The sequence below is a fragment of the Thermobia domestica genome, chromosome 12 (genome assembly GCF_964235325.1).
Source record: "Thermobia domestica chromosome 12, izTheDome1.hap1.1, whole genome shotgun sequence".
NCBI lineage: Eukaryota > Metazoa > Arthropoda > Insecta > Zygentoma > Lepismatidae > Thermobia > Thermobia domestica.
Genome location: NC_137465.1, coordinates 171,748,760 through 171,859,777, shown reverse-complemented (window position 1 = coordinate 171,859,777; position 111,018 = coordinate 171,748,760). Strand labels below are relative to the sequence as shown.

At 35.7% G+C, this 111,018-nt stretch overlaps 3 protein-coding genes and 1 long non-coding RNA gene across 5 annotated transcripts; 3 read left to right on the top strand and 1 right to left on the bottom strand.

Annotated features, from left to right (window-relative positions):
- Nucleotides 1-202: 202 nt before the first annotated feature.
- Nucleotides 203-90,796, top strand: LOC145666835 (uncharacterized). 2 transcript variants are annotated; one of them, XM_081734411.1, is made up of 5 exons: nucleotides 203-336; nucleotides 53,540-53,669; nucleotides 60,110-60,327; nucleotides 66,375-66,571; nucleotides 83,499-90,796. In XM_081734411.1, exons 2-5 carry the CDS (start codon nucleotides 53,552-53,554, stop codon nucleotides 84,577-84,579), a joined length of 1,614 nt encoding a protein of 537 aa, XP_081590537.1. In that variant the 5' UTR covers nucleotides 203-336; nucleotides 53,540-53,551; the 3' UTR covers nucleotides 84,580-90,796. The 2 variants fall into 2 exon arrangements, with proteins under 2 accessions (XP_081590537.1, XP_081590536.1); XM_081734410.1 differs by lacking the exon at nucleotides 203-336 and adding an exon at nucleotides 375-413.
- On the top strand, nucleotides 13,298-17,908 carry LOC145666834 (uncharacterized). Its single transcript, XM_081734409.1, has 2 exons — nucleotides 13,298-13,730; nucleotides 15,411-17,908. The coding sequence occupies exon 2, from the start codon at nucleotides 15,426-15,428 to the stop codon at nucleotides 17,691-17,693; it is 2,268 nt and encodes a 755-aa protein (XP_081590535.1). The 5' UTR covers nucleotides 13,298-13,730; nucleotides 15,411-15,425; the 3' UTR covers nucleotides 17,694-17,908.
- Nucleotides 25,620-28,342, top strand: LOC145666833 (uncharacterized). Its single transcript, XR_014127826.1, has 2 exons — nucleotides 25,620-26,212; nucleotides 26,257-28,342. It is a non-coding gene; the product is annotated as an uncharacterized LOC145666833 (long non-coding RNA).
- Nucleotides 33,064-40,645, bottom strand: LOC145666832 (uncharacterized). The gene is made up of 4 exons (XM_081734408.1): nucleotides 40,311-40,645; nucleotides 36,836-37,494; nucleotides 35,288-35,525; nucleotides 33,064-33,338 (listed from the first exon to the last, which is right to left on the bottom strand). Exons 1-4 carry the CDS (start codon nucleotides 40,474-40,476, stop codon nucleotides 33,211-33,213), a joined length of 1,191 nt encoding a protein of 396 aa, XP_081590534.1. The 5' UTR covers nucleotides 40,477-40,645; the 3' UTR covers nucleotides 33,064-33,210.
- Nucleotides 90,797-111,018: the final 20,222 nt, after the last annotated feature.

The following is a 111,018-nucleotide window of genomic DNA, read 5'->3' as shown; positions in this document are numbered from 1 at the left end:
AACTTTTTTTCGCCCTCTTTCCCTGTCTGAACTTCTTTCCCGATTTTGACCTTTCCCTGACTTTGACTATTTTCCTGACTTGTGTCATTTCTTCCCGATTGTGTCCTGTATTTTATTCTATTTTGTTTTTGCATCATAAATCCTCTGTTTGGGGTACACATTTGACCATTTAGCATTTGTAGCACACATGAATAGAGAGCTGGTGCACCTACCTATTTGACTGATAATAGTCATAAGACAAGACAACTTCTGCGCACACGCCTTTCTTGCACTGCTCAACGGTGAGAAGCACACCAACCTGAAGTGTCAAAAATTGAGAGAAGTTGCAAATAAAAGGTAAACAAATAAGTATTTAGATTCATAAGTTATGTAAGCGACAACAGTAAATAATGATTAACAAGAAAAAAATTAAGGTAATAGTATACATGAGAACCCCCTGTCTTCCGTGCGCGAATTTTATAGTTACATATCTCACGTAATAATAGACAGCACCTATTTTCTTTTTCCTAAGGAATATTGTAGCTACAGATTAAGAATGTGGCGACCACATGAAAACAGAGATATGTCATGATTGTGCAGCATGTGCTGTATGTAAAATGTTAAGTGAGGAAATAATGCGTGAAATTTGTTTCTTACGGTCGATTTGCGTTATTTATACCATGCAGGTTTACTTTTAGTACACAACTCGAAATAATGGGTTTAGAGTTGCTCCTCCGTTTTTTTTTTTTTTTTAAATAAAAATTAGGTAAATTTACAGGAGAAATGGGGTAAGGAATGATTTGGAGTTCTTATGTGATATTAGGTGTGAAAGTTTAGCAGTAAAGTTACGTTTAGTGATGGACAATTTGGTTCCTTTCCCGGAATCAATTCCTTTGAATCCGTTCCGTAGAAGGATTCGTTCCTCCAGACCGAATCGTTTGGTTCCGCAAAGTTAAATGATTCCGTGGTTTTTCGATTTGAAGGATTCATCCTTTCTAGATCGATTCCTTTGGTTCCGATGAGTCGGAATAATTCTGAGTTTTCAAATGGCTCTCCAATTCGATTCCTCCTTTCACCCAATTTTGTCAAACCACTCTTACCGCCTGAGAAGTTGCTGCAGTGTGGTGGTGTGACGAATTGGAATGAATAGAAGCAAAAGGAGGGGTTACGGTGTTTTGAAACACTTTAACAAAGTTCTATTTTTTTCTGATAAGACAGAGATAATATTGCAAGGACAAGAGCAGATACAGATATTGTTTGTTTCTTTGAAGTTTTCAGTTTTATTAAAGCGTGTTACTGAGAGTGCACGTTGAAACTGTTAAAGAGTAACATGTGTTTTTTTTTTTTTTTTTTTTTTTTTACATGACTATTAAACGCAAAAAAGTAAATGTTCTGTAATTTTCGTTCTTACTATTTATTGAAATACGTAATACCAGCAACAACAAACGAAGTCTCGGGCTTCATTGTGTAGGAGTGTCATTTGGAAAGGGCAGGGGCAATTGTCTATCCTGATTTTGAGAATTATATATTTTTAATAAATTGTATAATAATAATAATAATAAACATTACGCAAAATTTTGGTTCTCCTCGCGGGAGACTCGAGTTGCGTTTCCAGTGCCAACTCGTGTAGTTCGGGGTAGTGCGGTGGCTCAGTGGTAGAATGTTCACCTTCGGTGCTTGGGGTCCCTGGTTCGATCCCAGCTCGCGCCGTGTGAACTTTGTGGTGGACAAACATCGTGCTCGTGGGTTTTCTCGGGGTTCTCCCGTTTCCTCCCACTTTCTTCAATCTACCATTTCACTCATCTCTCAATCACCGCCTTCTTTAGCCTAACCGACATAAACGTGGGACGAAAAACTTAAAGATTTCATTTCATTTCAAAATTCATTGTATCAAATTTCGACTTGCTTGTACATTTCCTCTTCGTGGTCGAGAGTTGGTAATGCACCTACTCTTTGTGTAAGTGGTCCCGGGTTTGATCCCGGTGAGGATATTTGCCTTGGATAGAAGTTATGGGTTTTTTTGTTTGTTTGTTTGTTTGTTTGTTTTTCAAGTCCAGAGGCATTGTAGAAGACATTACGTATGGTTTCAGACCGTCCTGCGTCCAGATATAGGAAGTGATGACGTCATAATTTTGAAATATATATTTTCCCTTATGAAGCCTATGTTCATTATTTTTTGGCGGGCTTATTTTTTCACGTAGAAGATTGAAATTTTGCACAAACAGGGTGGTCACTCACCTGGAAAACCGGGAAAAGTCAGGGAAATTTTTAATTCTGGAAAAGTCAGGGAATTTTGATGAAAAACCGGAAATTTTTACTCGGGGGAAAATTTACGTTCTACTGTATTCCTAGCCATTTAGGCGGTTTATTTATATACAAAATAGCTGTGGTCGCTGGGGGCTTCGCCCCCAGATCTCTCATTCGTTCCAGGTTTCGTTTATCTAGCTCTGCTGGTTTGGGCTGTGCATACTTTCTTCATGTTCTTTTGTCATTTAGTGCTGCCCATGAATTGAGCTGGAGCGAAATCGGGATCATTTTGTAATTAACACACTTGTTTTGTTCGATGGCTGCTCGATTTTCAGAATTCGCTCGGGGCTGCGCCCCTGCATCCCGTTTTGGTAGTCACGTGATTAATATAAAGGCTGAACGGTAGTTGAGTTCTGCCGGAAGAGTTCCGAATTTGTTTCGGATTTCACAAAATGTGTGGAATTTTGGTTAATGCGTGTATTTTTATGTGGAATCAAAAACCGTGTGGATTCCACATGCATTTGTACTCAGTGGCGGCAGTACTTTCTGCGACACACGATTAATTGGCTATGCTTTTTACAGATATTTGACCTTTTGACCACCAATTTGAGGTAATGACATTCCCCTCCCCCTAGGTTTTACACCCGATTCCGCTACTGCATGTACTACTGTTCTAAAAAAAAAAAAAAAAAAAAAATCAGCTACAAACAAAATTTTCTGATTTCTTAAAAGCACATTTTATTAGAGCTCATTTACTTCAGTTCCGTTGTTTTGTTACACAATATTTCCTATCTATGTCGACCTGTTCCCCGGTTGCATAACCACCGCACGCCATTGCTGGCACGACAAAACCTTTGGGACCCGGGCCTACTTAAAGTTGTTAATGCCGGCTTTCTAGACCGAAGTCCGCTACTTCTTAATGCAGGTAGCTCCATAATTCTCCTCTCCATACTCTCTGGGGAAACGGGCTATTATTAGCCACATGGAAGGCAAAAAACACACTGCAGCTGTGAAGAACTCTCTAGTAACTCGGCCGATAACAACTTTTTGTCAGCAAAAGAATGCAGTGGAATGTAGTGGTCAGTCCAGGTCCTTCTTGTCCCGCTGAAGAACTGGTTGTAAGTAAAGAGATGCTGGTGGCTTCCGAAGAATCTATTAAAAATAAACATGCTAATGTTATGGAGTCGTTTCTAGTGTCTGAGTCAGTAACTAAAGCTGAAGTTCTGTGGTGTTTGCAGGCAGTAATGGAACACTTGTCATTCCGATCTGCTTTCCGACTGGCAACAAATTTCAAGCTCATGTTCCCTGATAGCGAAATTTGTAGTAAGATGCAATTACAACGTACCAGATTAGCTTATACTATCGTTCATGGTCTTGGACGACTTTTTAAAGGTGATCTTCTCAAAGAAATAGAAGCTTGGAAGCATTATGTTATTGGGTTTGATGAAAGCCTTAACAAAGTCTCGCAAAAGCAGCAAATAGACCTTACGATTCGGTTTTGGGACAATGAAAGAAACCAAGTGTCAGCAAGATATTTAAATTCAGTGTTCCTCGGACATTCAACGTCAGCAGACATTCAAGTTAGTTTCAAGAATGGTATCTTAGTTTTGGACCTCAAGAAAATTGTTCAAGTTTCGATAGATGGCCCACATGTTAACTTCAAATTTTTAAGTGACCTGCAGAAAGATCTTGCAAGTTCACCTTCAGATCCAATTCTTCTTGATATTGAAAGTAGTTGTCTGCATACTATGAATTGTGCTTTTAAAGCTGCAATGCAAGCAACAGGTTGGAAATTAGAAGAATTCCTAAGGGCGTCTTATAATTTATTCAAAGACGTTCCAGCTCGTCGTGCATAATACATAAGATGCACAGGGTCTTCTGTGTTTCCGAAAAAAATTTGCAGCACTAGATGGACAGAAAATTCAGACGTTGCTTCCCGACCGAACGTAAAGAAATACGTACAGTGGGCTGTTGATAAGAAGAAAGTACCACAGTGCAAAAACTTTGATATTGTAAGACATTTCACAAATGATAACCTGCTTGGTGCAAAACTTGGCTTTTTCACAACATTAGCAAAAACTGTTGAACCTTTCCTGCGTGAATTTCAGGGAGAAGCTCCATTAGCTCCTTTCCTTTACAACTCGCTCCAGGCCAAAGTATTGTCTGTTGCAGGTCGTTTTCTGAAAGATAGTGTTTTGGAAGGCAGGCCATTGGTTAAGATTGATTTCAATAATACCGAAAACTCAAAGCCAGCCAAGTTTGTAAACATTGGGTACACATCAAAGGATGCTATACGAAAAGCCAGTACCGTATCGGATAGACAGATTCTTGAATTTCGACAAAACTATCGCGCATGATGTCAGAAATTCATACTGAAAATAATGGACAGGTCACCTCTAAAATTCAACCTGACAAGAGCAATTTCTTTCCTGGATCCAAGTGTGTTTGTTATGGATGACACTGTAGCTGCAAAAGGATTGTCCAATTGCCTAAAAATTGTAGTATCCAAGAATTGGATTTCAGGAACATTAGCTGATGAAATCCAAGGTGACTTCAAAGTTTTTGCTAAAAATCCTCTTGTATTGGAAGCAATGAGGACTTATGACAGGAAAAGTAAGAGATTAGATGACCATTGGATGGAGATGCTGCATTTCAGGTGCATGCTCAATACATATGACTGATTTTGTGAAATTTCTCCTCATTTTATCTCATGGAAATGCTAGTGTGGAGAGGGGATTTTCAATCAACAAAGAATGTTTAATTGAAAATCAAAGCGAGTTTCAATAATTTCAGCTGTGGGTGGTATTGATAAGTTTCCAATTACAAAGAGGGTTGTCCATGCTGCCCGCAATGCTCATGGAGTATATGTTGAGTCTCTGAGGAATCAAGAAGAGGAAGAGAAGAAACAGAAGAGAAATGCCATTAAGGATAAAGTTATTGAACTCGAGGCGAAGAAAATGAAGTTGTTGAATGATGTCAAGGAGAAACTGTCTGCAATTGATGAGATTATTGGTTTGAGGTGTTAAAACATTTAAGTGGATGTGGTCTTAACTTCAGTTTGATTTTAGTGAACTGCAAGTTTGTGATTTGAGGTTTTAAAACATTTCAGTAAAGTAGTGTTCGTTCCAGTAATTTGTAGGTGTGTGTACTTTTGTGACTAGTATTAAGCTTAAGGTTGGAAAGCGATAAGGATAGACATTCCTCTTCTCGTTTTGTGCAGCAGTTGGTTACAGTGGAGTGGAAACACACAAGAGCATTGAAAATTAGGCATGTAAGTGATTAAAATTAGACTATTTATCTTCGCTAGCGGTTTTTGTGATTCTTTTTTAAATAATGATCCTCTAGTCCACATTGCATTTCACTTGTAGCTTCCGTTTAAGCTTTGAAAAACAATGATATACCAATTTTAGATATCTCTAGAAATTTTCTGGAAAACCGGGAAAATTTCTGGAAAAGTCAGGGAATTTTGAAGTTCCAAATGAGTGGCCACCCTGACAAACATTCAGTCCACCGAGTAGTATTTACCAGATTTTTCTTTCCGATTTCTGTGTTAAATCAGGGGGAGAACCAGAGGGGCAAAGGGTTGAAAAAAAGGGATATTTTTACCCAAAAATCCCGTTTTTCAGGATTTTCCCGCCTCACACACATGATGCGGACACGTGAGTCATACCATCTGAAAGGCAGTTCCATTCGGAAGGGAATGACGGTCGAATTATTATGCTAGGGTAATTAGGGATGTCTCAGGTAATTTTTAAAAAATATACTTCTATATAGGGAAAAATGGGACATGGTTGCTATATTCTTTTTTTTTTTTTTTTTTTTGGCGGGCTTACTTTTGCACCTAGAAGATTGAAATTGTGCATAAACCCCACCTAGTAGTATTTATCAGATTTTTTTCAGATCTCTGCATTAAAACAGGGGGGTCCAGAGGGGAAAAAAGTTGAAAAAAGGGATTTTTAGGCCAAATAATCCCGTTTTTCAGGATTTTCCCGCCTCACATACATGATGGAGACACGTGAGTCATACCGTCTGAAAGGCAGTTCTATTCTGAAGAGAATGATGGGCGAAACATGACCCTAGGGTAATTAGGGATGTCTCAGGAAATTTTTTCCCTGAGGTCATGGTGTTTTGCGGTAATTTGGGGCATTGTGGGGATTCTTCATAAAATTTCTCCCGCCCTTACTATTCAAAATAGAAACTTGAAATTTGGTACACACATTTAGTTTACCAAGTACTGTTTATCAGATTTTTTTGAGGTCTCTACCTTCACACAGGGGGGTGGGGGGTGGAAGAGGGGCCCAAAATTTGACAAAAAAAAAATCCCTTTGACATCAATTTTCCCTCTCCTGGTATATGGTATGGGCATGCAAGTGATACCATTTGAAAGCCAGCTCTATTCTGAAGAGAATGAGATATGAACCATGATCCTGGGATAAATAGTGACGATGCAGTAGCTGTTTGACTGAAAGTCTAAAAAATAGCCCAAAATGCCGGAATCCGGAAAGGGTTATTTTCCATTTCATATTATCTTGGTGTTGAAATAAGTATTAACACCTAATCAAACAACCAATTACGAATTTTATATTAGTATAGGGTTATATTGGCATTACATCAGAATATATTGAATAAGAGCTTGTGTGTTACAGCATATAGTTTTATTATCGTCTTGCAACAAAAATCTATAGATTTGGTAACGCTGAACACCTATGAAAAAGTAAAAACAGAAAGAAAAAATTGTGACAAGAATAGCTGCCGATCTCCCCCTCTCCTCCGGTTGGGAGAGCAGTTGTGGTGGTCAGAATATTGCGGAAAAGTGGCACGAGAGCGCGTAAGAAAAATTGCTTGTTTCCACACATGCGCAGTACGTTCATTATTTCTTCTCTGTTGTGCAGTGTCGGTCTATTCTTTACTACTGGTTTTGTCCCATCCATATCAATGCACTCGTCTTTTGCTTGGTTCCACCAACCGAATCCACTGATTCAATACGTAAACTTCCTGAGTGAATCCGCCGAAATTAATCCGATTCCTTTCAGAGATTCGTTCCTTTCATTCCTCTGAAGGATTCGTTCTTTCGGAACGAATCATTCCGGAACTACCTATCACTAGTTACGTTTAATACGAGAAAAGATATGTAGAAGTGGGTACTATTTACAAGACGCGGAAGCTTTCGATGACTGAACAGCGTGGTAATCGTATAGGGTGGGGAATCGGTGCGTTGAATATGATATTTCCGCATTGAGTTTTACAATATTATATAAGAATAATGAAGAAAATCTATTAAATTTTCATGAGAACCATGGGTTATTGAATTTAAGTGATAATTAGAACTTTTATGAGAATCTGTTCCAGTCACTGTCCTAGTCTAACTAGTTTTACCTGGTAACCTAACCGAAACTAAACTAACCAAACCTAACTTATCATAGCCTAACCTAACAATTTTTAATGTTTTAACTGCATTTTGTAGGTTGGAAACTGGAGGGGAACTCTATACTTAAACCTAAATAATTGTTGAAAAATTATAATGCTTCAGTAATTTCCGTCTTATTGCCCCTAAAGTGTTTACTCTGGGCGACATGAAAATATTTCACTTGGCATAGGTAAAATCAAGGGGAACACCAAAGTAATTGTTGAAAAAGGGTTAAGTGCTGTATCGCCGGACCAATTTTAGGAAATTTATCGGGGTCAATTGCAGAATTCATTTAAGTTTGTGAGGAAGAATGAGTGAGAGTCACGTAAGGGGAATAGTAAAAGTTAAGAAAGTGGTTGTTTTTGATGTTGTAAGCTGCACCGTATGTGAAAGCGGATGAACTATTTCGCGGAGAGATACACTTGTTTTACTATATGGATCCATAGATTGTAAAATGTACAGAAAAAATTGGGCAAGTCTTTAATTTGCCCATTTCTTGTCAAGAACAGAACCCAATCAACCCCTGCGGGGTTTCTAACCTGTTCCTACTACTACTATTACTCATACTATGGATCCGTATAGTAATACTGAACGCCTAATGTAACGTAATCTAATGTACATAACTTAATGTAATCCAACCAAATATGACCGAATGCAGTGAATTTTCGTACTTGTTTTTCGATTTTCAAATTGGTCCGTCGGTACAACACTAATGTCCTGAAAAATTAGTCAAGTCTTTACTTTCGCCATTTTATTCTTTTTCGATTCTTTGATTCAGTGATTTGTTCTTTCGTTTCCGCACAATTTTATGAAGATGGGTCGAAGCTTCCCTAACTTTAGGCTAACCCATTACTACCCCTACCCTACTTATCCCTATCTTGCTCTACTCTACTATACTACACCATTTCAAAACGGTCCTACTTATCAATGCGCAGCTGGAACGTCGGAACCGAAAGAACAAATCACTGAATCGAAGAATCGATAAAATGAATGAAATTTATTTATTTATTAAACAAATTACAAGATACAGCATAATTGTGCTATTTTACACAAGAAAATGTTAACAAGCAGGAAGAAAGAAAAAAGACAGGATAGAAACAATAAAAAATAAAGAACAACAGCAACATCATAAATATCAACAAAGAGTGCACAAGTAATATTATTTGGCCAGCGTGCGCTTTATTGCTTTTTCAAACACCGGGTAGCTCGAAAAAATGTCCACCTCACTAGTTAGATTATTATAATAGTTCGGTACTCGGTGTAAAAGAGACCTCTGTATAATTGTCAACCTAGGAGAGTGTTCTTGTGCGGTCTATAGAAGCTCCAGATAAACACAGATCTACACTTTGGAGTAAAAACTTCCACCCAAATAAGTTCATAATTTCGTTCAAGATCCAATCGTCTCTTGCTCTTCCACTTATTATTTATACAAATCATCACTCCGCCTCCACGAGTTATGCGACCTTTACGAAAGATGGAGAAATTATTTGAGAAATTAAGTTTACTGTCATTCACTGATTCATTGAGCCACGATTCAGTCACTGCAAGGCAATCCAGTTCCATTATGTAGCCTAGATTGAGTGAGCATTCCAGTAATACTACGAACATTTGTTTTTGGTAATACTACGAACATTCTGGTAATAAATATTAAAAGCACTGGTGGAGTCTTGATCAGGTGGACCAGGGCTTATGTAAATATCATCACAAAGCAAGAGAAGACAAAAGAGAATGAGGCTTTTTTTTTTCAATCATACCTTGACACAGTCACTATCTCTGTCACTATTAGCAGAAGCTAAGAAAGCACATGGTGGTCTTCTTGATATGCAAGCAGCAGCAATGTAATGGAAAGATCTTTCACTACACTTCAGTCCATGTTTCATTGGCAACACTTCACTTGGAAAAGTCACAGCACCGAAGAAACATGACAACACCAGAGCACGCACACAAACACCACACACAACCACCAAAAAAAAGGTAAAAAACAAGAGCACCACTTGGCATCGACCTGGAGCCTGCCATAATGTTATATCGCACGCCCAAAAATGGGCAAAGTAAAGACTTTCTGAAGAGTACAATTCTTTTACGATTTTGGTATAAATACAGCTTTCGGATGTGTAGCAGAAAACGTACAGTGTAGAAACAAACCAACGTGTAGGTGGCCACTAAAAAGCACGGTTAACCCAAAAGCAAGAATGCCATTTACCCCAGCCAGAGCAGGGCGAAGCTGGTGGGCCGGCCCGGTAGTATTAGCGAGGGTGGGTAAGCGCGCAAACGAGCTTAGTATAAAGAAGTGGGTTTGGCAATGAATCTAGTTTGAAAATCACTTGTCATGATTTCATACTAGTAACGCAGCACTTGTAAATATAAAATACAGATTCTATACTTGTGCAGAAATATGCCGCAGATAGAAAATAGCATCTAATACAGTTATCTTCCATATGCACACACTTATTTCATCCGTTGTAAAGGATTTGTAATGATTTTACACTAGTAACCCTATACTTGTAAACCTAAAATACAGCTGTATTACTTTGTATTTAATTTTGCCGTCTGCAGAAATCTGTTGCTTATTACATCTTTACTCTAAATCTTCCAATATGGTGCGCCAAAACTACAACTGCACCTTATTGTCTCCTAAATAATTTGCACCGGGCGGCATGAAAATATCTCACTTGGCGTAAATAAAATATAAGCAATTTTTGAAATTAGAAGCAATTGTTGAAAAGTTACAACTCTATTACGGTTTGCGAATAAATATGGCGTCCGGAAGTATAGCATAATAAATACAGTGCAAAGACCACAAACCAACCTGTGCTAGATAGCCACTAAAAATCAGGAATGCTGTCTAACCGAATCAGGACCGAACGAAGCTGGGGAGCCCGGACGGTAGCAAGGAATTGCGTCCGAAGCGAGCAGGCTCGCCAGCCAGCGACGATGAATATAATTGTAAGTGAGGGTAGTGAAAACAAGTGGGTATTGGCAATGATACGGATTTCAATAGCATTTGCCATGGTTTCATACTAATAGCGCTCCCCCTGTAAACATGAAATACAACTTCTGTGCACTGTAGAAATACATCGCTGGTGGAAAGTGGTATCTAATACAGTCATCATTCATATGCACTCACTGATTTTATCCGTCGTAAAGCACTTGTAATTATTTTACACTAGAAACCCTACACTTGTAAACCTAAAATAAACCAAGATATGTTACTTTGTATTTAATTCTGTCGCTTGCAGAAGTTTGTTCTTTATGAATATGTCTTTTCATGCAAAGTGTTGAATTTTACCTGTAAATCTTCCAAAGTGTGGTGTGCCAAAAGTAAGCCAGAACCATTTATACCTTATTTACTTCACCATGAGGAGTTGGGCTTGTACAGTCCGCAGCAAAAAACCTGGAACATGAGCATGTAAGTTTATTGTGAGATTACACCTAACAGCGCAGAGAATCAATATAACGTCTAAATGCACGAATCACTCCAGGAGATACCTCTGCGTCCTCCCCTGCACATTTATATTGGAGCAAAAGGTTTCGTCGTTTCACAATAAACTTACATGCTCATGTTGCAGGTTTTTTGCTGCGGACTGTACAGTCAACGACAATAGTTCTTTCCGTTTGATGAAGTTAGTTTCGTAAATAACTTCAGAATGGAAGTATCATTTGAGTACAGTTTTCAGTAAATTAAAAGGAATGTAATTTCATGTACGTTTCAGCCATACCACCGTTATTACCAAAATAAATTGTACCAAACGGAAAGAACTTTCGTCCTTGACTGTACAAATAACTTTCTTCTTTAAGATATAAATGTGATTTGTCAAATTTTTTAGTGTTGATCCTATATCCATTACATTTACTGAAACTTGAACTGACTATGTATTAGGCATTCTCCCAAAGGTGACCTACCGCCCATGAACTAAACATCCTAAGCTAAAAACTACTAACAGTACTGAACTAATAAGAGAAAATGCGTTATATAAATAAATACACTAGATCTATATTTCATGTTGTTTAGAGTAGGTTGTCAAATTATATATTAACTTTTTCAGCTCTAAATTATTTTGCAACGTTATTTGTTTGGCACTTGCCCAAATAATTGCGTACGGATTGATAATACGCATGCCAACTATTGTGATCCCTTACAAGTATAATTACGCATTCGGGTGAATGCCATAACTACTATTGTGCAGAAAACGCTAAGCAACCTGTGCCAGATAGCCACTGAAAAGGATGAATGCTATGTAACCGAGAGAGGGCAGGAATGGGAATACCTGAAACACTACACGCCTGAAACAAAGTGGGTATCCATAGAGTGCGAACACCAGTTCTTCACCAAAGAAGAAGTTAAGGTGACTCAATCTAAAAAATAAATAAATAATAATAATAAAAAAGATAAAATAGAATAAATGCTTGTAACTATCTGGGATATATATATGGGCTCTACTAGGGATTTCTTAATTATAGGTTCCACTGTAAATGCTGCTTCGTATAAAACAATATTGACAGAGATGTGTTGTAGTTTCGTAATAAACGACCTACATTAATTCTAAAAAGGGTCAAACTCCTTTATGAACATTGCACGCCCCAATGTTACTGCTTCTATTTGTGAGAAACTCGAGAAGTTTGGGTGTGAAGTGGTTGAGTGCGCACTGTACAGTTCTGATATGCCACTTTCAGGCTATAATCTTTTTAGCCCAATAAAGCAATCTTGTCCAGCCAATGCTTCAGTTTCAATGACAAAGTCTAGTCGATTTTGCAGAAATGGCTACACTCCCAAAAGACTGACTTCTATAAACAGAACAGATAGTTTGAAACTTGTTTTACATTGGGAGAAATGTGTTCATAGACTTGGTGGCTATGTTGAAAACTAACTTTAATATAATCCAGGGTGTCTAGCAGTCGGGAAAATCGGGAAAGTCGGGAATTTGTCTTAAATTAAAAAAATGGTCGGGAATTCGGGGATTTGTCTGGAATTTGCGAAAAAAGTCGGGAAAAATGGAATTAAATTCCACATGTTGGAAATGATGCTGACGCTTGTCGGAGCAACTCCGATAAACCTCGCGTTCCTAAATGCATCGCGATGTAATACTTTTACATTTTATTTTTTTTTAATGTGTTCCTAAATACACCGCGATCCATCTCAACCGTTTTTCTATTTTCTACGTAGAAGCGGTCATGTGGTACGCGTTGCATCTCGTACACCGTGAATTTTCTGCGATTTATGTGAGGCGCGCGGTTTGTCTCCTGCTGTGGTGCTGGGGGAAGAAGAGTGGTGAGTGAGTGGTTGACAACAGTGTTTGCTGACAGCAGAAAGGTTTTTGCACAGACAAAGGATATACAGACCGCAAACTTCCAATATGTGCAATGGAAATCAGTTTTTATCGTCTGCACAGCGAAAGAGCCAATCAGCGCTCGGGTGGGTGGAACGATGTGTCGTCCCGGGTGAGATGGCGCTGCCATCGGTCTGTGAACGTGACGTCATGGGTTGTCATAGTAACCAGGGGACTGTTTTCGTCTGCTTTGAATCACAAGTGTTAGACGCAGTGCAGAATGATTAGCTAGCTTGTGTTCAGCTTTTCTTGTACTGCCTCTGGATTTGACATTCCTTTCCAGCTTTATATATATATATATATATATATATATATATATGTGTGTGTGTGTGTGTGTATATATAAATCAGATTTTTCTTTCTTCCCTTTTTTTCGAGTTCACTGAAAATGCCCAAGTTCTGCAAAATACGTCAACATAAAAAGCTGTTCCCCAAATGCAAGTAAAGGAGCCAAAGAGTAATAGTTTTAAATAAAAATATAGAAATTCCTCCTGTGGCTGCGAGTGTGTGCACAGACAAAGGATATCCTTTGTCTGTGCTCGCAGCCACTCTTCCACCACGTGCTAGTATCCTAACCCGCGCCCAGTGAGACAAAGCCTCGAAGGTGGCGTGAGATCGACTGATTAGTTCCGTCGTCGTTGGTGCAGCGGCGCTACTGTTCCCGAAATTTCCAGTTTGCCGCGGAGTTTGCGGTCTGTATATCCTTTGTCTGTGGGTTTTTGCGTTTCAAGAGTAAAGGTTTTTGCGTGTTGGATTGTTTTTCACGTATAGGTAAGTTTACCTGGGCAATGATTTTGTAAATAATTCAACACTTTAAAGGCTAGTTGTTTTAATGTCACGGCAAACCACTTGCCATTTCTTTCTTTGCCATGAATTACAGGCATGTCAATTTTGAGTATTCAACATTCCTGCCGTCATAAATAAGTTTATTTTACCAACTATTACAATAACAACAACAACAAAAGACCTAAGCAAAGTTTTACCTAAAGACAGTAATATGTTTGAAATATTCTGCTCAAAATAAATCATTGGTTATAGTATACGACAGTGCCTCATCATTTAGCGAGGACTCACGAAGTGCAGTCTTTTAAGGATTATTCATTGAGGATATAGGAACTTGAAAATGAGGTAACAAGGCGACTTCCATTTAATTACTGAGTAATATAAAATAAAATGTACGTCGGTTTGCGTTGCGTTTCGTTGTGTTTTATGGTATGCGAAGAATAATAATGTGCCCTTGTACGTAGTGTATGAGTATATGTGGGGGATTTGAAACATATATCGCATGTCACGTGCACGTGGATGCTTCTTACTACTTCTAAATGTAATAAAATCATTTTTATACGTAGTGCAACAGTAGGAAGTATCCACGCGCACAGATCATGAGGTACTGTTGTATACTATTACCAATCATTTTTTAAAATTTAAAAACAAGTTATTAGAATGTAGTAACTTGAACTAATACACAAGGTGGGCAAGATTTTACTTTGTGCAGAACAGTAAGTGTAACGTTAAGAATTCTAGTATATTTTAAACCTGACTTAATTAACGTTAACCCTGGAATACACAGGGGAGCACCCCAGACGTTATACTCATCGCCATTGTGGCTTTGTTCTCAGGCACATTGGTTGGTGCTTCCGTGTATTCTCATTTTGAAGCATGACATTCACGGTGGTGGGTCTGAAGCAAATTGTCTCGTTTCAGAAGAGAATATATTCAAGAGGTGGGGTTCTCCAGCACCCCACCTGTGTATTTACGTATGTGAAATTCAAATTTTGACGAAATTTGTTTCAGATACTTTGCGTGCATATTTGTTTAATTGCATGATGTCGAAAGTGTGTGCAGGTTCAAGCAAGTTTATAGACTTTGTACTCAACACATTAGAAGAAGATTATGATTCTGTAGGTAATTTCAGAGAGTCCGATGACAATATTGAAGTGTAATCGGAAGTCGATGATGAAATTAGTGGAAGTGACGCGAGTGACACTAAGGGTAACATCGAAAATGATCCAGCTATAAGGGGAGCCTCTATATTAGTAAGAACCGGTCATATTTCTAAGCCCTGAACCAAGCACAATTCTGTGCCCGTAATATCTCAAAAATATTATAATTCTTGTTAGGTACTTTATTTAATGTCTGTCTGAAGAAAAAGTCACTCATCTTTCCTGTGCTTGTACATGTAGAAACACTCAAAGCCATCTTACCTTTTTTCTTTTTTTTATGTTGGAGAGTGTAGGCCAACCACGTGGAAATTTGGACAAAAAAAAAAAAAAAAAAAAAAACTAGCAAGATTTGGTTGAAACGTTTGGTAAACAGTTTGAAGTAAGTTTAATTTACGTTACGTTAGGTTAGGTTAGCATTTATTTACGTAATCGTCAATTAGGCCACGAACTAGCTCAGCACCGAACATACTCGTGTAGTTTTGCCATGATTTATTTTTTGTGTTTTCAGAGTCTGACGCACATCATGCCGTCAACGAATTTTCAAGAAAGGTGGAAATATGAATTTCCCTGGGTAAAAGAAGGGAAGACGAAGTTAACTGCAGAATGTGTGTGGTGTCATACCACATTTTCGTTTGGCACCATGGGACGTACAGCTCTTACCAGTCATTCAAAGAGCAAGAAGCATCAAAACCTTGCAGCGACTCGACAGAAGACTTACGCAATGACATATCATTTCCCAACAAAACCTAAAGAAATTTCAGATGTTCCTGCGTCTTCATTAAATGTAGATCAACCTGGCACCAGCACTGGTCCTGTTCCATGCTCATCCAGCGAAACATGCTCTCCCACTCGTAGGTCTACTTCGACCCTGGACAAATATAAACTAAAAGATAGAGTCACACAGGCGGAGATTTTGTGGTGTATAAACGAGGTGTTGAATCACAACTCTTTACGCAGTGCTGAAAGTAGTGTTCTTCTTTTCACTAGGATGTTTCCAGACAGTGCAATTGCTAGCGAGATGAAATTGCACAAGGATAAAGTGTCATATAGCATCGTGTACGGATTGTGTCCATACTTTCAACGTGAACTTAAATCCATATTACAAGAGTGCGAACATTATGTCATTGGATTTGATGAAAGTTTAAATAGTGTTGCGCAAAGAACCCAAATGGATGTAAGTGTACGCTTCTGGGACGATAACACGAACAGAGTCAGAACACGGTATTTGAATTCTGTGTTTATGGATCATAGTACAGCTACAGACCTACTACAAGGTTTGCAGAATGTATTGCAATCGCTTGATCCATTTAAGCTTTTGCAAGTTTCAATGGATGGGCCAAATGTAAATTGGGCGCTTTTACGACTAATGAAAGAGGAACGTTGTGCCTCCCTTGGTACAGACGCTCCACAGCTCCTTGAACTTGGCTCGTGTGGTCTTCACGTTGTTCACGGTGGTTTTAAGACTGGTATACAAAAAACTGGATGGGATTTGATTTCTTTTCTTAGAGCCTTGTATAACTTGTACGAAATGGTACCAGCAAGGCGTGCCCAGCATTCTGAAATAACAGGTTCGTCATTGTTTCCACTTCCATTTTGCCATATTCGTTGGGTAGAAAATGCGAAGGTAGCCAAGCGAAGCCAAGAAATATTACCGCATGTGAGAAAGTATGTTGAAACGGTTAAGGGAACAGACAAAGAACCCAACTGTAACAGTTTCAGAATAGTAGCTAGAAATTTGAACGGCAAGTTGCTCTATGCAAAATTAGCGTTTTTTCAATCTCTTGCTGAGGACTGTGAGCCTTTCCTGACTGAATATCAGTCAGACACTCCTATGACTCCATTTTTACATGGTAGCCTTACTCAGTTATTGAAAGTATTGATGTCTCGCTTCGTTAAAAAAGAAATAATGGACAAGAAGAGTATCAATGCTATTGATGTTATGGAGAAAAGTGAAAACTTATATATTAATTTAATTCGTATCAAAGAAATTGACCTTGGGTATGCAACTAGGTCAGCACTGAGGAGATGTACAGAAGTTAGTGAAAAGGAAATGTTGAGTTTCCGAAAGCAAGTACGTGAATGTTATCAACATTTAGTGTCCAAGCTGCAGGAGAGGTCCCCGCTAAAATATTCCCTTACAAAAGCGCTGACGTTTCTTAATCCCTTAACCGTTGGTCATTCACAGGAAGAAGCTGTTAAACAAATGAGAGCAACGTTCGAAATTTTAGTGCAGAGTAATATTGTCTCAGCATCTGATGCAGAAAAGGCAGACAGAGAATACAATGCTCTAGTAGATCAGACACATGTGCGGAAGAAAATGGAGTCGTACAAAAGAAATGAACACAGACTTGATGACTTCTGGGTGAGTGTGTTACCACCAAATGATGTATATCTGTGCAAAATAGTAAAGATATGCCTAATTCTTTCCCACGGTAATGCAGCATTAGAAAGGGGTTTTTCGGTAAACAGGGAAATATTAGTTGAAAATTTGTCAGAGGATTCTTTAGTGGCGCAGCGTGTAGTGTATGATGCTGTCAATGAGGCTGGTGGCATACAAGCCCTTCCTATCCCAAAGCAGATGATTCTATCAATGAGAAACGCATACGCGAGATTCAAGGAAGCCGAAGAACACCGCAGAAAAGTGATGTCGGAAAAAGATCGCAGGGCCGCTGAAAAAAGAAGAACAGAACAGAGACGAAAGGAACTTGAAGCAAAGAAACAGAAAATCGTAAATCAGTTGTCGGAACAGGTTGCTACCATAGAGGAGGAGATCAAAAAATTGCATGATTAGATTGTTTCATTGTATATATGAAGAAGGAGACATTCTATGATCAGGTAAGAACTTGTACACTTTTTCATTACATTCAACCTTTCCTAATTTTACGAAAACATTTTTTTTTTTTTTTTTTTTTTTTAGAATGAGTCGGGAAAAATTTGGAAATGGTCGGGAAAAGTCTGGAAAAAGTCGGGAAATTGCTCAGAGAAATTTGCTAGACACCATGATAATCTTTCATTATATATGTATATTCAGGATGGGTTATCTATTACAATTTCTAACTAACTGTATGGCCTTCGGAACCCGAAGGTTCAATGGCGCGTTCACAAAAACTCTCCACTGACAGTAGTAGAAAAATGATCGATCTGGGCCAACATAGAACATAAGAGAACAACTCACAAGCCCCTGGGAAAATGACCACCGTACACCGTGAGCCCACGGTCTTTTACGACCTCCATTTTAGGGGTGAATTTATTCCCTTTTATGACCATTTTTTAGGGGGTGTATTCGTTCTCTTTTACGACCTCCATTTTAGGGGTGAACTCGTTCCCTTTTATGAGCATATTTTCCAACCCCTATTCGAACATAGTAGAATATGAACATACAATAGAACAGATTCGTTTTCAGGGGTGAACTCGTTCTCTTTTACGACCTCCATTTTAAGGGGTAAACTCGTTCCCTTTTTCAACCCCTATTTTAACATAGCAGATAGCACAGCTAATAAAAGAACATGGTTTATTTCCCAACATAGCAGAGACTACGTAACACACAACATCCTCCATTTTAGGGGTGTATTCGTTTTCCAACCCCTATTTGAACATAGCGTATCAGACAGAGTCAGGGGTGAACTCGTTCTCTTTTATGAATACATTTTTTCAACCCCTTAGCATCAGACTACATAGCACATCAGACAGAGACTACGAAACATAGCAGGGGTGAACATAACGAACATAGCAGAGAATAGGGGTGGACTCGATTACGAACACACAGCAGTTGAACATAGCACAGCTAATAAAAGAGCATGGCTTATTTTCCAACCCCTATTTTAACATAGCAGAAATTACACTGAGACTATGAACACACAGCATTTTAGGGTGGACTCGTTTTCCAACCCCTACGAACACATAGCAGAGGTGTATTCGTTTTCAATCCCTTAGCATAAGAGTATGTAACATAGCAGTTACGAACACACAGCAGAGCAGATAATAAACACAACCACCTCCATTTTAGGGGGTGTATTCATTCCCTTTTATGAGCATATTTTCCAACCCTTATTTTACCATAACAGAGACTACGAAACATAGCACAGGGGGTGTATTCATTTTCTCCACTCTAATTAAACATAGCAGGAATTACACTGAGACTACGAACACACAGCAGACCAGAGAATACATAAAATTCATTCCCTTTTATGAGTACATTTTAAGGGGTGTACTCGTTCTCTTTTATAATTACTTTTGCGACCCCTATTTTACCATAGCAGAAATTACATAAGATCGGATAATGACCATCGAGGTCAAAGTACTTAAAACCCAATAACTCGAAAACGGAGACACATATTGAGATAGAGTTTCCAAATCTAGTAATTGGTCATCAGATACTACAAGTTTCAAAATAGTGGCCATCGAGATCAAAGATCAAAATACTTAAAACCTAATAACTCGAAAACGGAGCCAAATATCGAAGTGGTGTTTCCACATTTAGCAAGAGGTCATCAACTAGTACAAGTTCCAAAATAATGACCATCGAGGTCAAAGGTCAACATACTTAAAACCTAATAACTCGAAAACGGAGACACATATTGAGATAGAGTTTCCAAATCTAGTAATTGGTCATCAGGTACTACAAGTTCCAAAATAGTGGCCATCGAGGTCAAAATACTTAAAACCTAATAACTCGAAAACGGAGCCAAATATCGAAGTGGTGTTTCCACATTTAGCAAGAGGTCATCAACTAGTACAAGTTCCAAAATAATGACCATCGAAGTCAAAGGTCAAAATAATTAAAACCTAATAACTCGAAAACGGAGCCAAGTATTGAGGTGCTGTTTCCAAATCTAGTAATTGGTCATCAACTACTACAAGTTTCAAAAATAATGGTCATCGAGGTCAAAGGTCAAATATTTAAACGCAAATAACCCTTAAACAGAGCAACGTATTGAGGTGCTGTTTCCAAATCTAGTAATACGTCATCAACTATTACATGTTCCAAAAGTACTGACTATCGAGGTCGATGGTCAAATATTTTAAGCCTTAATTTCTTTAAACAAAGCCTGTGTGATCTATTCAATTTTGTACAAAGCAGAAAAAAAAGTGAAGAAGGAATAAATTTGAGTGGCTTATTTACTTTTGTATTAATGAGAAAGAAATCCAATTTTAACTAGCGCAGAATTTCTGTATCTTTTTAGGCTATTCAAATGGATTAACAAGAAAGCAAGCAAAGATATGCCATATTAACTAGCTGAGAATTATATGTCATGTATTATTTAAGCAAAACGAAGGGCTAAATTTGAGAAAGCGAACATGGACCATTTTACTCAAATTTGGATGGAGTATTCATCTTTGTATGAACCAGAAAAAAAAAAAAATGAAGAAGGTCCAATATTTCTGTACAATTTTGTACTACTCAAATAAACGAAATTTTATTTTTCTGGTAATTCTCAGCTAGTTAATATGGCATATCTTTGCTTGCTTTCTTGTTAATCCATTTGAATAGCCTAAAAAGGTACAGAAATTCTGCGCTAGTTAAAATTGGATTTCTTTCTCATTAATACAAAAGTAAATAAGCCACTCAAATTTATTCCTTCTTCACTTTTTTTTTCTGCTTTGTACAAAATTGAATAGATCACACAGGCTTTGTTTAAAGAAATTAAGGCTTAAAATATTTGACCATCGACCTCGATAGTCAGTACTTTTGGAACATGTAATAGTTGATGACGTATTACTAGATTTGGAAACAGCACCTCAATACGTTGTTCTGTTTAAGGGTTATTTGCGTTTAAATATTTGACCTTTGACCTCGATGACCATTATTTTTGAAACTTGTAGTAGTTGATGACCAATTACTAGATTTGGAAACAGCACCTCAATACTTGGCTCCGTTTTCGAGTTATTAGGTTTTAATTATTTTGACCTTTGACTTCGATGGTCATTATTTTGGAACTTGTACTAGTTGATGACCTCTTGCTAAATGTGGAAACACCACTTCGATATTTGGCTCCGTTTTCGAGTTATTAGGTTTTAAGTATTTTGACCTCGATGGCCACTATTTTGGAACTTGTAGTACCTGATGACCAATTACTAGATTTGGAAACTCTATCTCAATATGTGTCTCCGTTTTCGAGTTATTGGGTTTTAAGTACTTTGACCTTTGACCTCGATGGTCATTATCCGATCTTATGTAATTTCTGCTATGGTAAAATAGGGGTTGCAAAAGTAATTATAAAAGAGAACGAGTACACCCCTTAAAATGTACTCATAAAAGGGAATGAATTTTATGTATTCTCTGGTCTGCTGTGTGTTCGTAGTCTCAGTGTAATTTCTGCTATGTTTAATTAGAGTGGAGAAAATGAATACACCCCCTGTGCTATGTTTCGTAGTCTCTGTTATGGTAAAATAAGGGTTGGAAAATATGCTCATAAAAGGGAATGAATACACCCCCTAAAATGGAGGTGGTTGTGTTTATTATCTGCTCTGCTGTGTGTTCGTAACTGCTATGTTACATACTCTTATGCTAAGGGATTGAAAACGAATACACCTCTGCTATGTGTTCGTAGGGGTTGGAAAACGAGTCCACCCTAAAATGCTGTGTGTTCATAGTCTCAGTGTAATTTCTGCTATGTTAAAATAGGGGTTGGAAAATAAGCCATGCTCTTTTATTAGCTGTGCTATGTTCAACTGCTGTGTGTTCGTAATCGAGTCCACCCCTATTCTCTGCTATGTTCGTTATGTTCACCCCTGCTATGTTTCGTAGTCTCTGTCTGATGTGCTATGTAGTCTGATGCTAAGGGGTTGAAAAAATCTATATATATAAAAGAGAACGCACAAAATCCTTTGTCCGCTCATCACGCTAATACGGCTGAACCGATTTCTTTCATTTTTGGGGGGTTGTTAGGATTTGGACCCTAGATGGTTTTTATCATATCACTTTAATTTTCAATTACCAGTGTCTTGAGATAATTGACCAATCAGGTGTCAATACGTACGAAAAATCCTTTGTTCGCTCATCACGCTAATACGGCTGAACCGATTTCTTTCATTTTTGGGGGGTTGTTAGGATGTGGACCCTAGATGGTTTTTATCATATCACTTTAATTTTCAATTACCAGTGTCTTGAGATAATTGACCATTCAGGTGTCCATACGTACAAATCCTTTGTTATTAGTTCATCATAGGTATAAAAATAAACGTATTTATATGCAACCCGCATGACCCTGTGACTCGGCGGGTTAACATAACTGACAGGCGCTATAAATCACTTGAAAGCGAAAAAGTAAAAATTATCTAAGTAACAAAGTTTATTGCGTTCCGGGATGACCGCAGCGAAGCGGGGCGGGTTGGGGTGACCGCAGCGAAGCGGGGCGGGTTAACATAAATGACAGGCGATATAATGTTAACATTTACTGCAATCTACTATGGTTTTTATCATATCACTTGAAAGCGAAAAAGTAAAAATTATCTAATTAACAAGGTTTATTGCGTTCCGGGGTGACCCCAGCGAAGCGGGGTGAACGCTGCTAGTGTATTCATAAAAGAGAACGAGTTCACCCCTGACTCTGTCTGATACGCTATGTTCAAATAGGGGTTGGAAAACGAATACACCCCTAAAATGGAGGATGTTGTGTGTTACGTAGTCTCTGCTATGTTGGGAAATAAACCATGTTCTTTTATTAGCTGTGCTATCTGCTATGTTAAAATAGGGGTTGAAAAAGGGAACGAGTTTACCCCTTAAAATGGAGGTCGTAAAAGAGAACGAGTTCACCCCTGAAAACGAATCTGTTCTATTGTATGTTCATATTCTACTATGTTCGAATAGGGGTTGGAAAATATGCTCATAAAAGGGAACGAGTTCACCCCTAAAATGGAGGTCGTAAAAGAGAACGAATACACCCCCTAAAAAGTGGTCATAAAAGGGAATAAATTCACCCCTAAAATGGAGGTCGTAAAAGACCGTGGGCTCACGGTGTACGGTGGTCATTTTCCCAGGGGCTTGTGAGTTGTTCTCTTATGTTCTATGTTGGCCCAGATCGATCATTTTTCTACTACTACTGACTTCTTTTCTTAGCCAACTGGATCCATTTTCTGCTTTGTATTCCTATTTCTGCGAGATTCATCTTAATATTGTCTTCCCACCTGCGCCTAGGTCTTCCTAATGGTCGTTTTCTGATTGGATCTCCAGTTAAGACTTTGAAAGCGTGCTTTCTTTCTTCCATCCTGGCTACATGACCTGCCCATCTGAGCCTCCTAGATTTGATAACCCTAACAATGATGGCTAAATTATGTAGTTCCTCGCCATTCCCGTTCCTCTTGGGTCCGAATGTTCGTCTCAGGATCTTGTTCTCAAATACTTTCAGTTTACGTTCTTCCCTCAGAGTAAGCGACCGTGTTTCGCAACCACACAGAACAACAGGTATGATTGTAGTTTTATATATTTTAAGCTTCAAATTCCTCAACAGAATTCGCGACGACAAGAGATTTTGAACTGAATAATAACGAATTTCCTGCTTTCAGTCAACATTTAATTTCTTCGTGAATACTCGTATGGTTTTTGTCTGTAAATATTGATCCTAGATATTTAAAAAGATCTACTTTATCAAAAGTATTGGTGGATATTTTAACACATCCATAATTTGCAGTATTACGATCCCGCCGAACTTCCATGTATTTAGTTCAGGGGCGTCATTTAGGGAGGGCAGGATTGGGCATTTGCCCCCTCTCCGAAGAGTTTGAGGAATACATATACTTTAGTCGATTGTAATACTAATATACTAGTACAAAACGTGAAACTTTTCCGTCGGTGGTGCTCTTGCCCCTCCTTCCCCCAAAGCAAAGTCTGAAATGATGCCCCTGATTTAGTTTTCTCTGCATTTACTTCTAAACCCATGTCCCTGCAAGCGTTTAATAAAACCTCTGTATTTCTTTCTATTGTTCTCATCATCCCCTATTAAATTTACATCATCAGCATACGCCATAACCTGGTGAACACCATTCAACTCTAGGCCCTGCTTGCTATCTTTGATTTTCCTTATAGCGTATTCCAGGACAGAGTTCAATAATAATGGCGACAACGCATCTCCTTATTTCAGGCTATTCTCTACGTGTAAGTTCGTGGACAAAAATTTTCTTACCCGAACTTTTCTTTGAGATTCATTTAAACATGTCTTAATTAATCTAATTAACTTTTTCGGTTTTCAAATTCTCTAAGAATGTTGTACAATGTTCGAAGGAGCTTCTCACTAAACGACAGTTTGTCATTTGAAAGCTTTATTTTAAATATAAGAAAAAATATATAACTAAAGAAGAATACAAGTTTAATATGTAAAACGATACGCTCTATTGTCTGAAATTCTCAGTTTTGAACTGTTCGAAATGTTCTTAATGTTTGTAAATAGATAATTTTTACTCACAAAATGAAAGAAACACTCACACACAAAAACACTTCGTCGCGTCTGTCTTTCAGTATGGCTGGAGGACGCTAAAAACAACCCCCAAGCAAGAAAGCGGGCGAGCAGTAGACATAGGCCATCTCTTGCCAGAAAGTTAAACTTTCTCATACGACACAAAATCAAAAAGAAAGAAAATGAACAGATTACCCATGCACTGGTTTGAACAATGTTTCTCTCCTAACCGAGTCATAAGCCCTTCTAAAATCATTAAATAGTTGATGTACCGGCATATTGTATTCCCACTTCTTTTCCAGTATTTGTCGAATGGTAAATATCTGGTTGATAGTTGATCGATTTCGTCTAAATTCGCAGTGATAATCTCTAATAATTTCATCTGTGTATGGGGTCAATCTTGCTAATAGAATATTTGAAAGGATTTTAGAGGATGTTGACAGAAGATAGATGCCTCGATAATTATGACAGTTAGTTTTGTCGCCTTTCTTCTGAATTGGAACAATGATTGATTCTTTCCATTCTTGTGGGTATTCTTCCTTGTTCCAGATAAGGAGAATGAGTTTGTGTATCTTGTTCCACAATTTTTCGCCTCCAGCTAAAATTAACTCAGCCGGAATTTCGTCTACACCCAGAGATTTGTGTTTCTTTAATTTCTTTATAGCGATTTCTACTTCTATCCTGTTAGGTTCTGGAATATACGGTTCTGCGGTGTGTATTTCTCTTTCTCCACGCACATTAGTTTTGGCTGCGTGTTAAGCAAATCGTCAAAGAAATCTTTCCATCTATTTAAGATGCTATCTGTATCAGTGAAAATTGTTCCGTCAGCTTTCTTTAATGTATAAGTACGAGGTTGGTAGCCTTTCTTAAATTCGTTGATCCCCTTATACATTCGTTGATGGTTTTTTTTTTTTTTTTTTTTTTTTTTTACTATTATCTTCAAGTTCCTCAATTTTCGCTTTCAAAAAATCGCGTTTCTTTTTTTCTAAAAGGTTTGGAAGCCTCTCGCCTGATGTCTACGAAATTTTGTGTAGTTATTTCATTCGGATTTTATAGCCAACGTAATTTTGCCTGTTCTTCTCTGCTGATTTAATGCATTCGAACCATGGTTTGTTCCTACGTTTTTTGCATGTCTCAATTTTTCTTTTTCTGAAATTTCAATGCTATTTTTAATTTTAATCCAAGTATCCTCAACACGAGTGCACTCCGAATCTTCTAAAACCGAGAATCTATTCGAAACTTCAGTCTGGTATTCCTCTCTTACCTGGCTCTCTTCTAATTTCTTTAAATCTCTCCATTTTCAGACATTGAACATTTCCTTCATTCCCCATATGAAAAAAACAGGCACATGTACAGGCGCATGTAACACAGGCCCTTTATCCACCTGTGGGACAGGCACATGTGCAGGTGCCTGAAAATGACCCCAGTTTGAACGCCCTACACATGCATGTTGAGCAAACATGTACAGGGCATGAACAGGTATTACTGCACAGGTGTTTGTATGGTAGATACCCTAGTAGATCTACCATAAAAACGTATGTAAAGTGCCTGTCAGCGAAGAAGACGTGCAAGTACAGCCGCTGTACCAGTATAGAACATGTGATGTACATGTCATGTATAATGTCTGTAACATGCATGCTGAACACAAGTTATACGCGTGTATGATAAATAGCTTTTGCCTGGTACATGTGAAAAGTACTTACGAAACATGCATGTAATGTATGTATACATGTAAAAACCATACATGTGACATGCATGTTGCGGGTATGGAAAACATCTGCTGCTTGCATGTAACAGGTGGAGAACATGGAAAAACCATACATGTGAAATGCATGTTGCGGGTATGGAAAACATCTGCTGCTTGCATGTAACAGGTGGAGAACATGGAAAAATCATACATGTGAAATGCATGTTACAGGTGGAGAACATGGAAAAATCATACATGTGAAATGCATGTTACAGGTGGAGAATTTATAAAAATTGTACATGTGACAGGTACATGCCACATACATGTTACAGGTTTGGAAAGCCTCTGCTGCTTGCATGTAGCAGATGTAAAACATGTAAGAAACATGTGCTGTACATGTATTATACATGCGCGAAACAGGCCTGTTGCTTAGATGCTTCATTGCATGGAAATAGAATGTTAAGGTATGTAACATACATGTTACAGGTGCATGCCCCATGTATTGTACAAGTATATAAAACCTGTTGCCAGCAAGGAAACAGGTGAAGTACATGCGTTGTTACATGTACGAAACATGTTATGTACATGCATTGTCTCGGCATTATACAGGCATGCTATCAACACATGCACCGGAAGTGCACTTAACAAGCATTGTGTATATAGATTACATGCACGTTGTGTTAACTAAAGCAGATAAAATGATAGCCATGCATGTAAAAGTAGAAAAATAGATTTCTGAGAATTAATTTGCACAAGTACTGCATGTGATGTACACCCATGTCCAAAATTATTGTCGCATGTCTATAAATATGTTTTTGTAGAAATATAATTTTATAACGAATTCGCGCGGTATTTCTTATAATGTTAGTATGTGTATAATCAGCAGAGACACGTATGTGGCAAATTTAATGTCAAAAGAGCAGTAAATAAGAACAATAAAACGAAAATGAAACTTCTTTGTCCATTTAGCAATATTTTGTTTTACTCATTCTAATTTTCGTATGTATAATTCTTTTCCCATGTAATTTACCACAAATATACATTTCCCGATTATACACATAGTATCAGTATTAAAAGTACCCTGCAAAATCATTATCAAATTATATTCTTCCAAGAAGACAGTTATAGATATGCGACAATCATTTTGGACATGTGTACATGCAGGGTAACATATAATACTGAATAAGGAATAATTATGCAACAAATGACATTACGAAGAGTAATGGAACTAGCTTTTGAGGTCGAAACCTAGTTTACAAGTGTGCAAGGAGAAAAGAAAATATATACAAAGTTTTGGAACACGCATGTAAATTAGTTCTTACTTGTACTTCATGTACTTGCTAGTCTGTAATGTACAAAATCTGTTGAACATTTTCCTTTCCTCCTTGCACGCCTATAAATGAGTGAAAGTCAGTATTGTTACTTTTCGTAAGGTCATTTCTTAAATACTTATTCTTCGTCTATTATTTTTCTTCAAGTATATGTTACCCAGGATGTACATCCTATGCAACAGTGCTAATTAATTCTGATTTTTTCTACTTTTATATGCTTGAATACAGTTATTTTATCTACTTTAGTTATATGCCATGTGCATATAATCTATATACACAATGCTTGTTACGTGCACTTACAGCGTATATGTTGCTTACGACATGCCTGAATGGTACTAGGACAATGCATATACATCGCATGTTTCGCACATAAAACAATGCATGTTTTTCACCTGTTTCCTTGCTGGCAAGAGATTTTACATACCTGTACAGCATTTGACATGGGCCGGTAACATTTGTGTCACCTACATGAACATTTAGGCTAGCACTTACAACACTTTCGTTGCTTACAAGGAATATTTAGGTTTCCTGAGAGCGCAATACATTTACAAAACATTTTTCGTACATGCTACTATGCTATACGAAACAACGATGGAAGAACTGAGTAACGCGAATTTTCGACTAAAATGCCATTTCCAAGAAGCAAGTTTAACAGGAAATGCCAGAAAAACTATGATTAACGAAAGATATTTAGACGCAATCCTGTTGCCTTTCATAGTTGTTTCATATAAGTACGGTTGTTCCCCTTTATTTTTGCTTATACTTTATTATCTTTTCCTGTTTGGAAGCAAGGTTTGTGTAAATCAGTCACCACGTTTGGACCCGAAAAGAGACCTGGATAAATTTTATTTCATGTCTTACTGTCTGAATGGTAGTTTTATATTTTGAGTAACAAAGCAATTTACGATATACTCATTTTTCTTCCAAACAGGTTTGCTGTGTATCGCCAGCGAATTTTTTGCAACAAAGAAACAAATATGTTTAAGATTCGTTTTGTTCATTAAAGAAATAATAATCATGTTGCCTTTCATAGTTGTTTCATTGAAGTACGGTTGTTCCCCTTTATTTTTACTTATACTTTATTACCTTTTCCTGTTTGGAAACAATGTTTATGCCAATCAGTCACCACGTTTTGACCCGAAAAGAGACCTGGATAAATTTTATTTCATGTCTTACTGTCTGAATGGTAGTTTTATATTTTGAGTAACAAAGCAATTTACGATATACTGATGTACACAATTTATCGTTTTTCTTCCAAATAGGTTTGCTGTATGTCGCCAGCGTGAAATTCAAATGTATTTACAACAAAGAAACACACACGTTTAAGATTCGTTTTGTTTATTAAAGAAATAATGAAATGCTTTCATACAAATGTATATTATATAAAGACTGAAAATACATTTTTTTAAATTCTTGCAAAGAAAACACAATATTTTCTTTGTTCCATCGTTTTATATAAATTATGAAAATCTTAGCAGTGAATATTAAACCAAAAGCAAGTTTACAATGTTAACCGTGCGTCTAAACAAGGGAAGTATCAATGAGCTCATATTGAAACCTACCGTAAAATTTCACTGAGGAAGGAAGTCCCACAGAAAAAACACACAATAAAACAACTGCGTTTTTGAAGTGGAGTTAACCTAAATGGCAGATTGAAATGTCGCGTATCCATGTCGACAATAGCACAATACGTTCAGTACCACCCCTTGTAAACTGCCTGTTAATAATAAAAAATCAATAACAACAATGTGGGTACATACTATACCTAAGGGGAAGTCGTACGGTAAGGTGAACCTTGACAGCAGCCATCTTGAATTTAGGTCAAGTTTTGTAAATAGGAATAGAGCCAAATGATACATGATTTTGGGTAAGAATTTAAGCAGAAAAACAATGGTAGCAATAGTTTTAAGATACATGCATTTGGTAAAAAGTTACAGTCATATTTATTGTGTATGTTTCCATGTACACAACTCCCGAATGAAGCAGCTGTCCAACAATTTGTAAAATACAAAAATATAGGAAACACCCTTTATATTTTCCCAATTTGTCCCAAATGTTGTTAAGCAAAGGTACACACTTGTAGGAGATTAGTCGGCAAATTTGGTCCAAATTGGTTGAATAGGGGTGGAGATACAAGCCGGAAAAACGAAAATTCCATTGGAAAAATACAAAATAGTTTAAACACCATGTAATTCTGATGATTTGTTTGAAATTACGGTGGTCACAACTCAATACTTTCGAAAGCGTACTCTGAAAATATGGTTCAAATCTGTTGAATAGGAGCGGAGATAGACTAGATAATACGAAAATTTAGCCAAAATCGTTGATAACAAAATTCTTATATTAAATGCTGTATGTGCAATTTTCCTCTGATCTGTCTCAAATTTTAGTAACATTTAGTTACAAATTTTAGTTATATTTCAATAGCGACAACTTACTTTTGGGCAGCTGCTTCATTCGGGAGTTGTGTGCATGGAAATATACACAACAAATATGCCTGTAACTTTTTACCAAATGTACGTATCTTAAAACTATTGCTACCATTGTTTTACTACTTAAATTCTTGCCCAAAATCATGTATCATTTTGCCCTATTCCCATTTACAAAACTTGACCTGAATTCAAGATGGCTGCTGTCAAGGTTCACCTTACCGTACGACTTCCCCTTAAGTATAGTATGTACCCACATTGTTGTTATTGACTTTTTATTATTAACAGGCAGTTTACAAGATGTGGTACTGAACGATTGTGCAATTGTCGACATGGATACGCGACATTTCAATCTGCCATTTCGGTTAATTCCACTTCAAAAACGCAGTTGCTTTTTTGTGTGTGGTCTTTCTGTGGGACTTCCTTTCTCTGAGTGAAATTTTACGGTAGGTTTCTATATGAGCTCATTGATACTTCCCTTGCAAGACAAAAGATACAAGTTTTGTTCTATTAACTTAATAAACTCTACATTCCATAATAATTGCAAAGTACCTTACTGCTATTCTTAAATTCTTCATCTGCAGATGACTCAGGTGTAGTGTTCAATTGTATATCATCCAATTCAAGAAGGTTGAAAAGTACCTATCCTGTCCAACTTTTATGCATATGACTTTTGTATATAATAATTCCTTCGTAAGGATGACATAATCATGAGTAACAGACGAATCATTATTACAGTGAAAAACGTGTGTTATGGGCAGATTGTACCACTTTTCTGTGAAAGCAGTTTCAGCTTCCATCTTTTCAACATAAAAATATATATGTTCTTTGCAACAAGATTCGCATTCAATAACATATATTTCTATGATCCTACAAACATGTGCTGTGCTACAGTCATCAAGCAAAAAGTAACTGTCATCGTGCTTCCTGTTAGTGCAGTGTTTAGAAGTGCAGAAAAGCATTTTTCCTGTGTGTATATCACCTATTCGAGAACATTTATATATTTTTGCGCTTTCTTTACCAGAAAAACACGTTGCTGTAATAGGAATACCGGACACTTGTGTTAAAATATACTGTGTAGAGCAATCAGTTTTTGTGGTATTGGCAAACGAGACTGATTTTGAACTTAAAAGGAATTCTGTAATCTTAACTGTTGCAGATGTTCCGCTACACGCATTTTCTCGTGCAAAGCCATTAACAATCTGTGAACCTATCTCTTGTGTTCCATGCATGTAGTGTTTTAAATTTCCATTTAGTGACTCAAACGGGAAACATGAGAAAGAATACAAAGGTCCTGCATTTTTGACACAATCAGTGAGGTGCAATAAATCATGTACGTTAGAACTCATATGCTTCCTACCATATAAATGTTCAGTTTGGAAAACAAATGCATGCAAACATTTTTCCATTGCATCCAAATGTTGCACGGAAATTGTACTTGATAAGAAACACGCCACTGGTTTGATGATTTGCAAAGTGTGATTGAAATAATCAGTATTATTGAAAATATCAGAAAATATAGGAAAGTACAGTAAGAAAAGATTCTCAAACTCGATAGCTTTCCAATTTCGACGTTCTTTGATCGATCGTGGAGAACGGGTTAAACATGATGGCGTTTTTATTTCTGCCAAACGCTTGTTGAGTACATTAATCTTGCGGCCTAAGTACCACACTTCATCCTTGTTTTTGGAATCCAGCCAATTCATGACTAAAGAACGAAATATACCCAGACATATACAATGCATGTAATCTATCATTGTACTCTCAATAATCTGATAATTATTAAGGAATGCAAATACACTTATCCCCTTAGCACCAAACTCTTTATTCTCACTATGTCGAGAGTGGTCTGCGTCATTTCGCAGCGGACCTTTAGGATGTGCCACATTGTACGGATAAATACGTAGTCCATGTTGTAAGTACTGTCCTGGTTGAAGACATTTACTGCATCCAAACTTGCCGTTGAATTGTACTAGCTGCTGTACAGCACACTTTGCAGGTTTATCAAACGTGCCAAGAATGGCATGCAAGCGTACCTGAGTGATAACATTATTTTTCAAAGTATATTGTCCTTGTAGAAGAACACCACATTCAAACTTCTTCAATTGTGCAGCTACACATGAATAAAATACAGAATGCAATAAATCGTTCTTTTTAACGTGCAACTCTGGAAGTCCGATGAAAGTGAACAATCCAACTAGAAGAATGTTTTCTGGTTTCCATCGCATCGGTTCATCTATTTCTAATATGGAAATGTAGAATGGCCAGAAAGTGATATGAGAACTGTTAAAACAGGTAACGCCATCAACATTTATGATCCCTGTCAAAGATAAAATTCCATCTTCATCCACTAATAATGGGTGTTCTTCCCTGAATTTCCTATAAATTTTACCATCTCTAACACTACTCAAGTTACCCTGACGTGATTGCGATATTGACAGATTTGCCAGAAAATGTGGTCGGGAAAACATGTTCTCCAGTTGTTTACCAATATCTACAGTAAAAAAAGAGTGAGCTTTTTTGCACACGTGTTTAGTACAGTTATTGCATGAAAGGGAAGCACAGGCTGAATCGTGAATATATGCACACTGACAACAGAAGAAATGCCGCTGGACTTCTATGTTACGTAAAGCCATGAATTCTTGCAATAATAAATATTTCGTGCGTGGTACTTCTTTAATATTTACAGAATGCATTAACCTAAGAAGATCTGATGTTGCAGTTTTCGTGAGCTTGTGCTTATGAACAAACTGCATTATTTTTATAACAGATTTACTTTCAACGTTCTCCTGCAATGTAGAACTGTTTGGTCCCGAAACGTTATGAACTACATTTAATTGCAATTCAGGAACAGAAATATCTTTTAACTCAGAATTGCACTCTGAACTATCAGGCGAAAAGTCGAACGTTGATTTAAAAGGATGCTGTGAATATGTGCCGTGAAGTATTTCGTTTTGTTCCTCAAGAGGAAACGCCGGAAACGAACATTGTTCATCGATACAGCCCGATGAACCAACGCTTACACTGCCTGTCAACTTATTTTCCCCGATTTTTAAGCCCGCGTAATTGGGAAAAGGGTCAATTTGTGGTTTATCGGATTGTATCGAAGAATAATGGTTGTTTTCGTCCTTTTCTCGTGAAGAACAAGACGATGTACTAAGGCTATTACATAATGTACCTTCTCGTTGAGTGCCAGGAATTTCAGTGTTTACTCTCTTAACATGTAAACGCTTATTCCACCTATATCGTGTTTTTCTTGGTACCTGAAGCACCGAGGGAGTGGGACTGTTGCATGCAACATATTGTTTGTAGTTTCGTTTCATTGTAGTTTATAAGTTAACGTAACTATATTTTAAACACGTATAATGAACATACAAAAAGTAACTACAAATAACTCAAAAGAATATATATACACTGTATCTACAAATTACTATTATACTGTTGGTATGAAGCAAAATTAACACAAACTCTACTGATCATCTTGATCCTTCTGCTTGTCTCCGTGCCTATTCTTCCGAGCCGCCTGTACACATTTGTCCGTCATAGCTGCGTGAACTGCAGACGTCTTGGTATTAGGAAATTTGAGGAGAACATAATCTGTGATCAAAGAAAGGTCTTATCAACAAGGATCTTTTACACATATACTAAGCTGAAAATATAACGAAAGAAACAAACTCCAAGTTAAAAAAAAGTCATATATTGAACAATGAACACTGATTGTAGGAGGTGACTGGGTGGACAGTAGAGAAACTAACAACTACAGATATAGTTATTGTTAAGAAAGAAATAGTTACATTCTGTTTAAAGAGTATTTTAGAAGTGTATTTATAGTTTTTACGGCTATAAGATTGGTTTGACTTAGTTTAACGTCCCACGGTTATGTCTGCTAGACTAAAGGAGAATGACCTGCTGATTATAGTGGAATCGAAACTACTTCGATCGTTCAACTGTACTTCCACCGGGAATCGAACCCGGGACCACGCGAACAGAAGTCAAGCGTGCTAGCCACTAGACCAAGCGAGGGTTCTTTACAGCTATGAGTCAAGTAGCGATAGGATTGGGTAAAGAAGTGGCAAATTAATTGGCCATAACGTACCATTCAATCCTGGACTGATTTCTTCTCATTTCAGGTCATGTCGGTGACCAAGAGAAGGGTTCAGGTGGATCAGTCGGAATCATGCTAAGTGTAAAAGTTAAACAAGTACAAAACTTGGAAAATTCGCCACAGAAACTTACAATTTGTTCACATACGTTAATGGAGATCAGTATCTATCTATCACGCGTATTCGAGTGGTTCAAGAATGTTAAAGGAAGGAGGGACAATCCAAAAACCCACTGTGACAGAGAATGTGTGTAGAAAATCGGTACAATTGTTCGAAACCGCTACATGAAAATTCGAGCAATTACTAACACCAATAAAGAAACAGTAAATAGAGTTTTACACGTGAAAAAGAAGTGTCATAAATCCTCTCGCACCAACACAGATTGAATTGCAGTACTGACATTGTTCAAAACAAAAAAAAATTATATTCGAGGTCAAATTAGAGGGAATTCGGGTATTGGCGAACCCGTCATCTAAAGCAGACCCTCCTTTTTTTATTTTGTCGATTTTCTTGAAGTGAGTTGGCAACATTATCAGAGAACGCAAATTGCTTACTCTTATGTCAAAGCTTTCACTGAAGATGTCATTGAATGCAAAGAATAATACGCAAATTTATGTCTGTAGCAGACTTCAAAACTTTCGAACGGTTAAAAAGTCTTTCCTTATGTATTTAGTTTCATTTAGATTCATGTTATATTAAGAACAAATAGGTGACATTGTCTTGACTAGACCTTACAAGAACATCAAAACCATCATGTAAAAATATTTAATTACTGGTGGCGGATAAAGTGGACCCCGGCATGGTAGCTAAAGTGAAGCAGAGTCCAATTTGCTCAACCTTTCCAGCAGTGCTCCTTTAAAGGTTCTTTTACTGAATTAATGACTGGCATAACTTAAAATGTGTAAACTTAATGCAGATATAACTGTTGGATACACAAATGCACACATGTACGAGTTTCTCAAGTCATTGCAGTATTGTTATAGCCATTGGACAAGTCGGTCATTGGAGTTCTGAAACGTTTCTACAATGGAGAAATCATAATGTACCTCAGACCTACAGGTCATCCTATCACTCACTGTAATTTGACAAAACTTTGATAGGACAATTAAGGTTACAGACCGGCGTCTTTAATTTCTCGTTCAGCACCTTTTGTGCTACAGGATTCTAGCCCATTAACAGAAGACCCCAGGGATCCACTTTATCGGAGCAGTTTCAAAATCAGCAAATTTTCACACTTCCAGTAAGGAAGAATTAAAAAATGAATACAGCATAAGCTAAATTATTGTGCTTAAACATGATACAAATAAATAAAGAATTGTTTTGTTATTGATTTATAGAAGTATCAATTTGTATTTAAAAATATAGCCCACTTCCTCCATGATGTACTATGCAAGAAATGCGAAACAAAAATTATAAGTAAAAGGCATATGAAACCTAACATACCTTTGATAGCACTAATAATATCTGGAGACAGTGTTTTCTTTATTTTGCCACGACCAGTTATTGAACTTGTACTAAGCTCATCATCATCAAAAAAGCACGACATAAGATTTCTCGTGAGCTTTGTAGCAGAATGGCCTGCACTGGCTACGCAGCGAATTAATCGGGAATGCTTTATTGTAATGTCAGGGTAATCAGGACTGAGAACCACATCATCTCCATGTACGGATCTCGAGTATTCCTGTAAGTAAAAGTTTAACACAATAATTAATCTTAACACATTCTACCATTTACTTTTACATATATGATGTACAGTAGAAATAAAATTACCCGAATTGCTTTGGAAACAAACGATCTTACCACGAACAATCTTTTGCGCTTGATTTTGGTTCTTGAACCCCCCCAACACAAAACAAGGGTAGAGATAACGAAAGCCGAAACGATGCGAGACTTAGCTGGATCGAAACTAGTAGTGTGAGCTGATTGACTGATTTTAACACACTGTACATGCAAAATTTAAACTACTTTGTTTTTATAAGTCTTTAATTTGTCATTTAAGCAAATTTAGATTTTTGTATAAAAATACTATTTTCGTAAGTTATCAGGATCGAGTGTAGTCCAATTAATCCGGATAATTGTAACTCTACCGTATATAAGCACAATAACTGCCCAACATATGAACAGTATGTATCAAACACTACTACAACAGCGAAATTGAGCGTGTTTTTAAAATTGCATTGTCTAGGGAATACATATAATTTTATACGCCTCCAGCTAGCAAAAAGGAAACAAAAAGAAACATATGTAAGAACAGTGCCGTCAAATCTAATTAAAACAAGCAAACCGCAAATGATGGCTTTCCGAAAATAGTGACCCAATCACATTTGAAAGGGACGAGAATGGATACATTATACGCAAGAATTTTCGAGGTGCAATCTTCCTATAAGCACAGATGAAATGCAAATATATACACACAAAGAAAGAGAAAATGAAATGACTTTCGAGTCTTCCGTTCTGCGGTTATGTGGAGTAAGCTAAAGGAGACAGTGATGATGAGAACCAATGAAATGATGGAATGAACAGAGGTGAACGCTGTAACCCTCTCCACTGGTCTAGTGGCTAGAATGCGCGCCTTTGGCGTAAAAGATCCCGGTTCGATTCCCGGTGGTAGAGCATTGAAAGAGAGGTTCGGATTCCACTTTAAACTATATGTCCACGTCTCATATAGCCTCCCTCCTGAAAAAAAAGACGTAAGCGATAATCAAATCAAATAATCAAAAGTAAACGCTCTACCATTGAGCCACTGCGACCCCACACAAAGAAAAGAGACAAAATACTTAATGCAGACTTTGTCTGTCTTATAGAGACTATGCCGTTACCTTAAATTACTCATAGTTTGAAATAAGCAAGCAGAAAGAGAAATTTGGACCGCCACTTACATATTTGTATGACCCTAAGAATTTGAACAATTGTACGCCCGCACCCCTTCCCTACAAAACGGCGATAAATTGATCTAAAACCTTAGTCTTAAAATCTAGAAAAGAAACTTACGTTACTACTTTGACTGGATGGTGACACCTCATGGTTGGATTCTTCAAGATCTTCGGCATCTAGCAATGTGAACAAGAATGTCTTGACACTTCTCGGTACTTTGAGCTTCCGCTGTTTATCTCTGGAAGCGCATTCCTTCTTTAGAGCATCTACTAAGCATTTTTCTTCGTCTAATTTGGTGCGCAAATCATTAACTTCTTCTTTCAGTACGCTGCAGTTTTGACATTTGTCGATCTTTCGTACTTTTGGTTTCGAGCCTGATGGACTGTTCTGAGCTGATAAGTATGCGTTGCTTGGATGCTTGTCTATCTGTTCTTGACAAACGTTACTGGCGGATGCTGACTGTAAACTTCCGTTGCAAGAAGTTCTGTTTATTTGCTCTTGCCAGACGTTACTGCCGGGTGTAGTTTCTGTAGCCGACTCAGATGGAAAATTATCCGTACATAGTGTGGGGTCCTTCACAATAGTTTCAAAGTTCCTTTCAAATATTTCTTTCAAACTGCCTGGATTTCTACGATTTTCATCCTCTTCATCTGTTGGAATCGGATCTGTTGAACTTAGGTCATCAGAATTATTACTGCTGCCAGAATCATATCTTATTACCCGTTCCGTCTTCCCGACAAACTTCCTTTGTTCCACCTCACATTCGGTTTTAGTACCTGAAAAAAAAATCCATCATGATGTCATCTGCATCTGAAGTTTTCGGTGGTACATCATAATCACTTCATAAAATATAAGCAATACAAGAAAAGGGCCACCCGTTAAAGGGATCTACTACAGATTACATGCACCAGCTTCCAAGGAAAAGTAGTAGGTTCAGTAGTTAAATAATCGTGGCAGATACTGACCGATTGAAAGTAGTGCCATTGCGGGAGATGTGAGAAGGCTATCTAATTGACCCGGGTGGTAAAGTTTGAGATAAAGTGTCCCTTATACAGCTAGCAAACTACAGAAACTGCATACCTCAATCTAGCCGATGCTTCTAAATCACTCGTTCGCAGTAGGAGTACAAATATATAATAAATAATTTCGTAGAGAACAGTGTATACTGATAGTTAATATATAGGGGCGCAGATTTTTTAAAAATATGTGGACATAAAAATGATAACTTTGCGGTTAAACGAGTGACTGCATATGAAAGAGGACTGTGTTCGATATTAATTCCGACTATCGGAGTGCCCTGCATTCTCCATGCCTCCTGCAGGACAAACACCAGTTCTCGCATTAGTTAGTCCATTTGCGATGTCGCTGTCGCAAGACTATTAGAATAGATCGTGGCTAAGCTGTTAGCGCACGCGCCTTTGACGTGAGAAACTTGGGTTTGATTCCCAGTGGAAGCTCATGTGGTTCGGATTTCCTGTTAATCAGTATGTCTACGTTTCATATGGCCTCGTTGCTGAAAGGGACGTTGAACTCAAAATCAACTCAACTATTAGAACGGGAAACTCCAAAACTTAAAGTCAGTGGGTGCGCTTTTAGAATAAGCATAAACCTCGTTTATTCCCCAGTAGTGCAATTCCTAAAGTTTACTGATGAAAGAAGTAAATGTTTTATGAATGTCTGTAAACCGAAGACAAAACTTTTATAAATTGGTTTACACACACACACATTATTACTCGGTAGTAGTACATTGTTACTTGGGCCTGTACAGTAAGAGTTTAAGAATGCCTTATGGAATCATTTGAAGCAAGAAAAGTTAAGACAAATGATTTTTATTTTGCCGACGTATGTAAATATTCACGAATCTAGGCACAGTAGTAATGTTTGCATGGTGTAGCTATTCTTCATAATCTCATTCGAGACTTACAAAACCTACACGCAAACTACAACGTATGATGTTGCAGTTCATTTCCTACATCCCAAGAAATGGCATTTGTGCTGGCTGTATCGCCAGACCACATGAAAATCGAAAAAGAAGTACCAACATGAACTACATTTGGTTAGAGTACATTACTTTACGTTAGGTTATGTTACATTAGGCAGGTTAGGTTCAGTTACAAGTCAATTACCTTCAAAACAAAGGCATGTAAATTTTTACAATTTGCAATAGAACATTACTATTTGCGTATAAATAAGACGTCCGAATGTATATGATATGAAAACTACAGTACAAGACATTAACCAACCTGTGCTAGGTGCTCACTAAAAGCAGAGCGCGTTAGTTAGGGCGGGTAAAGGAACAGGCGCATGAGCGAGGGTAGTGAAAACAGGTGGGTGTTGGCAATGATAAGAGTTTGAATAGCACTTGTCGTTGTTTCATACTAGTAACACTCCACTTGTAAATAGTACACCGTGTCTTTCACACAATTTCAACAGCTGACGTTCGTTATTTTCGTGTACGTAATTCTATAAAACTCACACGATATGTCATAATATTGATATATATGCGCCATTTCCACACTTCATTTCTCGCCACTAAATCATAACAAGTGTACCTCTATGTGAAATAGTCTCTTCCGCCTCCACATACAATGACGCTTAGAACACCAAAACCAGCCTACCAAACCCCTTTCTTAACTTCAGCTATTCCCCTAATCTGCTTTTCATTCAAGCTCCTTCACAAACCAAAATAGGAGTATGTTTAGTACAAGAGGTCCAAAAGCACGTAAAAAACAGAAAATTTACAGAAGAAACGAATGATGCAAGTACTTAGACGTAACAGAACGTAACCAAATCTAACCTAACCTAAACCAACCTACTATTAGTAGAAATAAGCGAAATTCTATCATTCTTTGGAAAAGTATGCTGGACCCATACACTAATATAACATAAACTAACCTAAGCTTACCTAAATTAACATAACCTACCCTAAACTAGCCTAATGTGAACAGAAATTACCAAAATTGTAACATTTTTTAGAGAAAAGTGCTGGACCCCTTCTGCTAAACATAGGCCCCAAAATAAATTATCCAATTCACCCAGTAGATTTCCAAAATATTGGAGGCGGTACAGCACTTAAACCCCAAGAACCAACATGGTTCACACTGTTTTACGTTAATCACTAAAAATCTACTATTCTACTCTGATACCTACAAAAGTGTTATTTAAACTCAGATATCTAGATTCAGGTCGACTGCCAACAGTTAAAGTGTACTAAATAGTTTATTTTGGCGCCAACTGTTGTTGATCTAGCCACACAATAAATAAATTAAAAAAAAAAAAACTTAGGATTATAAATAGTAAATACTTCTAAAATATAACAGAGTGACAGTGAATTAAAAGTGAGCACAATACTCTGTTACTTAGCCAGAAGACATTTTCTCCAATGTACTTCGCTGAGTCATTAACATCCGTAGATTCATGCGATTTGTATTTCCATCGTTCGGTAGTTACTACAAATTCGCGGTAATTTTCTGTTTCGACAGTTCACTGCAAAACACACGGTAATGAATCACACATTAAATATATGTCATTATCTTAAATTAATTACATCTATAGCTGTTAAAGTATTGTTAGAGCCAAATACATTACTCACCTACATAAAGAATTCTACCATCGTAGCACGTGCTTCCTTTCCATTGTACAGGGTACACTTTTCCAAGTGTAAGTTTACCTGTACATTTACATTTCTTGCGGTGTAGAATGGAATAAGTATTATTATCCCATTCAACTACAACATACGCATTATTTGCCGTTGACATCTTGAAAGCCACTGTAATCTTGTGGAAACTTACAATTCATCCGCTACCATCGAGCACACAACCATAGAAAAACCACTGATCACAAACCCTAACGTCAACAACCAGCAGACGATTGACAACGAACAAACGAACGCTGTGGCGCCAAGCGTCTTTCCTGTGCGTAAACATATAGGTTCTGATCACGTTATAATTATGTTGTTTTCGATATTGTCTCCCAACTTTACAATATACATATAAGAATAACTTATATGTGTATGACGATAATTGTGTATTGTTCACATATCGCAATTCTTAAGGAAAGGAAACTTATTATTCAGACTCAGGGGTGTCATTTGAGAAAGTCAAGGGGGCAATCGCCCCATGAGTTTCAGAATCTCTTAATTAATTGTGCAGTAATATAATATAAATAAAATGTTAGTGTGTTTGTGCGTATGCTTCTTTGGGTGCCAGACGAATGGACCGAGAGTTATCAAATTTTGGTCACGGGTATGCTGGTCCACGGCCAAGACCAAGACGAAGCATTTTTTCCAAACTTCGAACTAGGGGTCGCAAGGGAGGATTTACTACGACATGAAAATATAGTCGAAAATGACTTATATTAATGTTAACTTCATAGTTTTCGGAATCGCTGAGATCATAGTGAAACTCCCGATTGCGTTCACTTGCCCACCCCCCTTGGGGGCCAAGAGTCAACAGCAGGTCACCGAGACATGTACAAATAATCGAAAATAACCAATATTAGTGTCAAGTCTATAATTTACAGGCTCGCTGAGATTAACGCTGAAGCTATGGATCCCGTATATAATTCCAAATACAGCCCCATCGCCTAGGGGCCGAGTCAGGGACATACGCAGGGGGTGGTCCTGGGGGTCCGGACCCTCCCCGAAATTTCGACTTTTATGTAAATTTAGCCTAATTTTAGGGGCAACTTTAGAAATTTTAATATAAAATACTCTCATATTGAGTTTGGACTCCTCCCGAAATAAATTCCTGCGTACGCTACTGCCGAGTCACCAAGCGGGTCACCGAGACACGTAGAAATAAGCGAAAATTACCGATGTTAGTGTCAAATACTTAGTTTTCGAGATCGCTGAGATCAATGGTGAAACTCCTGATCGCGCTTACTTCCAAATTCAGCCACGTCGGCTGGACGCCGAATCACCAGGGGGGTCACCGACACATGTGGATGTAACCCACAGTGATCGATATTAGTGTCAAATCCATGGTTTTCTGGGCCACTGAGATCAATGGTGAAGCTCCTGATCCCTTTTACTTCCAAATTCAATCTCATCGGCTGGCACCGAGAGTCAAAAAAGGTGGGGGTCTCCGACACATATAGAAATAATCGAAAATTAACAATATTAATGTCAAATACAAAGTTTCCGGAGACACTGAGATTAATGATGAAACTCCCGATCGCGTATAATTCCAAAAATTCAGCTCCATCGACTAGGGGCCGAGAACCACCAGGCGGGTCACCGAGACATGTAGGAATAAGCTAAAATAACCGGTATTAGTATCAAATACATAGTTTTCGGGGTCGCTGAGATCAATGGTGAATCTCCTGATCGCTTTTACTTACAAATTCAACTTCATCGGCTGGGCACCGAGTCACCAGAGGGTCACCGACACATGTAGAAATAATCGAAAATTAACAATATTAGTGTCAAATCTATAGTTACGGAGTCGCTGAGATCAATGCTGAAGCTTTCGATCGCGTATAATTCCAAATTAAGCCACATCGACTGGGGGCCGAGTCATCAGGCGGATCACCGAGACATATAAAATAAGCGAAAATTACCGATATTAGTGTCAAATACATAGTTTTCGAGATCGCTGAGGTCAGTGGTGAAACTCCTGATCGCGTTTACTTCCACATTCATCCCCGTCGGCTGGAGGACTGAAAGGCACAAAGAGAGGGTTTTTTTACCGAGACATGTAAAAATAATCGAAAATTATCGATATTAGCGTCAAATACATCGTTTTCGGGGTTGCTGAGATCAATGGTGAAATTCCCAATCGCGTATAATTCCAAATTCAGCCCCATCGACAAGGGGCCGAGAACCACCAGGCGGGTCACCGAGACATGTAGAAATAAGCACACCAAGACATAAATATAAATCTCTATAGAGCAAAAATGGTAACAGATAGCTGGACATGACCTTTGTCTCATCTCTGTCCTTATCCATCTATTGAAATCAAAAAGCGTATGTCTACGATTTCCGATGTGAATATTGAATTTTCATATTTTGGAAGTCTACATGAGTTTCACACTTGGAAACGAAACTCATTTGTTACTATCATAAATCTTAAACCTGCATGTATGTAACTAAAGAGGTATTTCTCATTGGTAGAATGTTAGCATTCAGAAGGTTCTAGTATCGATTCTATAGAGTGCGGCCACCCTGGCTGCATTTCCCCAGTTACACCAGGTGAATACAGGAATGGTAGGCTACTTTACAACACAGGGCCTGACCACTGCCCTCCCCTATCCGGATCTGTAACTTGGGTGTCGAAGATCACAAAATAATTTATGTCAAGTGCATGCTTCTTACATGTTTACGTTTATTTGTAGGGCCTACAGGTGCTGTATATTGCATGTTTTTTAATTTCTGACTTTTGCATGTTAGTGTACACATTATCGTATCCTTTTATCCATCTGCATGTACTTTCCAGGTGTTTTACATGTACATGGTAAGTACCTGGGCATACTGGGGAAATAATGCATTTCCCATGCATGTGGCATGTAGTTTCCGATACATAGTGATTTACCTGTCTTATATTCCCTGTACATGTACGCTTTATCTACGTCTGCCAGGTACAATACATGCACCTGTGACATTCATTTTCCGTGGATGCATGTTCCTTACCTGTTTTCATTTATATGTACAGGAATTGTACATTCCATGTTTTTCACTCCTAACTTACGCATGTAAACATGTAATTTACATTGCATTTTTTCTATCGTTCTGCAGGTACTTTGCATGTGTTTTACATGTACATGGTAAGTACCTGGGCATACTGGTGAAATAATGCATTTCCCATGCATGTGGCATGTAGTTTCCGATACATAGTGATTTACCTGTCTTATATTCCCTGTACATGTACGCTTTATCTACGTCTGCCAGGTACAATACATGCACCTGTGACATTCATTTTCCGTGGATGCATGTTCCTTACCTGTTTTCATTTATATGTACAGGAATTGTACATTCCATGTTTTTCACTCCTAACTTACGCATGTAAACATGTAATTTACATTGCATTTTTTCTATCGTTCTGCAGGTATTTTGCATGTGTTTTACATGTACATGGTAAGTACCTGGGCATACTGGTGAAATAATGCATTTCCCATGCATGTGGCATGTAGTTTCCGATACATAGTGATTTACCTGTCTTATATTCCCTGTACATGTACGCTTTATCTACGTCTGCCAGGTACAATACATGCACCTGTGACATTCATTTTCCGTGGATGCATGTCCCTTACCTGTTTTCATTTATATGTACACGTATTGTACATTCCATGTTTTTCACTCCTAACTTACGCATGTAAACATGTAATTTACATTGCATTTTTTCTATCGTTCTGCAGGTACTTTGCATGTGTTTTACATGTACATGTTAAGTACATGGGCTTAAGAGGAAAAACTAGCATTTCCCATGCATGTGACTGATAGATTACAGGCACATGCCATCAATTTGAATCATGTTTTTTGAACATACCTATTGCTCTTGTATGTCCCAGGTATATTACATGGACCTGTACTATGCATGTACCTTGGTGTATGTACATTACATGTCTCCTTTATATGTACAGATACTTTTCATTGCATGTTTGAGAACTTCTAACATTGAACACCATCTACACATGTATCACATGTTTATAGCCACAGGTAGATTCACCTGTCAGTGGGAAACTAACATGCTTTTTACAGCTACAGGCGCCTGTATAGTACCTGTTAAAGTCACATGTACCTGTACATGCACAGAACATTGCCTGGAATTTGTCACATTTTCATATGGGTCAACAATAATTTCTCTCTTATTATCGCTGCTACCTGGTAGTGATAATCGTCTTCTGTCTACTAAAACGTGATCAATTTGGTTCCGTCTGGTGAGATCAAAGTGTATTTATGGACGTCACGATGTGGGAATTTTCACACTCTTCACGATAAGGTTTTTGGATGTTGCAAAGCTCACGATTCTAACACCGTTGTCTGCTTTCCTTATGCAGACTTTAGTTCCCTATAATCGGTTTGAAAATATCCTCCCGTCCTACCTTCGCATTGAAATCCCCTAATAGAATTTTCATATGGTATCGCGGGAATTGGACAAATATCCGTTCCACTTCTACGTGAAAACTGTCTTTTATATCGTCATCCAATCTTTTGTTGGGACATGTACATTTAAAACAATAATATTACACCATCGACCCTTAAGAGTAATAAAAGAAAGTCTATCAGTAACAAATTTAACCCGCTAAATTGCTGATATTATTCGTTTGTGAACGAAAAACCCTGTTCCTAATTGGTGATTTTTATTTCCTTCCCCATACGAGAACGTAAAATTTCCGGAATTCACAGTTCCATTTCCTTCCCATCTAACTTCTTGAACTCCTACTAGGTTCTTCCTGTATTTCTGTAACTCACTCGTTACGGATTTTAACGCGCCTACCCTATAAAGACTTCTAATATTCCATATTCCAAATCTCATGTCCATTTTCTTTTCCTGAGGTTGTGCCAAGTTATCAGTCCTGGTCCGAGGCTTCTGTGAATGTTGCTGAACAAGCCCTTTTTTTATTATTACTTTTTATTTTATTTTATTTTTATTTATTTATTTATTTATTTATTTATTTATTTATTTTTTATTTAAGGATTAGGTTGTTAGCCTCACCCAAATCCCCAAGCTGGAGGATCACTCCTTGTGGTCTGTCCGCGACTGCTTATTCAGTATATTCGCAGCTAACCTCTATATCTAGAGGCCTTCTCCTCGATCCGCAACCTAAGAACACTTGAACATAAATTGTTGTGCGTTACTTATTGATCCTTTATGTTATATATCTTTCTACGTTGATACAAATTTATGTACCCTTAAAAAGAAATTCAAATACAGACAGACTTAATCTTGTAAGAGTGAGCAGGTCGTTGTGTATGTAAAGAATCAAACAAGCAGTTACTTTCCTATACATTTTAGCAATATATTTCCTATTGAATTTGCTGAACGTTGAATGAAACAAAAGCCTGTAAAACGCACAAAAAGGATTTAGCAGCGTCTTTAATTTTTTTTTTTTTTCCAGTTGGGACTTGTGGTCTAAAACGTAGTTAAATATATTAAAATATTGTAGAAAAATAAAAGAATTAACAGTACATTTGGGTAAAACTGATAGCAGGTTCATTCGAGCGCCAATATGGATGAATTAAAATGCTCTACATTTCAAGCTATTAAAGATACTGCCCAAGACCCTATTGATATGATACATCTGAACTCAAAATTTCAAATGAGAACACTACGTGAGTAATACTAATAATAATATAATAAAACGTGCCTTTGTACCTTTCTATTCAATAATTTCAGTCCTCGCGGATGTTACGGACACTATTTACTGTGTTACTGGAAAACAATTTGTTTAGATCTAATTTCCTATATAATACAAGAATAGACCGGAGTTATCTGCAAAACGTTCGATTTTCTTACTGTCACTAGATTTTTAATATTAGTCCACTAGCTAGTTTGAAAGAAAGTGTTGGTCCCAATTAACGGTTGTTATGTAGAAGTTCACAAGACTATTTTCAAAATAATTAGTTTAATTCTTACTATTGAAATTATTTTTTCATTATAAATTCCTTTCTCTTGTAATGGGTGAAACTACTGCGATTCACAAAACAATTGCTTGTGTGTTGGATATATATACAAGTTATAATTTCTTCTCTTTTGTATCTTGTTTCAGGTATTAAGTTACGAGGTCAAACAATTGACTGTCTCCGTGCAAAGACACTAGAATCAGGCACAAACTGTAATAATTTTGAGCAATGTATGTCGAAACATACGTTAGTAATAAACCCGTGGAAAATAAAATAAAATGAATTTTTTATATTTTCTTTTTATTGGTGATTGTGTTGTCTCATCTATGATCTAGGTTCCCCTTTGTCTAAATTGAGTTTCGGGTCGTTACACGTAATGAAGAACGATTAAAAAACCTTCCCCTCGATATAGTTGGAACAATGATATAGAACACTTATTCTTTCTGTGAGAGGGTTCTTTACTTTTACCTTCTCTATCTGTCCTTTGACTCTGGTGAAACATTTCTCTTGTCATTCCTTTATAGGATTCAATATACTTACAAGAGATAAATGTAGATTTTTGTCTAGCCAAGTCTTCCCTGAAATAATTTTTGAATATTGTCAAAGAACTTTCAAAACTCGTGCTTAATTTTACTGTAAAATTGATTCTGAACTCGGGTATTTTTCTTTATCCATTTTGAAATCCTAGCCATAGGGGTAAGGAAATCGATTTTCTGCTTTCCTGTTAATAACAGATGTCTTTTAATATTCGTATATTGATCTTTTTCATTTTTCCAATTTGTGTAGATCAGTTTTTTTTTTTTTTAAATTAATTAAACAGCATTTTAAGGTTTTGTTGGAGATGGTCTCTTCTATAGAATATCGGTAAGCTCTTAGAAATATATATATATGTATATTCAAATGTTTGCCTTTATGAGATGAAAGAACGGGTGTTATGTATCCTTGTTCCAGGAAAACCGAAAGAAATATTTTTGAATGATTTTTCATTGAGACTCAAGACCTCAGACTCAATTTAGACTGAGACAACATAATCCAAAAAAAAAAAAAAAAAAAAAAAAAAAACACGTAGAACTTCATTTTATTATATTTTTCACGAGTTTGTTACTATTTTGGATACACACACAGCTTAAAATTATTGCAGCTTGTATCTACTCACAATGTCTTCGCACAATCTAGTAACTTAACATCCGGAACAAAATAGGAAAGGGAAGGAATTACAGTATAACATGTGTATATCCAACATTAAACAATTGTTTTGTAAATCAGTGTTTTCTCCTATTATAAGGAAAAATGATTTTGATAGATAGAATTAAATTAATTATTTTGAAGATGCTCTTGTGAGTTTCTATGTATAACTGTTAAGCAGCACCAAGACGTTTATTCAAACTAGCTAATGGACTAATATTAAAAAAGTCCAGTGTCAGTTAAAAAGTGACAATAAGTGAAAGAAATCAAGTGTTTTGCAGAATACTTTGGTATATTCTTGTATTTTAGGAAATTACACCTTAACAGATGTGAAACAAGTAATTTTTTAGTAACGGAATAGAAACTATCACAGTATTGCGAGCGGTGATGATATTTAATGAGAAAAGCAAAAAGGCTAATACTCACCGCAAAAGATACATGGTAGAGTTTTCTTTTACATGTAAGAAGTAGGCTTTTGGAAGTAATCTCTTTCTTCTTCGGCTTGTTTAAAATTCGAAAAGGATTTAAAACATGAAGGAGAATTTGAAGGGGAAAAAAGTTAATAAATGTAAAAACAATCTTCTGTCAAAAAATTAAGCACATGGAATGATACTCAGTGTGCAATGACAGTAAGTGTCATTCCCATGTATTACATGTGGAAGAAAAGTCTACTATATATCTTCTACGGTGAGTATTAGCCTTTTTGCATTTCTCATGGAATAAAAACTATTGGTCAATATCTGTGCGAGGATTGAAATTGAAATTATTCAATTAAAACTGGTTAAGTCCTGCGATATAAAGGTATCGTACTCTATAACTTCAATAGGTAAATAGCTCAAACAAAAGTGTGTAATACACATGGTCAGAATTTAGTAGTGTTAATAATTGGTTTGCTCATAATTGGGACTGGCGAAAAAAAAAAAAAAAAAAAAAAAAAAACTGTAAACAATGTTTATCGTAGGGTGCTTGAAATCGAGTGGTGCAAAAGATATTGAGAGGTACAAACAACAACAAAAATGAATTCGGGCATTGTTTAACTCAAACGCTCTACTTTTCGGTCCATAACAAGAACAGCCCAGGGCCTTGATGGCATGAACTTTAACATTTTAACTGAGAATGTTAGTTACTCAGTTAAACGCCTCCAGAAAAGTTTTACACATAAAGAGAAGGGGTTTAACAGTAGGATATCATTTCTTGTTTTCTTTCCAATTGAGAATGTTGCCCTAAATTTATCTGTTGTAGGGAAATGCACAAAAACATTTGTTTGGGGAACTATCATATGTATATTAACCTTAAATACAGTGTATTTAAATTCTCACAAAATATATTGTAAAATTCTCTTAGTTCATGTAAGGTAGAGCAATTATCGTACTCGGGAGATTGGACTTTCCCGATTGGAGGGGAAATATTCTGCAATGGAGGTGCAGAAGATAACGATTGCGAATAACAAGGAACAGGTTGGGTGTGTTGTATAGTAAAAGTTGGCTGTTGTGCATAGGTTGGCATTAACGAACTATGATTCGTTTGGTTATGAAAGTCATTTGAAGGAAATGTTGATGGGTGGTTAGGTTGGCCGATTAAAGAATGAATTGCCTGTGACAATTCCACATAGTTCCTCTTCTGCATGAGGTCCTGAGCCTTTTCTAATTTATGAAGTCGATCCTGCAACTGCTGTACTGTTTGGAATGATTCCAAGGCTATCTTCTGTAAAAGATTTCTTTGTAATCCCAATGAAAGAAAATGAATCTTCTGTTCCTCCGAAGCCGCTGGCATTAGCTGTGTAATGGCCCTTAGTTTCCTTAAGAAATATGAGTCGACCGACTCATTTTCGTTCTGCTGTATTTGAAAAATTTCTAATTCTGCCTTATATGCTGGTAAATTTGGACGAGACAATGAAATTAATTTAGTTTTGAGAGAGCTACATCCTGTAAATACATTGGTAGAATTTATTTCTTCTTTTCGGGGCCCCATGCCTGGAGTAAAGCCAAATAACCAAATAACATAAAAATAGATCCGGGTCGTCTGTACTGTGACCTGAGTATCTAGTTAGATGGGGAATATTCACAGGTATTCGGGAGCCTGATTCTGCCATATTGCTATCGTTCTCTCTATACGTGTTTTTCCCAGTTCTAGTTGTCGGCACAAATACCTGCCAGCCTAAAACGAATCAATTTACCGCTAAGAGTAATAGGAGTGCTATGACAACACAGATATTATCTTTATATAATCCTGTCTTATTATCACCTACACTAATACACTACACTTTAAAAAGTTTTTAAGTCCGTTTGCGTTAATAAAAATAGCGTCCCGTAGGAAAGTCCTTAAGAAATGTCTGAAAAATAGACGCCGGCGCCTGCACCATGTAAAATTCTCTTAGTTCATGTAAGGTGGAGCAATGATCATACTCGGGAGATTGGACTTTCCCATCACCTTTTATTATAAAAGATCCTCTTGAATACAGAAATATATTACAATAAGTAGTTTCCTCTAATATATTATGTAAGAAAGTTGAAGGAACCCAATGACCAAGCGTCGTAGGGCTTTTAGGAAGGGTATCTCTCAATTGACCAAGCGTCGTGAGAGGGTAAGGTGTTCCCAATGGCCAGGCGCCTAAGGGCGTTTGGTGGTTTGATCAACCTGTGGAGATTGATGCTTCTTGAGGCGTGCTGGTGACTTTTATTCTAAAATGTCGGCTACCTTCGGTGATCTCCGTCTTGCCGACTACTGGCGATTGTGGGCGACTCCACTTCGATACTGTCGTCTGCGTTGTATTTGTTTACTGCCAACACGTATAGTACACAGATGGTTACAGCATGAGGTGAAGACATGCGGAACTTACAATATTGAAAATGTCTTCCAGCCACTTCTATACATTTCTGTATACGGCAATGTAGAGATTCGTGCGCGTGTAAGTGTGTGGCAACCACGTCGAATATACTTGCCATATCAGGAAGTGTCGTTGGCATTGTGATCATGACCTTGTCGTTAAAAAAAAAAGTCCTGTGGTCGAGGATTGCAACAATTTTGATCTCCATTTTCAGTTCATTTATTAGCCACACTTAGCTAATAGCTCTCTCACTGGACGAGTATACTGTGGAGGAGCACTACTATATTGAAACCACATATTTGTACAAGTAATGAATGCAATGTTCTCAACAGTTTTGATTGTTCAACATTAATAAATACAGCATATATTTCCAATGAGGGAACCTCCAAGAAATGCAGACCGATGATGTGATCGCTAATAACTTTGCCAATACATAACGTCCATCGTGATATGCCTATTTAGTAAACAATACTGCGCCGGTTATAGTATAGTTAAGAGGTTTTGTCTCTGAACCTGATCTTGAACCCACGAACAGAACCTCATTGTCATTCGGAAATCCATGACAATATAATGCTCTTGCTGTAGTAAATTACGATAAGGATAAAACTTGTTCTGTGGGACAAATTGCATAAGAATCCAAGTCTTTATTTTTACTAGAGAACTAAAAAGTAGGTCTATGATATTTAGGTTCAGAGTTGCAGCATCAATGCAATATCGTCGAAGAGATTCGGGTTCCCAGTTTCTCGATTTGTTTGGTACATTAAGCACCATCATATGTATTAAAAACAGTGTAAATCGTCTTATTCTTGAAAATCGCCGATCGAAAATGATCGTTTTGTGATTGGTCTTCCAGTCAAGACTTTGAAAACGTTTCTATTTTTTTCCATTCTAGCTACATGACCCGCCCACCTAAGCCTCCTAGACTTGACGACCCTAACAATGTTGGGTAAACCGTATAAATTATGTAGTTCCTCGTTATGAAGTTTCCGCCATTCCCCATTCCCGTTACTCTTGGGTCCGAATATTCGTCTCAGGATCTTGTTCTCAAATACTTTCAGTCTGTTTTCTTCCCTCAGACTAAGCGACCATGTTTCGCACCATACAGAACAACAGGCATGATTAACGTTTTGTATATTTTAAGCTTCAGATTCCTCGACAGAATTCGCGACGATAAGAGATTTTGAACCGAATAGTAACATGAATTCCCTGCTTTTAGTCGACATTTAATTTCTTCGTGAATATGGTTTTCCTCTATAATTATTTGGTCTAGGAATTAATTCGTGCGGGTGGACAAGAGATGGCGCAACGAACGGAGCGTCCCACAGTTCCGTGTATCCACACATGTGTTGCAAACCCCTGTCATCGCGTATCGTTCGTAGTATAGGGCAGTGGATTAAAGCGTCAACAACACCAGTTTGTAGTTAAGTGAACATGGCGCAATTTGTGCCTGATAAAGTGTTTTTGCGGGGTGTCCTGCTGCATTACTTTAACATGCAGAAAAGTGCGACTGAAAGTCATCGTATTTTGGTGGAAGTGTATGGTGACCATGCTCTAGCTGAGCGAACGTGTCAGAAGTGGTTTGCACGGTTTAGAAGTGGTGATTACGGCTTGGCAGACCAAGAGCGAGCTGGACAGCCAAAAAAAATTCAAGACGAAGAATTGACAGCATTGCTCGAGCAGGATTCGTGTCAAACGCAGGAACAACTTGCAGCAGTATTAGGCGTTAATCAAACAACAGTCTCCAAACGCTTGAAAGCCATGGGAATGATTCAAAAGATGTCACATTGGGTTCCACATGAATTGAAAGACAGAGACGTTGAAAGACGAAAAACCATTTGCGAATTGCTGCTTCAACGACAGAGCAGAAAGGGGTTTCTGCATCGAATTATTACGGGTGATGAGAAGTGGATCCATTACGAGAACCCTAAACGAAAAAAGGCCTGGGTGAAACCAGGTGAACCAGGTCCATCACAACCAAAACGAGATATTCACTGTGCAAAGGTTATGCTGTGCATATGGTGGGATATGAAAGGTGTGGTGTACTATGAGCTGCTGCAACCGGGTGAAACTATGAATGGAGAACGTTATCGACGACAATTAATGCGTTTGAAGCAAGCTCTGGCCAGAACACGACCAGAATGGGAGAACAGACATGATAAACTTATTGTTCAACATGATAACGCTCGCCCACATGTCGCAAAACCGGTCAAAACCTATTTAGAAAATGTCGGATGGGAAGTTTTACCCCACCCGCCGTATTCACCAGACGTTGCTCCTTCGGACTACTACTTGTTCGATTGCATGAACAACGATTTGATTGGACAGCGGTTTACTTCTTCAGAAGATATCGAACATGGGTCTCTGACTGGATCGCTTCCAAGGATGAGGACTTCTTTCGCCACGGAATCCGTACATTGCCTGACAGATGGGCGAAAGTGGTGGCTAGCGATGGACAATATTTTTCTTAAGGTATTTATGTATTTTGTGTTTGTACTACAGCTTCAATGTGTGCGTACCAACCGCACGAATTAATTCCTAGACCAAATACATGGGCTCATGAAGGGATATTCAAAATTAACAAAAAATTGCCTATGGTAAGCAGCCATTTTTTTTTTTTTGTTACTGGTTTTCTTCTTTTAATTATTGATCCTAGATATTTGAAACTATTCATTTTATCAAAAGTATTATTTAATATTTTAACACATCCATAATTTGCTGTATTACGGTCCCGACGCACTTCCATGTATTTAGTTTTCCCTGCATTTACTTCTAAACCCATGTCACTACAAGCGTTTAATAAGATCTATGCATTTCTTTCTATTGTTCTCCTATCATCCCCTATTAAATTTAAATCATCAGCATATGTCATAACCTGGTGAATACCGTTCAACTCTAGGCCCTGGTTGCTATCGCGGATTTTTCTTATAGCGTATTCCAGAACAAAGTTAAATAATAATGTTACTGGAGCATCCTAATCTCTTTGTTGCAGGATTCGAGATAAAGGTTAACCTTTCCGTATGCGACCCCTAAGAGGAGAAACAAAGGAGATTGTGTACCTCCAGTGAAACCGATGAACTTTCATCAACAAGTATTTTGAAACAGAAAAAGATATTAAAAAAATATATATATATATTCTTCCCGTGCGATGAACGAATGTTGCTAACTATTAAACATGTGAAGACTTCGTTTTCACTCATTCTTTTTTTCTTTTTCATATGATATTTCTTTTGTAATTCTTTCTTTCCAGGCACAGGTCAAAATGCCGCCTCGTAAAGAACCTCAGTCGTTACGAACTTCAGCAAGACGTGTATTTATTCGTGCTGTTTTGAACAGAGAAATTAAAAGGAGTGAAGACAGTGGACCTCTTGATGAATTACGTAAGCAATTATAGTTACACTCGTAAAAATAATGAATAGCTATTTTTCTTGCTTCAGTGTAAAAATACTAGTGTTTTAATTCTAGATAATACAGTCTTGTATACATTGAATAGGCCATCTCTGTAATGCGAACATTTGTTTAATTCGATGTTCTTGTCAGTGGCGGCTAATGATAGTGTTGCAGCGTTGCGCAACAACCAAAGTATTTCAAGAAAAAAATATTATTATCGATAGTAGTAAAGAACAGAAAAATACTTTTTAATACTTGCATATATACACTTTAAATAACATATTTTTTACTTCTGTAACTGTCCGTTCCGTTAATCCGTTTTAAAAAGCGAAAAATAATCCGTCACAGAGTCTCTAATTTATATTGTGTTGCAGCGAGCATACAACGACCAGATTCCTTCAGCGCGGCAATTGGAACAAATGTTAAGTCTCCTTTCCCCTATCTCAAAAGTTAAAGGGACTGGTCGTTGTAGTGCTTCTGTAACACAGCACGGTTTCCAGTGAACGAGAAGGTTTTTCACGCAAAATAAGATTTCTGAATTTTCTTTCACTAACAATTAACAAATGGAATTTGTTTTTATGCATTCATATTTTTAAATTACGGGACCATACTGAAGCAAATCAATATAATAATAATTTTAAAAAGTGATTGAAGAATTACAAAATGAGAAAGAAAATATCTAGTAGAGGAGAAAACAAATGAAAGTAGACCCGCATTTACAAGTTAATTCTTAGCTTATATTGATAATGAAGGCTTCTTCTACAGTAATTTGTGAATCAAATATTAATAAGTCAGTATGTAGAATCGCTCCCCCCTACTGTGGATAGTATTTTAGTATAAACATATAAACATATTTCTTTTATAAAATAAGTATATTTTATACTCTTGATAATTTCAACATAAAACTGTATGATGGGGAACGCCACATTGAATTTGGGACTAGTTAGCAATGCTCAGGTGCGTAGCCATGAAGGGGGTCCACCGGGGCCGGATCTCCCAAAAATTTCGAAACTTGACTAACATTTGTAGACTTTCTTTACGAAGTATACTTGTTTAACAGAGAAACGATTGATATAGGCTAAATATTTTATTTTACGCCTCATCATGTACTCTTCTTTTCTTATAAAAATAATCGTTCTATCATTTTTTTCTAAAAATATAAATGACAGTAAATAAAAATTACTTATCGTCTTTTCGGGTGCAGTATAAGACAGGTTCCATATTATGTAGACGTATTGGACCTCCCTCAAATACTTTGGACCCCTCCCAGTTAACATTTCTGGGTGTAGAACTGGCAGTGCTATTTGTTTTGATGTTCTTTGATTTTTTGGCTTCTGTTACATGCTGATCCTTCATCTGGCGGGTTTCGAGGTTTCCTTTTCAGAACATATCACACTGCTAAGCATTGTTTGCCTTGTGTGGAGGTATATTGTGTTCATCGTGCATTGCGTAACAAGCAAGACGGATGATTTGGAATGCAGTTTTTTTCTTTTACGCACATGTGTGTGTGTTGATGTATGAATATGTGACATTCGCAATTCATATACCAGTACCTATTTTGTATCAGCTGCTTTGGTTTTTAATTATTAGGTTTAATTTTATTGTGTGCTTTAATTCTGTAAATAACCTACAAATTCTGAATGAATTGTATACCATGACTTCTGTAAATAATTTACAAAAAACATTGACAAGCTTTCAACTGAGGAAAAATTTGCAATTAAGGCTTAGACAAAACAAGCAATGGGCAATTCAGAAGAGTGTTCGAAAAAAAAAATACAGTTTAAATTTACAGGATATCTTATGGCAGTAGTGTTGTTTGCACCAGATACATTTTCTCAATTTATTTTAAATTTTCCTGGATAAACTGTGAATAAAGTGTTCAATGTACATTTTTTTATAACACTAATCTCTGCTACGAACTCTCTTCAGTCGACGCTGAAGAGGAATTCGGATCACTGTCAGGGACTGAGTTTACTAGAATGAATCGTTCGCAATAATCTACAAAAAATATTTAGTGAATCTACGAAGCTTCTGAAATTAATATTAACTGTACCCATGGCTTCAGAAAAAGTTTCCTTCTGCGGTGTTTCGACATGAGAAAAAATTGACACTTTCAAGGAATTGAACATCCCAAGAAAGGTTATCACTATTGGTTATGCTTTCCATATACCAGAGTTCAACCAGCATGTATTAGACAGATTTGCTCCAATCAAAGAGAGAAGAATGAACTTACTAATTAATTAAGGTGATTAATCGGATAAAATGGTCTGTATTTTTTATTTTTTAAAAACAGAATTTTATTTAATTTAACATGTCACATAGCATTTGCATCTAAAGTTATGTTTATTAGTCAATGAGTCAACTTTATATCTTCTGTCTCTTATCGTTCGTACTGCAACACCCGAAACCACAATCCACCGGCCGCCACTGGTTTTTGTGTGTCTCAGGTGTTAAATCATAAAAGAGTATCAAAATGCAGCATTTTTCTATTAATGTCACTCAGTACACCGATGCACTGAATCAGTACCTCGTTATCCTCTGAATTATTCCGGGGTGGCCACGCGTCGGGAATTTCGGGAAAAGCGGGAATTTTTAAGGCCTTAAAAAAAGCCTGAAAAAGTACGCGAATTTATCTATAGATCCTTGAATTTTTAAAGAATAAACTAAGTTATAAATTTGAGGCTTTATTAACATTTATTAAGGTACAAGGGCAAATATTTAGAATCGTCTCCTATTTTCGACCCCTCAAAAAAAGTCTTTATTGGTCTGTAGTATCTATAACAAGAACCTATTATTGAACTCTTTCCAGGTTCAAATTCATAATATCAGGAAGAACATCAAAGGGTTCCCAGTGCCATGGTAAGACTTTTCAAGAAGGTTGACTCCAGAACCCACTCCTCCGGGATTGGCTAGTTAGTCACACGTGAAAGAGATGTTTATAGTGCAGGTTGCCGATGTTGCCCTCAGGTTATTATTTCTGTTGTCAGTATGGGACGCCAAGCATTAATGAACCATATGCAGGGGAAGAAACACACACAAAAGAAGAAACCCTGTGATTTGTCCAACGTTCACACATTTATAAGAAGACTACAAACAACAAGTTCAGCTTCTTCATCAGGATGAAAAGCCAAGAAACTAACACTTTCGTGTTCAGCTTCCTCGTTAGGTGTGAAAAGTCCAGGAACTAACACTGCTTCATGTTCAGCTTCCTCGTCGAGCATAGAAAGCCCAGAAACTAGCATTGTTTCGTGTTCAACTTCCTCGTCAGGCTTTGTCTGTGATAAATCTAACGGCAATAATAATAATATTGAATCTTCTATCTTCACTCAAGAGCTTCAAGTACCTTCTTCGCGTTAGGTGTTTACAAGTAATTAACACACATAAATCCTTCCTTCCTGCGGAGAAAGATGTACAGTTATTTTCCTACTTATTCCCAGACAGTAAAATAGCAGCAAAAATGCAACTGAGCCGTACTAAGATAGGTTACATTGTTTGGACTAGCACCACATTTTAAAAGGGAACTTCTTAACACAATACACATAATGTGCGGTAACAGTCCATTTGGTATTAGGTTCGATGAGTCATTTAACAAAGTATCTCAGAAAAATCAAATGGATATCAATGTCAGATTTTGGGACACTTCTAAGGGAAAGGTTTGTACTCATTACCTGACTTCTGCTTTCCTTGGACGAAGTAGAGCCTCAGATCTTGTAGAAGCATTCGTGGACTCTGTGAAACCCCTTGATGTAGAAAATATCATACTGGTTCCTATGGATGGATCCACGATGAATTTAAAGTTCCTTCAGGAGTTTAAAACATTTCTGAAATCAGAAGAATGTGACTCTTGTCCTTTAAACTTAGACAGTTGTAGCTTGCATACATTAAATCATGCTTTTAAAGTTCTATGCTCGTAGTAGATTGGGATATTACAAAGTTTTCGCGTTCTTTGTACAATTTATTGAAGCGTGTTCCTGCAAGGAGAGCTCTATATATACTGAATTAACAAGTTCGGATATTTCTCATACAAAAATTGGCCTGTCCGTTGGTTATTAAATGGAAAAGTAGCACAGCGAGCTCATGATATGCTTCCCTGCCTCAGAGAATTTGTAAAACAGGTATCATCTTTGAAAGATGATAGCAAACCGTCTTGTAGCAGTTATGAAGTACTGTCTTGAAAACCCAATGTTAGGCCCCAAACTAGCTTTCTTTAAAACCATAGCTAGTAATATTGAACAATTACTCACAGATTTTCAGAGTGGCATACCGTTAGCTTCCTTCCTATACTCAGAGTTGCATAAGAGTGAGTGTGTGTGTGTGTGTGTGTGTGCAGTTATGCAAAGATTTGTGAAACTAGAACACGTTGAAAATTTTAAAATTGATGTACAGAAAGAAAACAACTTGTTGAATTCAGAAAATGTTGATGCAGGATTTACCACAAAAAGGAAATAAAGAGATGTCGGAAAAATGTTAAGGATATAGAACTAATCAGGTTCTACAGGGATTGTCAAAGAATATTGCAAAAAATGGTCATAAAAATGGAGGAACGATTACCACTGAAATTTAAGTTGACAAAAGCCATAACTTGCTGGAATCCAGAGGTTGCTGATGTGGTAAAGGGATGGTCCGCTTCAAGAAACTTTTAACCATATTGGTTGAGAGCAATTGGCTTGACGGCTACACAGCTGATGTCGCTTCTCGGCAGTATTGTCCTGTAATCAGTGATCCAAATACCAGAACGCGTCTTGAATCTTTTGATAAAAAGTGTCACAGACTTGACAGATTGTGATCTAATGTCATTTCTGCCAACAAAGGTGAGACAGATACCTTGATGAAGGTTCTGTATTCTACACTAATACTCTCTCACGGAAATGCAAATGTGGAAAGACACTTTTCCGTAAATAAGGAGTGAATTGTTGAGAACATAACAGAAGAGACTGGTTGCACAGAGAACTATGTATAGCAGTGTCAGATATAATGAGGAAGTCAGCAACGTAAAAATCACAAAATCTCTTCTGAATGCTATCCGTTCTGGTAGACAAAATTATAAAGCTGCTTTGGATTAGAAAAGGAAGAAGAAAGAATGTGAAGATGAAAGAGACATGAACAGGAAAAGAACGAAGTTGTTAATCAAAGAGTTAGAAAGTAAAAGGTTAAGATAGAAGAAGATGCAAGGGAAGCTGAAAGTAATATTGACCGTGAACTTGAAAAAGCCTGTTCAAAACTCTCATAACATGAGTTTTTGGTGTATAGATGAGTCAAAGAAGCTTCAATGACATTTATAATTTTTCACAGTTCTTCCTTTTATTACAAGAATAGATATTTTTTTGAGTGTGTGTGTGAACAGAAAATTCTAGTAGTTGTTTGATTTGTTGAATTTGTGCATATTCATTGGATAATAAATTTAGGTGTACATGGAACACTCAAAGCAGTCCATTCAGTATGTGTTTGTTTCGTTTTGTTTAAATTGTGGAAAATGAAACATTAATTTTTTTGGTGTAACTATGAGCATATCATCAGTGTGTGAATGGACATGATATATCGGGGGACAAACTTCGGGAGGTAAATCCCATGAAAAAAAGTAGAAAAATCTTCGTAAGTACTGCCCTCAAGGTATATAGATTTTTTTTTTAACCTGTTCAGACTTAGAGTAATCTGGAATTTATGATATAACTTCCATACAAAAGTCCTTGAAAAATGTTATTATGAGCTGGAAAACCTGAAAATATGCGTGAATTTTATCTCGCCGTTTGAGTGGCCACCCTGTATTCACTTTCACATTTTGTACTATATATCAACCACCATTGTGTATGTTGTCTTTATTAATCCGTAGTTGAGGTTCAATTAGGAAACTGGAACTATCCATGGTTTCCGCAATATAACTTACAGTGGTTGAAATACAAGTAGGAGATGTATGAGAGCCCGGAGATTGATTGAGTTTAAACGTTGGTCTTCAAAAATATCAAATTCTATCCAGTAGACGAAGATGAATGGCGAGCCTTCTCGTTTTCCTGTTTGAAATTCCTGGATTTTAATCCCTTACTGATATTCGCCCTGCTGACAGATTTTCTCTCAGTACCATCAAGCAAATGCTGAATTGGTACACTCTTTGTCAAACAAACAAACAAAAAAAAAAAAAAAAAATCTTCCAGTGTTGAAGTCCACAGTAATCTTCCAGTTTAACGTTCCGTTATTATGCTCGTTAGAATTAGGAAGACGGATGATTAAGGCAAGTGGATGATAGTGGAATGAAATTGTGGGAGGAAACGAAAGTACCTCGAGAAAACCCACGGACACGATGTTGTCCACCACAAACTTACTTAGCCGGGATCAAACCAGTATCCCACGCACCAGAGGTTATATATAATAAAATAAAATAACATTTGATAATGTAGAAATGACTAAGTGACAATTTATATGTTTGTCCTTTTAGCTTACTACATTGTGGAAGAACTGTTCCTGGATGCGCTGTGCATGTGTATACGACGGAAAGAGCGTAGGCAGATGATGCCTTTTGGACGGGAGCTTACATTTTTTGATCCGGTTCTTGAGTGGAGAGATGAATTTAAGATATTTTTAACACCAACCATAAGGTGGGCGTTCCTAAAATGGGACGAAGAGCTTTTCGAGTTTGTTCAAGCGCATTGTAAAGTAAGTATAATTTTAATTACTATGATTTTTATGTTTTATTTCTCAATCATATTAGTAATTATAAAGAAATAAGCAACTCTAACTTCGTCATTATTGCAAAACGTGATTGTGGTAGATTTTTTTTTTTTTTAAATAAAGAACTAAGTCGCTGGAGAAGCAGCATTTGTTGTAATTGGAGGAGTTCATAGCCAGTTAAGTAGTTTTAAATATCACTCAGACATGTAATTTTTGATTTCTTCAGATATAATTCAGATTTAAATAGATGTTATGCTATAAAGATCTAACGTTACATCACGGCTGAATTAGGACGCTATAAAGATCTAAGGTTACATCACGACCGAATTAGGACGCTATAAAGATCTAACGTTACATCACGGCCAAATTAGGACCCTTAGAGGCCCCTAAGCACTAACAAGATTTTGGTGCCCCTATATATATGTAATTCAAAATATAGTCAATAAAATACTATAAAAATAAAATTTTATTTATGAAATTTAAATAAAACTTACAATAAGATAGAAAATAATAATTATTTTTGTATACTTTCATTTTATTTTTATTTGAAAACCTTTTTTTTCTCTCTCTCTCATTTTTTTTTAAATTGCAGTCTTTGATAAGATCCTCAATCATTACTATTATCAACTGTTACCACTATCATTACTATACTAGGATTGAGGAACACGTGATCAAGACATGTTCCGTCGGTTGAGATAAGAATGCATTTTCAAGTCCTTGCTAGTATTTGGTCTAGGAATTAATTCGTGCGGGTGGACAAGAGATGGCGCAACGAACGGAGCGTCCCACAGTTCCGTGTATCCACACATGTGTTGCAAACCCCTGTCATCGCGTATCGTTCGTAGTATAGGGCAGTGGATTAAAGCGTCAACAACACCAGTTTGTAGTTAAGTGAACATGGCGCAATTTGTGCCTGATAAAGTGTTTTTGCGGGGTGTCCTGCTGCATTACTTTAACATGCAGAAAAGTGCGACTGAAAGTCATCGTATTTTGGTGGAAGTGTATGGTGACCATGCTCTAGCTGAGCGAACGTGTCAGAAGTGGTTTGCACGGTTTAGAAGTGGTGATTTCGACTTGGCAGACCAAGAGCGAGCTGGACAGCCAAAAAAATTTCAAGACGAAGAATTGACAGCATTGCTCGCGCAGGATTCGTGTCAAACGCAGGAACAACTTGCAGCAGCATTAGGCGTTAATCAAACAACAGTCTCCAAACGCTTGAAAGCCATGGGAATGATTCAAAAGATGTCACATTGGGTTCCACATGAATTGAAAGACAGAGACGTTGAAAGACGAAAAACCATTTGCGAATTGCTGCTTCAACGACAGAGCAGAAAGAGGTTTCTGCATCGAATTATTACGGGTGATGAGAAGTGGATCCATTACGAGAACCCTAAACGAAAAAAGGCCTGGGTGAAACCAGGTGAACCAGGTCCATCACAACCAAAACGAGATATTCACTGTGCAAAGGTTATGCTGTGCATATGGTGGGATATGAAAGGTGTGGTGTACTATGAGCAGGGTTGGCTGGTTTAAACCAAGGTGGTTTAAACCATGGTTTAAACCAAGGTTTAAACCAGCTGGTTTTTTCAAAAAAACCAACTGGTTTAAACCAAAAAACGAAAAATGTTCGTAAAAGTGTAAATGTTTGTAAAATCTTGATGAACACACATTTGTGGGTTATCACGTTTCACTCCCGTATATTATTCGTATTATATTCAGACCTTAGTTCCCCATTCATTACTCAAAAAGATTATACTACGAAAGCAACTTTTTTTAATATATAAGTTTATAAATGTTTGTTTTGTGATTTTTTTGTAGTTATTATTGTTGTATAATTGCAATCAAAGAAAAATTCTAAAAATTGTTTCGTTTCAATGTTTACTATTGATAAAATACATCGAAATGCCGTACTTGTGTGTGTGTGTGGGGGGGGGGACTCATACAGACCCCACGAGAGGCATTTAGTGAAATGAGAAGTATCTTTGGTATATATTTATGTATAAATGAGTCTGAGCCAAAGTGGACTCAAATAATTCGTATATTTATACACTTTTCTTACTGATATGCAAATTAAGTCCTTGTATTTCTTTAATTTGGACTGATAAAAGTCGTTGTTAACTAACTTGAACTAAATTAGTTCTTCTGTACTCCGTAGTACTTTGAAATTGTCCATATGTAATTCTGTATAATGGTTTCACTTGTGCAACTGTTTATCTTATTGTCCTTGTGAAATGACTCTTGACAGTTACATTAAGAAACATGTAAAGATCAGTACAACATATTTTTATCAGGATTCCTTCGTGAGTGAGTCGGCAGACGTATCGCATTTGTGGCCAATTAGTTCTGGTTCCGAGTTCTAATGGAGTACAATTTCTCTCGGATGTAACTCGAGAAGCAGTTTTTATTCCGCTTTAAGCTTATGTGACCCCTTCCAGCATAACCCGGCTGTTGCATAATAACATCAAGGCGAAACAAACTTATTTCTGTCCATATATGATATGAATATATAGAGCAAATTATTGAAACCAAATAAACCTGGTTTAAACCAAAAAAACCGGTTTATTTGGTTTTTTTAATAAAAACCATGGTTTTTGCCAACCCTGACTATGAGCTGCTGCAACCGGGTGAAACTATGAATGGAGAACGTTATCGACGACAATTAATGCGTTTGAAGCAAGCTCTGGCCAGAACACGACCAGAATGGGAGAACAGACATGATAAACTTATTGTTCAACATGATAACGCTCGCCCACATGTCGCAAAACCGGTCAAAACCTATTTAGAAAATGTCGGATGGGAAGTTTTACCCCACCCGCCGTATTCACCAGACGTTGCTCCTTCGGACTACTACTTGTTCGATTGCATGAACAACGATTTGATTGGACAGCGGTTTACTTCTTCAGAAGATATCGAAACATGGGTCTCTGACTGGATCGCTTCCAAGGATGAGGACTTCTTTCGCCACGGAATCCGTACATTGCCTGACAGATGGGCGAAAGTGGTGGCTAGCGATGGACAATATTTTTCTTAAGGTATTTATGTATTTTGTGTTTGTACTACAGCTTCAATGTGTGCGTACCAACCGCACGAATTAATTCCTAGACCAAATATGTTTATAACGTATTCATTTAATTACACAGTTCGTAAGCATAATGAAAGGGATGCACTTGAGAAAAACAGAAAAATACTTGGTAACAATTAGGTAACAAAATCGAAGTTGTTTATGCGTATTATAAATTTCCAAAGAGCTATATGAAAAGTTACTTTTCAGTGGAAAACATACGCGCAATAAAAAGAAAGTTACCAATCCTGAAAGGTAAGAAATTTTGAAATTATTTGCAGATATTATTTCGTATGCTAACAGAGCACTAAGTTGAGGGATGTAACTATGACAGCATTTTTGTAAACAGGCAGCTTCTTAAATATTACTTTACAGAACGACATGAGAAAAACGCCAAATTTAGGGAGGAGTCTTGCTTCACTTTATTGACAAATTCAAATGCTATCCGTAGAGCAGCTTCGCTAAAGAAGATAGAGATAATGTCTACAGATGAGGAAATCACACAACTCCATACTCAGTTGAAAAACTTGTAATATAATTCCTTTTTACCCTAATTATATCTGTCACACTGTCACGCAATGAAGATGCCATGTACGAAAAATAGATTTTTGTTGTTTGTAAATTTGTTCGGTGCACAATTAAAATGTCATGTAGAAAAATGAAAATGTGCTGGATGTGTGTGAATCGGGTGGCTATAAGAGGAGCTGGGAGGCGACGCAAAATAAAATAAAATAAAATAAAAATAAATAAATAAAATAATAAAAAAGAAGAAAAAAGAAAGAAAAGAAAAGCAGCACATTACGCTCCGCTGTGTGTATTTAATTTTGTGTATTAATACTGTACTTGCATTAATATTCACTGCATAAGCTACTATACTTTTTATTTCACTGTTGTGAATCCTGTTATACTTTCTTGTGTCGAAGTCCTGGAAGATTGGTCACTTGTCCTGGAAACACCCTGGAAATGTCCTCGATTTTTGTTTGTTTGTTTGTTTGTTTGTTGGAAAGCGAGGGGGAACCCTGTGTTTTATGTGTGACCACGGTGATGTTCTGGACATGCGAACTTGTAGTGTGTTCACGATGAATGTGTAGGACTGACTGCAGAAGACAAAGATATTTTCATTTGTCCCACGTGTTCCATGTAATATTGGTATAGTTTTATTAAGTCACAATGCAGTGCCACTGTTAGCTTTTCTTCTTATGGACTAAAACTTTTCAGTTTGGAATTTCATTTCAATTTTGGAGATTTACATTTCATCTATCTATCTTCATCTTGCACTTTGGTTAATCTATTATTTTTTGCTTCAGCCATATTGTGTAGTAATATTTCAGTTCGTATAATACACACGATGTAAGCAGTTCCAATATTTATTACAAGTTTCTAGTAGTATCCTAGACTTGGCGTAATTGCCTGCACATGTTGGTAAATACGCCACTTGGAAACACTTTGGGTAAGAAATAGAAGTGAGTGGCGTCATTGCCACCGCGATCCTATTCAGTCAGTTTTTTAAAACTCACATTTTTGGATTTACACTTGCATTCCCAGTTCCGCTGCATGAAATAGCAACGGCTTACGAGTGTTTAGGTTTAAGGTAACATCTGCATCATCAGTTGGTTTTGTTCCACTTCAGAAAGTAATAATGGTGTACGTAACTATGGCCTTTGCAATTAAATAAACAAAGTTTATTTTAATAATTTACTGTCAGGTTTGCATAATATTATCCACTGCCACTGCTAATGTAAATTTGACCACATTTTTTTTTTTTTAATAACTGTATACATCAGGTAGTTACATGTGATGGTAAAAAAGAGCTACTGCTTGACTGATTATTCAAAGCATGATGGCATTCAGTTTCTGTTTTTGACTAATAGTGCGCCAGCAAGCAATAGTTTTTATTGTAGAATGTGAGTAAAATTTGCAGACGTGCCAGCAAATTTAGTGCAAAGATGGGAGCAATTCTAGTTTGTGATGTACACAGTTAATAGTTCCGATTTACTGCTCCGTTTTTTTTCTTATTTATTTCTTTTTGTGTTTATATATGTTTGTAACTGCAGTATTTAATATGCAACCCATATTCAACGCCAATAAAGCAAAATTATAAAGATCCAAAATGTCAACAGGTCTGTTAAATTAACGAATGGAGCCGTGTATGCCATAAAATATAATGAAGCCCAAGAAAAGGGTATGCAGTAGGGTAGACCTCATGAAGATAATCACCGTAAATGTGATATAAATTTAACCTACTATGTCAACCTGTGCTAGGTGGCCAATAAAAACAAAATACCTTCAATTCACAAACTGTAATAAATAAATTAAATAATTAATAATATAATAAAGTAGTGCAAATTTGATATTTTTAATCATCTTATTGTAATATTTACAGATTATTAGTACAAATATCATTCTTTCTTGCTTTAGGGACGATTGAAATAACCACAGTAACATAGTTTATATCTACATAACCACATAAAGATAAAAATTATTGATATCATCTGCTGCAAGCAACCGTATACAAAAGTTGATCAAGGTTTAATGATGATTTATCTTAATCCAATGATTTGTCGAAATAATATTCAGATCAGTGTTGGCGCAACACATTATCTTCATTTCAATCATTCACTTTAGTTTTATTCCTATCCACAGATTAATCCTCGGTTTGTGCAACTGAGCATCTGTATTGTTTATGTACGTTAATGTTTTATTATGCCAACTGCAAAATGATAAAGTAGCTTCTGATATTACTTTAATGATTTTATGTGTGTCAATGACTTATTTAAAAGATTTTAGGCATATTCTCGTACAATAGCTTTTAGGCGGAGACAGTGATTTTCTTATAGCTGCTACTTGTAAGATTATGTATCCTTGAACATAATCCACCTTTACACTGGCCGACTATTGAGTTTTATCATAATGTGCGTGAATTGTAATCAAGAATATACGTGATAACTTATTTTTTTGTGTTATTTTCCAGAAGCTGCGTTGTATTTCTTTAGAACTTACGCAAGACAAAGAAGTAACTGTAGAAAGATTGATAGAGTTGAAAAATATGTATGATGTCGTGGATTGTGGTGATGAGTTTCTAGTACAAGAAGACAAATACAGAGAAGAAAAAATGTTTTCCATGTTGAAGTGCTATGGCAACTGGTGTAGTGGAGTAAAGGTTAAAAGGTATGTAAATCAGAAATTTGATTCTGATAGTAATTGAGTATATACGAGAACACATACTAGCACAGAAGCAACTGAGCCACATAAAACGTACAGGATTTACTAATTCTTTTCTGTATAATGACCTCTCAGAGTGATCAAGTGATGATGAATGGTGATACTGCCGATTCCAGGAGAGGGTAATATCTAAGAATACCTTCGCTTGCAAAGGTATTCTACGGTTGAAATCATTTCACGATTCGAAAATTATTATTATTTTTAATTTGCGTTGTAGAAATTTCTTATCCAAATTTTCAACCAATGTCTTTCCTGTGACCTTCGTCAGGGAGATAACTTCCATTCCAGGAGAATGCTGTCCCTGGTAGATCTCGATATTTACTTCTTCTTTTCTTAAACTAGTTAATATTTCAGTTTATGTGAAAACGACTAAAATAAAATTATAATTACAATTTTGAGCTTGCTGTGCTCTTTGTTTATTAATGTTACTAGACGCATCTTTGGCGCAGATTTACAAACAGGTTACCAAGTAAGGATACTATATAAGGAAGATAGTAATCTTAAAATTTTCGTTCAAGAAACTTCAAAGAGAGGTTTGTTAAAGGCACAGGTATAGATATATTAAATACAAATAATAGGATGAAGGATTCAGCACCTGCTAAATTATATTATAATTTAAATAACCTTCAAATTCTAATTAAATTCAACAGATTATTTGAAACAGGATTTAAATTTACCATATACAAAACGGCATCTTCAGTTGCAAATTTTATTGCCTAGATAGATTTTTTTATATTACAGGATTGTAAAACAAAAATCGAAGGATAGTTGTACAAGAAATTAGATATACTTTAGGAAACTTCATTTCAAATAGAAAAAATGAAAAATTCTAGTCAAAAACTGAAAAATTAATAACAGTTTTTAATAAATGGTTTAAGCTAATGAATGTCGGTGCTTAAATGCGGATAAATGCAATGTCTCGACTGTAATAAAACAGGCTCACTCACTATAATAAAAACTGTAATAAAAACAGTTTGAATTACACAAATTTAACTCGTGTCAGCTACCAGGTCATACAAAGTAAACAGTTATACAATCTTTTATAAAAGTCTTGGTTCATAGATGAAACGACCGGAGAAAACTTACATATTGACGCTCCTAGTTTGACAATCATTTACTGTTTACATAAGAGTCAGGAATATTCAGAATTATAATTTCAGGAAAGAAATGTTCCGCTTACAGAAAAGCTAACTGGTTAGCACGCTATGTATCAAATAATACCGAAAAGTGTAAATATATCATTAACAATAGTTTTGAACTAAAATTCAACATCAGTTCTCTGGAAAATGCCGTTAAGTTAGAGCTAGCATCCATAAATGAAGTTCATCTGTTCGAATCAGTACCTTTAAATTTGGCCATTTAATGTACACAGCATTGGCTTCAGAAAATAAATTTAATAATAATAATAAAGAATTTTATTGTCGTTAAGCTATACATAGCAATAGACAACGTCAAAATGTGGTACAATATTGATACGTAAGTATAAATAAGTAATGATCTTTAACTAAATTAATGATGAAATGACATTACAAAATAAATTACAATAAATATACATTTTAAATACAAGCTCAACACGAGATTACAAAATACGTTACACTTCTATTGAACAATTAAAATACTCCTGTAAAGAATAAAAGGGCGTTGCAACTAACCAATTGTATAACTTACTTTTAAATCTATCTATATGTTCATCTTTTAGTGATGCAGGCAACTTGTTATACAGTTTTATTCCAATTGTCTCATAACTATTTAATGATTTAGACAGTCGTTGATATGGGACATTTATGAATTTAGTGCTTCTAGTATTATACGAGTGGATGTCTTGCCTGAGTTGTAAATTTTGGTGATTACTTTTTATATAGAGGAGTACTGTGTAAATGTATAGATTGATTATTGTCATAATTTTAAGTTTGATAAACACAGGTCTGCAATGAACTAATTTGTCTACGTTTGAAATAATTCTGATGGCCTTTTTCTGTATTAAAAGAATGCTATTTACATGATAATTGTTACCCCAAAATAATATACCATACAAAATTATACTCTGAAAAAAAGCAAAGTAAGCCGATCTGATATAGTTATCAGGAACATGATTTTTTAGTTGTTTTAGCAGATATATTACTCTTGAGAGTCTTCCTCAAATATAATTAATATGCTGTTCCCACGATAACTTGTTGTCAATATATATACCTAAGAACTTCACACATGTTGAGTTATTCTCAGCAGGCACTTCTTGTAGATTAAAAGTCATATGTTGAGTTTTATTCTCGTTAAGTAAAAAACCATTAGCCTTAAACCAAATCACAACCTGATCCCATGTATTTTCAGCTATAGAATTAAGTCTACTAAAATCAGGACTAGTATTTAGGAAGGTCGTATCGTCAGCATATAGTATAGAGTAAGCAGATAAAAAGTAAGGTAGATCATTCATCATTAGTAAAAATAGAAGTGGCCCAAGTACTGAACCTTGGGGTACTCCGTATTTAACTGATGCAATACCAGATTTATTGTTGTTTACAAAAACAATTTGTTTACGGTTTTCTAAGTAAGACTTGAATAATCTAAAACTTAAACCCTTGATACCGTAGTACTCTAATTTTTTAAGGAAAATTGTGTATTCAACACAATCAAAGACTTTGGTTAAATCACAAAATGTTGCCTGAACAAAATCTTTGTTTTCAAAGCCTCTAATAACCTTCTTTACCAACGAATCAATCGCTCCAACAGTAGATCTACTCTTTACAAAACCAAACTGTGAATCACTAATTACGTTATACTTATCAAGATAATCACATAACTGCATATGTGTCACAGTTTCAAGAATTTTTGAGAAGACTGGTACCAGAGAAATTAGTCGATAACTAGATGGACAATTCTCGGGTCCCTTTTTATATACAGGCACAACTCGTGATAATTTTAAAACTTCGGGGAAGATTCCCTGTGTTAGACACTGGTTAATGCAATGGGTAAGCGGCAGAACAATACAATCAATAACTTTTTTAATTAGATTACTCGACAATCCATAAACATCAACACTGTTTGAACACTTAAAGTTATTTACAATGTTGAGAACTACTTGGGGAGATATATTTCTAAATACAAAACTATCGTGTATAGGATTTACAGATTGTTCCATTAGATTGACTGCTGTTACATCAGGTTTGTCAATATTATTGTGTACTTCATCTACAGAGTTCACGAAATAATTACTAAAATCTTCTGGATTGGGGTAAAGACAGTCCCGATTACTCTTAACTATAGAATTAATTACATTCCAAGCTTGCTTACACTTATTAACAGACGATTCGATTTTTGCCGAAGTATACTGCTTTCTCGCTTCATTAACAGCATGCTTATATGTATTCCTAGCTTTCAGATAGACTGACCTAATTACATCATTTTTCTCTCTCTCATATTTGTTTAAATGTAACATCACCTCACACTTCATTGAGTAAAGTTGAGGGGTATACCACGTGGAATTATTTTCTTTATGTGGCTTTTTAAGAGGCTCCGATTAACTTTACAAATTCTTTGTGGGATGAATATGTCAAAGTTATAGAGAAACAAATTCAAGAAGCGTTCAAACAGTGCATTAGAGTCATTGTAATTCGACAGCAATTGAAACCAGTTCATGTTGCAGAGTGAACTCTTAAACTCAGATATTTTACCCTCAGTGATTGGCCTAGAGACAACTATTTTACATTCTGTGGACAAAATATCAACCTCCTTACTTAATAGTGCGTTATCCAATTTTATCCATACACAATCATGACCAGAAAAAGGAAATATTGATACATCACAATGAATTTGACATAAATTGAAATTTATAAATATGTTATCAAGGCAAGCTAGACCTCTTGTTGGCTTCATATTTGTAATACTATAATTAAATTGCCTTAACAATTTTTTTTAATTCATCTACACTGTTCTTTGTTGTTATTACGTCAAAATCAGAGTTTAGATCACCACCTATGACTATCTTAAAATTTCTAAAACTAGGCCTACTCAATAGGTTTAGCAGTTCCTCGAGCCTATCTAGAAAGACTATTGAAATACCGTTTGGGGATCTGTATAGTGATACGAAAACCAACTTAAGACAATTAATAACGATACCTGTGACTTCGAAATCGATTTCAGTACATAGAAAGTCAAGGTCTAATTTCTTACACTTAAGTGAGAGCTTGTCTCTTACAAAAGTAGCTACCCCACCGTGAGCACGGTGATTCCTACAGAAACTATTAATAAGTACATAGTCATCTAATTTATTAAATACAATTTCATCCTCTTTGCACCAATGTTCACTTAAACCTACGACATCTAAATTATCCCCATTCCCAAAGTCATTTAAAACTACATGTTTATTATTGATCCCTTGAACATTTAAGTACCCCACTTTAAAATCAATAGCGTGGCTATGTTTTACATTATCGTGTTGTGCTATAACCGCTTGTAGATTTTTGGCTAAGTCTACATTAAACTCTTTTGATCTAAAAAATTAGCATGAGCTAGAGGTATTGCATCACCTGAGATAGTAGACTGTGAGATTATGAGCTGAACAAATTTATTACACAGAAGGTGCCTCCCATTGTTGTTTAAATGTAGCCTATGTCTTGTGAAATGTGACCTATCTAGCAACTGCAAATTGACGTACTTTACACTTGGGAAAAACTTACATACCTTTGCTATTTTACAATTGGCACAATTCAGTAGTATATTTACACATGAACTCTCTGCCAGATCATGTCTGTATGGAATTCCCACTACAAACACATTTGTTAATGTACACATTAGTCTTTGTTAATGTACACAGCACCTTGTACAAGTTTTGCACTGCCTCCTGACCCTCATTCCTTGCCACATCATTTCCTTCCGCAATCACAATTAATGTGTCTTTCATGGTCATGTTTTTTGATACCAATACACAATCTTTCAACACTTCGCTGGTTCCGGCCCCAGGCTTCGTAATGCAGCTCACATCATAACTTCACTGTAGTTTTTCTTGTAGTAGGTTAGCTATATTTCTAGCATGACCATCTCCAAGAATCAAAACGCGTCGTTTGTTACTTAATTGCAATTTACTCGGAGTTACTTCTTTTTTTTACCTCGGAATTTTGTTTCACTTCTTGGGCGACGTTCTTTTGTTTCTTTTCACTTTTCTTCCCTATGTGCAAACGATGATGCTTTTGAGATGAAAATTTCCCTTGCACATTGACCGTTGTTTTTCTTGAGTGTGCAAGGGCACAGTTCTTCCTTGCACTTGAATTTTCTACTACTTCACTATATAGAACATCAAACTTATTGATTACTGGCACAGAATATAACGTTGTAGATAAATCTCCTTCATTCAGCGTATTACCTTTTTCAAATACCATGTTTTCTGCTCCCCTTTTGTTATGTCGTACCTGTGTCTTATCGTGTCCAGCAGTATCCTGTACTACAGAGTCAATTTGTATACTTACTTCGTTAACTTTCTTTTTTAACTCCGTGTTTTCAACTTCCACATCACACTTTAAAGCACATAGTTCTTCATATAATACACTTAGTATTTCAGGTGTGTTACATTTGCATAAAAAAATATACAACACAAAATTTGTTCGAACATTTTGTTAAAATTACAAAATACAACATTCACTAAATATTAACCTTTTCCTATAATGCATATACAAATATATATTTTAAGAGTTCTGGGTGGATAATACTTTTTAGAAAACCGAACGTGGCGTTTTATATGCACATTTGGCTTTTCAATGTTCTTAAGCCAAATCGTATTTGGTGTAGATTTGGAAGTAATGCGGTACGATCCTTCCCACTGAGGGTCGATCTTTGCATTGAAATGCTTTTCAGCTGTAATTTTGATAAACCTTTTAACCAAAACCAAATCACCTACATTTAAACTTACAGGAATATGTTTTTGTGAGTACACTTTAGCACTATGCTTCCAAGCACGTTCTATATTATTATTAATGTTAATCAATTTTTGCTCTTTATCCTGGTCATCTTTCAAAAGATCTAAATCCATCAGTCATTTTACATCCAACGGATGGTAAAACTTCCATCCCACATACAGTTTTCCCTGCAGTTTTATTAATACTTATGTTAATAGTAAAAGCTATTTTAGATGTAAATGGGTCCAGTTTTTTTGAGACTTATTAACATAGATGCGAATTAAATTTTTAACAGATTGGAGATTATAAGGGGAGAATTTTACACCTTGTATACCATAGCTGTACAGAAATTTCATAAAATAATCACAAAATATGAAGAGCCATCGTGGAGAACTTTCCCAGGAAATCCATTTCAAAGAAACAATTCGTGTAACTTATTACAAATTATTTTGGAGATTAGACGTCTTAAAGGTTCTAGGAAAACAAAACGACTATAGGCATCTGTAATAATTGAAATATATTCAAATCCAGAGCTACTAGGTAATCTCTCCGCAATATCTACAAACCAAGTATAATTCGGATCCAGTAATTTCTTCGTGAAATAATTTCCCATAGATTTTAGGTTTGAAACTTTACTGGTTTGGCACAAATGACATGATCGTATAAATTACATACATACTAATTGTTTGCTGAGAAAAACCAAGTTTTTTCATTAAAAATTAAATATGTGTTACAGTTTCACCAACTAACTCTGGCTTCATCAGACACTATGTGATATGTACAATTTTATATATATACACAACAACTGAAACATCTTTCTTCTGATTGGCTCCTGGCAGCAGCAAATCCCCTTCAGGTATACTTTTAAGTTTATTGTACAGTTATCCTGTATCACATAGTGTCTGATGAAGCCAGAGTTGGTGAAGCTGTAACACATTTAATTTTTAATGAAAATATATGGTTTTTCTCAGCAAACAATTAGTGTGTTTGTAATTATATTCAAAGCAAAGCTTCTACTTATGGATAGTATTACAGATCGTATAAAGTCTAATATCGGAGAACAGAGTCGGCCACGTGTATTTCTCAGAAATTTTGGCGATAATCTTCCGATATCCCATATGCCCGCCATTTATTAAAGGACAATGTGAGTATTCAATGATTGATTATACAAGATGTAACGTGTAGACGAAACATATATAACCTTTAAAGTGCACCCACTATCCACAGCCCTGTGGGAACGGACCTCATCCACCTCCCCCTTTAGAATAGGAAATTATAAAAGGAGAGGTAAGGAAAATTCCACTCCCCCGCGACTGAGAATAATAACGACCGAAGTGTGTGGTTCAATACTGGGAAAGGCTTCTTATACTTACATTCAAAAAGAGAAATTATTTTTACCTCTAGTAATACTACTAGGAAAACTACGATTACTTGTGAAGTCAAAAGAATTTCTAGAACTAGAGAAACATTTTATTGTAACAAATCTAAATTTAATGTATAGAACATAGATAACCATTTTAGCAATTAACAAGTATGAGTAAATAGAAAATTTCGGTTAGCAATTATTTTTTTTAAAAAGTTTAAAAGTCTTCAACAAAATAACTCATTTCTTTAAGAAAAACGTTTTTCTATAATATAGAATATCTGAATTTAGTAATTAATCCAATAATAATTCAATATAGAAAAATAGTAAGCCTTTACAGTAATTTCTCAAATGTGTGAAACTCTAATTTACTGCTTAGCGGCTTCCCATAGCGTAGGAAAATGGGAGGAAAGAAATTGAACTCAAATGGATCAAAATGCATGAATTGCTAACGAAACAATACTGCAATTCTTTCATTTTTTTAAAACTGAAAATTCTACCAAAATTATCATTCATTTTGAAGTCTTCACTGCCTGAAAATTTTCCGTAACAGCAGTATTAAATAATACAAATCTTGACTACGTAATTTGGTAGATATCTTTGCAAGAAAACAGGAATCAACATGTTCTTCTAAGCCACGAAAGCATACCTGCATAAATCATTCAAACTATGGTAAGTTAACATAACATTACCTTTTCACCTTTTTTTCTTTCTTTTTTAGAAAAATATACTTCTATTAATCACAAGTAAATTTATCAAAGCCTGACTAATCTTAATAGTCAGGGTCTGTTATTATATTCAAAGAATCGAATAAAGAATGTTATCAAGAACTTTAAGGAAATGTTATCAAGACCCATTCTTTCCTTCTTATTATTCTAAATCAACCATCCTGGTTCGTTCCAGCTCGCGCCGTGTGGACTTTGTGGTGGACAAACACCGTGCTTGTGGGTTTTCTCGGGGTTCTCCCGTTTCCTCCCACTTTCTTCATTCCACCATTTCACTCATCTCTCATCATCATCGTCTCCTTTAGCCTAACCGGCATAACCGTGGGAAGTAAAACTTAAAAATTTCATTTCATTTCATTCTAAATCAACCATTCCCACTCACCTCCAAAGTAGCACTGCGCCCAGCTCATGGCTTAGAGCAGACAAGTAGCCGTTCACGTGACGTCATCTCGAACGACAAGTAGCTTGCACCTTGAACCACTCCTCAAGGTTACTTGTGCACAGAACTTCCAACTCTTCCAAACCAGCTTTGCTGTAAGCCGCAGTTCCATATCATAATTTTCATTTACAATAAAGTATTTTTATCATGAAATTTGAGTGGGTTACAAAGAGAAGGAGGGATTACTATTCTAAATCCATTATTACCCTTTCCTTTAATTTGTTTTAACAAGATCTTATTTCTTAATACATATTGAGGAATTGCTTCCTTTTTCTCTAACTTAGATATAATCTCTCATAACTTAGGATCCTTCCTTTGATGATCTACAAGGGGCACATTAAAAATAGGATTTTGCCAAAAATTAATAAATGACAAATTTATTGATTGTCCATTATCTTATACAACTTCTACAGTGCTATCATCCTTTGTATAAAATTCTAAGTGGTTACCAACCTTCGAAAGAAAATCGGCAATACAATTTACCGTAGTCCTTGTATGGACTATTCGAAAATTGACAAGAGATAAAGAAAGAGCCCTTAGTTCGAGTTCATATATATATTTGGTCCAATCAGATTGCTATTACTGAATTGCTATTACAGAACATATTATGAAAGGGAGGGATATGATTTCCTCCCTTTCACAATATTTGCATCAAATGTGTTATGATATGAAATACAGTGACACTGCTCACAATCACTTCACACACTTTCAGTTTATTCTTTTTCCTATTTCAATTATCCACTTCCACATATCTGTGACAGCAACCCTGAAACAAAGGAATGAAAATAACATGCTATCAAAAGTGTAAGAAATATAGTGTAAGAACTTTCAAAGTTACAAGGGTATTCAGTAATCAAAATATCAATTATTTCAATTATTTACTTAGTCACGAAACATGGGAAGGTGTACTTTCATTAAACAACGCAAATGATATATATAATGAATTCATAAAAATTTTTGCTTACTATTTTGATATAGCTTTTCCTAAAATGAAACTCATGTTAAAATCCCAGAAGGGACAATGGGTTACTCCTGAAGTACTAAAAGCAAGTGCTACAAACATAAATTTACATAAACTTAGTAAGGTTTTTAAAACAGGTTGTGCAAAGTCCTACTATAAACAATATAAAAAAAGGTACAAGGAACTAATTAGAACGACTAAAAGGAATTACTACCAACTTAAACTTGCTTATGCATCGAATAAAACTAAAACCATGTGGAACATTATAAATAAAGAACTAAATGGTGGCAAAGAGACACCATATGTGGATACAATAATACATGAAGGGAACAGTGTATCAGACCCAAGGGAAAAAGCAGAAATATTTAATAATTTTTTTATAAATGTTGTCGCAAAAATTATGGATGATGATAAAGTAAATAAATGTAAACAGAATGGCCACAAAGTAGTTACTGTAAATAATTTTAAACAAAGTTCAAATAAATGTGAAAAAACAATCTTTCTACAGCCAGTATCAGAAGATGAAATAGCAAATATAATAAAATCTCTCAAAAACAAAAATACAGCTGGAATTGATGAAATCTCAGATAATTTATTGAAAAGATGTTTCAATCAGGTGACAAAGCCACTTTGTCATTTAGCAAATATATCACTTACAAATGGCGAGTATCCAGAAAAGTTAAAAATTGCGAAAGTTAAGCCCTTGTTTAAAAAAGGTGAAAAGCAAAACATAAATAACTACAGACCAATATCTCTCTTACCTGTCGTTGGAAAAGTTTTGGAAAAAATTATGTATAACAGGGTAATTAATTTTTTATTGAAAGAAAATGTTATTTCAACAAAACAACATGGCTTCCTTAAAGGTCGATCTGCAAATACGGCAATATTTAATTTCATTGAGAAAGTAAGAAATATTGTAGATAAGAAAGAAAACTGTATAGGAATCTTTCTTGATTTGTCTAAAGCTTTCGATACAGTACAACACAGTTTACTTTTGAACAAACTGGAGAACTGTGGAATACGTGGTAAAGCAAGGGACTGGTTTGGTTCGTACTTAAAAAATCGTAGGCAGATCGTAGAAATAACGCATAAGAATAATAACATTGTAGAAAGCTATTTATCAGATGAATTATATATAAAACACGGAATTCCACAAGGATCTATTCTAGGGCCATTGCTCTTCCTTTTATATATTAATGATTTTGAGAAAAGCATATCTTCGGCAGATGTTACCCTTTTCGCTGACGATACCACTCTGCTAGTGAGTGGAAAAAATGAAAAATTATTGGAACAGAATGCTAGGCAAACATTAAATGAAGTATCTCTTTGGATGAAGAACAATAATCTTTTTGGTAATGTTGAAAAATCCATTGCTATAAATTTTCATAACAAGTGCAGTAAACCAATATACCCTAACCTATATCTGAACCAAAATAAAATTAACTATACAACACACTGTTCGTTTTTAGGTCTTACTATAGATCATAACCTGACATGGGAATTTCATATAGAGTCAGTTATTAATAAATTAAATAGAATATGTTATGCACTAAGGATTATTAGAAAGAAGGTAAATTTAAAATTAGCTAAAACCTTGTACCATTCGTGTTTTAACTCTATCTTGCAATATGGTATCATGTTCTGGGGAAATTCAAGTCAGAGATTTAATGTTTTCAAAATTCAGAAGAAAGCCATAAGAATACTTTGTGATAAGAAGCCGAATTTTTCTTGTAGACATTTGTTTAAGGAGATCAATATACTACCTCTGGATAGTTTATATTTGTATCGTCTCTTTTTGTATTTGAAAGAACACTCATCGGCATTCGTAACAAATAAGGATGTACATAATCATAATACGCGAAATAAGAATGATTTTCATTTGTGTAATCACCGGTCAGCAATGTATCAAAAAAGTGTAAGTTATGGTGGTGTTAAGTTGTACAACATGTTGCCTATTGATATAAAGTATGAAGCAAATATGAAAAGGTTCAGACAAAAGTTAAAATTATTTCTATTAGAAAATTCTTGTTATACGATTGAGGAGTACGTAAATATCATGACAAGGTAATATTACTTTATTTTACTCATGTAAATTTTTTGTACATATGACGCATGTTACACTTACTTGAGGACATTCCTCGTACTTGTAAGTTCATACAAAAGAAATAAATACAATACAATACATGTATCAATGTAGCCAATATAAATTTAGAAACATCCATACTGACTAACAAGAATAATGACTTGTATTAAGTACTGTTCGGAAACGTAATACCTCTCTAAATAACTCAAAAGGTGGATAATTGTGTAAGTTCAGATGAATACATCAAGAAACAAATAAACTTGAATATAAATTCCTTTGATGCTGCAGGTAAATAGCTCCAGACAAATGGTTATCGATCTGAACCCATATATTCACATGGCCAATATCGTGCAATGCTTGGTTATGTTGAATTTTGAATCGGATCTCATTGAGTGCTCAAAATGCAACTTTATGGTGTTTTAGTATACATATGAGACTACAATCTGGACAACTTTGAACAAATTCAGGGGAACATTACTATACGAGATTCAAAATTCAAATCTCAATTTGAATTTTTGAAGTGTTATTTTTTATTTTACAGGTTTTTTTCAATATAGTACAACTTGTAGAGCAATCTTTAAGCTTTCCAATGGTGTTTGTCTCACGTCTCTAATGCACATATTTACCATTTTATGGCAATTTTTAATAATCACTGTAACTGAAAAAATGCCGGTTTTTTTTTTTTTTTTTTTTTACATTTTTGAACACCCTGTATGGAGACACTTTCAGGGGGGAGAAATAATATTTGGTATTTTTTCATCTCTCACTGTAATAAAGGTGTACACCAATTTTTACAAAAATCAAAAATCTAAGATGGTCAAGTCTGATGACTTGTTGATTTGACATGGAATATCCCCGTTCCTTTTTTTTTTCCTGTATTAAATATTTTGTCTTCTAGCCAAGAAAATATTCAACTTACGTTAAACTCCCAGAATCTCATATAACCCAAAGTAGTAATAACAGTACCACAAATTTTTAGGCATTGAAAAACCAAACTAAGATTCAAGTAACTTTAACAAAACGTATTTTCGACCCACTGTTTTCTACTACATTCTTAATTCCATCATGTTCACTCACCTATCACGTTAGCACTGTCAAGAGCTCCCAGCTTGGAGCAAGCAGGTGGTCAACTGCGTTACGGCATTCTGAACGTCATGAAGGACTGCGCCAAACCCAGTACTTCAATGTTACCTGCTGCAGTTCTGCCAACTCTATAACATTCTGACTAGCTTCACGGTGAGCTGAAGTTTCATATCACATGTTTCATTTTGACAATTATTATTTTTATTATGAAACTTGGGTGGGTTACAAATTGTAATTATATTTTGATGATTATTTCCAAGAGTCTTTCGATAAATATGTTATCAGATTTTTTTATATAGTTGAATTTCATTTAAATGTAGAAAATTCTATATTTGATTGAATAATATCCCTGGTATTTATAACCAGTAAACTTTTGATTGAGTACGGTCCATATCCCAATTGTTTATAAATTTTATCTAAAATATATTTTCTTCCTTTTTCAGTTTTCTCATTGGCAAACATTCACAAAATCATTAATAACTGACCAATTCTCGTTGCCATGGTAACTATAGAAACAATGCATTCAATGTCCACAAGAAAGTCAAAGGTATCAACAATGGAAATTTTCAGAAATTCCTATATCTACCATAGGTTGCCAACTCTGGAAAATATAAAAACCGGCACATCTTCAAAATTCCCTTTGGTATAGGTCTAAGTGTGAAGTATTTCTGTTCGGACCCATCCATGAGAAGGAAATATACTATCATGAAGAAAAGTGCATTAGCACCTGTATTTTGCATATCCTTAGTACATTCACTAATAAGCTTTATAGATACACTGTGCTATAAATGAGAAACTGAAATCGGCATTGATCATTTTATTGTATTTACCAATAACTGCCACTTCTTTAAAATCATCGAAAGAGATGAGATTAAAAGTTATTAATCTTTACGTGACAATTGTGGATTAAGAAAATGAAAATTTATTCTTTAAACTTATACTTCAACTACAGGAAATTGCTTTAAGAAGTCCTTTTTCACTCTCAAAATTTATAAAATTCCTTACAAGTAAGTTTCATATTTTCCCTGATACAGTCCCTGTCATCTCTTTAAAATTATCCAAATAGATGAACAAAATATATTAATCGTTGATAGATTGTGAAAGATGACCGATTTGGATTTACAAAATGATATACTTTTTAAATCTATACTTCGAACTAGATGAAATTGGTTCGAACTAGATACAAATTTGAAAAAAACTGGTCATAAAGGGGCTGGCAAGAAGTTTGTACGGTCACCGGCTTTAATCAAAATAACAGCAATATATCTGGCCAGGCTGGTGAAAAACCGGCCAGTTGGCAACACTAGTCTACCAATGCAAGTAATAATAGGATATCATGCACATTATAATACGATTCTCAGCTGTGAACCTATATTATTTCGAACACAGAACTTGGTATCATAGAGAGAAATGAACGACGTGCACTACTGTGTAATTCACTTAAAATAATAATAATAATAATAATAATAATAATAATAATAATAATAATAATAATAATAATAATAATAATAATAATAAATGAAACTTTTGTCGCCATCGTAAACGTGTCAAACGTTTAGCGAAATTTTAAAAAGGAGAAGGAATTTTATGTTCTATTATTATGTATAAGGAATTTGTTATTGTACACGTAATCAAAGGGTTGAGTTGATTGTGAGTTTAACGTCCCGTTCAGCAGCGAGACTATGTGAGACGTGGACCTACTGATTAACGTGGAATCCGAACCACATAAGCTCCCGCCGGGAATCGAACCCGGGTACGTAATCAAAGGATTAAATAGAAATAGGCCATAAAATATGAGAAGCGATCAGGCACTTTCTGTTAATGATTTCCCTACATGGATTTACCAAACAGCAAAACTCCATGCAACCTATTTTCGTAGAGTAGTTGTCAGTGTGTAACTTCTAGTTGCTTCAGGTTTTCGATGATCCATCGCCAGTTTAAGTCCCATACCAGGCTGTCTACTGATACTGGAAATTACTGGAATTTTGATCCATATACTGGAAAATCATGAAACTGGTAATTTGTCGAAGCCTCTTTTTTTTTTTTTTTTTTTTCAATTGTTTTAATAGTATTAGAAACAGTTTTGTATCCATTGAGATTATAAATTTTTGCAAAGCAAGAGTTGTATGCATTTTGTAATTAGACATTTAAAGCAATGGGTAGTGGAGGGTGTAAGGGGAGATGGGAGGCCCTTTAAAATACGTTTAAAAAATCATTGTATTTCAAGAAATCAAGGCCAACTAAATTTATTAAAAGTAAAATATTCTTTTGATGGTAAAACAATTACAAACCTGAAATCATCAAGAGCGTGATTGTTCCTAAAGAACTTTAAAAAAAATCATTATATTACGTATTGGAATTTTACTGATAATTGTACTGAATATACTGGAATTTTGAAAATGAAACTTAATAGCTACCCTGCATACTCATCAGTGCTTTTATTTATTTATTTATTTATTTTTTAACTTGTGTCTGCCATTTCGTTAAACAATCTGTTGTTCCGAAAATGTTTCTTACTTTTCGCTTCATTCTAGTTTCTTCTAATACTTCCAAATAATTCAAAAGAAAGTCTTTTAAAATGTTTAAATTATCAAGAATTTTGTAAGAAGAGGAAACTTCATTCCTAACCATTATCAAAATTTGAGAAAGAAACTTTTAAATATTTTAAATCTTAATTAACATGTTACCAAACTTGAAGAAAAATTACTAAAACAAAACATAATAAAACATTTATTCTAAATAATCTTTGCAGGTTATTTGTAGAAAGTGGGCATTCTACATATAACTATTCGTTGACAAGTAAAAGTGTAGTAGATATAATCCCTAACTCTAGTATAAAGTACACCCTTTGGTTTATAAAAATAATAAACATTTTACAAAAATAATTCGAACACATTTACCGAGCAATCGTAGGTTAGTGGTTAGTGTTGGTGCTTCGTAATCGGGAGTCCCCAGTTTTAATTTTAATAATGATAATCCTGACTGGTGATTTTTTAGTTCCACCAGGCGAATGCCGGGATACGTTTAATACATAACCCCTGACACACTTCCTTTAAAATTCGGTAAGCATATTCCCAATTTAAAATAAGTAGACACGTGTTCTAGCGTTTTCAAAAATTCTGCTCGTAAGGAAGGGAAGGGACAATTTCTGGAATGATTTTCTTCACATCTGAATCAAATATTGTCTGAACATTATGTAAAACTTTTAAACAGTTTGAAATGAAGTTTTGAACATTAGGATTTACTCGAACCGCCCTTTTATTATGTTAGTTTTATTAAAATATATATTTTCAGAAAGGGATAGTGGGTTAAAAATGTATGCCAAATATAGTGCGTGTTACGAGCTTCACGAGCCTTTAACGTTAGAAAGATTAAATGTGGTTTGTGAACTCCTTATTAAAATAAGTGGACTCATGCCCCGATATTTTTGAAGAGAGGGGGAGGGACTTTTTTTTTTTAAATTTTTGAACATAACACTGGAGTCGAGCATTGTTTTCGTCAGTTCACTTTGATTCAAGTACGCAACGTAAGGGAAGGAAGAAATTTCAAATAAACCTTCCGTAAACCTACTCTTCCCTTATGAAGAACGGACATTTCTGCTACTAAATAAATAAATGTTGAAACTTTCCGCACTTCTCTCAAACAGTTAGACAGTAGGCCACAATACAAACATGAAATGAGTTCTTGATATGTAGACTATACCATTTCCTCTTTCATCGTAACTGTATTTGCCTTACTGGTTTTAAATGAAACTTGTATATTGAATCCAGCGTTATTATTACTAAGTAAATTCAAGAACGGTTCAGGTGTGTATGTTTTAAAATGTTGGTTGAAGTATGCTGCGCTCCCTTGTGGTTAAGTGCACTTCCCTCACTTCAGCTCCCCTCTGCACTTCAGCTTTAATACCGAGAGAACGAAAACAAATCCACATTCAAAATGACACCTTTGCTACGCACAGCGCACGCCTTTCATTTAGGTTCGAAACTTTGTATTTAAAAATGGATTTGATATATCCATACCCATATATCCATAAGTCATACATGACTGAGAGCTTTTGATGTTAGCACCTTCGCTCCTGGGTTTATATAGTAATTTCCACCTTCCTGTTAATCAAGTGCAGAAGCTCGGCTTGGCAAATAGATCTTTTAGCATTCTATTTTATTTGAATACAACATTTATTGTTAAAGTTTGGTAGTACCCGAGCAAGACTCGGGCAACATCCATTTGCATCAATAAGTTACCCCTAGTCCTACCTTGGCTTAGCATCCAAAATATTAATTTGAGTGTCACCAATGCGCATAAACTATATTTCTGATAAGTTCTTGTTTTTCCAGGTTCTTAGCATCAAGGTGCAACACAGCAGTAGTTAGAAGCTGTGTCTCAGATTGTAAGGATTGGGTGCATACATTGAATATTTACGATCTTAAGTTGAAGAAAAGTGATATTTGTACTATTTTGATGGAGCTTTCTCATCTACAGTTGTTGTATCATCCCGAAGTTGCTGAAGCCTTACACGAAATATTTATTAGTCGTGTAAACGGCAGTACTTCAGATAATGCAAACAATCAGCAAAGACTTCCAGAATTCAGACTATTAAATATCGATATTATCGAATTATATCGATATTTGGAAGAAACACGAATAACTCCTGATACTTTGCTAAAGGAAGTTGTGAGTATATGTCCTCGACTGAGAATTGTTAAGTTAGTGATCGACTGCGCATTACCTTCTAAGAATTTTTCACCTTTGTTGGAACTAAAGGAACTTCAGAGTTTGTTTCTGGCGCGTAGAAGGACGAGAAGTGATGAAGACTACAACACTTTAATTCCATTTTGCATTTGCAAGGATATTATTATACCTATTCTGAAACAGATTGGTCCACAAATGAGACGCCTTCATTTAGATGGTATTTCAGATGTTGATCTCAACGTGATTGCTCCTTTGTGTCCCAATCTCGAGTGGTTCGGATTGGAAAGATGCAATGTAGAAATTGTCAAAAGTGATCTGCCTGTGATGCCTCGCTTAAAATACTTATTTCTTTCAGAAAAACTTGAAGTTAAGTATCCTGCTGAGATATACAAGTATCTAATATCAAGCCCAGTGCTCCAAGAGATGTCCTTTATAATTTGTGATATGCCAAGTAACGCATTATTGTCAATGTGGTCAGATGATTCTGCCTTAGAGCATTTGCGACTTCTGTATTTCCGAAACTGTGGTGAGGTGAGGGATGAACTTCTTAAACTGGTGTTATTAAAAAACAATGGTTTGAATATGGTTTTTGTTGGTTGGAACAGTTCTTCTTCTAGCAAATATGCTAAGAATATAATTGAGTTTGCTAAAAAGGAAAACCTAGATGTACGTATTATAACGGATGTAATTGGGTCACACTCGTGTTACCCATATGTGGAAAGCTAATATCTTAAAACATGTTGTAATGGAAACACATCCTCGTTACAAACATTTTAATAACAGAAATTGTAACTTGATATACTTTAGGTTGAAATCAAGTGAAATAAGGTTCCTATTCTAATTACGTCTAAGTTTCTTGTAAAGATAAAAGATTCTAAATGTAGAAATACATATATTTTAATAAGATTTATGCCTGTATTTTTGTATTCAATGTAATTGTATGTTTACTATTGTGATAGTGTAGGTAGAAAATGTTATTAAATCGAACACATGCAGATTCTTGCAGGTTACCAGGGCAGAGTGTGTGATATCAAGAGTATAAACAAGATAGAACATCACGATTCATTTAAGATGTTGTCATGAATTAGTTATTGAGTTGATATATGAAGATAGTTTGATCTATGTACAAAAGGAAAGTTGATGTAATATCGAAAATCACTGAATGTAAACAAAATCGAGATAAGATTGAAAATGTGAAAGTGTTCTAAGTGTGTGATTCGCTTTAAGAATATCTGTTCATACCTTCATAGTCACTTCCACTCTTGATTTGTATAAGATAGAATACTAAGATATAATACGACTGCATTTACTACTCAGATAATTTAAAAATAAATAAGAAAACAATATTCAATGCGAACATTTCAAATGAATAAACATTTAGTATGTGATAAGAAACGTGCCAATGTATAGCAATGTAAAAGAAACAAATACATACTGTAACTAATATTTTGTCGAAAATGCTTCAGCTTCCTTTATATTCAAAATCTTTGGAGAGGTTTTAACAAGAGGAAATGTTATTCATAAACATACTTTCAATCTTTTTGTTCAATATTATCATAAATAATATAATTATAGCTGAAAGATTCATGCTCTGCTAGCAGTGTGAAAGGGAATTTCGTATTAGAGCTACAGCGAATTTTGATACTCAATGCTGAGCGTTGAGACTTCATGCCAGAGAACAAGGCTGTCTGGCGACAATGGAGTTATTACCTTCGTCCTAATTTTAGATATACACATTTTAATCAACAGTCTAGTAATATACTGATAAAAAAAAAAAAAAAAATCTACATACATCGTTGAAGAGCTTTGCTACCCTCCTCCTCTTCCTCCTCTCCCTGCACGAACAAGATTTGAGATGACGCTACTACCTCGTTAGTACATCCTTCACGTAACAAGTTGAATTGGAAGGGTTTATGTAGTGCCATGTGCGAAAAAATATTAAGTAAAAAAAAAAAAAAAAAAATATGGATTCAAATCAACATATGAAGTATTTCATCAAGTCATTTTTTTGTCCTGAAATAATTGTAGATATCCCAACATTAATACATTGATTAACATATATGAAATAAGCAATGAAAATTATTTGTCGAAATATGCAAGTTGCAAACTTGATTCATTGTTTGTGTATATATTTGGTCTAGGAATTAATTCGTGCGGTTGGTACGCACACATTGAAGCTGTAGTACAAACACAAAATACATAAATACCTTAAGAAAAATATTGTCCATCGCTAGCCACCACTTTCGCTCATCTGTCAGGCAATGTACGGATTCCGTGGCGAAAGAAGTCATCATCCTTGGAAGCGATCCAGTCAGAGACCCATGTTTCGATATCTTCTGAAGAAGTAAACCGCTGTCCAATCAAATCGTTGTTCATGCAATCGAACAAGTAGTAGTCCGAAGGAGCAACGTCTGGTGAATACGGCGGGTGGGGTAAAACTTCCCATCCGACATTTTCTAAATAGGTTTTGACCGGTTTTGCGACATGTGGGCGAGCGTTATCATGTTGAACAATAAGTTTATCATGTCTGTTCTCCCATTCTGGTCGTGTTCTGGCCAGAGCTTGCTTCAAACGCATTAATTGTCGTCGATAACGTTCTCCATTCATAGTTTCACCCGGTTGCAGCAGCTCATAGTACACCACACCTTTCATATCCCACCATATGCACAGCATAACCTTTGCACAGTGAATATCTCGTTTTGGTTGTGATGGACCTGGTTCACCTGGTTTCACCCAGGCCTTTTTTCGTTTAGGGTTCTCGTAATGGATCCACTTCTCATCACCCGTAATAATTCGATGCAGAAACCCCTTTCTGCTCTGTCGTTGAAGCAGCAATTCGCAAATGGTTTTTCGTCTTTCAACGTCTCTGTCTTTCAATTCATGTGGAACCCAATGTGACATCTTTTGAATCATTCCCATGGCTTTCAAGCGTTTGGAGACTGTTGTTTGATCAACGCCTAATGCTGCTGCAAGTTGTTCCTGCGTTTGACACGAATCCTGCTCGAGCAATGCTGTCAATTCTTCGTCTTGAAATTTTTTTGGCTGTCCAGCTCGCTCTTGGTCTGCCAAGCCGAAATCACCACTTCTAAACCGTGCAAACCACTTCTGACACGTTCGCTCAGCTAGAGCATGGTCACCATACACTTCCACCAAAATACGATGACTTTCAGTCGCACTTTTCTGCATGTTAAAGTAATGCAGCAGGACACCCCGCAAAAAACACTTTATCAGGCACAAATTGCGCCATGTTCACGTAACTACAAACTGGTTGACGCTTTAATCCACTGCCCTATACTACGAACGATACGCGATGACAGGGGTTTGCAACACATGTGTGGATACACGGAACTGTGGGACGCTCCGTTCGTTGCGCCATCTCTTGTCCACCCGCATGAATTAATTCCTAGACCAAAAAAATATATATAATCAACAATTGAAAATAATCAATCGTTGAAGTGTTGGTTGAGGGCGTCAAACGTTAAAACTAAAGATACGCGGTTCCAAAACAGCCCTATGAACTTTTTTTTGTTTGTTTGTTTCTTTTTTAAAGGAAATTATTCAATAAGGAAAAAATCATTAAGTTCTCTTCCAGATTCTTCATTAAAAAAAAAAAAAAGTTTGCATTCCTCTCGTGTCATTTATTTGCTTATAATTCCTTATGTTTCACTCACTTGCTTCTGTGAGCATCGTCAGAGGAAGTAGCCTTTCTGAAAATTAAATCGAATACGTATTTACGTTTCGGTTTTTTCTTCATTTCCTCATATATATTTCTGTGCATATGATTCGTCTGCAAATTCTTAAACACTTCAGCGAAAATATCTTATCTACAAAATTCTTAAATCACACACAATTTGAAATTTACCAGAATGTACGGGAATCTTGTAGATACGAAATTGTGGAAAAACTCTTGGTTTTCCATGCTTTAAAAAATTGAATGTCCAAAAACACCAATCAATTTTTCTTCTTAGGTTTTCAAGTTTAATTAAGGTTGAGTGGTTTAATTAAGGTTGAGTTTTGTTTCTGACCAATTTTCATAATACAGTAAGGTTTTCAAGCTGTTTACACAAATTATCATAAAGAAAGGTAATGTTCTACGCACCTATTGTGTCTTTCATTTGTTTATAATTTCTTATATTTCATTCACTTGATTCTGTGAATATCATCGGAGGAAATAATCTTTTTGAACATGTATTTACATATATAAACAAATAGAACACGTAAAACGTACATTTATTTTCTGTATGAGACATAATTCGCGCAAACAACATGAAAATACATACGTTTCCGATTAAAATCTCAGATAAACTTTTTTCTTGTATTGAGAATGTACACGTATGTGAAGTTATCGGTTTATTTCCCAGAACATCCTGAATATACTCTAATACTAGGGACTCCTTTGTGATGCGGAAAATTCTGGGTACGAGCTCATGTGATCCGGATCCCATTTTAAGCAGTAGGTCCAAGTTGTATATAGCTTTCGTGCTAAAATGGATGCTAAACTCACATTGAATCAACCAGTCAATCAAATATATGGATACTGCAGTTAATACCTCTATTAATTTCATTACTACTACTTTTACACTTTTCAACCGAGTGTTCCCGCCTGGGAATAGAACCTGGAACCGATGTCCCAGAAAGAGAATTTTTGGTTTTGTTAAACCTAAAGCATGGGAAGAGCATGCAACGAAGTAACGTTGAAATAGCAGCATAATTAATTACTGTGAGATAAATTTTAACTGTTGTAACATTTGTAAAAAGAAAATTTTTTTATGTGTATACAAAAAGAAAATTAATTCGAAAATTTTATTTTGTTTTTAGAGTTAATCAAAGTAGTACATTGAATATGAAAGTATGGATGCATCGTAATTACTGGCAAAAGGTCAGTGCAGTCGAAAACTCGCAAGTGTAAAAAATTCGGCTATGGAGTATTACAATCAATAATAATAATAATAATAATAATAATAATAATAATAATAATAATAATAATAATAATAATAATAATAATAATAATCAGTATGAGCATCTGTATACAGTAAATCTTCAGAATTATATTTCCCATTTGATTCGAAGTGTAAATATTTATTGTTTCGTGTTTCTTTGGTCCCAATTTTGAGAGCAGTCAATTATTGAGAAAAGTATCTAATCACTTTTGTCCATAAAATTGTTCGTGTCTGGGAATTAAGACAAATTTTTCTTTGTTTCTCAACTCGAATTTTTTCTTAGCGAATAGGTTATTCTTCACTTTTTTTTTAAGAGCTTCTTCGTGGCTAAGCGGTTAGCGTACGCTTTTTTGGCGCAAGAGACTCAGGTTAGATTCCTGGCGGGAGCTCATGTGGTTCGGATTCCACGTTAATCAGTAGGTCTACGTCTAAAACTTGATCAATCGATTATTCTTTATTCTAGTCCTATCATAAATTACACTCCACTTTAGAGAACTATCTCGACATAAATCTTCGTTATTGTACCCACATAAATCACCAAAATGTACTTTCTTATTTAGAAAACAACTTACTCTCGAATAATCTGTTGGATCATTTTAAATTTCTCTATGATCAGTTATTTAGCACTTCTGGCTCGTGCCCTAATCACTATCAATTTTTGCAGAGGCCCAACTGATGTAAATTTTTAGATATGTTCTTAGTTAATTTATCTTAATCACTGAGTAGATTTTCTGTATCGCAACATGGCTTTGTAGATCCCTGAGTTTCAGGATGGACTTGAGCAGCACACTTGCAAAGTTCTTGCAAGCTGTAAATCGAATCAAAACCTGTACAAACTGAAAAAGGCAACAGTGATCCATTATAAAATACGAATTTTCTTTTTTCTGAAAATGAAAGTTATTCAATGCCTACTCTTTGTGCACATTTATCATACATCTAAACGAGTAATTCCTAATCAAATTGGTGCTATAGAAAAGCGTTTAGAAAGTTCATGGTTCGATGTGTGATACAACATCTAACTAAAGTATATGTATCCAGAGATGCAGAGCATTAATGTGACGAAACTAGTAGATCTTATTTGTAAGCAATGTTTGCATTATATTTGCTGCTAAACGTTGTTTGGGAGGGACAGGAATATCAGACAAGAAACAACAGAAATAACAATTTTTAAGTAACAGTCACTACATACTAACTTGTATAATTTGAAATCTTCAATAATAATAATAATAATAATAAATCAAATGTAAAAACAATAGCGTTCACTCTATGTAATACAGAAATGTATTCTCTTTGTATATTTTTAAAACTTTTAACTATGTTTTTATATTATTTCGAAAGAATTGTAACATAAAAGCATTACTAAAATACTCTGTGAAAGAACTCTACTGCTTTGCATTTGTAGATAGAAATCTTTGTTGGTTTTGCATTTAGTAAAGATTTATAGAATATTTTATGCCATATATTTTTCTAAGTTAAGTGCTTGTAGAAACACATATATAGAAATGTTCTTTTACCTACTTTACTAAAAATAACACTGTTATTGCACAGCTCTATGTAAAAATGTGTATAAAATAACAACGAAGTACATAAAAAATCCAGCCAAAAATCAGGAAATTGGTAACGTAAGGTCATAAAGAGGAGGAAAACGATTTCATGGAATTATTTTGGAAGGTCAGAAATTAAAGAAATGAAAGAAAACTGTAAAAAGTAGTTTACTGTACGAATACTACAATTACCTAAGCAAAATTCGTATTTCATTTTTCTGTTTTTACTTCTTCTACATTTATGACAATGAAGTATCACTGCTGTAACAATAATATTAATAATAACCTCTTGTTAAATTATGCCAATACACACATGGTTACTTGTTGATTTATTCCAATTATAACATTTTGTGGATTTTTATATATGCAAACTAATCGCATTATTATAATAAATGATAATAGAATTGTATATAGTGTTACAATAATTATTACCTAATAAAGTTTTAATTTTTGTAAGAATTGAGAAATGTTTTACTTGTTGATTAATTAGCTGATCAAGTCTCCATTTGGCTTCATTTTAGCAGGAAATTATGTAACTATTTTGTGAGGCAGAGGATTGGGTTTTTTTAAGTGCCATTAATAGCACGAATACACCACGTGAAGGAGTTTGGTTTGTATGGCGTGATATTTTCTCAAATCGGAAGTGGTACTTGATTTATACTACTTTCGGTTTTAATAGAGATTAGGGTGGAGATGGAATATATTTTTGGGACGCCTAATTAATTGCACGAAACAACTTTCGCTATTTATTATCGTTTTAACTATGTAGCGATCAACGTCAAATTCGGAAGTGATTGATTTCTGCCGCTTCCTTTCAATAGAGGGGTAAGAGAGAAAATGATACCTATTCTTACAAGGGAAGTATCAATGAGATCATATCGAAACCTACCGTAAAATTTCACTCAGAGGAGGGAGGTCCCACAGAAAGACCACACACAAAAAAGCAGCTGCGTTTTTGAATTGGAATTAACCAAAATGACAGATTGAAATGTTGCTTATCCATGTCGACAATTGCACAATACGTTCAGTACCATTCCTTGTAAACTGCCTGTTAATAATAAAAAGTCAATAAGAACAATGCGGGTACATACTACACCTAAGGAGAAGTCGTACGGTAAGGTGAACCTTGATGGCAACCATCTTGAATGCAGATCAAGTTTTGTAAATAGGAATAAGGCAATATGATACATGATTTTGGGCTAGAATTTAAGCAGAAAAACAATGGTAGCAATAGTTTTAAGATACGTGCATTGGTAAATCGTTACAGGCATATTTATTGTGTATGTTTCCAGAAGGTATGTGTACACAACTCCCGAATAAAGCAGCTGTCCAACAATTTATGAAATACAAACATATAGGAAACACCTTCTATATTTTCCCAATTTGTCCCAAATGTTGTTGAGCAAAGCTACACACTTGTAGAAGATTAGTCGGCAAATTTGGTTCAAATTGGTTGAATAGGAGCGGAGATACAAACCGGACAAAACGAAAATTCCATTGGAAAAGTACAAAATAGTTTAAACACCATGCAGATGTTTTCTGATGATATGTTTGAATTTATAGTGGTCACAACTAAATACTTTTGAAAGACTACTCTAAAAATTTGGTTCTAATCGGTTGAATAGGAGCGAAGATAGACCAGATAATACGAAAATTATCGAGTACGAGTTACATTTTAATAGCACAACTTATTTTTGGACAGCTGCTTCATTCGGGAGTTGTGCACATGGAAACATACACAATAAATATGCCTGTAACGATTTACCAAATGCACGTATCTTAAAACTATTGCTACCATTGTTTTTCTGCTTAAATTCTAGCCCAAAATCATGTATCATATTGCCCTATTCCTATTTACAAAACTTGACCTGCATTCAATATAGTGGATTTCTAGATGGCTGCCGTCAAAGTTCACCTTGCCGTACGACTTCCCCTTAGGTATAGTATGTACCTACATTGTTGTTATTGACTTTTCCTTATTAACAGGCAGTTTACAAGGGTAGTACTGAACGTATTGTGCAATTGTCGACATGGATACGCAACATTTCAATCTGCCATTTTGGTTAATTCCACTTCAAAAACGCAGCTGCTTTTTTGTGTGTGGTCTTTCTGTGGGACTTTCTGCCCCTGAGTGAAATTTTACGGTAGGTTTTGATAGGAGTTCATTGATACTTTCCTTGTTAGAACGCATTTTTAAAAATCACTCTCTCTTCGCTTTTTCTCTATGTAGGTCATTATTAAAAACGGAAGTTCTGTCGCTTGCGGTTTTAGTACAGAGATAAAGATAGAGCTGTTCAATATTTCGAGTAACTCACGAGCCTCTCGGCTCGGAATTTAGGTGTATAAACTCCTTATTAGAAATAAGCAGCCACATGTCCCATTTTTGAAATTCCGTATTTAAGGGGGGAGGGGGGAGGTGGCGGCATTTTCTATATTTCTTTCGCTATTTTGAAAACAACGTTGTCTGTTCTCTTGTGATCACATCACGGGGAAAAGGTTTATTAGTTGAACTAAGCATAGTAGGCCTACCTTTCTCATGCTAGGTTTTTATCCTGTCACTTTGATTAAAGAAGGAGGGATAGGGTTCAAAGTTTGTACAGTCCGCAGCAAAAAAATCTGCAACCTGAGAATATAAGTGTATTGTGAAACTACGCCTAACAACGCAGGGAATCAACATAACGCTAAGTGCCACGAATCACGCCGAGGGAAACCTCGGCGTCTTCAACTGCACACTTATTTTAGAGCAAAAGACTTCGTCGTTTCACAATCAACTTACATGCTCATGTTGCAGGTTTTTTGCTGCGGACTGTACCAGAAGAACATTTTATTGACGTGAGTACTCTAAGGGAAAGAAAGGGAATTCAAATATTTTCTAGAAACCTATTCTCTGTGTGTGAAGAAGAGTAATTTCGTCTAGTTTTCTCATAAAGCTTATAGTTGTTAGGTATTTCCGTACATAACATCGAATAGTTCAATTTCTCAATGATGCTATAATTTAACAGGACATTTGCTAGGTGCCTAGATACTTTTTACTTTCGAGCAATGATAAAAGAAAACTTGGTGGTTGGGAAAAGAATCCAATTGGAGATTTCAACGTATTTACAACTTTTATGACCTCTACCGAGCAGGAAAGTGATTCTTCAATGTCTGTTCCTCCGTCCATTCATCAGTTCGGTCATTCTTCCCGATAAGTTGGATTTGCCTGGAGACAATGCCATTCAATTCTAGTAGAACTATTTTGTATATTTCTTGGTTGGTTAACCGACATTAACAATAAATCCCATATAGTCTGTGTTCTTATAGATGGCATTGTATTTATATTTTTTTAAACTTCCAAACTGGTTCTGATTTCTTATTCCCTCGTTCGGCAGGAGTTCATGTGGTTCGGATCCCACGTCCCATATAGCCTCGCTGGTAAAAGGGACTCCAAATCAACTCAAACTTATTTCCTCGTAACTCAAGAAATATATAACAACTTGAATAGTGGCCTAATTGCTGCCTTAAAACAGTGGCTCAAATTATCCAATTACCCAGTTAAATATTCGATCATTAAGATAGAGATGGCGCCAGAGATTTTCAAAGAAATGGCGCAAAAACTCCATATTTTTTTAACTTTGATACTCGAACTTTTGTTGGATGAGACAAAGAACAAGAAAACTAACTGTTTAGCTATCTATAACGGCACAAATACCGTCACCATCTTGGTGCGCAAGTCCATTGATTTTTATGAAAAACTTCTATTTTCTTTAAAACGAACAGGATTTCCAATGATTTGAATTTGCGGATTTCTTCAAATCTATCTATTCAAAATTTAACCATTGTAATGTATAATTTTAATATTTATAAATTAAATTTAATTAGAAAAATCTTTAAAATTATACAGCATAAAAATTAATTTTCAAAAGGATAAGTACATTTCAATAGATTTGAACAAGAAAATATCAAAATCAAATAATTAAAAAGTCCCGTTAATTTCACGAGAAAAATACAAATAAAGAAATCTGTATGTATCTAATGATACATCTCTTGTTCTTGCACTTGTTACACTTAAAAAAGCAAAAAAAAAAAAAAAAAAAAAAAGTGCCATTCTCTCGTTGAATTAATAGCTTTATAATAGGGTTAGTTGACCGGAAAATGTTATAATGTAAATGCAGCAAATCAAATGAAAACAAATAAGAATAAAAGAGGAACTTTGCATGAAAAATAAAGATGTCATGAACAGACTAATCAAGTTAGTGAAATTTCTAGGTCCTTTTTGTGATCACGTTAAAACTTCCACTTCCAGCTACAAAGGTTTTTGTGTAACGAGTTTTATGAACTGCTGATTGAGTTTGACCCCGTTGTAGCAGAACACAAGATAGATGAGGAAGAATTATATTCTCGTGATTTCTCAGCACTGGTGTCTCTATTGGTGAGGCAGATTGGACAATGCCCCACCTGTTAGTACAAAAGAGTGTCGGCGAGGCGATCGCGGGAAGTGAAGAAACATTTAGAAATTTTATCATGCACGCCCCATTTTCACTGAAGTCCTTTTCCGAGACCAGTGATCTTTTTCAAGATAAGTATTACAAAAACTGTGAGTGATTGGAATACAGTTGGTCCAAAGATGGCATTTGTTTTGTTAGCAAAGTATTTGGAACAAATATTCCATTTTGCAGAAGAAAAATTGCATGAAATGTTCACGCAAAATTGGATGGTTGTAGAAGATGGAAAAATATTGATGACAATTTGCTTTGACATGCCTCCTCCAAGGTTAAAAAAATACGGCATAGGAACATTTTGTGGATTCGCCTCGTGCGGATGTTCTGCTATCTGCAAAAAATGAGGTGAAATACGAATGAAAGAGAAACTTCGCATGAAATTAGAAATGTCATGAGCAGCCTTATGGAGTTATAAAAATTCTAAGTTACAGCCTTTTCGTGGTCACGATAAAACTTACAGCTACAAAGGTTTGTATAAAGAGTTGTATGAACTGCTGACTGAGTTTGACTCTTCTAGTAGAGCGCAAAGAAAAAGTAATCTCATAACCAAAAATATGCATCTATCACCATTCAGAATGAGATTTTCTTTGCTATTCACCATGTCATGTTGAAAGGTGTTCAGAACGATCTTATGTCTGCTGAAGAGATTTCGGCAATGATGAACGATATGCAAAAAACCAGTAGGCAGCAATGATTATTAATTAGTGGTGTGGCAATGATTTGAAAACACATTAAACTCTGTAATCAGTTCCTAAAGAGCTGTGTTAATCAAAGCTGAATGTCTATCTGAAAATTTTAAAACATCTTGAAAATGAGAAACTCTACAAGTTTCAGAACCATAGCTCAGTGTTATCATAGTGACGCAAATATGCAAGATATTGTAAATGGAATAGATCAAAGTAAGCAAACTATGCAGTTGTACTGCCATTAGTGTTCATTTTATGCATATTGTTTAAATACTGTGCTCGTTAATAGTATGAAGAGTGTTCGGAATACATTTACTTTCTTTGGAACAGTGGAAGCTTTATACTGCTTATGGAGGATAGTGTTAGTAGACATGATGTACTACAGCACACAGCCAAGGCTGCGGAAGCAAAATTACAGACTGTAAAAAGGTTGAATACGAAGTGCTCTGCCACGGCTGAGGCTGTAAAAGCTGTTTTTTGAAAATCTGTTCCTAACATAGAAGGTATTTGCAGCAGTGGAAGGCTTGAGGCAGTCTTCAGTGGACTGAAATATAGTATTTCATGCTAATAGATTCGTGAAAGTTTTAAAATAATTCTTTTTTCTGCTTTGGTTGTACTTCTTCCATCCCTATTGAATGCAATTAATCAAGAACTTGCTCCTTCAACAAAGTCATTGAACCAATCAACATAACCGGAAACCTTCGATCTCCAGATTATTACAACATGAATTTCGAGGATATGGTGAATACTTGCAAAGCACGAAGCATCGCTTTGCCATAGAAGACGAAGAAACTGGTTTCTGTTAGAATTTCTTGACGCTTACTCTTCTGATACTTAACATGTGCATAGATCCACGAAAGCTGAAAAAAGAAAAGTATGGTTTGGATTTTGGATGCTGTTTCCAAAGGATTCTCGAGTCATTTTAACCAGAAAGACAAAGACTTAATTATACTTTTCAAGAAATTTTACTTCTCTGAAATGTGAAGAAAAACGGATAAATTAGTCGACATGTGCAAACTTTCCGAAGGTGACTTCCCTGGTGTATTAGTTGCTGCCGCTCAGATTATTTCAATGTTTGTTGAATTATTTCGTGAATCAAGTCATCCACAGATCACGTATCCTAATCTGAATAAAGTGCTAATGACATGTTTAACCATTCCGATAAATACTGATGTTTGTGAAGGTGAAAACCAAAATTGATCTACGATACTGCAAGTGCAACGATTTGGAGACACTGCTACTGATGACAGTGGAAAGATGATGTCGAAACGCACAGATAAAAATAATTATCAACAAATTTCGATTCAAAAAATGTTCCGGTAGAGATTTCCATGCATGTATTTTGTGTGTATTACGTGGAAAAGCAAAATCAAGGTATTTGACTGAAAATCAATGGATTACTCCTCCTGGGGAAACCACTTTAAAATTAAATGCGCCTCGAATTCTTCCAAGTGGTGTGGAAATGGATGACTGAATTCTGTTTTTTGATTGAAACATTTCACCAGGCTACTTGTGATAAATGCCGAACTATGTATAAGGTTGTAGTATGAAATAAACGTTGGACAGTGAGGCAATGTAAAGAACAACAGGATGTACAAACACTTCCTTCACACATATTATCTTGGAAGGTAGGACACTTGAGAGAAAGTTTTTAAAAGTTAGGAAGCAGTAGATTTATGGTAAGAGGAGGGCGAAAACTGAGGCTCTGATGCACCTGCTTAGAAACCCTAGAAACACCACTGCTTCCTAGGAACTTACAAGAGATTGCAAACAACAGTGAACTAAACACAAATAGATCACAAGAATATCTGTACCTTGATTTCTTGTTTCGTAGCAGTTCGATTTAAGAAGCGACGAATTTATAAAATGCTCAATTTTCATCATCTTGCCCTGGTAAAACAGATTCTAAGATATCACATTTATGGAAAACATCAGTGTTCACAGTGTTTTTAGCATTCGAAATGGAGAAGAAAATATTTTCCACCTTACAAATATAATTAACTTTTAAAGGTGAAACGAAAGTTGGGAAATTCTTAATTCCAATAGTTCTAAAGTATAAATAAAGTTGCAGATCTTTGTCAAGTACGACAGAATACGTCAATTCTAGAACAGTTGACATCAATCCAAACGGACAGTATCATATCTAAGCGATATATAGCAGTTCAAAAAGAGTCTATTCAGATTAAGGAAGTTCTCAAACGTGTTGACTTTGTGTTGTGTATCGTATTCTTCATATGTCTTTATACTCTCTTCAGTGACTTGCTCCATGGGATTTGCTTCTCGTAACTTTTTCAACGAAGACGAGTTACAGCTGCGGGAACCTTCTGAAGACAAATGACATGGACAACCAGAGAACATTGTTGGTATCTTGTCATCTCTTAACCTTGTTTTTTACGAGGGTCACTACGAAAGTTTTGAGATACGCATTGTTGTGGCGCAGTATTTGAATTCCAACAATTGCGTTCGGTAGTGGTATCCAGAGCGAAGAAGCGAAGCAGGTTTCAACTCACCTCGTTTATCGGCGTGACCGTATCGCCTTCACTTGTTTGTTGATGTGAGCAGTATTCGACTGTCTAGAATGGAGCTCGAAAGGGAACATTTTAGGGCAATGATCCTTTACGATTTCAAAAGTGGCTTGAACGAGACACAAAGCCTTGACCGTTTGCAGGGGGCATTTGGGGACCTTGCTCCTTTCCGTGCTACAATTTTTCGGTGGTTTGGTGAATTCAGAAAAGGCCGGACATCGCTTAAAGATGAAGAGAGAGCTGGACGTCCGGCAACAGCTGTGTAAGATGAAAACATTGCCGCTATGGAACAAATGATTCGAGAAAATCCTCGAACAACTTTCAAGGACATTGGCGAATTCAGAAAAGGCCGAACAACTTTCAAGGACATTGGCGAATTCAGAAAAGGCCGGACATCGCTTAAAGATGAAGAGAGAGCTGGACGTCCGGCAACAGCTGTGTAAGATGAAAACATTGCCGCTATGGAACAAATGATTCGAGAAAATCCTCGAACAACTTTCAAGGACATTGAATCTGCAGTGAACATTGGATCGCCAGCAGTAACAAAAATTCTTCATGACCATCTTCGGCCCAGGAAGGTTTCATCTCGTTGGGTACCTCACACTTTGACTGAACAGCAGAAGCGCATGCGTATGGAATGGTGTGAAGAATTGTTTGCAAGATTTGATGGAGGCAATTCTCGACACGTCTCTGACATTGTTACTGGTAATGAGACTTGGATCTACCAATTTGACCCTGAAAATAAACGCCAGTCTACAGTTTGGATCTTTCCGGACGAAAATCCATCCACGAAAGTGAGGCGACCGCGAAGTGTGGGGAAGAAGATGGTCGCAACTTTCTTCTCCACATCTGGCCATGTTGCAACTGTTTCACTTGAAGAACAAAGGACTCTTGCTACTCAGTGGTACACCATTGTTTGTCTAACAAAAATGTTCCAGAAGCTTCGGGAACGGCGTCCAAGAACTGGATAGCGTGGTATTCTGATTCATCATGACAACGCGTCCGCACACACGGCCAACATCACAATTCAGTTTTTAGAATTTACGGAGGTCAAACTTATGACTCATCCGCCGTATAGCCCTGACCTGACCCCGTGTGATTTTTTTCTGTTCCCCAGGATCAAAGATCGCATGCGTGGGAAGAGATTTTGCAGCCCTGAAGAAGCTGTAGTGGCTTACGGAAATGAACTTTCAACACTTGAAGAAAAAGACTAGCAACACTGCTTCCAAAAGTGGTTTTCGAGGATGCAAAAGTGTGTACAGTGTATTGCTGAATACTTTGAGAAAATGTAAGTGTTAAATTGATTTTAAGTATGTAAGTTATTTCACATCTCAATACTTTCGTAGTGACCCTCGTAGTAGCATGGTAAGCAGTTATCCACTTCTTTTTTCAAAATGAGACATTTCCCAAATTAACTGATCCTTTGGAAAATGGAGCACACAAACCTAGAAGATTAAAAAAGTAAGTATAATATATCTATCTATCTATCTATAGCTGCTTGAAAGTGGCTTATTTGCGGACTCGCAATTTATAGGTCTAAAAATAGTACTACGCCATAATAAATTATAGTAGGTACAGTGAATTGCGTAGAATTAACTAAAAAAGTAAAAGCCGACTACTGTTTCTTTACATAATTGTGCTATCAACTGAGAAAAACATCCCAAAGTGGTCTATTTGCCGACTATGAAAATCACAAAGAAAAGTGTTTTGTTTTTACAATATTTATGTTTGATAGGCATTAAAGAGCTGAAAGGAACAATTTAATCTTTATCAACTATATTATCAACCTTCAAATAAAAAAGTTTGCATTTTTGGGACAAAAAAGTCAATGTGTTAGTCAAGAATGATGTTCGGTCATTAGAGGGAAAAGTGAAAAAAAAAATTTAAATTTCTGATATTAACTATTGTGAGTATCTGTAATTGTTTAATGTGGTATTATTAGCTATTAAAATAGGTTTTCCATCTTGATTGAGCGTTTAATATGCAAATATTTAATATAAACCGAAAAAAGTGGTCTATATGCGGAAAAAAGAACCAGATTTCCCGAAAAAACGGAATAATCTAATTTTCTGTAAATGTTTAAGGAAAATAAGGTTTGAAACATATTTCCCTTCAGGGTGAGATTATACATGACAATTTTTACTTCAACATTTTCATTAAAATGCTTAATAATGCACATACAATAATTAAAGCTGCTTGTGGTCTATTTGCAGAATTCAGTGTCACCATCTCCTATCTGAAAACTTCAATGTCATTTGACCGGTGTTTTAAATCAAATGCTTAAAACCGAGTGTAAGTTAATGGTGACATTCAATTTATGAACATGAATTTGTAATTGACATTAGAAAATGCACCATGCAGTTCCTTTCAATCGTCACATGATTAATTTTCTTGCCCAATTAATGTTTTATTACGCGCTACTTAGTTTGCAACATTGTGTTTTTGTGGTCTAAATGCGGAGTAAGGCTGCCAACCTTGCACAGTAGATAAACTACAATATAACGATACACAATAGATAAAATTTTCTGATGTCGAAAATGAATTTTACTTGCCATACAATGTTTTTTTTTCTTCACGAAATTAAAACTAGATTTCAATCGTTTAAATATGGAAAAATACAATTATATTGGCAAAAAGAAAGCAAAAATTATTTACGAATATTAGGGAGGAGATGCAGAAAATTACACAGACAGAGACAGAGTTTTCTTATCTTACAAGTTAGTCATACTTGATATTTGTGAGACTACTTTCACATACATCTATAAAGTTGCCTTGCCCCCTCCTCCCCCTGGACTTTCAAATTTCGACTTGAAACTAAAATGAACCGTTTGTTTTTGTGTGTGTTGTTGACTCTTTGGAAGAAACAATCGTTTGTATCGATAAACATTAAGAGATATATACAAAACAAAGTTGGGGCAAATTCACACTCCCTCACTTTCAAATTTCGATTCAAAACCAAAATCAATCTTTTGTTTTTGATTGTCTTGAAGAAAAAATAGTTTGTTTGGAAAAACTTCAGGATATGTTTGCAAAAAAAGTTTGGGGCTTCTTTACATTGTCCTTCAGTTTCAAAATCCGACTCGAAACCAAAATCAATCGTTTTCTTTTCATTTTTTATTGATTGTTTTGAATAAAGAAAAAATAATTTATTTCGAAAAACTTTACGAGATATTTAAAAATAAAGCTGGACTAACTTCACACTGATCCCACTTTCAAATTTTGATTCGAAACCGAAGCCAATCGTTTATTTTTCAGTTGTTAATGATTCTATTGAAAGAAATAGTTTCTTTCGAAAATTTTTAAGTATTGCTCTATATATAACAAAAGCAATATGAGTCCGCTTCCAACGTTGATCGTCATAAAGTGAAAACGGTATTTTCAGATGACCGGCATTAGCAAGACGCGGTCATCTCTAATCAATTAAGCATCCCAAGAATATATTTGGTCTCCACTCTAATATCTCTACTAAAACTAGAAGTGATATAAATTTTAACCACTTATGATTTCAATAATAATTGAAAAAATATCATGCCATTAAAACTAAACACCATCACGTGGTGTATATGTGACACTTGTTTAATGTATAAAGGGAGAATGAAGCACTATTTTTATTCAGTCTTTGTTCCATCAAATAGTATTACTTTCTTTCTTTTCAATTTGTAGTAAATAAAGCACGTTGTATTACACTTCTTATTATCAAAGTATAAAAGAAAGTAATGAAATACCGTACTGGTTTCTTATGGAATCTGTATCGTATCGGGTATTATTATTTGGCCTTTTCCTTTTTAAAGTTTATCATAAAATATGTTCTACTTTCAATTGATATTAATTATTCTGTCATACATATAAACACTTGAAATTATATGAACTTCGAAGTCTGGACTCCCCTTGATGAATTTCTGCGTACGCTACTGATTGTGTTCCTCTTCACATTTTTTTTTACTACTTTCTGCTTTGAATGCAATTTGGAAGTGCAGGGCAACCGTGAAGATGACCACCAACTTTATTATCAAAATATTTTAATGCTTTTCGATTTTTCTTCAAAACAATCAATAACACGCAAAAAAAAATGAGTTTTTTAAAACTGAAATTTAAAATTTAAACGACTAGTATGAAGTTGACCCACTCAACTTTATTTCGTAAATGGCTCTTAATATTTTTCGAAACAAACTATTTTCTCTTAAACTAATCAATAAGAAACGAAAAACAAACTTGACTTGAGCTTTGAATCGAAATTTAAAAGTAGAATAAGCGGTGTGAAATAACCCATCAAATATATTCTGTAAATACCTCTAGCTGTTTTTTTTTAAATTTTTTTTCTTCAAAACAATCAACAACGATCGAGAAACAAACCACTTTCATCCAAACCATATCGTAAATATATTCTTATGTTTATCGAAACAAACTACCTTTCTTTAAAATAATCAACAACAAACCCATATCAAACGACTGATTTTAGTTTTCAATCGAAATTTGTAAGTAGAGGGACCAGTGCAATCCTGTCTATATTCCAAATTTGTTTTGTAAATATATCTTTATGATTTTCGAAATAAATAATTTTTTTCTTCAAAACAAATACAAACGATTGGCTCTGGGTTTGGATCAAAATTTAAAAGTAGGGGAATTACAGTGAAAGAGTAAATATCTCTTTATAATTTTTGAAGGTAACTATTGTTTCTTCAAAAGAATCAATAACAAACGAATAACAAACGATTGGCTTGGATTTTGAATCAAAATTGAAATGTGAGAATCGAAAGTAAAGTTAGCTACACCCCAATCCGAAAGTTAACTACAGTCCAGTTTGTAAATATCTCAGTACGTTTATCAAAACAAACGATTTTTTCTTCAAAACAATCAATAACAAACGAGAAACAAACGATTGAGTAAGGTTTTAAAACAAAATTTGAAAGTGGGGGGACAGTGTGAAGTTGCCCACAACTTTATTTTATAAATATCTCTTGAAGGTTTTTGAAACAAAATATTTTTCTTCAAAAGAATCGATAACCAACAAAAAATATGCTATTGATTTTGGTTTTGAATTGAAATTTGATAGAGGGCCACTTCACACTACCCACACTAACTTAATTTTGTATATATCTCTATGGTTTCGAAACAAACGATTTATTATTCAAAATAATCAATAACAACCGAAAAGCAAAGGTTTGCAGCCCCGTATTTATTAATTGTGTGCCCCTGTGTTCTACATAATTTGCCACCTCCTCTCACACAACCTTATGATTGATAATTATGATATTGAGTTTAACGTCTCGTTCAGCAGCGAGACTATATGAGACGTGGGCCTACTGAGTAACGTGAAATCCGAACCATACGAGCTTCCGCCGGGAATCAAACCCGGGTGTCCTACGCCATAGGTGCGTACGCTAACCGCTTAGCCACGAAGGAGCTCCAAACAAACTTATGTCTCAAACAAGGAAACAAGTTTTGATTTTGCAAACATATCAGCTCTTGTTAAGTAGCAGTTTAGTTACCGTATTACAAGTTACAAACTTTACAACGTAATTTTAAATAGCCTAATTCTCTCAATGATGACTACGATGTGGTATTCTGTCCAAAGGTAGGTGTTTGACCCGAAGGTTCCTGGGCACTATCCATGGATAGTGCCATTGCCTTCCATGGGATGATGATGACGTACCAAAGACGGGACCTACAGCTTAACTTGGGATTCGAACCTCTTGTGTCCCCACCGGGAATCTAACCCAGTATCCTTTGATTACAAGGCAATGAGCTTAACCGCTCATTCATTGGGGACACATTCTTTCAATACTGGCATGTAATTTATTCATTTATGTTTCAATTTTTTATAATTTACTGTTCGGAGAAAATACATTTTATTAATTTCTAGAGAGAGAGAGAGAGAGAGAGTAGTCTACTAGAGATTTAATGGGGGCGTGATTTCGAAGCTGGGATTGGCTGACAACCATCACTGAGACACCAATAATTATTGGTGATAACATAAGAAAAATAACTGTTTGCATTATTAACCATCAGTAATGGTTTAATAGCATCCATATTAATGATACAATAAGCTGTTTGTCTGCCTGTCTGTCTGTAGCGCTTTTCAACTCGAGAACCATAATAGATAGAAAAATGAAATTTTAATATGATCCAAATGACTGTTCCAGGTTCTTAGGTCACACATGAGCTTTGATAGGGGGGTGCAAAGTACCCACAAGAATAACATGGAGCATTTTTAAAATAATCGAAAACGACCAATATTAGAGTTGGTTCATAGTTTTTGAGATCAATGAGATGAATAGTGACAGTCTTAGTCCAATTCAACTTTAAGGTCTTACTTCACTCTCCAGGGAGGGAGCGAGATTTTAAAGGTAATAGAAAGCGACAAATATTAGTGTTGAATTCATAGTTTTCGAGGTCGCTGAGTTTAATGGTATCAGTTTTCATTATGTTCAAGTTCATCCTCACCCCTTGGGATGAGTGTGGGAGAAAATGTCTTCTTTAAAATAATCAGATAACCTAGCTTATTAGTGACTACTGTAATTAGAGCGAATTAAACACATTAAGATATTTTCTCGCGCTTGCGCGGGACTCTGCGAGTTGCTAGTTTTAAATGTTACTTTATTGTGAATCGTAAAAAAGTCCAAAATTTTGCAGTTCACTAAATTCCACCGCCCTGTGCTCGAGCACAGAATAGCACTTATGTAAATACGGTCCTGAATGTATGGTTTCGGTTCCGAATCAAAATTAGAAAGTGGCGGGTGGGCAATTCGCAAATGTCTTTCATATATTTGCTATAGTTGTTATCAGCGCCTTGTCCGAGGCGGAAAGACTCATATAGACCTAAATAAAGGGGATAAATTATTACAATTGCAATCCTGGATTTTTTAAATATATTCTATTAAAATTAAAGTTAATGATAATTTTAAGGTATTGTATTTTTAACCAAAGAGTGTACTGACTTCTTGCTGGTGTCATAATGAAATGATTTATGAAGTTTTTTTATATGAATTTCGCTTTAATAGGTGTAATGTTACTGAGTCTGCTAGTTTTGCCCACTAATACCTTTTTTTAGCACCATAAATATTTATTTTTGCAGAGTTTTTCGAAAAGTACACATAAGGTTTTATCCTCCCGCATGTCAGTTTCTTAGGTTCAACTAGCTTTATCGATTGATATGCATATCTCATCTTTGGACAATTTTGTACAATAATCTATTGTAGAATTTAAACAGATAATATATGTAGTTGTTTTAGAAGTATATTAATACGAACATCTCATAAACCTTAAGTGTAGAAGTAGATTATTACATGAATAAATTACTGTAAAATTTCCTGTAGTTACATCCTTTCATCAGTTTCAGTGTATACAGAAACGAAAGCTAGTTCATAGAACAAAATATTCATGTTAGAAATAATATTAATAGCAAATTCTTCCCTGCAAAAACACAATGTAACGTACTTCATTTTATAAAACATTTAGTAGCTTATTTTACGACATTCTCCTTTTTGTTCAGTACATTACATTAGTTATAAATGTATATATATATTAATAATTGCATATATATTTTATTAATATTCTTAATAATTATTCGATTTTGAGAAAACACAATGTAAATTTTTTTATGGGATTCCAATGATATCCCAGTTCACCACGAAAATTTGCCAAGAATGGAAGGGTGAATTTATACTTCATTTAAAGAAATATGTTCTAGGATAACTTTCGTTTAAAAAAAAATGTTGACTCAATATGGCATATATTTTCTTTGAACCTCTCTGGGAGGAGCTGAAATCAGTGAAGTATAAAGAGATTGATTACACCCCATCCGAATATTTTTTTAAAAAAATCCAATATATCAGATAAACGTTAATCAATTTTGATAAAAGTTTTATAGTTACTATTTTCTTTTAGCATTCTTCACAGTCTTTAGTGCTTGGGACCAGTCAGGAATAAATCGATGGCTTTACCCCTAGTATAGGATAAATTCCCCCTAAAGGGGTGAAAGGTGGATCAAAGCAATCCCATGTCGTAAACCTTCAAAACAATTTTGCAGGATAAGCTACACTATGCCTTTCGTAATAATAATAAATTTGACTCAATATGGTGCATATTTTTTGAGGCTTCACAATCATCCCTACTACGTGAATTTAAAATCAATCGAGAACTAGACATTGAAATTATCTAATTTCCCTGGTGTTCAAATAGACAAGTGTTCTACACTTACATATGTAACATTGTTCTATTTTGACATGTCAATAATGAGGGAGAGAATCCCTCCTGATTGTAAATAAAATATTTCCATGGCAATTTCATAGGTCTCCTATTTTTATAAAACATAGTGTGTATTTTGTTTGAGATTATAGACTTACTCGTAGGGGTGCAGAGAGAGAATATGGGAGAAAAGGGAGAACCCACGAACACAATGTTTTCTTTAGTTAACGTCTCACGTTATGCATCTAAATTAAGGGAGACGATGATGATGATAATGAACGAAATTATGGAATGAAGATGAGAGAGAACAGGAGAATCCCTTGAAATTTCGATGCACACACGATTTGCCACCACAAAAACAACTTAGTGAAAACCGGAATCGAACCGGGGACCTTACGCACCATAGATAAGCGCTTTACCATTGAGCATCTATAGTTGAGTATATTTAATGAAAAATGAATTAAAGTACTGTATTAGAAATCTGAATGTTTTCTATAAAAGTAATAAGTTCTACATAACTTAAATATGTATATTGATAAATATGTTATATTAAAAAAAATACAGCAAAATTTCTGAATACAGTATTTCTTATAGTCACACGTTTAAAATGAACATCATGGTGTGAAATGCACTTGAATTATGTATATTTTTTGAGAGTGATTGTAGAGAGTTGCAGTGCACTTGAATTTTCTAATTATATAAGCATCACTGTTAATTTCTTATTTCAATTTAAAAAAAAATCAGTGCATCTTTAATTCATAGTATTAATAAGCAAACAAGTTTCACTAACATAAACTGTCGTCATTTAGAAATCCTAATCAAGAATATCGTGTCTTATAACTTTGAGAGTATTAAAAGATGACTATATTAACAAAACTATATTTACGGGCTTCCACGACAACTTATTATAAAGGTAACCAAGAAAATTCTGTCGCTTTTTGTTGAGATCGGGGACCATTGAGCATTGTGTTCAATTGGCTCCCACACAGATCTCATCAAGGTCAGTTGTTGTTGTGGGTATATCCAACATACTACCTGGTTATGGCAGTTCACTTACACCGTGAACTTGCTTAAGGACAGAGTGAGCATGTAAAACGAAATATATTATAAAAACACTTCGTTTTAGCCCTGATTCGTTTATGTACCTCTAATTTACTACATTATTATAATAAATATATCAACTAACCATGACAACATGTCCTGTCAATAACAGCGTTCTTTCTTTTAATAAATATATCAACTAACCATGACAACATGTCCTGTCAATAACAGCGTTCTTTCTTTTAATTACATCTAAGCTATATGCTTAATTATTGCGCCTCTGATCAGTGTTGGTAAAATGGGTACAGATTAACTATAATAGGGATATATCGCTGTAAATGTCGCCCAGAACGGGAATTCCGTAACAGTATTACAGTGAAGGAAAGAACCCTGGATATTTTCAAAACATTCACTTTTTGAATAGCCCTCGTACTAATTATTATTACATCAATCCTCGTATTAATTATTATTATTACATCAATATAAATATTTTTCTTTTCTCTTCTTTCTCCATATATATATATCAATTCATTTATAATAACATTTTTCTTTTATTACTAATTACATATCATAAAACGTCGATTCATTACAAATATCATTTATGGATCTATTCAAAATTATAACTAATTGATGACTTACGCAGAGTTACTAGTTAATTGTTCCTCTTTTACATTGAGCGATAACATCCATATACAAACAACATTATTTATAATTAAGATCGTCATCTTATCAAAACAACAACAAGATCAGAAGGCAATAATTACATTTAAAGGCTTCAATTTAAAATCAATGTCATAGATTTCAAGTTAACATAATCAAATCTCTTTTGAACATGTAAAGTAAAATAAAGGTAAACATAACACTCAAAGTTAATACAAAGATAAGATAAATTAATCACATGATAACATGTTGCACAAACATAAAGTCCAAATGAAGTATTCACAACACAACTCGTAACATCTGAGAGAATAAATTAAGAATTGTTATCCAAGTTTAATTTAGTTAACAGCAGGTTTTAGTTTAAATTATGATTAATAAACGAGTCAATTAAAGTACATTGAACACCACAATCTTGGTTATTTTCTCTTGATCCATTTCCTGTTTCATTTATTACTTCGGTCCTATTCCGACAGTTCCTGCCATCTCGAGATCTCCAATTGAATCTGTTTTGGGTCACACTGGTATGCATGACATTGTTACTGTAATTACGTCTTCCACGAAAGTTTCTCCCGTTCGTCCAACTGTTCCTCGGATTATTATAATTCGTTCCATTTCTACCGCTAGAATTGAATCTTCCATTGGCTCCAGTTCCAGTACGTATAACAGATCTCTCACTAATTCCAATGCCAGTATGGTCACGTGATCTCTCATCGCTGCGAAGATTTTCGGTATTTTCATTAGTTATATTCAAGTTTCTGACGGCAATCGGATTCGATGGATTACGATTACTCCCATTAGGATTCGGGAATTGATTCTCAAAGTTTTGAACTAAAATTATGAGATGATTGAAGTTTACGCATTGAGCTGACAACAGAATTTGTTGTAATTTATACGGCAATAAAATGCGTACGGAAGCGATTATTCTGGATTCGGGCTGAAACGGATTGACGAGTTTAAGTTCATTATATGCATTGATTGTAAAATCCGTAAGAGATTTATCGACCCGAGGTGAATAGTGTCGAGTTCGCACCATCGCATCACGGTTAGCTAACAAGAAATCATTTTCGTAATTAGCCAACAAGGCCCGTTTAAATTCTTCGTAGGATTTTATATGGTCGCGAATAGCCTTAAACCACAAGGAACAAGGAGGAAGTAACAGATGTGGTAACAACTTCATAAATTTAGATTGATCTACACCCATAATTTCACACTCTGCTTCAAATTTTTCTAAGAACGAGCTTGCGGTTTCGTCACACTTACCGCTGAATTTAGTCATGGCCTTAATTTCACTGACCTTAACATTTATTTTGCTATAGTTATGTTTTTGTTGGCGTTGATAATGGTCTGGAACCCTTTCGCACTTATTTAACTCCTTTCTCCTTTTGCGATCTGGACTTTGGAATCGCCTTCTGTGGTTTTCCACAACTAAACCATCATCAGTAGAACTCTTAGAAGAAGATATCCCGTCAGTTTCTATTAATGGAGTTCTCGGGCGGTGATGCAATGTTTCCTGTTGATGATGCATTGTTTCCTGTTGATTGGGAGTACCCAAAGCCTCCTTATACATAGGATTATTGTAGTCACATTCCCTCTCTTGTAACGATCTGATTTCCTCTTGTATGTTGGATATCAGTATGCTATGTGAATTGACCTGGGCAGTAATATTCACTATCTGATTTTTTTGTTGGGCTGTCGTCGATTCCACGGCTTCAACGGCTTTCTTTATCGACTCTGTTTCTAGAGCTAGTTGATCCTGTCTATCTTGCCATTTGTTACTAAATTGTTGAAACCTGGTATCAACTTCTCGCGTCATATCATTTGTAATTTTGATGATAACCTCATCAGCTAATACTTGCAAATTTTCTTTCAAATTGTGTTGCAAGCGGTCAAAATTCTCTTGCACACCTTGTACTTTATCTGCAAGAGATTTATGCTGCACTAGTATCTGTCCTAGCTTTTCATCGTTCAGTTTTTGTTGTTGATCAAATTTCTGTTTTAGCCTTTTATCTAGCTTTTCATCGTACAATTTTTGTTGTTGATCAAATTTCTGTTCTAGCTTTTCATCTAGTAGTTGACTAAACATATCAATAAGATTAGAATAGGAATGTTCAGACACAGTTACGGCATTTCCAGATATGGTTTCATTTGAAATACTGGGTACTTCTTCAATCTCGGAATCCTGCATATTGCTAATTCTTTGGATTCTCTTCCCACTTCTCAAAGTAGTGAAACTCATAAAATACGTATACACATAAACTCAGTTCTTACTATTCTTCGGAACTAAATAGTATAGTATAGTCCCGTGTCTTCGGCACCAGATAAAACGAAATATATTATAAAAACACTTCGTTTTAGCCCTGATTCGTTTATGTACCTCTAATTTACTACATTATTATAATAAATATATCAACTAACCATGACAACATGTCCTGTCAATAACAGCGTTCTTTCTTTTAATAAATATATCAACTAACCATGACAACATGTCCTGTCAATAACAGCGTTCTTTCTTTTAATTACATCTAAGCTATATGCTTAATTATTGCGCCTCTGATCAGTGTTGGTAAAATGGGTACAGATTAACTATAATAGGGATATATCGCTGTACATGGGACCTCCACAGAACGTCATAAGTTCGTGTATGGTGAACGAGTTCAAACTCGGGTCAAACGCCGCTGCAGCGGGGCGGAAGATATACCAGGCCTTTGGTGAGATTGTCGTGACTGCGCGGACAGTGCAGCATTGATATAACAAGTTTAAGGACGGTGACGAAACACCCGAAGACGCACCACGTGCCAGAAGACATGTACAAAATGAAAATCGTCAGCCAGCAATTCAGGCGAGTGGTTTCCAGACATACGAGGTACTGGAACTACAATTCAGTGTAAGTGGATAAACCATTCGGCAGCACCTCCATCAACTTGGGAAGCACTACGAGTTGGGGAGATGGGTTCCACATGAATTGACTCCGGGAAAGAAGGCAACACGAACAGACACATTGGTTTGTTTGCCTTCTCGTCTGAGGAAGGGGCCATTTCTGGACAGGGTGTTGACATGTGATGAGAAGTGGGTCCTGTACGAAGCTCCACGGTACCTTCATC

Bases quoted from the DNA above. Each gene is read 5' to 3' on its own strand.
- LOC145666835 (XM_081734410.1), top strand. From the start codon at position 390: ATGATTAACAAGAAAAAAATTAAG. The intron at 414-53,539 runs GTAATAGTATAC...CTTTCTTTCCAG, and splicing joins TTAACAAGAAAAAAATTAAG to GCACAGGTCAAAATGCCGCC. The intron at 53,670-60,109 runs GTAAGCAATTAT...TTGTCCTTTTAG, and splicing joins TGGACCTCTTGATGAATTAC to CTTACTACATTGTGGAAGAA.
- LOC145666832 (XM_081734408.1), bottom strand. From the start codon at position 40,476: ATGTCAACGGCAAATAATGCGTATGTTGTAGTTGAATGGGATAATAAT. The intron at 35,526-36,835 runs GTAAGTTTCTTT...TTTTACTTACAG, and splicing joins CATCCAGTCAAAGTAGTAAC to GAATACTCGAGATCCGTACA. The intron at 33,339-35,287 runs GTATGTTAGGTT...CTTTGATCACAG, and splicing joins TATTATTAGTGCTATCAAAG to ATTATGTTCTCCTCAAATTT.
- LOC145666834 (XM_081734409.1), top strand. From the start codon at position 15,426: ATGCCGTCAACGAATTTTCAAGAAAGGTGGAAATATGAATTTCCCTGG.